Source organism: Pseudophryne corroboree, chromosome 1 (assembly GCF_028390025.1).
Source record: "Pseudophryne corroboree isolate aPseCor3 chromosome 1, aPseCor3.hap2, whole genome shotgun sequence".
Classification (NCBI taxonomy): Eukaryota; Metazoa; Chordata; class Amphibia; order Anura; family Myobatrachidae; genus Pseudophryne; species Pseudophryne corroboree.
Window position 1 is genome coordinate 314,844,864 of NC_086444.1, and position 108,581 is coordinate 314,953,444.

The following is a 108,581-nucleotide window of genomic DNA, read 5'->3' on the forward strand; positions in this document are numbered from 1 at the left end:
ATCTTAGAAGCAAAACGGTGGTGGGCTGGGCCAGTATCTGTGAGGGGGACCCCAGAGAATACCCGGTGTTGTAATTCATGACCTTTCTCGACTATATACCACCAGCAGGATCACCACATTTTTTCTCAAATCATCTCTCTCGTTCATCTCTTTACCTGATACTGAATACTCTTCTTAAGTACCACCTGCCCTGATACCTCACAGATCTGATTTGTTTTCAATACAATCCAGGATTTAGGTACTGCCTTCCCTGATACTTCATAGATCTGATTAGTTTCAATACAATCCAGGATCTATACTCCCTACAACAGTCCAGTTCATTGACCCTTTGAGGTCTAATTAACACAAGCTGAGCTTGTGCTGGTGGGATAGGATCAGGGTGTAGAGCTATAGTATCTACATCCCTCCTTAAGTCTATTAGCATAGACTAACCAGAACATTTCCAATTTTTCCAATTTACGAATCGACTGGCTTTTGCTCATACTCGCTCCAGCCTTTTACACTAATCAGCCACATCAATTATATATGTTATCTCTCCGAGATGCGGGCGGGCTGAGGCATATATATGTATCATTATAGCTTATGTCTAATTGTGGTGGACTAAGTAAGTGTGGATTTATTTTAAATTAACCAGATAATAAAAGTTATGTTTTAATATTTTCCTATAAACAACTCAATACAAGAGTGCACCCACACAAGAGTCTTCTGTAAAACAATTTTCTATAAGACAATATAAGGGTTCTGCAATACCATACATAGGCATAGAAACATTATTTTCTTTCTTCTTAACTTTATCTTTCTTTCTTCTTTCATTTTCTTTCTTTCATTTTTCTTTCTTTTGCTTCGTGCTTTTTTTCTGCTTCTTTCCTTTCTTTCTTTCTTTCTTTCTTTCTATTTTTCTTTTTTTGTCTCTCTTTTTCTTGCTTCTTCTTTCTTTTTCTGTCTGTCATCATTGTCTTCTGTCGTTGTCTTCTTCTGTCGCTTTCTTCTATCTTCTTCTGTCGTCTTTAATACTTTTATCTATAAGACAACATAAGGGTTCTGCAATACCATACATAGCCATAGAAACATTATTTTCTTTCTTCTTACCTTTGGCTTTCTGCTTCTTTCTTTTTTTCTTTCTTTCATTTTTCTTTTTTTCTTCTTTCCTTTTTTCTGTCTTTTTCTTCATGCTTTTTTTCTGCTTCTTTTCTTTCTGTCTTTTTTTGTCTCTTTTTTTCTTGCTTCTTCTTTCTTGTTCTGTCTGTCATCGTTGTCTTCTTCTGTCGTTGTCTTCTTCTGTCACTTAGATCTATCTTCTTCTGTCATCTTTAATACTTTTATAAATAAAACAACATAAGGGTTCTGCAATACCATACATAGGCATAGAAACATTATTTTCTCTCTTCTTACCTTTATCTTTCTGCTTCTTTCTTCTTTTATTTTCTTCCTTTCATTTTTCTTTCTTTTTCTTCATGCTTTTTTCTGCTTCTTTCTTTTTTGTCTCTCTTTTTCTTGCTTCTTCTTTCTTGTTCTGTCTGTCATCGTTGTCTTCTGTCGTTGTCTTCTTCTGTTGCTTTCTTCTATCTTCTTTCGTCTTTAATACTTTTAACAATAAGACAACATAAGGGTTCTGCAATACCATACATAGGCATAGAAACATTATTTTCTTTCTTCTTACCTTTATCTTTCTGCTTCTTTCTTTTTTCTTTCTTTCTTCTTTCATTTTTCTTTCTTTTTCTTCTGGTTTTTTCTGCTTCTTTCTTTTTTTGTCTCTCTTTATCTTGCTTATTCTTTCTTGTTCTGTCGTCATCGGTTGTTTTCTTCTGTCGTTGTCTTCTAACGCTTTCTTCTATCTTCTGTCGTCTTTAATACTTTCTTTTATTTTTCTTTCTTTCTTTCATTTTTCTTTCTTTTTTTGTCTCTCTCTTTCTTGCTTCTTTCTTGTTCTGTCATCGTTGTCTTCTTCTGTCGTTGTCTTCTCTCGCTCTCCTCTATCTTCTGTCGTCTTTAATACTTTTATCTATAAGAAAATATAAGGGTTCTGCAATACCATACATAGGCATAGAAACAGTATTTTCTTTCTTCTTAACTTTATCTTTCTGCTTCTTTCTTTTTTCTTTCTTCTTTCATTTTCTTTCTTTCTTTCTTTTGCTTCATACTTTTTTTCTGCTTCTTTCTTTTCTTTCTTTCTTTCTTTCAATTTTTCTTTTTTTGTCTCTCTTTTTCTTGCTTCTTCTTTCTTGTTCTGTCTGTCATCATTGTCTTCTGTCGTTGTCTTCTTCTGTCGCTTTCTACTATCTTCTTCTGTCGTCTTTAATACTTTTATCTATAAAACAACATAAGGGTTCTGCAATACCATACATAGCCATAGAAACATTATTTTCTTTCTTCTTACCTTTAGCTTTCTGCTTCTTTCTATTTTTCTTTTTTTCATTTTTCTTCTTTCATTTTTCATTCTTTTTCTTTATGCTTTTTTTCTGCTTCTTTTCTTTCTGTCTTTTTTGTCTCTCTTTTTCTTGCTTCTTCTTTCTTGTTCTGTCTGTCATCATTGTCTTCTTCTGTCGTTGTCTTCTTCTGTCACTTAATTCTATCTTATTCTGTCATCTTTAATACTTTTATAAATAAAACAACATAAGGGTTCTGCAATACCATACATAGGCATAGAAACATTATTTTCTCTCTTCTTACCTTTATCTTTCTGCATCTTTCTTTTTTCTTCTTTCATTTTCTTTCTTTCATTTTTCTTTCTTTTTCTTCATGCTTTTTTCTGCTTCTTTCTTTTTTGTCTCTATTTTTCTTGCTTCTTCTTTCTTGTTCTGTCTGTCATCGTTGTCTTCTGTTGTTGTCTTCTTCTGTTGCTTTCTTCTATCTTCTTTCGTCTTTAATACTTTTATCAATAAGACAACATAAGGGTTCTGCAATACCATACATAGGCATAGAAACATTATTTTCTTTCTTCTTACCTTTATCTTTCTGCTTCTTTCTTTTTCTTTCTTTCTTCTTTCATTTTTCTTTCATTTTTCTTCTTTAATTTTTCTTTCTTTTTCTTCATGATTTTTTTCTGCTTTTTCTTTTCTTTCTTTCTTTCTTTTTTTCTTTTTTGTCTCTCTTTTTCTTGCTTCTTCTTTCTTGTTCTGTCTGTCATCGCTGTCTTCTGTTGTTGTCTTCTTCTGTCGCTTTCCTCTATCTTCTTCTGTCGCCTTTAATACTTTTATCTATAAGACAACATAAGGGTTCTGCAATACCATACATAGCCATAGAAACATTATTTTCTTTCTTCTTACCTTTAGCTTTCTGCTTCTTTCTTTTTTTCTTTTTTTCATTTTTCTTTCTGCTTTCATTTTTCTTGCTTTTTCTTTATGCTTTTTTTCTGCTTTTCTTTCTGTCTTTTTTGTCTCTCTTTTTCTTGCTTCTTCTTTCTTGTTCTGTCTGTCATCGTTGTCTTCTTATGTCGTTGTCTTCTTCTGTCACTTAATTCTATCTTCTTCTGTCATCTTTAATACTTTTATAAATAAAACAACATAAGGGTTCTGCAATACCATACATAGGCATAGAAACATTATTTTCTCTCTTCTTACCTTTATCTTTCTGCATCTTTCTTTTTTCTTCTTTCATTTTCTTTCTTTCATTTTTCTTTCTTTTTCTTCATGCTTTTTTTCTGCTTCTTTCTTTTTTGTCTCTTTTTCTTGCTTCTTCTTTCTTGTTCTGTCTGTCATCGTTGTCTTCTGTTGTTGTCTTCTTCTGTTGCTTTCTTCTATCTTCTTCTTTCGTCTTTAATATTTTTATCAATAGACAACATAAGGATTCTGCAATACCATACATAGGCATAGAAACATTATTTTCTTTCTTCTTACCTTTATCTTTCTTTTTCTTCATGATTTTTTTCTGCTTTTTTCTTTTCTTTCTTTCTTTCTTTCTTTCTTTCTTTCTTTCTTTCTTTCTTTTTTGTCTCTCTTTTTCTTGCTTCTTCTTTCTTGTTCTGTCTGTCATCGTTGTCTTCTGTCGTTGTCTTCTGCTGTCGCTTTCCTCTATCTTCTTCTGTCGTCTTTAATACTTTTATCTATAAGACAACATAAGGGTTCTGCAATACCATATATAGGCATATAAACATTATTTTCTATCTTCTTACCTTTATCTTTCTGCTTCTTTCATTAATCTTTTTTCATTCTTCTTTCTTTTTCTTCATGCTTTTTTCTGCTTCTTCTTTTTTGTCTCTATCTTGCTTCTTCTTTCTTGTTCTGTCTGTCATCGGTTGTTTTCTTCTGTTGTTGTCTTCTGATGCTTTCTTCTATCTTCTGTCGTCTTTAATACTTTCTTTCATTTTTCTTTCTTTCTTTCATTTTTCTTTCTTTTTTTGTCTCTCTTTTTCTTGCTTCTTCTTTCTTGTTCTGTCATCATTGTCTTCTTCTGTCGTTGTCTTCTACTGTCGCTTTCCTCTATCTTCTTCTGTCGTCTTTAATACTTTTATCTATAAGACAATATAAGGGTTCTGCAATACCATACATAGGCATAGAAACATTATTTTCTTTCTTCTTAACTTTATCTTTCTGCTTTCTTTTTTCTTTCTTCTTTCATTTTTCTTTAATTTTTCTTTCTTTTTCATGCTTTTTTTTTCTGCTTCTTTTCTTTCTTTTTTGTCTCTCTATTTCCTGCTTCTTCTTTCTTGTTCTGTCATCGTTGTCTTCTTCTGTCGTTGTCTTCTTCTGTCGCTTTCTTCTATCTTCTTCTGTCGTCTTTAATACTTTTATCTATAAGACAACATAAGGGTTCTGCAATACCATACATAGGCATAGAACATTCAACAAGATTTCAGACAGAAACACAAATTGATATAAAAACTATTATATACTTACAACTTAGAAATTATATAATTACTTAGAGAAAAGAGAAAGAGAAGGATCTGCTTACTAGAGCTTACATTCTACGTAATAATTGGTGGATGTGGAGAAAAAAATGGATAAGATTTGGATCCTGGAGAGTTAAGATGAGGGATGATGGCCTTAATTGAATAAGTTAGCTTTAAAAGTTGAGAAACTAGGGGAAAGTCTGAGAGTATAATGACATACCATAACAGCGGGAGAAAAATCATAAAGACTGAAGTGGAATCAAGAGGAATAAGAATAACTGGTTGTTAAAGTAGTGGAGAGATGGAGTGTGTGTGGAGAAGGTGAAGATGTAGGATGGAGAAGCGTACTCAAGTGCATTGTAGGTGAATGAGAAATTTGATTCAACTGGGTGGGGGGTGGCAACAATGGATAAAGCAAGAGTTGAGTTGGACCAAAGTGACAAGATTAGAGTATTTAAGCCATAAAATTCTTCTTCCAAATCCAGTGAAAGGCCCAGAACAGGCTCTCTGGATCACAATTTTGGTTGGCGCTATCTGCCGCAGGGTCCGACCAACCCCAACTTCCTACTTTGTCTTCTGGTATCCTATATTATTACCACTTTGGGAAGTTTGTACCTACATACATACATAAATATGTATATACTATAGATAGATATACCCACACAATGTCCCGCACTCTCATCTCATGCTAGATCACTTTGACGGGTGCTCCCAATAGGCCGTGGTCCGGTCCACTTGGATATCGCAAATTCCACTCGGTGGAGGGTGCACTCTCGCTTTAAATAATTTCACTTAGCAACCATCTTTGAAATCCCATCTTCCTCACATAGAGCACACATTGTGTGCAGCCACAAACAGACTGAAGCTGTTTGAGCAAAGCTTATGTTTATGATCTTGAAGCATTGGTGGCTGCATCTGGTCTTAAACATGGAGATGATCAGTGTAATCTATTTTGAATGTTCATTACTCTGCTCTATGTGAGGAAGATGTGATTCCAAAGATGGTCGCTAAGTGAGCCACAGATGTATTATACACCCAAGTGACTGTTGAACTTCTTAAATTTGATGTACAGCCTGTCTTGAAAAAGGTTTTATATATATATATATATATATATATATATATATATAGATATATAGATAGATAGATAGATAGATAGATAGATAGATAGATAGATAGATAGATAGATATGGTCCTTTCCCCAAAAAGGGTGGGGGGTTTTATTAGTGGAAACCCTGCCAGTATTTGAAGTTGGATAATGAAGGGTTTGTGTAATTGTCAGTAATTACTATCTTCCTTTGACTCTCCTTAATCACACTCCAAGTCTGCTGCCTCCGCATTGCACTAAGTCTTTGTCCAATCACTAACCTTATATGAGTAGCTTTTCCGGTGATATCGCCTGCTTGTGAGCTGTGTGTTTCTAGGGCTCTGGAGGAGTATGAGAAAGGGCAGCAGCAGCTGCAACAAAGTCCTGATGTAGGCAGTTGTTACCATTATGACATCACAGCATGACTTCACAGACTCCACCAGACTGGTCAGGACTAGCTAACCACACAGACACACAAACCGACCAATGCATTTTCTATATGTATTTTTGTGATATGGGCCCTGGCCACGCAATGGGTGGATTTTTTTAACTTGAAACTAGAATTTTAAGTTGGATTATGAAGGGTTTGTGTACCAAGTTTGGTTCAGAACCATCAAGCCATGTAGGAGTCTATGATGAAGAACATACATACATACATACATACATACATACATACATACATACCAGGGACGTGCGGTGAGGTAAATGGCTCAGGATACACATTGGCTAGTTCCACAGCCAGATTTAATAACACACAATAAATGGGCCAAGGGGTTCATGTGGGCATTATACACAGGTGCAGCAGTATATATTGCTGGAGATTTACTGAGTTTTGATCAGAAATGTGCGGAAAAGGTAGGCAGTGCCTCACTTGCCATAGACTTTTTACTCCAGACTATAAAATTATTAGAATAATATAAAGAAGATCTTTATAATATATTCTTTGTATTTTTCATATACTTTGTTTAATGAAAACTCTGGCGTATACGTTAGTATGACAGGAAAGGCTCTGCCTCACCTACCTCACTGCATGTCACTGATTCATGGTAGTTGAATCCCAGTATTTTAAGTAGGATGATGAAGGGTTTGTATATCTGTTGATAATTTATATTTTCCTCTGACTCATTAATCACAATCCAAGTCACTAACCTTATGTAAGTAGCTTTTTCGGTGATATCGCCTACTGCTGGTGAGCTATGAGTGTCTCTGGAGGAGTATGAGAAAGGACAGCAGCAAATTCCTGATATAGGCAGTTGCCACCATTATGACATCACAGCATGACCTCACAGACAGACAACAGAAATAGACCAATACTTTTTCTATATGCATTTTCAAGATTGGGGCCCTGGGTTTTTTCATTTGAAACCCCACCTGTATTTCAAGTTGGACAATGAAGGGTTTGTGTACCAAGATTGGTCCAGATCCATCCAGGCATGTAGGAGACTCTGGAGAACATGCATACCTTGAGTGTAATCACAGTATTTGCTCCCTACAATACAATTTCACTCATGATCTGACTAACTTTATGGTTTTCTGTGATGAAACACTAGTAATTTATTGCTCAGATCTAAACAATTAACTGTCCTAGACCTTGTAAAAAAGTTGATGGTTTTTAAATGGACTAAAATGCCCATAGCTTGCGCACAGCGTCTATTCTCCGCTGCTCTGCTAAGCAGGACAGCGATGACAGGAGCCTCCCAACTGCCCCATCCCCCCACCACGGGACACTGCACCCCACGTGTGGGACAGCAGGACAGTCCCAAAAAATCGTGACTGTGCCATGGAAATTGGGACAGTTGGGAGGTATGTAAAAGCATGGATTACCAGCATGCTACTTGCAAAAGCAGCCAGTATGTATCCATCGTGTAACAAAATAAAAATCTATATTTGCAGCCCTTACATTGTAAAATTTACTGACTCAGAATCACTCCCAATAAATCTGTGTTGTATCTCTTGAAGAACCACCACTGAATTACTTTACAGGGAACCACTAAACAGTGGTGGTGTCCCAAAAAATGGAAAACCCTTTATATAATATATTGATAGCCATAATGTGTCTGCTTGTGAGTTGGGAACAAGCAAAAAAAGTAAATAACTTTGCACCTTGGTAAAATCATGTTGCACTGCAGGTGGAGCAGAGGTAAAATGTGCAAAGAGAGGCAGAGGGGCATGCCCAAACTCTGCAGGAGAAGCAGAAATAAAATGTGCAGAGAGATGCAGAGGGGCATGTCTGAACTCTGCAGGGGAAGCAAAACTAAAAAGTTCAGAGGGGCATGTCCAAACTCTGCAGGTTAAGCAGAACTAAAATGTGCAGAGGGGCATGTACAAACTCTGCAGGTTAAGCAGAACTAAAATGTGCAGAGAGATGCAGAGGCGCATGTACAAACTCTGCAGGGGAAGCAAAAATAAAATGTGCAGAGGTCCATGTCCAAACTCTGCAGGTGAAGCAGAAGTAAAATGTGCAAAGAGATACAGAGGGGCATGTCCAAACTCTGCAGGGGAAGCAGAAGTAAAATGTGCAGAGAGATGCTGAGGGGCGTGTCCAAACTGCAGGTGAAGCACAAGTAAAATGTGCAGAGAGATGCAGATGGTCACATCCCAACTCTGCAGGGGAAGCAGAAGTAAAATGTGCAGAGAGATGCAGAGGGGCATGTCCAAACTCTGCAGGTTAAGCAGAACTAAAATGTGCAGAGAGATGCAGAGGCGCATGTACAAACTCTGCAGGGGAAGCAAAAATAAAATGTGCAGAGGGCCATGTCCAAACTCTGCAGGTTAAGCAGAAGTAAAATGTGCAAAGAGATACAGAGGGGCATGTCCAAACTCTGCAGGGGAAGCAGAAGTAAAATGTGCAGAGAGATGCAGAGGGGCGTGTCCAAACTGCAGGTGAAGCACAAGTAAAATGTGCAGAGAGATGCAGATGGTCACATCCCAACTCTGCAGGGGAAGCAGAAGTAAAATGTGCAGAGGGGCATGTCCAAACGCTAATCTAAATTGTGAAGTATAAAAATAAAGCTGCCCAGTATGTGTGGGCTACATAGCAAGCTGCCAGTATTTACCCTGCATGAAAAAATTGCACCCCTTGCATTAAAAAAATGGTTTGTTCCAGGTGTAAAAATTAAGTGTTTATTTTTCCTTTGCCCTCAACTCAGAATCAGCCTCTCTTAGTACATACAGGGGGTAATTCCAAGTTGATCGCAGCAGGACATTTTTTAGCAGTTGGGCAAAACCATGTGCACTGCAGGGGGGGCAGATATAACATGTGCAGAGAGAGATAGATTTGGGTGTGGTGAGTTCAATCTGCAATCTAAATTGCAGTATAAAAATAAAGCAGCCAGTATTTACCCTGCACAGAAACAAAATAACCCACCCAAATCTAACTCTCTCTGCAAATGTTATATCTGCCCCCCCTGCAGTGCACATGGTTTTGCCCAACTGCAAAAAAATTTCCTGCTGCAATCAACTTGGAATTACCCCCACCAGGGCCGTAACTAAGGGGGGGCTAGGGGGTCACGCGCCCCGGGCGCTGGAATGTGGGGGCGCTAGGGAGGCTGTTTCTGCAGCCAAAATCTCTGGTTGCCGCGGAGGTGAGGGAGAGAGGACGGAGACAGTAGTCTGGCCGGCGCGGTTGAGCAGAGCCGAGCCTGGGACTGATGAGAGCACACTGGCTGGCGGCTGCAGTCAGTCAGTGACAGTGAATGAGTCACTGTCACTGACGCTGCAGCATTCCGCACTGGACTCTGCAGGCTCCTCTGACAGGGGAGCTTTCACGGAGACAGCATGTCTCCAGCAGCCCTGAGCCCACAGCCCTCCCCCATGACTGGGAACAGGGGGAGGCACACAACGCAGCAGCGTGGACTGTGAACGAGGGGCAGCTGTGACAGAGAGAGATTTATTGGGCCAGATGTACTAAGCTTGAAAAGTGATAAATATCACTGTGATAAAGCACCAGCCAATCGGCTCCTAACTGTCATTTTTCAAACACAGCCTGTGACATGGCAGTTAGGAGCCGATTGGCTGGTGCTTTATCACAGTGATATTTATCACTTTTCAGGCTTAGTTCATCTCCCCCATTATGAGGTATGTTTCTCTACCTGGCAGACAGCTCCCCCTCTACAATGTGTATGTGTTTGTGTGTGTGTCATTGTTCCTCTGGTCCCTATACAGTGTGTGTGTGTGTGTGTGTGTGTGTGTGTGTGTGTGTGTGTGTGTGTGTGTGTGTGTGTGTGTGTGTCAGTGTTCCTGTGGTCCCTATACAGTGTGTGTCAGTGTGCGTCTGGTCCCTATACAGTGTGTGTGTGTGTGTGTGTGTGTGTGTGTGTGTGTGTGTGTGTGTGTGTGTGTGTGTGTGTGTGTGTGTGTGTGTCAGTGTGCATCTGGTCCCTATACAGTGTGTGTGTGTGTGTGTGTGTGTGTGTGTGTGTGTGTGTGTGTGTGTGTGTGTGTGTGTGGACATCTGGTCCCTATATATTTTGTGTGTGTGTCAGTGTACATCTGGTCCCTATACCGTGTGTGTGTCAATGTGGTCATATACAATCTGTTTTTGTGTCAGGGTGCCCCTGGTCTGTGTGTGAGTGTCAGAGTTCCCCTGGGACCTGCACCATATGTGTGATAGTGTGCCCCCTATATAATCTATCTAATGTGTATACGCAGCTCCTCTGTGGTGTAACGTGCATAAGCGGCTGTAGTGTGGCAGAGGCTCCTCTGTGGTGTAACGTGTGGGATTTTATATATATATATATATATATATATATAAAATTGTATTTTAATTATACTTTTTTTTTTTTTTTTTTTACTTTGCGGGGGGGCGCAAATTTACTATCTTGCCCCGGGTGAGAGCAACCCTAGTTTCGGCCCTGCCCCCACTGATCACCCATTATCACCACCGTTGGACAATTGCAATCTGTTCTTATATGTGTTTCTGTTGTTTCTCAGGCAAAGGCAAAATATTTGGAAGTGGCAAGAAGAATGAAGGCATATGAGGATAACAAATATGAAGCCTGGAAAGAGAGTACATATCAGATCCTGCACTCACTGCTGAAAAGAAGTTTACTCATTAACACGCATGTACCAGTTGTTAACCATGCAAACTTGAATTTAGCTGATGTGGTAAATGCAGTTTTTTTTTTTATTATTGATCTTTCTCAAACATTTGAACGGGTGTGGTATTGAAGGTCGACAATGTCTAGGTCGACAGGTCAAAAGGTCGACATGAGTTTTTTATGGTTTTTTGGTGTCGTTTTCTTCGTAGAGTGACCGGGAACCCCAATTAGTGCACCGTGTCCCCTCCATGGCTCGCTTCGCTCGCCATGCTTCGGGCAAGGTGCCTCGCTTCACTCGGCACAGATTACCATTCCAATCGTTGTCCACGTGGATCGTTAAGTATGAAAAGGTTCAAAAAAAGATTTATTTTTTTTAAAACTCATGTCGACCTTTTGACCTGTCGACCTAAAGACCCTGTTGACCTAGACACCCTGTCGACCTAGTTACTATCAACCAATAGTGGTCGACCTAGACATTGTCGACTTAGAGACCGGATCCCATATGAACATACACATACAATTATTCCCTGGCCAAATAATGTTGTTGCTCATAGCAACCAATCAGTATCTAGCTATCATTTCTCTATTGCTACATTTCTGTGGCTGCTATGAGTAACATCACTTTTGTTATAAGGTGTGTACACACTAGGCGATGTGCTCCGTGAGCGACTGCGGCCGGGCTGTACATGCATCTTTGGACGATGAGTCCAAATTGAGCTGCTTGTACGGTCGACACCGAGGGTCGTTAACAACAAACAACACGCAGGGCCGTGCTTCGGCCGTTGTCAGCTGCATACACACTGGGCGATATAGTAAACTATATCGCTCAGGAGGGAAAAAATTAGGTAAGTGTGTATTCATCGTTAGTAAATCTACCCCCAAGATACAAACGACAACAGGTTATTTAAACCAAGTGTATAGTGCAGCCATCCAAAGCTTATCAATGCATATACAACACACCATGATCATAAATATAAAAAACAATGTCTATATGTGCCAGACTTAACATTTAACCTACTCATAACAGTATGTGGGATAATGCCCCTTAGAAACTATGGGGGTAATTCCAAGTTGATCGCAGCAGGATTTTTTTTAGCAGTTGGGCAAAACCATGGCCCTCATTCCGAGTTGATCGGTCGCAAGGCGAATTTAGCAGAGTTACACACGCTAAGCCGCCGCCTACTGGGAGTGAATCTTAGCTTCTTAAAATTGCGACCGATGTATTCGCAATATTGCGATTACTAACTACTTAGCAGTTTCAGAGTAGCTCCAGACTTACTCTGCCTGTGCGATCAGTTCAGTGCTTGTCGTTCCTGGTTGACGTCACAAACACACCCAGCGTTCGCCCAGGCACTCCCACCGTTTCTCCGGCCACTCCTGCGTTTTTTCCGGAAACGGTAGCGTTTTCAGCCACACGCCCCTGAAACGCCGTGTTTCCGCCCAGTAACACCCATTTCCTGTCAATCACATTACGATCGCCGGAGCGAAGAAAAAGCCGTGAGTAAAAATACTTTCTTCATAGTAAAGTTACTTGGCGCAGTCGCAGTGCGAACTTTGCGCATGCGTACTAAGCGGATTTTCACTGCGATGCGATGAAAAAGAACGAGCGAACAACTCGGAATGAGGGCCCATGTGCACTGCAGGGGAGGCAGATATAACATTTGCAGATAGAGTTAGATTTGGGTGGGTTATTTTATTTCTGTGCAGGGTAAATACTGGCTGCTTTATTTTTACACTGCAAATTAGATTGCAGATTGTCGATACTGGGTTATTTGTGCGACGTGAAAGGGGTATTAGTGTACTATGTATGTAGCAATCTCAAACACAATAGAAGGAGCGCTGCTTGCAGGGGTGTAACTCAGTGGAGATGCCTGCCTCTGGGTTTCAAGCTATGAAGGAGCAGCTGTATGTACAGCAGCACTTGTCTGGTTCGCAGCAGGATCCAAGTGTGACTGCTGCTCTTCCAACAGAGCTGTGCGGCGCATTTACTGCTGCCGCAGAATAAATCCGCTCTGTCCCAGAAGCTCTGCTAACACCTGCAATAGGGAACAGTGCGGCTCCCGCCTGGTACCTCTCAGCCTGCACTGCAGCAAACAACAGTGCACCCGCTGCTGCTGGACTGTAAGATGGCACCCTTCGGCGAACGCTGATTCTGCATGCTACAACAGCTGTATCACAGCGTAGCTGGAGCCCAGCCAATTAATTGCGGGCTCCAGTCCCTGTAGACTGGCTGACAGCACAATATATATAATTCTGTAAGTAATGTTTATATATGGATTCAGTATAATTTACCAGCTGACGGGATGCTGGCTGTCATCCCAACAGCGGCATCCCGCCCGCCAGAATGCCGGCAGTGGGGTGAGCGCAAAGAGTCCCCTTGCAGGCTCGCTGCTCTCACCACACTGCAGGCTCAGTGGCTCACTGCGCTTGCCATAGGATCTATTTCCACCCTATCCAGATCAAGCAACAGCATGCAGTTAGTAGCCGCCCATAATTTAATTCAAAGCAGCATTAAGCCTGCAGATTGGTGTAATTAGTCTGTAATGATTAGTATTCATTTAGACAGCTTAATATTAGTTTAGGCAGAGAGAGTTCTCACAGCCAAGGTTTTAATAAAGCACTTATCTGCAAAGACTTATGTGTGTTTGTTAGTCGGAGTTAGCCAACTTCTTACCACATGGCTTTTAGCCGTAACCAGAGGGATTTGATACAGTCCCTCTCCAAGGGCTTTATTAATACATTATTATACAGGTTACCGGCACTGCGGCTCACGGATCTGCCAGGAGGTTGTTGTCTAGCTGGGTGGACCGTGATGTTCTCTTAGCGGTGCTGATGTTAAATCCAGGCTGTTGCAGTGCTTTGCTGTCTCAAAGGCAGAGGTTTAGCGAGGGTGGCTTGCCAGAAAAGATAGAGGGCGCGCTCCACCCCAGCGCCCCTCCCCCCTCTCCCCTTCCCCTCGCCCTGCTATACCGCAGACCACTGTACAGCCAGTCGCAGAGCAGGAGGAGCAGAGGGGGCACAAACTGACGTGCACTGTGAGACTAGGCCAGAGGCGACAGCAGGATATACTGAAAGCCGGCACATGTCCTTTTTTTATATGGTTCACTGTGTACTTATTGCTGTGCAACAGGGTTACTTCTGTCCTGCAGCACCACTCTCTTCATCCCCTGCTGCAGCACCTCTCTCTGTCTAGCCCAGCTGCTGCAGCACCTCTCTCTGCCCCAGTTGCTGCATAATCTCTCTCTGCCCCAGCTTTTGCAACATCTCTCTCTTTGCAGCAGGGTACACTGGTATTCCACAGGGAATAACATCGGGGTGTAGAGTAGGATCTTGATCCGAGACACCAACAGGCTAAAAGCTTTGACTGTTCCCAAGATGCTCAGCGCTGCCTCCTTTATAACCCTGCCTCCGTGCACAGGAGCTCAGTTTGTAAGTTGGTGCCTGCAGTGCAGGCAGCTAACAGGCAGGGCTGCTCCAGCAGCCCTAAGAAGAGCTATTTTAAAGAAGATAGAAGACTTCAAGCAGGGCCGTCTTTTCATATGGGCTCAATGGGCTCTTTCCCAAGGGCCCCAAGAGTATAAGGGCCCTAGACTGATAGCTGAGGGTCCCCTCTTTCCAGGGGTACCAGATTTTTTAAAATCGGCCTTGGGGAACCGGAGATATCCAACTGGAAAGCAGTGGTCCCCATCCAAGCCAGTTAATTGCTCTTCCCAGCCACATATCTCGGGTTCTGTCTGACTTAGAGTTTTTATGAGGATATAACTCAAAAGCTGAGACTCTCCCCTTTTAGAAGACATTGGCAGGTTGTCTCTACTATGCCCAGAACCAGAGATCTCAGACTTCAAGCAGCTGGTCCCTGCTCCAGCTCCACACGTCTAATATGCAGTTTTAGATTTTCGTTGGTGAATTTCTCTGGCTCCTGAACTCTGATTTCCAAGTCCCCAGAACCTTCTGAAAGGCGGAACTCTCTAGTTTTTTATCCCATTCAAAGCTAAGAAATATATTTTCAGGAACTTGAGATATCTGCAGTCAAGCAAGCTGCCATCCCACAGGAAAATGATAAATATTAAGCCCACTCCACTATCCTCTCCTCCCCTACGTATTAAACACCTCCTATCACCCTGGAATTCATGTACCAGGGCCATTTCATTCAGCCCAATGCCCCCTTCTACAGTTTAGCCCCATCTGTGCAGTAAAGGAGTAATTAGCAGAAATTACTGCTCCAGGTCCTACATGCTGAGCTGAAGACAGAACACGCCCTACCGCCAGCGGGACATCAAAGCTGTCGCTGATAGCACCCCCACCCCTACCGATGTATCGCTGGAGGATGGGTAGGGGGCCCAGTGCACTGCTGTGCCCAGGGGCCTACACTGCTGTTAAGACGGCCCTGACTTCAAGGGCTGCAGCAGAGGCACCCTAGTGCTAGATATCATTCTGATATCTCCTGCTGCAGCTCCATCACCTCCCCCAGCGGCGCTGTATACTCCCGCGTCCCTGGTTGCCGGGTACTTACAGCGGAGGCTCTGGTTCTTCACCCAGGGCACATACACTAACCGAAGTTCTCCGGGATCACGTGGCCGCACTCAGGGTGGAGGTAAGAGGGTCCCCCAGGCGGGACCCGCTGGAAATCGCGATCCGGCGCGGCCATTAGGAGGCGGGCCGCATGCCCTGGCGTGGGCACTGTGGCCGTACAGGGACCCCACTAGACCAACAGGGCAAGGACACAGGTCGAATTAGGCTATAATCCATTTTATTAAGGCCCGCAGCACCCGGTGGTGAAGTCCAGCAAGGGGATAATGCTCTGGCCTGTAGCCCCTCCCCCAGCCCCTGGGCGCCATTTAGAGTAAATGTTCCCGCCCTGGAGCTGCATCTCTCGGTTTCCCTCACTCCCTGTCAGCGCTTGGGCGCCATTACTCACAGCTGCGCTGATTCTGGGACTGCAGGGTGATGCCTCCTCTGTAAAGCCGCCTGCATCATCAGTGCTGTGCATTTACAGGACACTGAAGTATTCTACATGTCGTTTAGACAGTGTTAGTTAAGAGCAAGTGTATACTTCAGGGTTATTTAGTACTAGTACCCTGTGATATTCATCCAGTTTTACTGTGCATTGATATATCTGTTTATATAAATAGCTTTACTCAGTGGATAGTATTGCTAGTCCAGTGCAGTTTTATTGTTTGTCATAATTCCTGCATTGTACATGTGACTGTGTGTGTGTGCGTATAGCTGCTATGTGATTTCTACTCCGTGTATCTCACTCCTACTGCTATCCCTATATTCTGTAACCTGAGGGGGCTCTGTGCCTCAGGGTTATTAGATAATACAGGTATTTCACATGATATACGTCATTTGTATTTTTCTCTGTGTTTTTCAGTCACATTTTACCTCCGAAATCCTCTGTTTGTGCTGTCACACTGCATGGGGGGTTTGTGTTAGGTATTCTATCTCCTGATATTGTACTGTGTCGCCCGTGGTTTACGCTTTCACATACCTCCCAACTGTCCCGATTTTCGCGGGACAGTCCCGTTTTTTGGGGACTCTCCCGCTGTCCCACCCGCGGGCCGCAGTGTCCCGCGGTGGGGGGGCAGTTGGGAGTCTCTGTCTGTCGCTGCCCTGCTTAGCAGAGCAGCGTTGAATAGACGCTGTGTGCATGCGCACAGCGTCTATTCAGGGGAGTCAGAGGGAGAGGGGGCATGCCAGCGGCTCACAGAGCGCTAGGCATACCCCCTCAGTGACGAAAACGGGGGTGTGGCTCGCGAACATGATCCTCCCGTGAAGCCACGCCCCCTTTTAGACCACACCCCTTTTCCGGGAACGCGCGTGTGTCCCTCTTTGGAGAAACACAAAGTTGGGAGGTATGCTTTCATATTATGTCAGCTACAGGGGGCGATAAGTCTGGGGCTGATTCCGCCGTGCGCGGTTATGATGTCCCAGATGCATATGAGGGTAACATGGCTGTGGAGGGTTCAGGTTTTGGGGGTTCTGTACCCCCCAGTCAGTTTGTAACAACGGGTACACATCAGGGCCCGCCTTGGGCTGCCTTTTCTAATTTACTGACTACGCTGGTAACTAGACTTGCGCCCCCAATGGGACCTCATGTGCATTATCAGCCTTAAATGGTCCCTGCGGTTAATCCACTCAGTTACAGCACTTGAATAACTCTTTGGATAAACATATTCCTGACCCTCGCCCGCCTAAGATTACACCTAAGAAGTTCTCTAAGTGGGCTGTTACTACCTCTCAATCCACGCATGTTCCGGATACCTCTTCCGATGAAGATGGCGTGTATACTGACCCCACAGACTCTGATCATGACGTTTCTGATGGGGAATCTGTTTCACAGGTGGATGTTCCTGATCTCTTGGAGGCTGTCAGGCTCATTCTTCAGATTGATGATGATCCTGAGTCTGCTACTACATCTAAGAAACTGGACAGGTTCAAACGTCAGAAGGTTACTAAATTGGTTTTACCTCATTCTGACCACTTGGTTCACATACGTCAGGAATCCTGGGAGAACCCGGGAAAGAAATTCACCCCTGCACAAGAAGATGCTAGCCCGCTATCCCCTTGCGGCAGAATTGAGTAAAAATTGGGAAACACCACCGCCGGTGGACTCGCAAATCGCTTGGCTGGTGGTGTCATCTGCTCTGCCTGTCACTACCGTCACTTCTCTCAAGGAGCCGACGGATAAGCGTGTGGAGGGCTGCTGAAAAGCTGTCTTTCTGCTGCGGGGTACACTGGGCTCCACAAGGATTAACACCGGGGTGTAGAGTAGGATCTTGATCCTAGGCACCAACAGGCTCAAAGTTTTTGACTGTTCCCAAGATGCAGAGTGCCGCCTCCTCTATAACCCTGCCTCCATGCCAGTGAGCTCAGTTTGTAAGTTGGTGCCTTGCAGTATGTGCAGGCACTTTACAGGTGGCTGCCTTAAGCAGCCTTTTCAGAGTTTATTTTACTAAGACTGAACAGAGGAATCTGTATGAAGACTTCAAGGGCTGCTGCTGACTCAGAGACTTTCCAGCTTGCAGCTCCATCACCCCCAGCAGCACTGGAAACTCCCACGCCGGGGTTGCCGGGTCACTGCAGCGGAGACGCAGGCTTCTTCCTAAATGTAAGTCACACACACGCCACTGTCTCCCGGATCGCGGGGCTGCAGACAAGGGGGAGGTAAGGGGCTCTTGTGCCGCACTTTACCGCGATCCAGCGCGGCCGTAGGAGGCAGGCCGCACGTGCGCTGGCGTGGACACTGAGTACTGGGCAGCTGCTCCACTAGCCACCAGGTATTATTTTGGGCACAGGTCAGGGGGATTTAGTACCAGTTCCCCGTTTTGTTGTTCTGCCCGCACACCCGGTGGGGATGCCAACAGGGGGAGCAGGCTGGACCTGAGGCCCCTCCCCCCAGCGCCAGGGCGCCATTTATACAATGTTCCCGCCCTGTAGCTGCTTCCTTCTCCTTCACTCCTGGTCAGCGGCCATTACAGATAAAGCCTTGCTGTTCCTGGGATTGCTGGGGCAAATCCTCCTCTGTGGAACCGCCTGACTGCCAGTGCTGTGCTTCCTACAGGACACTTGAGTATTCTACCTGTCACTGGGACTGTGTTAGTTAAGAAAGAGTGCATACATTCAAGGTTGTGTGGTACATACACCCTGTGATATACATCCAGTGCTTACTGTGTTTGTTATATCTATAGTTATCACATATAGCTATACTGAGTATTACTTTGTATTGCCAGTCCAGTGCAGTTTATGGTACATAATTTCTGCATGGTACACTTGTGACTATATTTGTGTGTGTGCATGTAGCTGCTGCATGGTTGCCTTATTGCAGGGTATTTCACTCAGCGTGCTATTCCTATATTACTATACCTGTGGGGGCCAAGTGTTTCAGGGTTTTTTCCATAAATAATATAGGATTTCTATCACAAGATATACTGACGGGGTATTTTTACTTGTGATTTATAGTCCCCATATATTCTATATCTATTGAACTCCTGGTCTGTGCCATCTTAGGCTTCTTTTCTGAGAGTTCTTGCTAAGTATAGCGCTGCTATACTTTGTACTGGGTTGCCCATTATTGTGCACATAGTTATGTCTGCTAGACGTGGCAACGACGTTGGGGCCTCTCCCACACTGCATGGTAGTGAGTCCGCAGACGTAATGGAGGATAATTTGGCAGCTGAGAGTTCAAGTTCAGGGTTCCTTACCCCCCAGTGGGTCGGTAGCGCTTGGGGCATCACAGGACCCACCTTGGGCTACATTCTCCACATTGTTAAACACACTTGTGACTAAATTGACGCCCCCTGTGGATCCACCTCTGCCACTACCACAGTTTATGTTCCCTGCTGTGAACCCGCCATGGGCGGACCAGCTTTCCACTCAGTTACAGCATTTGAGCCGATCCATGTCTAAATCTAAGGGTCACTCTCGCCCGCATAAGACTAAGTTGTCTTCTAAAAGGGCCATTACCTCCTCCCAATCTATGGCTTTAACCAACACGTCCTCTGAGGAGGACGGTGCATATACTGACCCCCCCAGACACTGACGCTGATGTTTCAGATGGGGAGGGGAAATCATATGTGGATGTCTCGGATTTGATTGAGGCGATACGGCTCATTCTTCAAGTATCTGATGATTCTGAGCCTGAAACTGTCTCCAAGAAACCGGATAGGTTTAAGCGTAAGTGTTATGAACCACAGGTAGTGGTTCATTCCTATTTTATGTTTATAAGTTGTCTTGCAGGCCAGGATTTCCCGTTGCTCTGTTTAAGAATACTCTTGGTTGCTGCCGCTGGTGAGTCTGTGTAATTGCAGCTTGTTCGCATGTGTTCAGCCTCACCTGGCTGCTAATTGCATCTTGTCAGTTTGGAGTCATACAACAGGGCAGCTGCATGACATTATTAATTAGGCCTCTCTGTTATATGCTGGCTCAGTGCAATTCACAGACGCTGGTGATATTTCTAAGTTTCCAGTCTGCTTGAGTTCTGAGCTTGTTCCTGCCAGTTCCTGAGCTCCAGTCTAGAAGTGTCTGACTTGCTGCTTCCTGTGTCGATTCCTGTGTCAGTTCCCATGTTGATTCCTGTGTCTGATCCCGTGTCCTGCCGTGAGGAGTTCCTGTCCTGAGGTCCTGTGGCTTTGCCTGTGCCTGGTCGAGTTTCTGGCTTCTTGGTGTCCACCGGTCTGTCGTTTGGGATTCTGCCTGTCCTCCAGTTCTGAGAGTCTGTGTCGGCAGCATTGGGGGTTCCTGTCCGTTTGCCAGTATTCGTACCGGTTCCGTGAGTAGCGGCTCTGCCGCGTCCGTCGGCCTAGGCCGCTGTATTCCGTTATTATTTCTGTCACTGGTGTTTTGCAGAGGGTTCTGCTTATGCTGTCACCGCCGGTACACAAAAGTATTGTGTCGGCGTGTGGTCAGCATTTCCTTTGTTGTTCTATTCCTTTGGCGGCAAGCCGCACATACTTTGGTTTTAGGTTTGTTAGTAGCCTCTGGCCTTGTTGTTTAGTTAGAGGGCCCCTTGTTATCACCCTGTCTCGGTTCACTCTTTGTCTCTCATTAAGACCTGAGGGGGCATCGAAGTTGGGCAGACGTAATCCGCCCTTCAAACGCGGCTGCCATGGGCTCAAGCAACCATAGTCTCGCAAGAGTGTACTGACAGCACGGGCGAGACAACGGAGATAGAGCGCCAGGGGCTATTCCCTTTCCATTCCCCTTTCCCAGCATTACGTCCTGGTGCTCTGGACTCGCTTCATAACATCTCCCTTGTTCTGAGCACCAGGAACCTAACATTATCACCAGCCCAACCACAAAAAAGAAATAAAACTTTTTTTTCTTTTTTGGCCCAGTCCAGTGTCTAGTCTAGAATCTAGTCCTGTCTAGAATTCAGTGTGCAGAATCCAATCCGGTGTTTAGAATCCAGTCTTGTCTAGAATTCAGTGTGAAGAATCCAATCCGGTGTTTAGAATCCAGTCCTGTTTAGAATTCCGTGTGCAGAATCCAATCCGGTGTTTAGAATCCGGTCCTGTCTAGAATTCAGTGTGCAGAATCCAATCCGGTGTTTAGAATCCAGTCCTGTCTAGAACTCAGTGTGCGGAATCCAGTCCGGTATTTAAAAAAAAAAAAAAAAACAGTCTTGTTTTGTCTAGTTTAAAAATGTAGTCTTGCCTTGTCTAGTCTTGCCTTGTCTAGTCTTGCCTTGTCTTGTCTTGCCTTGTCTTGTCTTGTCTTGTCTAGTTTTAAATCCTCCTATGTCTACTATGCAAGCCCTGCAGGCATCTCTCGCAGCCCTGAACTCTGCTTTCAGTGCTTTGAGACCAGAGCGACTAGAAGTTTTGCAGCAATCCCTAAAGCAACTGCAAAACCTTCTGACTAAGATCTTGCTCATCTTGCCAGAAGTCGTTGAGAGTACATCTATCTCTAAAGAGACTCTTGTTCACAGTATGGTGACAAGAGAATCCTCTGGTTTAATTGAAGAGAAAAGGTTTAAAAGTTTTCTGCGGCACAGGCTCTCAGAAGAGGAGCGTCTGCGTCGCAGAAACTTAAACTTATGCCTATATTGTGGGGGTGTAGGCCACTATCTGCAGACCTGTGAGTTGCGCAAGCCAAAGTGTGGTGACGAGTCTTGCCCTCTGGCCAAGTTGAGTCAGGATACAAGACCTACTCCTGTCTCTACTGTGGCAGAGGTACTTGTCACACAACCCACACTAAAAAGCTCTCTGTCCTATAATTGGGGTCCTTGGGCAAGGGAGCCCCATTATAGATTCAGGAATCAAAAGAGAATGTTTCTCTCCTCTCTTGAGGTTCCTGTTGAAGCAGAGTTGCAAGTCCCTGGAGTGGTGCCCGATGCCCAGGTTCCTGGAGTGGTGCCCGTTGCCCAGGTTCCTGGAGTGGTGCCCGTTGCCCAGGGTCCTGGAGTGGTGCCCATTGCCCAGGGTCCTGGAGTGGTGCCCGTTGCCCAGGGTCCTGGAGTGGTGCCCATTGCCCAGGGTCCTGGAGAGGTGCCCGATGCTCAGGATCTTGGTGTGGTACCCGATGCCCAGAGTGCTGGAGCGGTACCCGATGCCCAGAATGCTGGAGCGGTACCCGATGCCCAGAGTGCTGGAGCGGTACCCGATGCCCAGAGTGCTGGAGCGGTACCCGATGCCCAGAGTGCTGGAGCGGTACCCGATGCTCTAGCTTATAGAGGGACATCAAATATTATAGCTCAGGTTTCCATACCAGAAGGGGTCTCAGAAGCTGTTACCCCAGGTAGGGACTTGAAGAGCGCAACCCCAGAAAGGGTATCTGAAACCATAGTTCTAGAAGGGAACTCGAGAAGCAAAACCCCAGAAGGGATCTTTGAAGTAACATCCCCAAGTGGGGTCTCGAGAGACGCAGCCTCTAAGAAGGGTCTAGAGGTCGCTTCCCCAGGAAAGAACTTAAGAGGCGTAGCGTTAGTGGAGGTGCTGAAGGTTATAGCCTCAGCAAAAGTCCCGGAAGTCATAGTCCCGGGAGAAGTTTTGATAATTATCGACTCAGAGAGGGAGGCCAATGACTCAGTCCCAGTGAAGGAGGCCGATGGCTCGTCCCAGTGGGGGAGGCCGATGGCTCGGTCCCAGTAAAAGAATCCGTGGTGCTGACCCCAGCGGGGTTCCTGAAAGACACTGCCCCGGGTGGGGTTCAGAAAGTCACTGCCCCGGGTGGGGTTCAGAAAGTCACTGCCCCGTGTGGGGTTCAGAAAGTCACTGCCCCGTGTGGGGTTCAGAAAGTCACTGCCCCGGGTGGGGTTCAGAAAGTCACTGCCCCGTGTGGGGTTCAGAAAGTCACTGCCCCGTGTGGGGTTCAGAGAGTCTCGGCCTCGAGTGAGGTCAATAGTGACCAGGTCCTAGCAAAGCACTCCAGTCAGTCAGATGGGAAGGAAACAGATCCTGACTCTGTTGATATCTCAACATCCATAATCTTTGATGGGGACTTTGCCCAATTTCTGGCGCTTTTCAAACACTATTACATTATTATGTTGTCTAGACCATTTCTGGGCATCACTTTAGAGAACCTTGTGCTCTATCTGATTTATTCTTTTAGAGGAGAGCCTTTTGAGTGGGCGACCAGCCTAATGAAAGCTGAAGATCCCATTTTTCAGGATCCCACAGCATTCAGTGATGCAATTATTAAAAGATATGGTTCCAAAGAAATTGGTTCAGGTTCCTCTAAGTCACCCGTCTTGTCTGCTGAGAGTTTACCAAATACTGTAAACTCGGCACAAGAGTCTCAGCCCGTTGTTTTGACTGCAGGATGTGCTTTTCTGACTTCTTCTTCTAATAGGAGTACTTTGCCAGAAAGTTCAGCTCCCAAGGGTAAGAAACCTATCTCTGATTTGAATGCAGCCTTGCTGGGTGGTACCATCAGTTCAGACAATGTTTGGGGAATTACCTTGGTCAGACCTAAAGAGCTTTGTAAAAAGAAGAAGAAAAAGAAATAATTTTTGACTCTTGCCTTGATATAAAAAAAAAAATATATTTTTTTCCTTGTCTTGTGTCCAGTGGCCACCGTCAAGGGGAGGGCACTGTTACAAGCTGTTGTTACAGCTTGTTTCTGTTTTCTTGTCTGTTAGACCAGTGTGTCAGGTTTTTTTTTTGTATCCCTTGTTTTGGATAGTCTGTATTTTGGGGTCCTTTGACCCCTCCTCAAGGGGGGGGGGGGGGTACTGTTATGAGCCACGGCTGTGGCTCATTCCTGTTTTGCATGTCGGTTAGGTATTTTATGTTATACTTCTGTTTATGTTCCCCGTGGGTGTCATGGGGTGCTCGGAGCTCACCCTTAAGGAGGGGATACTGTTATGAACCACAGGTAGTGGTTCATTCCTATTTTATGTTTATAAGTTGTCTTGCAGGCCAGGATTTCCCGTTGCTCTGTTTAAGAATACTCTTGGTTGCTGCCGCTGGTGAGTCTGTGTAATTGCAGCTTGTTCCCATGTGTTCAGCCTCACCTGGCTGCTAATTGCATCTTGTCAGTTTGGAGTCATGCAACAGGGCAGCTGCATGACATTATTAATTAGGCCTCTCTGTTATATGCTGGCTCAGTGCAATTCACAGACGCTGGTGATATTTCTAAGTTTCCAGTCTGCTTGAGTTCTGAGCTTGTTCCTGCCAGTTCCTGAGCTCCAGTCTAGCAGTGTCTGACTTGCTGCTTCCTGTGTCGATTCCTGTGTCAGTTCCCATGTCGATTCCTGTGTCTGATCCCGTGTCCTGCCGTGAGTCGTTCCTGTCCTGAGGTCCTGTGGCTTTGCCTGTGCCTGGTCGAGTTTCTGGCTTCTTGGTGTCCACCGGTCTGTCGTTTGGGATTCTGCCTGTCCTCCAGTTCTGAGAGTCTGTGTCGGCAGCATTGGGGGTTCCTGTCCGTTTGCCAGTATTCGTACCGGTTCCGTGAGTAGCGTCTCTGTCGCGTCCGTCGGCCTAGGCCGCTGTATTCCGTTATTATTTCTGTCACTGGAGTTTTGCAGAGGGTTCCGCTTATGCTGTCACTGCCGGTATACAAAAGTATTGTGTCGGCGTGTGGTCAGCATTTCCTTTGTTGTTCTTTTCCTTTGGCGGCAAGCCGCACATACTTTGGTTTTAGGTTTATTAGTAGCCCCTGGCCTTGTTGTTTAGTTAGAGGGCCCCTTGTTATCACCCTGTCTCGGTTCACTCTTTGTCTCTCATTAAGACCTGAGGGGGCATCGAAGTTGGGCAGACGTAATCCGCCCTTCAAACGCAGCTGCCATGGGCTCAAGCAACCATAGTCTCGCAAGAGTGTACTGACAGCACGGGCGAGACAACGGAGATAGGGCGCCAGGGGCTATTCCCTTTCCATTCCCCTTTCCCAGCATTACGTCCTGGTGCTCTGGACTCACTTCATAACATCTCCCTTGTTCTGAGCACCAGGAACCTAACAGTAAGAAGGTGGTTATCCGTTTTGGCCAGACGTATCCTTTGGTTGAGATCCTGGTCGATGGATTTGGATTCCAAGAAAACCCTGGAGGTGCTTCCTTTCAAGGGAGACATTCTCTTTGGAGAAGACCTCAATAAGATTGTGGCTGATCTGGCTACTGCTAAAACAGCTTGCCTACCTAGTACGGCTCCTTCCGCACAGAAGGATAAAAGTACTTTCCCTCTGCCCTTTTGTACTCCAGGTAGAACAAAAGGTCAGGCGTACCCAAAGCAAGCTCGTGCTTCCAGACCTGCCAAGCCCAGACCGAAGCGTGCCTGTGCCGCCCGTCATCCAGCTTCCAAAACTGACAAGCCTGCCACATGACGGGACGGGCCTCCCTCTGGGGGATCCCAGGGTGGAGGGCCGACTTCTAGGTTTTGCCCAGGAATAGTTGAAGACCACTTCAGATACCTGGGTGAGGGAAGTCACCGCTTGAGGTTACGCCATACCTTCCAGAAATTGCCACCCTCATCGATTTTGCCTGACAGATGTGCCTCTGGATCCGGCAAAAGCAAACACGTTGCACTTGGTGGTACATTCCCTCCTGTCCACAGGAGTGGTGGTACAGGTGCCTCTGACCCAGAGGGGCAAGGGGTTGTATTCACCGCTGTTTCTAGTCCCGAAACCGAATGGGTCCTTGAGGCCCATTCTCAATCTGAAGTCCTTGTGCAGGTCTCCAAGTTCCACATGGAAACGCTGCACTCTGTTGTTCTGGCTATGGAGCCTGGGGACTATATGGTCTCCCTGGACATACAGGATGCCTACCTACATATTCCTATTGCGTTATCTCATCAGCAGTACCTGCGGTTTGCGGTGGGCAATCTTCATTACCAATTTCGGGTGTTACCCTATGGTTTGACAACGGTTCCACGAGTTTTCACCAAAGTTATGGCGGTCATGACGGCTACACTCCGCCGTCAAGGGGTCAGGATACTACCATACCTAGACGATTTGTTGATCCTGGCAGGTTCCCCAGAACTTCTCCTGTGTCATCTCGATTTGACGGTCCAGTGCATGAAAGTCCACGGGTGGCTGATCAACTGGAAGAAATCCTCCCTGGTTCCGGCTCGGAGCATGGTACACCTGGGAGCGTTATTGGACACCCACAACCAGCGGTTGTTCTTGTCTCGGGAGAAAGTCCTGAAACTTCAGGACAAGATCCGTTGCTTCTTATCCTGTCCGCAAGTGTCGATTCATTCGGCGATGCAAGTGCTAGGTCTCATGGTGTCGGCTTTCGACATTGTGGAGTATGCTCAATTCCATTCTCGCCCTCTGCAGAAGTTGATTCTGTCCAAGTGTGATGGCCTGCCTCACCGGATCAGATCTCACATGATCTCCCTATCTCCGGAGGTCCGCCTGTCACTGTGCTGGTGGCTGCAGGACCAACAATTGAGCAGGGGTCGTCCCTTCTGGATATCCAACTGGGTCCTGCTGACCACGGATGCCAGTCTGAGAGGTTGGGGCGCGGTGTTGGAACAACACTCTATTCAGGGTCAGTGGACCAATGAGGAGTTGCTACTCCCGATAAACATTCTGGAACTGCGGCAGTGTTTAGTGCGTTGACAATGGCCCAGCATCTAATACAGGACAGACCTGTTCAAGTACAATCGGACAATGCCACCACGGTGGCGTATATCATTCATCAGGGCGGTACTCGAAGCCGCATGGCAATGAAGGAAGTATCAAGAATTCTTCAGTGGGCAGAATGCCATCTGCCGGCCATATCAGCAGTTTTCATTCCGGGGCGTTCTGAACTGGGAGGCGGACTATCTCAGTCGTCAGGACGTGCACGTACATCCAGAGGTGTTTAAACTTCTCGTGGACAAGTGGGGTCTCCCAGATGTGGACCTGATGGCATCTCGACACAATCACAAGGTTCCGGTCTTCGGAGCAAGAACAAGGGATCCTCAAGTGGCGTTCGTGGATGCCATGTCAATCCCGTGGAACTTTCGGCTGCCGTATGTGTTCCCTCCGGTGTCACTCCTGCCCAGAGTAATACAAAAGTTCAAGCAAGAAGGAGGAAACCTACGTCTAGTTGCTCCAGCGTGGCCCAGGTGGCACTGGTTCTCCAATCTACAGGGCCTCTCGTTGGATCGGCCCCTTCTACTTCCACAACGACAAGACCTCCTCGTTCAGGGCCCTTGTGTTTACCAGGATTTGGCCCGTCTGGCTTTGATGGCATGGCTCTTGAAGCTTCCGTCCTGAGGGCTAAGGGTTTTTCTGAGGCGGTCGTTCAAACTATGTTGAAGGCCCGTAAGCCGGATTCTGCTCGAATATACCATAGGGACTGGAATGCTTACTTTACTTGGTGTGCGTCTCACAATCATGACTTTTTCAGGTTTAGAACGGCCAAACTATTGGCTTTTCTACAACAAGGCCTGGACTTGGGCCTGCGTCTGGCTTCCCTCAAGGTTCATATCTCTGCCTTGTCTGTTTGGTTTCAGAGAAAGATTGCTACCCTGCCTGATGTTCATACATTCACTCAGGGTGTGTTGTAGATTCAACCTCCTTATGTGCCAGCTGTGGCCCCCTGGGATCTGTCGGTGGTTTTCTCCGTTTGAGCCTCTTACCTCTACTGACCTTAAGTGGCTTTCCCTTAAGGTGTTTTTCTTGCTGGCTATTGCTTCAGCTAGAAGGGTCTCGGACTTGGGTGCCTTATCCTGTAAGTCTCCCTATTTAATTTTTTACCGTGACCGGGCGTTTCTTAGAACACGGCCAGGTTATTTACCCAAGGAGGTGTCTTCCTTCCACCTTAACCAGGAGATTGTGGTTCCGGCCTTTAATTCTCCTGAGTTGTCTTCCAAAGAGCAGTCTTTGGATGTGGTACGGTCTCTCCGCATCTATGTGAAGAGAACTTCCTCCGTTAGGAAATCCGATTCTCTTTTTGTGTTGTTTGGTTTTCACAAACGTGGCTGGCCTGCTTCCAAGCAGACTTTGGCCAGATGGATTAGAATGGTGATTGCACATGCTTATGTACAGGCTGGTCGTCCGGTTCCTGCTACCATCAAAGCCCATTCTACTCGGTCGGTTGGACCTTCTTGGGCGGCCCACCATGGTGCGACCCTTGAACAATTGTGCAAGGCGGCTACATGGTCCTCAAGGAACACGTTCATTAGGTTCTATGCCTTTGATACTGCCGCTTCCCAGGATGCTTCCTTTGGACACCGGGTTCTTGTGCCCGCTACAGTGCATTGGGCTGGTTAATGAAACTGAGCTCACTGGCATGGAGGCAGGGTTATAGAGGAGGCGGCGCTGTGCATCTTGGGAACAGTCAAAAGCTTTGAGCCTGTTGGTGCCTCGGATCAAGATCCTACTCTACACCCCGATGTTAATCCTTGTGGAGCCCAGTGTACCTCGCAGAAAGAGATTTAACAAAGGTAAGTTCTTACCATAAATCTTGTTATACCGTTGCAGGGGCTGCACATAGGCCCACCATTGCGGCTACTGGGGCCGTAGAAGCTATTTAGGCGTGGGCTCAGGAAATGGAGGCTGAGTTTCTGTCCAATTTTTCTGAACATGCCAGACAATGTCTCTCTTATATTGTCACGGCATCTCATTACATTAAAGAAGCAGTTTCAGATGCAGGTGTTCTGGCGGCCAAGGCTGCTACGACATCCATTTTGGCTCGCCTTATTCTCTGGTTACGGTCCTGGTCGGTGGACTTGGACTCTATGAAAACCCTGGAGGTGCTCCCGTTTAAAGGAAACATCCTCTTTGGTGAGGGTCGCAACAAGTTTGTCGCTGACTTGGCGTCTGCTAAGACTACATGTCTACCTAGTACTTCTCCTTTGGCCCCGAAGGCTAAGGGTACTTCCTTTCATTCCTTTCACCCTCCGGGTAAAGCAAAGGGTCAGGCGTACCCGAAACAGTCTCGCACTTCCAAAACCACCAAGCCCAAGCCTAAACGTGCCTGGGCTGCCCATCAGTCTGCTTCCAAATCTGAGAAGCCTGCGGCATGACGAGGCAGGCCTCCCTCTGGGGGATCCCAGGGTGGGAGGCCGACTTCTACAGTTCACCCAGGTTCATGGTTGAAGACCACTTTAGATGCTTGGGTACGGGAAGTCGTCACTCACGGATACGCTATATCCTTCAAGACACGTCCCCCTCCTTGCTGTTGTCTGACGGACATCCCTTCGGATCAGGTGAAGGCAACAACTCTCCGTTTAGTGGTACAATCCCTCCTGGACAATGGAGTGGTAGTGCCAGAGCCTCTGTTTCAGAGGGGCAGGGGGTACTATTGAATGCTGTTCCTAGTCCCCAAACCGAATGGTTCCTCCCGGCCCATTTTCAACCTCAAATCTTTGAACAAGTTTGTGGGGGTCTCCAAGTTTCGTATGGAGACCCTTTGCTCTATTGTCCTGGCTTTGGAACCAGGGGACTATATGGTATCCCTGGATATACAGGATGCTTACCTGCATATCCCTATTGTCATGTCACATTAGCAATACCTGCGGTTTGCTATTGGAAATCTCCATTACCAATTCCGGGCCTTACCGTTTGGTCTGACCATGGCTCCGCGAATTTCACCAAGGTCATGGCAGTTATGACGGCTTCACTCTGCCGTCGGGGCATCCGGATCCTGACGTATCTGGACGACCTGCTGATCCTGGCCAATTCCCCAGAAGTTCTCCTCCGTCATTTGGATCTGACGGTCCAGTTTCTGCAAGCCCACGGGTGGCTCATCAACTGGAAGAAATCATCCCTGGTCCCTTCCCAGAGCATGGTGCATCTGGGAGCGTTGTTGGACACACACAACCAGAGGTTGTTTTTGTCACAGGAGAAAGTCCTGAAGCTTCAGGGCAAGATACATTGCTTCCTCTCTCGTCTGCGTGTGTCAATACACTCGGCGATGCAAGTACTAGGCCTCATGGTGTCGGCTTTCGACATGGTGGAGTATGCTCAATTTCATTCCTGCCCTGCCCTCTGCAGAAACTGATTCTTGCCAAGTGGGACGGCCTGCCTCACCGGATCAGGTCTCAAATTATCTTGTCTCCGGAGGTCCGTCTGTCACTGACCTGGTGGCTGCAGGACCAACGATTGAGCAGGGGTCGTCCCTTCTGGATCTCCAACTGGGTCCTTTTGACAACGGATGCCAGTCTGAGGGGTTGGGGCGCGGTGTTGGAGCAACACTCTCTTCAGCGTCGGTGAACCAGGGAGGAGTGTCTCCTCCCAATAAACATTCTGGAATTGCGGGCAGTGTTCAATGCTCTGAAACTGGCCCAGCATCTGGTACTGAACAGGCCTGTTCAAATACAGTCAGACAACGCCACCACGGTGGCGTACATAAATCATCAATGCGGCACTCGAAGCTGCATGACAATGATGGAAGTGTCAAAGATTCTTCAATGGGCGGAACGCCATCTGCCAGACATAGCCGCAGTGTTCATTCCGGGGTCCTCAACTGGGAAGCGGACTTCCGCAGTCGTCAGGACGTACATGCCGAAGAGTGGAGCCTTCATCCATAAGTATTTAAACTCCTAGTGGACAAGTGGGGCCTACCAGATGTAGACATGATGGCATCTCGACACAATCACAAGGTTCCGGTCTTCGGAGCAAGAACAAGGGATCCTCAAGTGGCGTTCGTGGACATACTGGAAATTCCATTGACCTTTCGCCTGCCGTACATGTTCCCCCCGGTGTCACTCCTGCCCAGAGTAGTGAGGAAGTTCAAGTAAAGAGGAATCCTTCTTGTAATAGCTCCAGCATGGCCCAGACGGCATTGGTACTCAGACCTACAGGGTCTCTCGCTAGCGCGTCCTCTTCTGCTTCCGCAACGACCAGACCTCCTCGTTCAGGGCCCTTGTGTTTACCAGGATTTGGCCCAACTGGCTTTGACGGCGTGGCTCTTGAAGCTGCCGTACTGAGGGCCAAAGAATTTTCTGAGGCGGTCATCCAAACTATGTTGAAGGCCCGTAAGTCGGCTTCTGCTTGGATTTACCATAGGGTCTGGAATTCTTACTTTGCTTGGTGCGCATCTAACAATCATGACGTTTACAAGTTTACTACAGCCAATCTTTTAGCCTTCCTACAACAGGGCCTGGACTTGGGCCTTCGTCTGGCCTCCATCAAGGTTCATATTTCTGCCTTGTCGGTATGGTTTCAGAGAAAAATTGCCTGATGTTCATAAATTCACTCAGGGTGTTTTACGGATTCAACCTCCCTATGTCCTTCCTGTGGCTCCATGGGATTTGTCGGTGGTTCTGGGGGCTTTGCAAGAGTATCCGTTTGAACCTCTTGAATCTGCGGACCTTAAGTGGCTTTCCCGCAAGGTCTTGTTTCTGCTGGCTATTGCCTCTGCTAGACGAGTATCAGATTTGGGTGCCTTGTCTTGTAGGTCCCCCTATCTGATTTTTCACTGTTATCGGGCGGTTCTTCGGACGCGCCCTGGTTATCTACCAGGGCCGTAACTAGGTGTGTGCCAATGGTGCCTTGCCCACAGCGCATATGCACTGTAGGCGCACCATCTGGCATCACCACCCGCACGGCCGCTCAATAAGAATAAATCTACCAGGACCCAGGAGGCGCCCACCGCACCGCAGCTCCGCACAAGTGAAGAAACAGGAAATAAACTACAGCTCCCAGCAGCCCTTGCTGCAGGAAGCTGTAGTTTATTTCCTGTTTCATCACTCAGTCAGCGTGGGTCGGGCATGTGATGCTGCCCCCGCGCTCTTACTGTTGCCGGCCCCACAGCGCACCACTGCAGGAGAGGAGACAGAGAGACAGCCCTCACTGCTGGGAGCTGAGCTCTCTGGCTGTCAGGGGGCGGAGCCAAGCGCAGGCAGACGTTACAGTCAGAAGGCCCACACTCCGGAGGAGCAGAGCTGACAGGAAGTGTGTAAGTCTCTCTCTTCCAGCTCTCTCCTTCATCTCTACCTCTGATTAACACTCTCTCCTCTCTCTTATCTTTCTTATCTCTCCCCCTGTGTAACACTCTCCCCTCTACCTTATCTCTCCCCCTGTGTAACACTCTCCCCTCTACCTCATCTCTCCCCCTGTGTAACACTCTCCCCTCTACCTTATCTCTCCCCCTGTGTAACACTCTCCCCTCTACCTTATCTCTCTCCCTGTGTAACTCTCCCCCCTACCTTATCTCTCCTCCTGTGTAACACTCTCCCCTCTACCTTATCTCTCCCCCTGTGTAACTCTCCCCCCTCTGCCTTATCTCTCCCCCTGTGTAACTCTCCCCCTATCTTATCTCTCCCCCTGTGTAACACTTCCCCCTACCTTATCTCTCCCCATGTGTAAATCTCCTCACTACCTTATCTCTCCCCATGTGTAACCCTCCCCCCACCTTATCTCCCCCCCTGTGTAATTCTCCCCCCTACCTTATCTCTCCCCCTGTTTAACTCTCCCCCTATCTTATCTTATCTCTCACCCTACCTTATCTCTCCCCCTGTGTAACTCTGCCCTACCTTATCTCTCCCCCTGTGTAACACTTCCCCTACCTTATCACTCCTCCTACCTTATTTCTCCCCCTGTGTAACTCTCCCCCCTATCTTATCTCTCACTCTGTGTAACTCTTCCCCTATCTTATCTCTCCCACTATCTGATCTCTCCCCCTGTGTAACTCTCCCCTACCTTATCTCTCCCCCTGTATAACACGCTCCCCTACCGTATCTCTCACCCTATATAACACTATCCCCTACCTTATCTCTCACCTTCTTGTATAACACTCTCCGCTATCTTATCTCCCCCCTGTATAATCTCCCCTATCGTATCTCTCCGCCTGTATAACATTCTCCCCATAAAATCTCTCCCACCATATAACACTCTCCCCCACCTTATCTCTCCCCTACCTTATCTCTTACCCTGTATAACACTTTCCCCTATCTTATCTCTCCCCCTGTATAACACCCTCTCCTTCCTCCTCGTTTCATCTGTATAACACCCTCTCCTTCCTTCTCTCTACCTCTGTATAACACACTCTCCTTCCTCCTCGCTCCCTCTGTATAACACCCTGTCCTTCCTTCTCTCTACCTCTGTATAACATTCTCTCCTTCCTCTTCTCTCCCTCTGTATAACACCCTCTCTGTGCTCCCTCCGTATAACACTCTCTCCTTCCTCCGCGCTCCCTCCGTATAACACTCTCTTCCTCGTCTCTCCCTCTGTATAACACTCTCCTTCGTCTTCTCTCCCTCTTTATAACACCCTCTTCTTCCTCTTCTCTCCCTCTGTATAACACTCTCTTCTTCCTCCTCTCTCTCTGTATAACACTCTCTCCTTCCTCCACGCTCCCTTCGTATAACACTCTCTTCCTTGTCTCTCCCTCTGTATAACACTCTCATTTCTTCTCGCTCCCCCTGTATAACAGCGCCACCTTTCTCCTGGATCTGATGCTCCGCCCCCCTGCAGTGTCTCTAGGGAGAGACATGATGACCTAGGGGTTTGAGGAGGAGGCATTCCAGCTCACAGTGCAACAGCAGCAGCCCAGTGACCTCCGGTGACCTTTTCCCCACCTGCCGTCAGTCACAGAGCTTGGGGTGGTGAGTGATGTTTGAAACAAGAATGTTATTTTATATTTCTCTACCTGGAGTAATGTGTAAAATGGGACTCTACCTGGTGTAAAGTGTGTAAGTGGCGCTACTGTGCAGTGTAATTTGAGTACTGGAGACTACTGTGCAGCGTAATATGAATTGGTATTATTTTGTGGTCACACCCCTTCCCCTGGAAGCCATGCCCCTACAGTTTTGGCGCGCGCCTACGATGCGCGCTGGCCCTGTTTTAAATATTGGGGGGGGGGGGGGGCGATGCTATTTCTTGCACACAGCGCTAAAATGTCTAGTTACGGCACTGTTATCTACCCAAGGTGGTGTCTTCTTTCCACCTTAACCAGGAGATTGTGGTTCCGGCCTTTGTCTCTCTGGATTTATCCTCCAAAGAGCGGTTTTTGGATTTGGTACGGACTCTCTGTATCTATGTGAAGAGGACAGCCTCCATTAGGAAGTCTGATTCTCTCTTTGTACTGTTTGGATTTCACAAAGGTGGCTGGCCTGCTAACAAGCAGACCTCTGCCAGATGGATTAGAATGGTGATTGCACATGCGTATGTACAGGCTGGCCTTCCAGCTCCTGCTACCATCAAAGCCCATTCTACTCAGTCTGTTGGACCTACTTGGGCGGCAGGCCGTGGTGCGACCCTTGAACAATTGTGCAAGGCGGCTACATGGTCCTCAGTGAACATGTTCATAAGGTTCTATGCCTTCGATACTTCCGCCTCCCAGGATGCTACCTTTGGACGCCGGGTTCTTGTGCCCGCTACAGTGCGTCCCCTCCCATAAGGAACTGCTTTAGGACATCCCCAATGTTATTCCCTGTGGAACCCCTGGTGTACCCCGCCGCAGAAAAGGAGATTTATGGTAAGAACTTACCCTTGTTAAATCTCTTTCTGCGAGATACACTGGATTCCACAGGGCGCCCACCCTGACGCACTTAGCTTCTTTGGGTTGGTATGGCATTAGCCGCTGATACCTTCTCCTGTCGTGAGAATGTGGTGTCTGTGGCTACTAACTGTTGTTGTCTATTTTACCTGCTACTGCATTGGACTGGTTGACAAAACTGAGCTCCTGTGCAAGGAAGCGGGGTTATAGAGGAGGCGGCGCTGAGCATCTTGGGAACAGTCAAAGCTTTTAGCCGGTTGGTGCCTCGGATCAAGATCCTACTCTGCACCCCGATATTATTCCCTGTGTAATCCAGTGTACCTCGCAGAAACAAAGGTAAGTTCTTATCATAAATCTTGTTATACCGTTGCAGGGGCTGCACATAGGCCCACCATTGCGGCTACTGGGGCCGTAGAAGCTATTTAGGTGTGGGCTCAGGAAATGGATGCTGAGTTTCCGTCCAATTTTTCTGAACATGCCAGACAATGTCTCTCTTATATTGTCACGACATCTCATTACATTAAAGAAGCAGTTTCAGATGCAGGTGTTCTGGCGGCCAAGGCTGCTACGACATCCATTTTGGCTCGCCGTATTCTCTGGTTACGGTCCTGGTCGGTGGACTTGGACTCTATAAAAACCCTGGAGGTGCTCCCGTTTAAAGGAAACATCCTCTTTGGTGAGGGTCGCAACAAGTTTGTCGCTGACTTGGCGTCTGCTAAGACTGCATGTCTTCCTAGTACTTCTCCTTTGGCCCCCAAGGCTAAGAGTACTTCCTTTCATTCCTTTCGCCCTCCGGGTAAAGCAAAGGGTCAGGCGTACCCGAAACAGTCTCGCACTTCCAACACCACCAAGCCCAAGCATAAATGTGCCTGGGCTGCCCGTCAGTCGGCTTCCAAATCTGAGAAGCCTGCGGCATGACGAGGCGGGCCTCCGTCTGGTTCTTACCATAAATCTCCTTTTCCTGGAAGCTGCAGCACATGTCTCTACTTCAGATGCTGAAGCACCTCTCTCTGCCCCGGATGCTGCAGCACAGGGGTTAAAGTGAGCCGGAACGGGGCGGAACTGCGTTCCGTCAGTTCCACTTGGAGACGGAACGCAGTTCCGTCTCCTCTGGCTCACCTAACCCGGCGATGTGTCCCCCGTCGCTGCAGGGAGATGACGGGCGCCCGCGGCGCCCGTCTTCCCGCACAGCGGCAGCCGGAGGCAGGAGCTCAGTACTGAGCTCCGCCTTCCGGCTCAATCAGTGCGCGCTATGGGAGAGACGTCATGACGTCTCTCTCATAGTGCAGAGGAGCGGGTGACGAGAGGACTGCAGCGGCCGGACACGGAGCGGGGCTTGGTAAGTATGGTGTGTGCTGTGTTTTTTTATTTTTTTATTTGTGTAGCATCTGGGGGGCAAACTACTGAGAGGTCATTACTACGGGGGCATTATTACTGGGGGGGCAAACTACTGAGGGGCATCTACTGGGGTCATTACTACTGGGGGGCATTTACTGGGGGACATTACTACTGGGAGCAAACTACAGGGGGCAAACTACAGAAGGGCATTACTACTGGGGGACAGACTACTGAGGGGCAGTACTACTGGGGGACATTACTACAAGGGGGCAAACTACAGGAGGGCATTACTACTGGGGGGCAAGCTACTGGGGGGCATCTACTGGGGGGCATTACTACTGGGGGACATTACTACAGAAGGGCATTACTACTGGGGGACAGACTACTGAGGGGCAGTACTACTGGGGGACATTACTACAAGGGGGCAAACTACAGGAGGGCATTACTACTGAGGGGCATCTACTGGGGGGCATTTACTGGGGGACATTACTACTGGGGGGCATTACTACTGGGGGACATTACTACAGGAGGGTATTACTACTGGGGGGGCATTACTACTGGGGGGCAAACTACAGAGGGGCATCTACTGGGGGCATTACTACTGGGGGCATTACTACTGGGAGACATTACTACTGGGTGCAAACCACAGGGGGCAAACTACAGGAGGGCATTACTACTTGGGGTATAACTACAGTGGCATTACTACTGGGGGCGTAACTACAGGGGTTAAACTACTGGGGGCATTACTACTTGGAGGCATTACTACTGGGGGCTAAACTACAAGGGGGCATAACTACAGGGGCTAAACAACTGGGGGCATTACCATTAAGGGCATTACTACTGGGGGCACTACTAATGAGGGCATTGTAAAGGGGGCACTTCATAAGGGGCATCAATCCTGGGGTCATAAGGGGCACTGCTATTGCGAGCATTGCATAAGGGGCACCACTACTATGGGCTCTATATAAGGGGCGCTAACACTGTGGGCATTGTATAAGAGGTGCTACTGCTGTAGGCATTATGTGTATTATGGGGTGCTACTACTGTGGGCGTTATTACTATTGTGTAACACGCCCCTTTTTTGAGACCACACCCCTTTTTGCGGCGCGCGCCTACGGCGCGCGCAATACCTTTGTTTAATTGCCGCCGTGGGAAGGGGGGTGAGTTCCACCACCTCTCTAGGACCACTTTAAGCACTGCTGCAGCACCTCTCTCTACATCGATGTTGCAGCACCTCTCTGCTCCAGCTGCTGCTGTAGTACCTCACTCTGCCTCTCAGGCAGCTGCAGCACCTCTCTCTGCCCCTCAGGCAATTCTGGGACATTGTTTGCATTGAGGCATAGTGGATCATCAGTTCTGGGATGACAGTTCTAGGGTAGTATTTTCATTGAGCTATTGCTGGGATTTTAAGTTGGGGGGGGGGGGGGGGGGGGCTGTTTTAGGGCATTATTTTCATTGTGGCATAGGGAGATTCTCAGGGTGGGGGTGGGGGGTGTTATGTTTTGGGGCATTATTTTTATTGAGAGATTGGGGGGTTATCAGGTCTGTGGGAGGTCACATTTGGAGCATTATTTTTATTAAGGGATTGGGCATGTGTGAGGTCAGGTCAGTTGGGGCATACATAGTGTTTTTAATTTATTTGAATTAAACATGTAAATAGTTAAATACTATTATTGCGGCTCTACCATGGCATAACATGTATAAGGTGCTCTATCATGGTGCAACGTGTATATGGGGATCTACTATGGCGTAATGTTTCTAAGTGACTCTACTGTGACGTAACGTGTGTAAGCAGCGCTACTGTGGCGTAACATATATAAGCAGCTCTACTGTGGCATAACGTATATAAGCAGGTCTACTGTGTGGCGTAACATGTACAGTGGGGCAAAAAAATAGTTGGAAAGACACCGATTGTGCAAGTTGACCCACTTAAAAAGATGAGAGAAGTCTGTAATTTCATCATAGGTACACTTCAACTGTGAGAGACAGAATCTGGATAAAAAACTAGGAAATCACATTGTATGATTTTTAAACAATTTATTTGTATATTCTTGTGGAAAATAAATATTTGGACAATCAAAATTTTTTAACTCAATACTTTGTAATATAACCTCGGTTGGCAACTACAGAGGTCAAAAACTCACACACACTGTAGCACAGAGGTTCTCAAACTCGGTCCTCGGGAGCCCACACAGTGCATGTTATGCAGGTAACCCAGCAGGTGCACAGGTGTATTAATTACTCACTGACACATTTTAAAAGGTCCACAGGTGGAGCTAATTATTTCACTTGCGATTCTGTGAGGAGACCTGCAAAACATGCACTGTGTGGGCCCCCGAGGACCGAGTTTGAGAACCTCTGCTGTAGCAGGTATTTTGTCCCACTCTTCCTTGCAGATCTTCTCTAGATCTGTCATGTTTTGGGGCTGTCGCCTGGCAACACGGACTTTCAACTCCCTACACAGATTTTCTATTGGGTTGAGGTCTGGAGACTGGGTAGGCCACTCCAGGACCTTGAAATGCTTCTTACGGAGCCAATCCTTAGTTGCCCGGGCGGTGTGTTTGGGGTCATTGTCATGCTGGAAGACCCAGCCACGTTCCATCTTCAATGCTCTTACTGAGGGAAGGAGGTTTTTGCCCAAAATCTCACAATACATGGCCCCATTCATCCTCTCCTTAATACAGATCAGTAGTCCTGTGCCCTTTGCAAGAAAGCAGCCTCAAAGCATGATGTTTCCACCCCCATGCTTCACAGTGGGTATGGTGTTCTTGAAATGCCACTCATTCTCCCTCCAAACACGGCGAGTGGAGTTTATCCCAAAAAGTTCGATTTTGCTCTCATCTGACCACATTACATTCTCCCAATCCTCCTCTGGATCATCCAGATGGTCACTGGCAAACTTTAGGCAGGCCTGGACATGTGCTGGCTTAAGCAGGGGGACATTTCAGGCGCTGCAGGATTTCAATCCATAACGACGTAGTGTGTTAGTAATGGTAACCTTTGTGAATGTGGTCCCAGCTCTCTTGAGGTCATTGACCAGATCCCCCCGTGTAGTCCTGTGCTGATTCCTCACCATTTTCAAGATCATTGATACCCCACGAGGTGAGATCTTGCATGGAGCCCCAGGTCGAGGGAGATTGTCAGTGATCTTGTATTTCTTCCATTTTTTTTATAATTGCGCCAACAGTTGATCTCTTCTCACCAAGCTGCTTGCCTATTGTCGAGTAGCTCATTCCAGCCTTGTGCAGCTCTACAATTTTGTCCCTGGTATCCTTAGACAGCTCTCTGGTCTTGGCCTGGGTGGAGAGGTAGCAGTCTGACTGTTTGAGGGTGTGGACAGGTGTCTTTTATACAGACAAACCAGTTAAAACAGGTGCCATTAATAGAGGTAATGAGTGGGGGATGGAAGAGCTTCTTAAAGAAGTAACAGGTCTGTGAGAGCCAGAAATCTTGCTGCTTGGTAGGTGTCCAAATATTTATTTTCCGCAATATACAAATAAATTGTTTAAAAATCATACAATGTGATTTCCTAGTTTTTTTTTTCAGATTCTGTCTTTTACAGTTGAAGTGTACCTATGATGGAAATTACAGACCTCTCTCATCTTTTTAAGTGGGTCAACTTGCACAATCGGTGGTTGTCCAAATACTTTTTTGCCCTACTGTATAAGCAGTTCTACTGTGTTGTAACGTGTATAAGTGGCTGTACTATGTGGTGTAACGTGTGTAAGCAGCTCTACTGTGGCGAAACGTGTATAAGCAGATTTACTGTGTGGCGTGAAGTGTATAAGCAGCTCTACTGTGCGGTGTATTGTGAATTAGTACTATTCTGTGATCACACCCCTTCCCCATGAAGCCACACCCCTATATTTTAGTTGCGCACGTTTGGCGCGCACTGTCCATATCTTAAACATCTGGTGCACCCAAAGGAAACTTTCACACTGAGCTCCACAAGGTCTAAAACTGGCCCTGTCACCAATTTTGGATTTTTAAATATTTTTTCTTTTCAAATGTAACATGCCACCACATGTTGGCTAGACCCCTAATTCAGTACAGGGAAGGGGGGCGCCAAAACATTACCTTTCTCCGGGCACCATGGCACTTAGCTACACCTCTGCTCATAGGGCTGCTATATACACTGGGATCATGGCAGCTTGCAGTCCCGGTGGTATAGAGAACCAGTGGAGCTTGTCCGCAACTTCCATACTCATCACACTTGGGGGTGCTATAGGCCTTGACGCGTTTCTCAGCCTATTGGTGCAAAGCGTCCTTTTCCCCAGAAGTGGCTGCCCCGTCGTCTTGAACTGTTATTTATCCCAAGCAGGTATCAATCACATTAAGTCCGAAATTAACTCTTCCCAGTACCAAGAACGGGTTGGAATATATAGTCCCACATGGTATATAGCCTGTTTTGTCAAAGTCCTCTGTACATTTAATAGTCTGTGGTTATATTCACTATAGCTAATATAATTCTAAAAAAATATTTATAATAAAGGGCAAGCGCAAAAATTTGTTGGAACCCACACAATCACCATGCTGTTTTTAGTCTTAAACTCGTTATTATAATTATCCAACAAAGAACAATTACGAACAATTATAAATCACAATGGTGGAATAGCTATTAAACAAATGGGGAGGTCACTACTAGACACTATGGGCGGAATTCAGATGTTTTGTCCGCTGGCAGCCACTAGATGGCGCCCAACGGAATTTTTCAATTGTAGTTCCATTTGGGCATGATACCCCGGGGATGGCGAGCTAAAATGCTCAAAAAGTGACCCGTTTGGGCGCACAAACGGCACTTTTCAGGATCGCATCCAGCACTTTATGGACACGATTAGCGTGAAAAAACAACAACCGAGTTGCACCGCGTGATCTCCCGTCACTTTAGATGGGAGATCGGTTGCGCAAAACAATTGAGTACCGTCCATTATATGAGAAAATAGTTCAAATAAAGGAAATAGGACTAGGATAGGAGTACTAATAAATATGACTGTAATACACAGTTCTTATATAATTGTAACCACAGATTATCATTCCAGAGATATGCCAGTGGTGGCCAACCCGCGGCTCTCTAGCCGCATGCGACTCTTTCATCTGCCGCATGCGGCTCGGTCGGCTCCTGGCCACCGCTGCCCCCAGCCCCAGACACACGCACGCCTCTCCGGTGGCAGTGTCTCTCTTCAATTTGGCACCGGCCCGTGAGCCAATCAGAGCTCGCGGACCAGCAGCTAAGGCTCCTGATTGGCTGCCGGACCGCAAGCTTTGATTGGCTCACGGACTGGCACCTAATTGAAGAGAGACACCGCCGCCGGAGAGTGAGCAGCAGCAGCACGGTGAGCGGGTTGCAGGTGTGGGGTGGGGACTGGTGAGCACTGTGGGGACATTTGTATCTGGCACTGGGGGCATAGCAGGCACTGGGGGCATAGCAGGCACTGGGGGCATATCTGGAACTGGGGGCATAGCAGGCACTGTGGGGACATGTGTATCTGGCACTGGGGGCATAGCAGGCACTGTGGGGACATGTGTATCTGCATTGGGGGCAAATCTGGCACTGGGGCATAGCAGGCACTGTGGGGACATGTGTATCTGGCACTGGGGGCATATCTGGCACTGTGGGGACATGTGTATCTGGCACTGGGGAGCATAGCAGGCACTGTGGGGACATGTGTATCTGCACTGGGGGCATAGCAGGCACTGGGGGCATATCTGGCACTGGGGGCATAGCAGGCACTGTGGGGACATGTGTATCTTGCACTGGAAGCATATCTGGCACTGGGGGCATAGCAGGCACTGGGGGCATATCTGGCACTGGGGGCATAGCAGGCACTGTGGGACATGTGTATCTTGTACTGGGAGCATATCTGGCACTGGGGGCATAGCAGGCACTGTGGGGACATGTGTATCCTGCACTGGGGGCATAGCAGGCACTGGGGGCATATCTGGCACTGGGGGCATAGCAGGCACTATGGGGACATGTGTATCTGGCACTGGGGGCATAGCAGGCACTGTGGGGACATGTGTATCTGCACTGGGGGCATAGCAGGCATTGGGGGCATATCTGGCATTTGGGGAATAGCAGGCACTGTGGGGACATGTGTATCTGGCACTGGGGGGCATAGCAGGCACTGTGGGGACATGTGTATCTGGCACTGGGGGCATAGCTGGCACTGTGGTGGCATATGTATCTGGCACTGGGGGCATAGCTGGCACTGTGGTGGCATATGTATCTGGCACTGGGGGCATAGCAGGCACTGAGGGGACAGATAGCCAAAATAAACTCAATATCGGTTTTTCAACTGCAGCACACAAGGCCTGATCTACTGCATTGAATGCAGTTGTAACTTGAAGTATATAGGGATGATGACCCGGAAATTTAAGGAACGGATACTGGAACATGTGGGAACTTGTCGGAATGCCACCAATGATCTCACACGGATGAGGAAATTGACCTCGGTTGCCAGGCACTTTTACTCCTGCCACACAGACTTTCAAAAAGAACTCAGAGTCTTTGGCCTGGAAAAAGTTCAGCTAGGCATCAGAGGAGGGGATCTGACCAAAGAACTACTAAAGAAAGAGACAGAGTGGATATTCAAACTTAACACATAAAAACCAATGGGCCTTAATGAAAGCATGAATTATGGCGCCTTTAACTTATCCACCTGACTCTATTCACCCAGGGATGATGGTCCGATGTCCGAAACAACCTATCCATTTCATTTGCTGCCTGATGTGTCCTCCCGTCCCCAACAATAGGCATTAATTGCCTCTTAAGACATTACCCTTCATGTATTTCCTCACCAGTAGTGCCTCTCCCTCCCATCTCTCCCCCCATATTTATACACGCTACAACACCTCACACCCTTTACCCACTTTTTCACACCCACCTAGCATATGAATTTGCTTACTACGCACTCATCACCTTACCTCGACATTTACACTTGTTGCGTGTCCACCAATTCCCCCCCCCCCCCCTGTTTTCTCCTTCATTTCTCCCCCCCCCCTTTTTGTTTTTTTCTCTCCCCCCCCCCCCTTTTCCCTGTCCCTCTTATTAGGTGGTTCACCAATTTTACACCCAATAATAAATGGGTGTTATACGCAACCTCACACCCATCCATAACCCAAGAATCACCTGCCTTCACGGTCACCTTGTCACAATAGTTTTTCACACCACCTTGTGGATCAAGGATTTACCCCACCTCTCACGGTAGGATTGACTACCCTACTTGTTTTAACCTGTCTAGTCCGCACACCGGTCTATCAATCTGGAATCATCTCTGGTTATACTGTTCAACACCCCCAACACTTTATCTTCACACACACACACACACCTACCCTAACCTGGGCACTACCTAGATTTAACAAGAACACGCTGACTGCCACCCCGCAGTAAAATATCCAGGGCAGGGCACATTCAGGCCTAATCAATATTGGTTTAGTAAAATCACATACTCTATTTATAAGGAACATTGGCCACCATCAGGGTTTGACCCACATCTGTTTCACACTACCAGCCTGACAGCCAGTTATGACATACTCAACACACCGGAGAATGACAGCAATCAATATCTACTGAATGTAGATATCTCTTGTTTTAGTAGCCACTCAACTAACATGGGGCACTATTCATATACCAGGCGCCATAGCCAGGTACACAATTACCATCTTATCGCGCATTATCACCTAACAATATTTAAGAAATAACACAGTTTGATCCGCTGGCCGGACATGACGCCCCGAGGCCTTTTAGTTGCCTAGCGACATGACGCCCCAACCAAGACGTCCTATCCAACTACCGGATATGACGTGGCGCCACCATAGAGCAGCCGGGATAATCTAAACCCAGCAACCTAAGCAACGTGACACTTAGCAACGTTTCTTAGCTACGTGACGTCTCGATCTATACGCCGGATATGACGTTGCGCCACTAGACTACCGGATATGACGTTACGCTGCCAGAGAGCCGCTAAGGCTACGACAAGCCACATCCAGGTAGGCAACAGTAGATTTCTACTGCCCCATGTGTGAGATGGCGTCAACGAACAGCAATAACGAGTGGGTAGGGGGTAGCATTAATATTTTATTATTTTCTCTCCACTCCTATTTCTGAGCAAGGCACCATGCAAAGGTTGCTTAGCAACCGGACCAAATACCTCACTTCCGCTAAGCACAGCGGAGGCCTGAGGATGATTTCAGTTAATTAAGCACACTACAGCTATTGGCCTATCTCCAATTAAACAGGTATTTAAACCCCAGCTAGCATGTGAACCAGCAGCATTGGAAGTGAACAAGCCCGCAGAACGGGTGAAACGCGTTTTCCAGCATGAACTAAGGACCTAAGGAGTACTTTCTGGATCCTGGTAACCTGAGACTGACCCAGGGACCTGGGCAGTGACCGGTACACTCTTATTCATTAATTCCAGTATGAACTAAGGACCTAAGGAGCACTTTCTGGTAACCTGAGACTGACCCAGGGACCTGGGCAGGGACCGGTACACTCTTATTCATTTATCTGATTCTATAACAACGGCATTGGGACAGACATTTAAACCTCTTACAGGATTGATTTATGCCGATCTTTAATTTACATACATCTGAGGAATGTAGGATTTTGGTTAGGTTTTGGACAGATACTGTTTCATCACATTGCTCCCAGTCTATATAATATATACTATACTGTTTCTTCAATAGGTCAATCCTCTTTCCGATTAATAAGCTTTCACTAATAGATTGTGCAATACTGACTACCAGTCCTGCGTATATGTAATTCCTTTTCCACCAACTTTTACCCTATTTAGGGTGGCCCAGAGATCTGGGCAGAGATTGCTTTTGTCTGGCTACTACATTTTTTAGCCACCAGCGCACATGGACACTGATTGTTTTTTGGCTTTGATAACCTTTGTCTGAATATTTTTGCATAGGGATTCAATATATGCATGTGTAATAGCAAGTGGTGTAATTAGCACCTAGTAGGGCCAGTGTGCCCCCCCTCAATTTGATTCCGCTGGGAAAGAGGGTTATTGCTCAACATACCCAATATCGTGAATTTTTCTGGCTTATCCCTGTATGTGTCGGCCCAACATATTTAATATGTCCTATGCACAACAAACTCAATTTAACATAGCTCCGGTTCGATATCAATACTGATACCAGTGCCAGGCCTAATTTATTCCTCTCTCCACTTTTCCACCTTCTCTTTCTATTTTTCCTCTCTATTTTATCCGCGGACTCTCATCTATGATCCACAGGGTCATCCTGTGCCTAACGTAGACAGCAGATCCGCTACATTTTCTATCTTCTCTCCCAATCTTCCTTAGGTGCACTCTCATTGGTAAGTCGGTTATAGAGGGCCCGAGAAATTACTACCATACCCCACCGACAGAGCCCGATCTCGTCCGATCTTGGAAGCAAAACGGTGGTGGGCTGGGCCAGTATCTGTGAGGGGGACCCCAGAGAATACCCAGTGTTGTAATTCATGACCTTTCTCGACTATATACCAACAGCAGGATCACCACATTTTTATCAAATCATCTCTCTCGTTCATCTCTTTACCTGATACTGAATACTCTTCTTAAGTACCGCCTTCCCTGATACCTCACAGATCTGATTTGTTTTCAATACAATCCAGGATTTAGGTACTGCCTTCCCTGATACTTCATAGATCTGATTAGTTTCAATACAATCCAGGATCTATACTCCCTACATCAGTCCAGTTCATTGACCCTTTGAGGTCTTATTAACACAAGCTGAGCTTGTGCTGGTGGGATAGGATCAGGGTGTAGAGCTATAGTGTCTACATCCCTCCTTAAGTCTATTAGCTTAGACTAACCAGAACATTTCCAATTTTTCCAATTTACAAATCGACTGGCTTTTGCTCATACTCGCTCCAGCCTTTTACACTAATCAGCCACATCAATTATATATGGTATCTCTCCGAGATGCGGGCGGGCTGAGGCATATATATGTATCATTATAGCTTATGCCTAATTGTGGTGGACTAAGTAAGTGTGGATTTATTTTAAATTAACTAAAAGTTATGTTTTAATATTTTCATATAAACAAATCAATACAAGAGTGCACCCACACAAGAGTCTTCTGTAAAAAAAAATTCTATAAGACAATATAAGGGTTCTGCAATACCATACATAGGCATAGAAACATTATTTTCTTCTTAACTTTATCTTTCTGCTTCTTTCATTTTTCTTTCTTTCTTCTTTCATTTTCTTTCTTTTGCTTCATGCTTTTTTTCTGCTTCTTTCCTTTCTTTCTTTCTTTCTTTCTTTCTTTCTTTCTTTCTTTCTTTCTTTCTTTCTATTTTTCTTTTTTTGTCTCTCTTTTTCTTGCTTCTTTCTTGTTCTGTCTGTCTGTCTGTCATCATTGTCTTCTGTCGTTGTCTTCGTCTGTCGCTTTCTTCTATCTTCTTCTGTCGTCTTTAATACTTTTATCTATAAGACAACATAAGGGTTCTGCAATACCATACATAGCCATAGAAGCATTATTTTCTATCTTCTTACCTTTAGCTTTCTGCTTCTTTCTTTTTTTCTTTCTTTCATTTTTCTTTTTTTCTTCTTTCATTATTCTGTCTTTTTCTTCATGCTTTTTTTCTGCTTCTTTTCTTTCTGTCTTTTTTGTCTCTCTTTTTCTTGCTTCTTCTTTCTTGTTCTGTCTGTCATAGTTGTCTTCTTCTGTCGTCTTCTTCTGTCACTTAATTCTATCTTCTTCTGTCATCTTTAATACTTTTATAAATAAAACAACATAAGGGTTCTGCAATACCATACATAGGCATAGAAACATTATTTTCTCTCTTCTTACCTTTATCTTTCTGCTTATTTCTTCTTTCATTTTCTTTCTTTCATTTTTCTTTCTTTTTCTTCATGCTTTTTTTCTGCTTTTTTTGTCTCTCTTTTCTTGCTTCTTCTTTCTTGTTCTGTCTGTCATCGTTGTCTTCTGTCGTTGTCTTCTTCTGTTGCTTTCTTCTATTTTCTTCTTTCGTCTTTAATAATTTTATCAAAAAGACAACATTAGGGTTCTGCAATACCATACATAGGCATAGAAACATTATTTTCTTTCTTCTTACCTTTATCTTTCTGCTTCTTTCTTTTTTCTTTCTTTCTTCTTTAATTTTTCTTTCATTTTTCTTTCTTTTTCTTAATGCTTTTTTTCTGCTTTTTTCTTTTCTTTCTTTCTTTTTTGTCTCTCTTTTTCTTGCTTCTTCTTTCTTGTTCTGTCTGTCATCGTTGTCTTCTGTCGTTGTCTTCTTCTGTCACTTTCCTCTATCTTCTTCTGTCGTCTTTAATACTTTTATTTATAAGACAACATAAGGTTTCTGCAATACCATACATAGGCATAGAAACATTATTTTCTTTCTTCTTACCTTTATCTTTCTGCTTCTTTCATTTTTCTTTCTTTAATTTTTCTTTTCTTCATGCTTTTTTCTGCTTCTTTCTTTTTTTGTCTCTCTTTATCTTGCTTATTCTTTCTTGTTCTGTCTGTCATCGGTTGTTCTCTTCTGTCGTTGTCTTCTGACGCTTTCTTCTATCTTCTGTCGTCTTTAATACTTTCTTTTATTTTTTTTTCTTTCTTTCTTCTTCTGTCGTCTTTAATACTTTTATCTATAAGAAAATATAAGGGTTCTGCAATACCATACATAGGCATAGAAACATTATTTTCTTTCTTCTTAACTTTATCTTTCTGCTTCTTTGTTCTTTCTTTTTTCTTTCATTTTCTTTCAATTTCTTTCATTTTTCTTTCTTTTGCTTCATACTTTTTTTCTGCTTCTTTCTTTTCTTTCTTTCTTTCTTTTTTTCTTTTTTTGTCTCTCTTTTTCTTGCTTCTTCTTTCTTGTTCTGTCTGTCATCATTGTCTTCTGTCATTGTCTTCTTCTGTCGCTTTCTTCTATCTTCTGTCGTCTTTAATACTTTTATCTATAAGACAACATAAGGGTTCTGCAATACCATACATAGCCATAGAAACATTATTTTCTTTCTTCTTACCTTTAGCTTTCTGCTTCTTTCTTTTTTTCTTTCTTTCATTTTTCTTTCCTCTTTCATTTTTCTTTCTTTTTCTTTATGCTTTTTTCTGCTTCTTTTCTTTCTGTCTTTTTTTGTCTCTCTTTTTCTTGCTTCTTCTTTCTTGTTCTGTCTGTCATCGTTGTCTTCTTCTGTCGTTGTCTTCTTCTGTCACTTAATTCTATCTTCTTCTGTCATCTTTAATACTTTTATAAATAAAACAACATAAAGGTTCTGCAATACCATACATAGGCATAGAAACATTATTTTCTCTCTTCTTACCTTTATCTTTCTGCTTATTTCTTCTTTCATTTTCTTTCTTTCATTTTTCTTTCTTTTTCTTCATGCTTTTTTTCTGCTTTTTTTTGTCTCTCTTTTCTTGCTTCTTCTTTCTTGTTCTGTCTGTCATCGTTGTCTTCTGTCGTTGTCTTCTTCTGTTGCCTTCTTCTATTTTCTTCTTTCGTCTTTAATACTTTTATCAAAAAGACAATATAAGGGTTCTGCAATACCATACATAGGCATAGAAACATTCTTTTCTTTCTTCTTACCTTTATCTTTCTGCTTCTTTCTTTTTTCTTTCTTCTTTCATTTTTCTTTCATTTTTCTTTCTTTTTCTTCATGCTTTTTTTCTGCTTTTTTCTTTTCTTTCTTTCTTTCTTTCTTTCTTTTTTGTCTCTCTTTATCTTGCTTCTTCTTTCTTGTTCTGTCTGTCATCGTTGTCTTCTGTCGTTGTCTTCTTCTGTCACTTTCCTCTATCTTCTTCTGTCGTCTTTAATACTTTTATTTATAAGACAACGTAAGGTTTCTGCAATACCATACATAGGCATAGAAACATTATTTTCTTTCTTCTTACCTTTATCTTTCCGCTTCTTTCATTTTTCTTTCTTTCTTCTTTCATTTTTCTTTCTTTTTCTTCATGCTTTTTTCTGCTTCTTTCTTTTTTTGTCTCTCTTTATCTTGCTTATTATTTCTTGTTCTGTCTGTCATCGGTTGTTTTCTTCTGTCATTGTCTTCTGACGCTTTCTTCTATCTTCTGTCGTCTTGAATACTTTCTTTTATTTTTTTTTCTTTCTTTCTTTCATTTTTCTTTCTTTTTTTGTCTCTCTTTTTCTTGCTTCTTCTTTCTTGTTCTGTCATCGTTGTCTTCTTCTGTCGTTGTCTTCTTCTGTCGCTTTCCTCTATCTTCTGTCGTCTTTAATACTTTTATCTATAAGAAAATATAAGGGTTCTGCAATACCATACATAGGCATAGAAACATTATTTTCTTTCTTCTTAACTTTATCTTTCTACTTCTTTCTTTTTTCTTTCTTTCTTTCTTTCATTTTTCTTTCTTTTGCTTCATACTTTTTTTCTGCTTCTTTCTTTTCTTTCTTTCTTTCAATTTTTCTTTTTTTGTCTCTCTTTTTCTTGCTTCTTCTTTCTTGTTCTGTCTGTCATCATTGTCTTCTGTCATTGTCTTCTTCTGTCGCTTTCTTCTATCTTCTTCTGTCGTCTTTAATACTTTTATCTATAAGACAACATAAGGGTTCTGCAATACCATACATAGCCATAGAAACATTATTTTCTTTCTTCTTACCTTTAGCTTTCTGCTTCTTTCTTTTTTTCTTTCTTTCATTTTTCTTTCTTCTTTCATTTTTCTTTCTTTTTCTTTATGCTTTTTTTCTGCTTCTTTTATTTCTGTCTTTTTTGTCTCTCTTTTTCTTGCTTCTTTCTTGTTCTGTCTGTCATCGTTGTCTTATTCTGTCACTTAATTCTATCTTCTTCTGTCATCTTTAATACTGTTATAAATAAAACAACATAAGGGTTCTGCAATACCATACATAGGCATAGAAACATTATTTTCTCTCTTCTTACCTTTATCTTTCTGCATCTTTCTTTTTTCTTCTTTCATTTTCTTTCTTTCATTTTTCTTTCTTTTTCTTCATGCTTTTTTCTGTTTCTTTCTTTTTTGTCTCTCTTTTTCTTGCTTCTTCTTTCTTGTTCTGTCTGTCATCGTTGTCTTCTGTCGTTGTCTTCTGTTGCTTTCTTCTATCTTCTTCTTTCGTCTTTAATACTTTTATCAATAAGGCAACATAAGGGTTCTGCAATACCATACATAGGCATAGAAACATTATTTTCTCTATTCTTACCTTTATCTTTCTGCTTCTTTCTTTTTTCTTTCTTTCTTCTTTCATTTTTCTTCTTTAATTTTTCTTTCTTTTTCTTCATGATTTTTTCTGCTTTTTTCTTTTCTTTCTTTCTTTCTTTCTTTCTTTTTTTGTGTCTCTTTTTCTTGCTTCTTCTTTCTTGTTCTGTCTGTCATCGTTGTCTTCTGTCGTTGTCTTCTTCTGTCGCTTTCCTCTATCTTCTTCTATCGTCTTTAATACTTTTATCTATAAGACAACATAAGGGTTCTGCAATATCATATATAGGCATAGAAACATTATTTTCTTTCTTCTTACCTTTATCTTTCTGCTTCTTTCATTTTTCTTTCTTTTTCTTCATGCTTTTTTCTGCTTTTTTTTTTTGTCTCTATCTTGCTTCTTCTTTCTTGTTCTGTCTGTCATTGGTTGTTTTCTTCTGTTGTCTTCTGACGGTTTCTTCTATCTTCTGTCATCTTTAATACTGTCTTTCTTTCTTTTTTCTTTCTTTTTTTTCTTTCTTTCTTTCTTTCATTTTTCGTCTCTCTTTTTCTTGCTTCTTCTTTCTTGTTCTGTCATCATTGTCTTCTTCTGTCGTTGTCTTCTTCTGTTGCTTTCCTCTATCTTCTTCTGTCGTCTTTAATACTTTTATCTATAAGACAATATAAGGGTTCTGCAATACCATACATAGGCATAGAAACATTATTTTCTTTCTTCTTACCTTTATCTTTCTGCTTCTTTCATTTTTCTTTCTTCTTTCATTTTTCTTTCTTTTTCTTCATGCTTTTTTCTGCTTCTTTTTTTTTGTCTCTATCTTGCTTCTTCTTTCTTGTTCTGTCTGTCATCGGTTGTTTTCTTCTGTTGTCTTCTGACGGTTTCTTCTATCTTCTGTCGTCTTTAATACTGTCTTTCTTTCTTTTTTCTATCTTTTTTTCTTTCTTTCTTTCTTTCTTTCTTTTTTCTTTCTTTCTTTCATTTTTCGTCTCTCTTTTTCTTGCTTCTTCTTTCTTGTTCTGTCATCATTGTCTTCTTCTGTCGTTATCTTCTTCTGTCGCTTTCCTCTATCTTCTTCTGTCGTCTTTAATACTTTTATCTATAAGACAATATAAGGGTTCTGCAATACCATACATAGGCATAGAACATTCAACAAGATTTCAGACAGAAACACAAATTGATATAAAAACCATTATATACTTACAACTCTGAAATTATATAATTACTTAGAGAAAAGAGAAAGAGAAGGATCTGCTTACTAGATCTTACATTCTACGTAATAATTGGTGGATGTGGAGAAAAAGGGGATAAGATTTGGATCCTGGAGAGTTAAGATGAGGGATGATGGCCTTAATTGAATAAGTTAGCTTTAAAAGTTGAGAAACTAGGGGAAAGTCTGAGAGTATAATGACATACCATAACAGCGGGAGAAAAATCATAAAGACTGGAGTGGAATCAAGAGGAATAAGAATAACTGGTTGTTAAAGTAGTGGAGAGATGGAGTGTGTGTGGAGAAGGTGGAGATGTAGGATGGAGAAGCGTACTCAAGTGCATTGTAGGTGAATGAGAAATTTGATTCAACTGGGTGGGGGGTGGCAACAATGGATGAAGCAAAAGTTGAGTTGGACCAAAGTGACAAGATTAGAGTATTTAAGCCATAAAATTCTTCTTCCAAATCCAGTGAAAGGCCCAGAACAGGCTCTCTGGATCACAATTTTGGTTGGCGCTATCTGCCACAAGGTCCGACCAACCCCAACTTCCTACTTTGTCTTCTGGTATCCTATATTATTACCACTTTGGGAAGTTTGTACCTACATACATACATAAATATGTATATACTATAGATAGATATACCCACACAATGTCCCGCACTCTCATCTCATGCTAGATCACTTTGACGGGTGCTCCCAATAGGCCGTGGTCCGGTCCACTTGGATACCGCAAATTCCTCTCGGTGGAGGGTGCACTCTCGCTTTAAATAATTTCACTTAGCAACCATCTTTGAAATCCCATCTTCCTCACATAGAGCACACATTGTGTGCAGCCACAAACAGACTGAAGCTGTTTGAGCAAAGCTTATGTTTATGATATTGAAGCATTGGTGGCAACATCTGGTCTTAAACATGGAGATGATCAGTGTAATCTATTTTGAATGTTCATTACTCTGCTCTATGTGAGGAAGATGTGATTTCAAAGATGGTCGCTAAGTGAGCCACAGATGTATTATACACCCAAGTGACTGTTGAACTTCTTAAATTTGATGTACAGCCTGTCTTGAAAAAGGTTTTATATATAGATAGATAGATAGATAGATAGATAGATAGATAGATAGATATGGTCCTTTCCCCAAAAAGGGTGGGGTTTTTTTTTTAGTGGAAACCCTGCCAGTATTTGAAGTTGGATAATGAAGGGTTTGTGTAATTGTCAGTAATAACTATCTTCCTTTGACTTTCCTTAATCACACTCCAAGCCTGCTGCCTCCGCATTGCACTAAGTCTTTGTCCAGTCACTAACCTTATGTGAGTAGCTTTTCCGGTGATATCGCCTGCTTGTGAGCTGTGTGTTTCTAGGGCTCTGGAGGAGTTTGAGAAAGGGCAGCAGCAGCTGCAACAAAGTCCTGATGTAGGCAGTTGTTACCATTATGACATCACAGCATGACTTCACAGACTCCACCAGACTGGTCAGGACTAGCTAACCACACAGACACACAAACCGACCAATGCATTTTCTATATGCATTTTTGTGATATGGGCCCTGGCCACGCAATGGGTGGATTTTTTTTTACTTGAAACTAGAATTTTAAATTGGATTATGAAGGGTTTGTGTACCAAGTTTGGTTCAGAACCATAAAGCCATGTAGGAGTCTATGATGAAGAACATACATACATACATACATACATACATACATACATACATACCAGGGACGTGCGGTGAGGTAAATGGCTCAGGATACACATTGGCTAGTTCCACAGCCAGATTTAATAACACACAATAAATGGGCCAAGGGGTTCATGTGGGCATTATACACAGGTGCAGCAGTATATATTGCTGGAGATTTACTGAGTTTTGTTCAGAAATGTGCGGAAAAAGGTAGGCAGTGCCTCACTTGCCATAGACTTTTTACTCCAGACTGTAAAATTATTAGAATAATATAAAGAAGATCTTTATAATATATTATTTGTATTTTTCATATACTTTGTTTAATGAAAACTCTGGCGTCTACGTTAGTATGACAGGAAAGGCTCTGCATAACCTACCTCACCACATGTCACTGATTCATGTTAGTTGAATCCCAGTATTTTAAGTAGGATGATGAAGGGTTTGTATATCTGTTGATAATTTATATTTTCCTCTGACTCATTAATCACAATCCAAGTCACTAACCTTATGTAAGTAGCTTTTTCGGTGATATCGCCTACTGCTGGTGAGCTATGAGTGTCTCTGGAGGAGTATGAGAAAGGACAGCAGCAAAGTCCTGATATAGGCAGTGGCCACCATTATGACCTCACAGCATGACCTCACAGACAGACAACAGAAATAGACCAATACTTTTTCTATATGCATTTTCAAGATTGGGGCCCTGGGTTTTTTCATTTGAAACCCCACCTGTATTTCAAGTTGGACAATGAAGGGTATGTGTACCAAGTTTGGTCCAGATCCATCAAGGCATGTAGGAGACTCTGGAGAACATGCATACCTTGAGTGTAATCACAGTATTTGCTCCCTACAATACAATTTCACTCATGATCTGACCAACTTTATGGTTTTCTGTGATGAAACACTAGTAATTTATTGCTCAGATCTAAACAATTAACTGTCCTAGACCTTGTAAAAAAGTTGATGGTTTTTAAATGGACTAAAATGCCCATAGCATGCGCACAGCGTCTATTCTCCGCTGCTCTGCTAAGCAGGACAGCGATGACAGGAGCCTCCCAACTGCCCCATCCCCCCACCGCGGGACACTGCACCCCACGTGTGGGACAGCAGGACTGTCCCAAAAAATCGTGACTGTGCCATGGAAATCGGGACAGTTGGGAGGTATGTAAAAGCATGGATTACCAGCATGCTACTTGCAAAAGCAGCCAGTATTATGTACCCATCGTGTAACAAAATAAAAATCTATATTTGCAGCCCTTACATTGTAAAATTTACTGACTCAGAATCACTCCCAATAAATCTGTGTTGTATCTCTTGAAGAACCACCACTGAATTACTTTACAGGGGAACCACTAAACAGTGGTGGTGTCCCAAAAAAATGGAAAACCCTTTATATAATATATTAATAGCCCATAATGTGTCTGCTTGTGAGTTGGGAACAAGCAAAAAAAGCAAATATCTTTGCACCTTGGTAAAATCATGTTGCACTGCAGGTGGAGCAGAGGTAAAATGTGCAAAGAGATGCAGAGGGGCATGCCCAAACTCTGCAGGAGAAGCAGAAATAAAATGTGCAGAGAGATGCAGAGGGGCATGTCCGAACTCTGCAGGGGAAGCAAAAATAAAATGTGCAGAGTGGAGTGTCCAAACTCTGCAGGTTAAGCAGAACTAAAATGTGCAGAGAGATGCAGAGGCGCATGTACAAACTCTGCAGGGGAAGCAAAAATAAAATGTGCAGAGGGCCATGTCCAAACTCTGCAGGTGAAGCAGAAGTAAAATGTGCAAAGAGATACAGAGGGGCATGTCCAAACTCTGCAGGGGAAGTAGAAGTAAAATGTGCAGAGATATGCAGAGGGGCGTGTCCCAACTCTGCAAGGGAAGCAGAAGTCAAATGTGTAGAGAGATGCAGAGGGGCGTGTCCAAACTGCAGGTGAAGCACAAGTAAAATGTGCAGAGAGATGCAGATGGGCATATCCCAACTCTGCAGGGGAAGCAGAAGTAAAATGTGCAGAGAGATGCAGAGGGGCGTGTCCAAACTCTAATCTAAATTGTGAAGTATAAAAATAAAGCTGTCCAGTATGTGTGGGCTACATAGCAAGCTGACAGTATTTACCCTGCATGAAAAAAATTGCATCCCTTGCATTAAAAAAATGGTTTGTTCCAGGTGTAAAAATTAAGGGGGTAATTCCAAGTTGATCGCAGCAGACTTTTTTTTAGCAGTTGGGCAAAACCATGTGCACTGCAGGGGAGGCAGATATAACATGTGCAGCAGTGCCGTAACTAGGCATTTTAGCGCTGTGTGCAAGAAACGTCATTGGCGCCCCCCCCCCATGCAAGATAGGGGCAGTGCGCGTTGTAGGCGCGCGGAAAATATATAGGGGCGTGGCTTCATGGGGAAGGGGCGTCGCCACAAAATAATAGCAATTCATACTACGGTGCACAGTTGTCTCCATTATTCAAATTACGCTGCACAGTAGCGCCACTACACCAGGTAGAGCCCCTTTTATACATTACAGCAGACAGCGTCCCCCTTTTTACACATTGCGGCAGCCAGTCCCCCTTTTTACACATTGCGGCAGCCAGGCCCCCTTTTTACACATTGCGGCAGCCAGGACCCCTTTTTACACATTGCGGCAGCCAGTCCCCCTTTTTACACATTGCGGCAGCCAGGCCCCCTTTTTACACATTGCGGCAGCCAGTTCCCCTTTTTACACATTGCGGCAGCCAGTCCCCCTTTTTACACATTGCGGCAGCCAGGCCCCCTTTTTACACATTGCGGCAGCCAGTCCCCCTTTTCACACATTGCGGCAGCCAGGCCCCCTTTTTACACATTGCGGCAGCCAGGCCCCCTTTTTACACATTGCGGCAGCCAAGCCCCCTTTTTACTCATTGCGGCAGCCAGGACCCCTTTTTACACATTGCAGCAGCCAGGCCCCCTTTTTACACATTATGGCAGACGGTGTCCCCCAGAGAGAGAGAGAGGGAAAGAGAGAGAAAGAGAGAGAAAGAGAGAGAGGGATAAACTTACCTTCTCCCCGCTGACAGGCTCCTCGTGCTGGCATCTCCCTCTGTGCAGGCATTGGACAAGGAGGAGGAGGGAGGGGGACTGGAGCCGCAGCAGCGCTATGTCATTGGTAGTAAGCGCCGCTGCAGCATCCCCCTCTCCTTCCATATAGGCTGCCTGGCGCTGCTGTGGATGCTGGGATGGAGGAACCGCATCCCAGCATCCACAGCAGCGCCGGGCAGCCTATACGGAAGGAGAGGGGGATGCTGCAGCGGCGCTTACTACCAATGAAATAGCGCTGCTGCGGCTCCAGTCCCTCTCCCTCCTCCTCCTTCTCAGCTGCCTCCGGCGCTTCTCTCTCCTCCAGCGCGGCTGCGGCGCACGGCGCAGACTTCAGAGGCGGCATGTAATGAGTCAATTTGACTCATTACAGGCCGCTGGCCGTGCGCACTCAGGGCAACTGCGCTGTGTGCCAAGCCCACTTGGCACACACGTAGTTACGGCCCTGATGTGCAGAGAGAGTTAGATTTGGGTGGGTTATTTTATTTCTGTGCAGGGTAAATACTGGCTGCTTTATTTTTACACTGCAAATTAGATTGCAGATTGAACACACCCCACCCAAATCTAATTCTCTCTGCACATGTTATATCTGCCTCCCTTGCAGTGCACATGGTTTTGCCCAACTGCTAAAAAAAAATCCTGCTGCGATCAACTTGGAATTACCCCCTAAGTGTTTATTTTTCCTTTGCCCTCAACTCAGAATCAGCCTATGATCTCTTAGTACATACTGATCACCCATTATCACCACCGTTGGACACTTGCAATCTGTTCTTATATGTGTTTCTGTTGTTTCTCAGGCAAAGGCAAAATATTTGGAAGTGGCAAGAAGAATGAAGGCATATGAGGATAACAAATATGAAGCCTGGAAAGAGAGTACAGATCAGATCCTGCACTCACTGCTGAAAAGAAGTTTACTCATTAACACGCATGTACCAGCTGTTAACCATGCAAACTTGAATTTAGCTGATGTGGTAAATGCAGTTTTTTTTTTTATTATTGATTTTTCTAAAACATATGAAAGGGTGTGGTATTGAAGGTCGACAATGTCTAGGTCGACAGGTCAAAAGGTCGACATGAGTTTTTTGGTGTCGTTTTCTTTGTAGAGTGACCGGGAACCCCAATTAGTGCACCATGTCCCCTCAGATGGCTCGCTTCGCTCGCCAAGCTTCGGGCAAGGAGCCTCGCTTCGCTCGGCACAGATTACCATTCCAGTCCTTGTCCACGTGGATCGGTAAGTATGAAAAGGTTCAAAAAAAGAAAAAAAATGTGAAAAACTCATGTCGACCTTTTGACCTGTCGACCTAAAACATGTCGACCTAAAGACCCTGTTGACCTAGACACCAATCGTGGTCGACCTAGACATTGTCGACCTAGTTACTGTCGACTTAGAGACCGGATCCCATATGAACAAACATACAATTATTCCCATGCCAAATAATGTTGTTACTCATAGCAACCAATTAGTATCTAGCTATAATTTCTCTATTGCTACATTTCTGTGGCTGCTATGAGTAACATAACTTTTGTTATAAGGTGTGTACACACTAGGCGATGTGCTCCGTGAGCGACTGCGGCCGGGCTGTACATGCATCTTTGGACGATGAGTCCAAATTGAGCTGCTTGTACGGTCGACACCGAGGGTCGTTAACAACAAACAACACGCAAGGCCGTGCTTCGGCCGTTGTCAGCTGCATACACACTGGGCGATATAGTAAACTATATCGCTCAGGAGGGAAAAAATTAGGTAAGTGTGTATTCATCTTTAGACACGTTAGTAAATCTACCCCCAAGATACAAACGAAAACAGGTTATTTAAACCAAGTGTATAGTGCACAGGTTCTCAAACTCGGTCCTCAGGACCCCACACAGTGCATGTTTTGCAGGTCTCCTCACAGAATCACAAGTGAAATAATTAGCTCCACCTGTGGACCTTTTAAAATGTGTCAGTGAGTAATTAATACACATGTGCACTTGCAGGGTTACCTGCAAAACATGCACTGTGTGGGGTCCTGAGGACCGGGTTTGAGAACCACTGGTATAGTGCATATGCAGCTATCCAAAGCTTATCAATGCATATACAACACACCATGATCATACTTATAAAAAACAAGGGCCCTCATTCCGAGTTGTTCGCTCGTTATTTTTCTTCGCACCGGTGCGATTTTCCGCTAACTGCACATGTGCAATGTTCGCACTGCGGCTGCGTCAAGTAAATTTGCTAAGAAGTTTGGTATTTTACTCACGGCATTACAAGGTTTTTCCTTCGTTCTGGTGATCGGAGTGTGATTGACAGGAAGTGGGTGTTTCTGGGCGGAAACTGACCGTTTTATGGGTGTGTGTGAAAAAACGCTGCCAATTCTGGGAAAAACTCGGGAGTGGCTGGAGAAACGGGGGAGTGTCTGGGCGAACGCTGGGTGTGTTTGTGACGTCAAACCAGGAACGAAACTGACTGAACTGATCGCAGTGGCAGAGTAAGTGTCGAGCTACTCAGAAACTGCTAAGAAATTTCTATTCGCAATTTTGAGAATCTTTCGTTCGCAATTCTGCTAAGCTAAGATTCACTCCCAGTAGGCAGCGGCTTAGCTTGTGCAATGCTGCTGAAAGCAGCTTGCCAGCGAACAACTTGGAATGAGGGCCAATGTCTATATGTGCCAGACTTAACATTTAACCTACTCATAACAGTATGTGGGATAATGCCCCTTAGAAATTATGTGGGTAATTCAGACCTGATTTGGGTGGGGCGTGTTCAAACTGAAATCTAAATTGCAGTTTAGAAATAAAGCAGCCAGTATTTACTCTGAACAGAAACAAAATAAACCACCCAAATCTAACTCTCTCTGAACATGTTATATCTGCCCCCCCCCCCCTGCAGTGCACATAGTTTTGCCCAACTGCTAACAAATTTGCTGCTACAATCAGGTCTGAATTACCTCCTATATCCATACTTGCCTACTTTTGAAAAAGCATTTCAGTGAGATTGTGAAAGTAACACCTATCAGCGCGGACGTGTACTGCTACATCTGAGAGGCGTGTCATGAAAATGACTTACATCCAAATGTAAATGAGCCCCAAAGTTAGTAAGATCTACTTGCTGAAGAAAAGACTCTTATATTTTGCATGAGTTGTTTGTGTATTGTGTTTTACAAGAGGTTCCATATACTGTAAGTGGCCACAAGAAACCTTTAAAATGCATGTAGCCATGGGGATCATTGTGCCTTATAACTAATATATGGAAATGGCACTGACGACACCATTTGAATGTATGTATCTATCATTTCTTTTTTTTTTCAGGGAGATTGACTGACCATTCAGGGAGTGAGGGAGATTGCTGCTATTTCAGGGAGTCTCCTGCAGAATGAGGGAGGGTAGGCAACTATGCCTATATCCCATCTCATCCATAGGTTACCATGCTTTGAGTTGTACAAGAATGGTCAGATCTTATGATATTTGTGTACTGCTTCCCTTCTAGCATACATGCAGATGTGTCCTGTGTGCAGGACAACAAGAGCGTTTCTCAATTTTGATACTTTTTCCTCAGTTTGCAACTTAGGGGGTAATTCCAAGTTGATCGCAGCAGGAAATTTTTTAGCAGTTGTGCAAAACCATGTGCACTGCAGGGGGGGGGGGGGGGGTCAGATATAACGTGCAGAGAGAGTTAGATTTGGGTGGGTTATATAGTTTCTGTGCAGGGTAAATACTGGCTGCTTTATTTTTACACTGCAATTTAGATTGCAGATTGAACTCACCACACCCAAATCTAACTCTCTCTGCACATGTTATATCTGCCTCCCCTGCAGTGCACATGGTTTTTCCCAACTGCTAAAATATTTCCTGCTGCGATCAACTTGGAATTACCCCCTTAGTCCCCTTATACCGCTTTCAGATCACAAATGCCGGATCCCACCCGGGAAGAGAAACGTGTCCTTACCGAGTGGGATCCGGCATTTGCTCTGCTTTGCTGGCTTTCCGACCCGGCAATATACCGTGTCGGTTGCCATAGCAGCGGGGGGGAGGGGGGTTGTGACCCGCTAATTCGGGCAAAGTGCTTTCACATCGCACACTGACCCGTGTTGACACGGCAATATGCCGTATCGATACCGGGTTATTTGTGCGACGTGAAAGGGGTATTAGTGTACTATGTATGTAGCAATCTCAAACACAATAGAAGGAGCGCTGCCTGCAGGGGTGTGACTCAGCGGAGATGCCTGCCTCTGGGTTTCAAGCTATGAAGGAGCAGCTGTATGTACAGCAGCACTTGTCTGGTTCGCAGCAGGATCCAAGTGTGACTGCTGCTCTTCCAACGGAGCTGTGCGGCGCATTTACTGCTGCCGCAGAATAAATCCGCTCTGTCCCAGAAGCTCTGCTAACACCTGCAATAGGGAACAGTGCGGCTCCCGCCTGGTACCTCTCAGCCTGCACTGCAGCAAACAACAGTGCACCCGCTGCTGCTGGACTGTAAGATGGCACCCTTCGGTGAACGCTGATTCTGCATGCTACAACAGCTGTATCACAGCGTAGCTGGAGCCCAGCCAATTAACTGCGGGCTCCAGTCCCTGTAGACTGGCTGAGAGCACAATATATATAATTCTGTAAGTAATGTTTATATATGGATTCAGTATAATTTACCAGCTGACGGGATGCTGGCTGTCATCCCAACAGCGGCATCCCATCCGCCAGAATGCCGGCAGTGGGGTGAGTGCAATGAGTCCCCTTGCAGGCTCGCTGCGCTCACCACACTGCAGGCTCGGTGGCTCACTGCGCTTGCCATAGGATCTATTTCCACCCTATCCAGATCAAGCAACAGCATGCAGTTAGTAGCCGCCCATAATTTAATTCAAAGCAGCATTAAGCCTGCAGATTGGTGTAATTAGTCTGTAATGATTAGTATTCATTTAGACAGCTTAATATTAGTTTAGGCAGAGAGAGTTCTCACAGCCAAGGTTTTAATAAAGCACTTATCTGCAAAGCCTTATGTGTGTTTGTTAGTCGGAGTTAGCCAACTTCTTACCACACGGCTTTTAGCCGTAGCCAGAGGGATTTGATACAGTCCCTCCTTAAGGGCTTTATTAATACATTATTATACAGGTTACCGGCACTGCGGCTCACGGATCTGCCAGGAGGTTGTTGTCTAGCTGGGTGGACCGTGATGTTCTCTTAGCAGTGCTGAGGTTAAATCCAGGCTGTTGCAGTGCTTTGCTGTCTCAAAGGCAGAGGTTTAGCGAGGGTGGCTTGCCAGAAAAGATAGAGGGTGCGCTCTCCACCCCAGCGCCCCTCTCCCCTTCCCCTCGCCCTGCTATACCGCAGACCACTGTACAGCCAGTCGCAGAGCAGGAGGAGCAGAGGGGACACACACTGACTTGCACTCTGAGACTAGGCCAGAGGCGACAGCAGGATATACTGAAAGCCGGCACATGTCCTTTTTATATGGTTCACTGTGTACTTATTGCTGTGCAACAGGGTTACTTCTGTCCTGCAGCACCACTCTCTTCATCCCCTGCTGCAGCACCTCTCTCTGTCTAGCCCAGCTGCTGCAGCTCTCTGCCCCAGTTGCTGCATAATCTCTCTCTGCCCCAGCTTTTGCAACATCTCTCTCTTTGCAGCAGGGTACACTGGTATTCCACAGGGAATAACATCGGGGTGTAGAGTAGGATCTTGATCCGAGACACCAACAGGCTAAAAGCTTTGACTGTTCCCAAGATGCTCAGCGCTGCCTCCTTTATAACCCTACCTCCGTGCACAGGAGCTCAGTTTGTAAGTTGGTGCCTGCAGTGCAGGCAGGGCTGCTCCAGCAGCCCTAAGAAGAGCTATTTTAAAGAAGATAGAAGACTTCAAGCAGGGCCGTCTTTTCATATGGGCTCAATGGGCTCTTTTCCAAGGGCCCCAAGAGTATAAGGGCCCTAGACTGATAGCTGAGGGTCCCCTCTTTCCAGGGGTACCATATTTTTTAAAATCGGCCTTGGGGAACCGGAGATATCCAACTGGAAAGCAGTGGTCCCCATCCAAGCCAGTTAATTGCTCTTCCCAGCCACATATCTCGGGTTCTGTCTGACTTAGAGTTTTTATGAGGATATAACCCAAAAGCTGAGACTCTCCCCTTTTAGAAGACATTGGCAGGTTGTCTCTACTATGCCCAGAACCAGAGATCTCAGACTTCAAGCAGCTGGTCCCTGCTCCAGCTCCACACGTCTAATATGCAGTTTTAGATTTTCGTTGGTGAATTTCTCTTGCTCCTGAACTCTGATTTCCAAGTCCCCAGAACCTTCTGAAAGGCGGAACTCTCTAGTTTTTTTATCCCATTCAAAGCTAAGAAATATATTTTCAGGAACTTGAGATATCTGCAGTCAAGCAAGCTGCCATCCCACAGGAAAATGATAAATATTAAGCCCACTCCACTATCCTCTCCTCCCCTACGTATTAAACACCTCCTATCACCCTGGAATTCATGTACCAGGGCCATTTCATTCAGCCCAATGCCCCCTTCTACAGTTTAGCCCCATCTGTGCAGTAAAGGAGTAATTAGCAGAAATTACTGCTCCAGGTCCTACATGCTGAGCTGAAGACAGAACACGCCCTACCGCCAGCGGGACATCAAAGCTGTCGCTGATAGCACCCCCACCCCTACCGATGTATCGCTGGAGGATGGGTAGGGGGCCCAGTGCACTGCTGTGCCCAGGGGCCTACACTGCTGTTAAGACGGCCCTGACTTCAAGGGCTGCAGCAGAGGCACTCTAGTGCTAGATATCATTCTGATATCTCCTGCTGCAGCTCCATCACCTCCCCCAGCGGCGCTGTATACTCCCGCGTCCCTGGTTGCCGGGTACTTACAGCGGAGGCTCTGGTTCTTCACCCAGGGCACACACACTAACCGAAGTTCTCCGGGATCGCGTGGCCGCACTCAGGGAGGAGATAAGAGGGTCGCCCAGGCGGGACCCGCTGGAAATCGCGATCCGGCACGGCCATTAGGAGGCGGGCCGCATGCCCTGGCGTGGGCACTGTGGCCGTACAGGGACCCCACTAGACCAACAGGGCAAGGGCACAGGTCGAATTAGGCTACAATCCATTTTATTAAGGCCCGCAGCACCCGGTGGTGAAGTCCAGCAAGGGGATAATGCTCTGGCCTGTAGCCCCTCCCCCAGCCCCTGGGCGCCATTTAGAGTAAATGTTCCCGCCCTAGAGCTGCATCTCTCGGTTTCCCTCACTCCCTGTCAGCGCTTGGGCGCCATTACTCACAGCTGCGCTGATTCTGGGACTGCTGGGTGATGCCTCCTCTGTAAAAGCCGCCTGCATCATCAGTGCTGTGCATTTACAGGACACTGAAGTATTCTACATGTCGTTTAGACAGTGTTAGTTAAGAACAAGTGCATACTTCAGGGTTATTTAGTACTAGTACCCTGTGATATTCATCCAGTTTTTACTGTGCATTGATATATCTGTTTATATAAATAGCTTTACTCAGTGGATAGTATTGCTAGTCCAGTGCAGTTTTATTGTTTGTCATAATTCCTGCATTGTACATGTGACTGTGTGTGTGTGCATATAGCTGCTGGGTGATTTCTACTCCGTGTATCTCACTCCTACTGCTATCTCTATATTCTGTAACCTGAGGGGGCTCAGTGTGTCAGAGTTATTAGATAATACAGGTATTTCACATGATATACGTCATTTGTATTTTTCTCTGTGTTTTTCAGTCACATTTTACCTCCGAAATCCTCTGTTTGTGCTGTCACACTGCATGGGGGGTTTGTGTTAGGTATTCTATCTCCTGATATTGTACTGTGTCGCCCGTGGTTTACGCTTTCACATACCTCCCAACTGTCCCGATTTTCGCGGGACAGTCCCGTTTTTTGGGGACTGTCCCGCTGTCCCACCCGCGGGCCGCAGTGTCCCGCGGTGGGGGGGGGCAGTTGGGAGTCTCTGTCTGTCGCTGCCCTGCTTAGCAGAGCAGCGTTGAATAGACGCTGTGCGCATGCGCACAGCGTCTATTCAGGGGAGTCAGAGGGAGAGGGGGCATGCCAGCGGCTCACAGAGCGCTAGGCATGCCCCCTCAGTGACGAAAACGGGGCGTGGCTCGCGAACGTGGTCTTCCCACGAAGACACGCCCCCTTTTTAGACCACGCCCCTTTTCCGGGAACGCGCGTGTGTCCCTCTTTGGAGAAACACAAAGTTGGGAGGTATGCTTTCATATTATGTCAGCTACAGGGAGCGATAAGTCTGGGGCTGATTCCGCCGTGCGCGGTTATGATGTCCCAGATGCATATGAGGGTAACATGGCTGTGGAGGGTTCAGGTTTTGGGGGTTCTGTACCCCCCAGTCAGTTTGTAACAACGGGTGCACATCAGGGCCCGCCTTGGGCTGCCTTTTCTAATTTACTGACTACGCTGGTAACTAGACTTGCGCCCCCAATGGGACCTCATGTGCATTATCAGCCTTATATGGTCCCTGCGGTTAATCCACTCAGATACAGCACTTGAATAACTCTTTGGATAAACATATTCCTGACCCTCGCCCGCCTAAGACTACACCTAAGAAGTTCTCTAAGTGGGCTGTTACTACCTCTCAATCCACGCATGTTCCGGATACCTCTTCCGATGAAGATAGCGTGTATACTGACCCCACAGACTCTGATCATGACGTTTCTGATGGGGAATCTGTTTCACAGGTGGATGTTCCTGATCTCTTGGAGGCTGTCAGGCTCATTCTTCAGATTGATGATGATCCTGAGTCTGCTACTACATCTAAGAAACTGGACAGGTTCAAACGTCAGAAGGTTACTAAATTGGTTTTACCTCATTCTGACCACTTGGTTCACATACGTCAGGAATCCTGGGAGAACCCAGGAAAGAAATTCACCCCTGCACAAGAAGATGCTAGCCCGCTATCCCCTTCCGGCAGAATTGAGTAAAAATTGGGAAACACCACCGCCGGTGGACTCGCAAATCGCTTGGCTGGTGGTGTCATCTGCTCTGCCTGTCACTACCGTCACTTCTCTCAAGGAGCCGACGGATAAGCGTGTGGAGGGCTGCTGAAAAGCTGTCTTTCTGCTGTGGGGTACACTGGGCTCCACAAGGATTAACACCGGGGTGTAGAGTAGGATCTTGATCCGAGGCACCAACAGGCTCAAAGTTTTTGACTGTTCCCAAGATGCACAGTGCCGCCTCCTCTATAACCCTGCCTCCATGCCAGTGAGCTCAGTTTGTAAGTTGGTGCCTTGCAGTATGTGTAGGCACTTTACAGGTGGCTGCCTTAAGCAGCCTTTTCAGAGTTTATTTTACTAAGACTGAACAGAGGAATCTGTATGAAGACTTCAAGGGCTGCTGCTGGCAAAGTCTCAGAGACTTTCCAGCTTGCAGCTCCATCACCCCCAGCAGCGCTGGAAACTCCCACGCCGGGGTTGCCGGGTCACTGCAGCGGAGACGCAGGCTTCTTCCTAAATGTGAGTCACACACATGCCACTGTCTCCCGGATCGCGGGGCCGCAGACAAGGGGGAGGTAAGGGGCTCTTGTGCCGCACTTTACCGCGATCCAGCGCAGCCGTAGGAGGCAGGCCGCACGTGCGCTGGCATCGACACTGAGTACTGGGCAGCTGCTCCACTAGCCACCAGGTATTATTTTGGGCACATGTCAGGGGGATTTAGTACCAGTTCCCCCCGTTTTGTTGTTCTGCCCGCACACCCGGTGGGGATGCCAACAGGGGGAGCAGGCTGGACCTGAGGCCCCTCCCCCCAGCCCCAGGGCGCCATTTATACAATGTTCCCGCCCTGTAGCTGCTTCCTTCTCCTTCACTCCTGGTCAGCGGCCATTACAGATAAAGCCTTGCTGTTCCTGGGATTGCTGGGGCAAATCCTCCTCTGTGGAACCGCCTGACTGCCAGTGCTGTGCTTCCTACAGAACACTTGAGTATTCTACCTGTCACTGGGACTGTGTTAGTTAAGAAAGAGTGCATACATTCAAGGTTGTGTGGTACATACACCCTGTGATATACATCCAGTGCTTACTGTGTTTGTTATATCTATAGTTATCACATATAGCTATACTGAGTATTACTTTGTATTGCCAGTCCAGTGCAGTTTATGGTACATATTTTCTGCATGGTACACTTGTGACTATATTTGTGTGTGTGCATGTAGCTGCTGCATGGTTGCCTTATTGCAGGGTATTTCACTCAGCGTGCTATTCCTATATTACTATACCTGTGGGGGCCAAGTGTTTCAGGGTTTTTTCCATAAATAATATAGGATTTCTATCACAAGATATACTGACGGGGTATTTTTACTTGTGATTTATAGTCCCCATATATTCTATATCTATTGAACTCCCGGTCTGTGCCATCTTAGGCTTCTTTTCTGAGAGTTCTTGCTAAGTATAGCGCTGCTATACTTTGTACTGGGTTGCCCATTATTGTGCACATAGTTATGTCTGCTAGACGTGGCAACGACGTTGGGGCCTCTCCCACACTGCATGGTAGTGAGGCCGCAGACGTAATGGAGGATAATTTGGCAGCTGAGAGTTCAAGTTCAGGGTTCCTTACCCCCCAGTGGGTCGGTAGCGCTTGGGGCATCACAGGACCCACCTTGGGCTACATTCTCCACATTGTTAAACACACATGTGACTAAATTGACGCCCCCTGTGGATCCACCTCTGCCACTACCACAGTTTATGGTCCCTGCTGTGAACCCGCCATGGGCGGACCAGCTTTCCACTCAGTTACAGCATTTGAGCAGATCCATGTCTAAATCTAAGGGTCACTCTCGCCCGCATAAGACTAAGTTGTCTTCTAAAAGGGCCATTACCTCCTCCCAATCCACGGCTTTAACCAACACGTCCTCTGAGGAGGACGGTGCATATACTGACCCCCCCAGACACTGACGCTGATGTTTCAGATGGGGAGGGGAAATCATATGTGGATGTCTCGGATTTGATTGAGGCGATACGGCTCATTCTTCAAGTGTCTGATGATTCTGAGCCTGAAACTGTATCCAAGAAACCGGATAGGTTTAAGCGTAAGAAGGTGGTTAAACAAGTTTTACCCTATTCTAAACACCTGGTTGACATACGTCAGGAATCCTGGGAAAATCCGAGGACAAAATTTACACCGAATAAGAGACTGTTGGCTCGCTATCCTCTCTCTGCGGAGGTGTGTAAAAATTGGAAAACTCCTCCGCCTGTAGATTCTCATGTGGCGCGTATGGTTGTTTCCTCAGCTCTGCCAGTAACTACCGTCACTTCTCTGAAGGAACCGACGGATCGTCGTGTGGAGGGCTGTTTAAAAGCGATTTATACCCTTTTGGGGGCTCTGCAAAGGCCAACTATTGCAGCGACTTGGGCTGCTGAAGCTTTTGAGGCGTGGGCTCAGGAACTTGAGGCGTAACTGCCTTCTGATGCATCTGAGCATGCTCGACAATGTCTCTCTGTACCGGCCTTCGATGCCGGGATGCTCGCGGCCAAGGCTGCTACTGTATCCGTTTTGGCCAGACGTATCCTTTGGTTGAGATCCTGGTCGGTGGATTTGGATTCCAAGAAAAGCCTGGAGGTGCTTCCTTTCAAGGAAGACATTCTCTTTGGAGAAGACCTCAATAAGATTGTGGCTGATCTGGCTACTGCTAAAACAGCTTGCCTACCTAGTACGGCTCCTTCCGCACAGAAGGATAAAAGTACTTTCCCTCTGCCCTTTTGTACTCCAGGTAAAACAAAAGGTCAGGCGTACCCAAAGCAAGCTCGTGCTTCCAGACCTGCCAAGCCCAGACCGAAGCGTTCCTGTGCCGCCCGTCAGCCAGCTTCCAAAACTGACAAGCCTGCCACATGACGGGACGGGCCTCCTTCTAGGTTTTGCCCAGGAATGGTTGAAGACCACTTCAGATACCTGGGTGAGGGAAGTCACCGCTCGAGGTTACGCCATACCTTCCAGAAATTGCCACCCTCATCGATTTTGCCTGACAGATGTGCCTCTGGATCCGGCAAAAGCAAACACGTTGCACTTGGTGGTACATTCCCTCCTGTCCACAGGAGTGGTGGTACAGGTGCCTCTGACCCAGAGGGGCAAGGGGTTCTATTCACCGCTGTTTCTAGTCCCGAAACCGAACGGGTCCTTGAGGCCCATTCTCAATCTGAAGTCCTTGTGCAGGTCTCCAAGTTCCACATGAAAACGCTGCACTCTATTGTTCTGGCTATGGAGCCTGGTGACTATATGGTCTCCCTGGACATACAGGATGCCTACCTACATATTCCTATTGCGTATCTCATCAGCAGTACCTGCGGTTTGCGGTGGGCAATCTTCATTACCAATTTCGGGTGTTACCCTTTGGTTTGACAACGGTTCCGCGAGTTTTCACCAAAGTTATGGCGGTCATGACGGCTACACTCCGCCGTCAAGGGGTCAGGATACTACCATACCTAGATGATTTGTTGATCTTGGCAGGTTCCCCAGAACTTCTCCTGTGTCATCTCGATTTGACGGTCCAGTGCATGAAAGTCCACGGGTGGCTGATCAACTGGAAGAAATCCTCCCTGGTTCCGGCTCGGAGCATGGTACACCTGGGAGCGTTATTGGACACCCACAACCAGCGGTTGTTCTTGTCTCGGGAGAAAGTCCTGAAACTTCAGGACAAGATCCATTGCTTCCTATCCTGTCCGCAAGTCTCGATTCATTCGGCGATGCAAGTGCTAGGTCTCATGGTGTCGGCTTTCGACATTGTGGAGTGTGCTCAATTCCATTCTCGCCCCCTGCAGAAGTTGATTCTGTCCAAGTGTGATGTCCTGCCTCACCGGATCAGATCTCACATGATCTCCCTATCTCCGGAGGTCCGCCTGTCACTGTGCTGGTGGCTGCAGGACCAACAATTGAGCAGGGGTCGTCCCTTCTGGATATCCAACTGGGTCCTGCTGACGACAGATGCCAGTCTGAGAGGTTGGGGCGCGGTGTTGGAACAACACTCTCTTCAGGGTCAGTGGACCAAGGAGGAGTCGCTACTCCCGATAAACATTCTGGAACTGCGGCAGTGTTCAGTGCGTTGACAATGGCCCAGCATCTAATACAGAACAGACCTGTTCAAGTACAATCGGACAATGCCACCACGGTGGCGTATATCATTCATCAGGGCGGCACTCGAAGCCGCATGGCAATGAGGGAAGTATCAAGAATTCTTCAGTGGGCAGAATGGCATCTCCCGGCCATATCAGCAGTTTTCTTTCCGGGGCGTTCTGAACTGGGAGGCGGACTATCTCAGTCGTCAGGACGTGCACGTACATCCAGAGGTGTTTAAACTTCTCGTGGACAAGTGGGGTCTCCCAGATGTGGACCTGATGGCATCTCGACACAATCACAAGGTTCCGGTCTTCGGAGCAAGAACAAGGGATCCTCAAGTGGCGTTCGTGGATGCCATATCAATCCCGTGGAACTTTCGGCTGCCGTATGTGTTCCCTCCGGTGTCACTCCTGCCCAGAGTAATACGGAAGTTCAAGCAAGAAGGAGGAAACCTACGTCTAGTCGCTCCAGCGTGGCCCAGGTGGCACTGGTTCTCCAATCTACAGGGCCTCTCGTTGGATCGGCCCCTTCTACTTCCACAACGACCAGACCTCCTCGTTCAGGGCCCTTGTGTTTACCAGGATTTGCCCCGTCTGGCTTTGACGGCATGGCTCTTGAAGCTTCCGTCCTGAGGGCTAAGGGTTTTTCTGAGGCGGTCGTTCAAACTATGTTGAAGGCCCGTAAGCCGGATTCTGCTCGAATATACCATAGGGACTGGAATGCTTACTTTACTTGGTGTGCGTCTCACAATCATGACTTTTTCAGGTTTAGTACGGCCAAACTATTGGCTTTTCTACAACAAGGCCTGGACTTGGGCCTGCGTCTGGCTTCCCTCAAGGTTCATATCTCTGCCTTGTCTGTTTGGTTTCAGAGAAAGATTGCTACCCTGCCTGATGTTCATACATTCACTCAGGGTGTGTTGTAGATTCAACCTCCTTATGTGCCAGCTGTGGCCCCCTGGGATCTGTCGGTGGTTTTCTCCGTTTGAGCCTCTTACCTCTACTGACCTTAAGTGGCTTTCCCTTAAGGTGTTTTTCTTGCTGGCTATTGCTTCAGCTAGAAGGGTCTCGGACTTGGGTGCCTTATCCTGTAAGTCTCCCTATTTGATTTTTTACCGTGACTGGGCATTTCTTAGAACACGGCCAGGTTATTTACCCAAGGTGGTGTCTTCCTTCCACCTTAACCAGGAGATTGTGGTTCCGGCCTTTAATTCTCCTGAGTTGTCTTCCAAAGAGCAGTCTTTGGATGTGGTACGGTCTCTTCGCATCTATGTAAAGAGAACTTCCTCCGTTAGGAAATCCGATTCTCTTTTTGTGTTGTTTGGTTTTCACAAACGTGGCTGGCCTGCTTCCAAGCAGACTTTGGCCAGATGGATTAGAATGGTGATTGCACATGCTTATGTACAGGCTGGTCGTCCGGTTCCTGCTACCATCAAAGCCCATTCTACTCGGTCGGTTGGACCTTCTTGGGCGGCCCACCATGGTGCGACCCTTGAACAATTGTGCAAGGCGGCTACATGGTCCTCAAGGAACACGTTCATTAGGTTCTATGCCTTTGACACTGCCGCTTCCCAGGATGCTTCCTTTGGACGCCGGGTTCTTGTGCCCGCTACAGTGCATTGGGCTGGTTAATGAAACTGAGCTCACTGGCATGGAGGCAGGGTTATAGAGGAGGCGGCGCTGTGCATCTTGGGAACAGTCAAAGCTTTTAGCCGGTTGGTGCCTCGGATCAAGATCCTACTCTGCACCCCGATATTATTCCCTGTGTAATCCAGTTTACCTCGCAGAAAGAGATTTAACAAAGGTAAGTTCTTACCATAAATCTTGTTATACCGTTGCAGGGGCTGCACATAGGCCCACCATTGCGGCCACTGGGGCCGTAGAAGCTATTTAGGTGTGGGCTCAGGAAATGGATGCTGAGTTTCCGTCCAATTTTTCTGAACATGCCAGACAATGTTTCTCTTATATTGTCATGACATCTCATTACATTAAAGAAGCAGTTTCAGATGCAGGTGTTCTGGCGGCCAAGGCTGCTACGATATCCATTTTGGCTCGCCGTATTCTCTGGTTACGGTCCTGGTCGGTGGACTTGGACTCTATAAAAACCCTGGAGGTGCTCCCGTTTAAAGGAAACATCCTCTTTGGTGAGGGTCGCAACAAGTTTGTTGCTGACTTGGCGTCTGCTAAGACTGCATGTCTTCCTAGTACTTCTCCTTTGGCCCCGAAGGCTAAGAGTACTTCCTTTCATTCCTTTCGCCCTCCGGGTAAAGCAAAGGGTCAGGCGTACCCGAAACAGTCTCGCACTTCCAAAACCACCAAGCCCAAGCCTAAACGTGCCTGGGCTGCCCGTCAGTCGGCTTCCAAATCTGAGAAGCCTGCGGCATGACGAGGCGGGCCTCCCTCTGGTTCTTACCATAAATCTCCTTTTCCTGGAAGCTGCAGCACATGTCTCTACTTCAGATGCTGAAGCACCTCTCTCTGCCCCGGATGCTGCAGCACCTCTCTCTACATCGATGTTGCAGCACCTCTCTGCTCCAGCTGCTGCTGTAGTACCTCACTCTGCCTCTCAGGCAGCTGCAGCACCTCTCTCTGCCCCTCAGGCAATTCTGGGACATTATTTGCATTGAGGCATAGTGGATCATCAGTTCTGGGATGACAGTTCTAGGGTAGTATTTTCATTGAGCTATTGCTGGGATTTTAAGTTGGGGGTGGGGGGGCTGTTTTAGGGCATTATTTTCATTGTGGCATAGGGAGATTCTCAGGGTGGGGGTGGGGGGTGTTATGTTTTGGGGCATTATTTTCATTGAGAGATTGGGGGGTTATCAGGTCTGTGGGAGGTCACATTTGGAGCATAATTTTTATTAAGAGATTGGGCATGTGTGAGGTCAGGTCAGTTGGGGCATACATAGTTTTTATTTATTTATTTGAATTAAACATGTAAATAGTTAACTACTATTATTGCGGCTCTACCATGTCGTAACATGTATAAGGTGCTCTATCATGGTGCAACGTGTATATGGGGATCTACTATGGCGTAATGTTTCTAAGTGACTCTACTGTGACGTAACGTGTGTAAGCAGCGCTACTGTGGCGTAACATATATAAGCAGCTCTACTGTGGCATAACGTATATAAGCAGGTCTACTGTGTGGCGTAACATGTACAGTGGGGCAAAAAAATAGTTGGACAGACACCGATTGTGTAAGTTGACCCACTTAAAAAGATGAGAGAAGTCTGTAATTTCATCATAGGTACACTTCAACTGTGAGAGACAGAATCTGGAAAAAAAACTAGGAAATCACATTGTATGATTTATAAACAATTTATTTGTATATTCTTGTGGAAAATAAATATTTGGACAATCAAAAATTTTAACTCAATACTTTGTAATATAACCTGGGTTGGCAATTACAGAGGTTAAAAACTCACACACACTGTAGCAGGTATTTTGTCCCACTCTTCCTTGCAGATCTTCTCTAGATCTGTCATGTTTTGGGGCTGTCGCCTGGCAACACGGACTTTCAACTCCCTACACAGATTTTCTATTGGGTTGAGGTCTGGAGACTGGGTAGGCCACTCCAGGACCTTGAAATGCTTCTTACGGAGCCAATCCTTAGTTGCCCGGGCGGTGTGTTTGGGGTCATTGTCATGCTGGAAGACCCAGCCACGTTCCATCTTCAATGCTCTTACTGAGGGAAGGAGGTTTTTGCCCAAAATCTCACAATACATGGCCCCATTCATCATCTCCTTAATACAGATCAGTCGTCCTGTGCCCTTTGCAAGAAAGCAGCCTCAAAGCATGATGTTTCCTCCCCCATGCTTCACAGTGGATATGGTGTTCTTGAAATGCCACTCATTCTCCCTCCAAACACGGCGAGTGGAGTTTATAACAAAAAGTTTGATTTTGCTCTCATCTGACCACATTACATTCTCCCAATCCTCCTCTGGATCATCCAGATGGTCACTGGCAAACTTTAGGCAGGCCTGGACATGTGCTGGCTTAAGCAGGGGGACATTTCAGGCGCTGCAGGATTTCAATCCATAACAACGTAGTGTGTTAGTAATGGTAACCTTTGTGAATGTGGTCCCAGCTCTCTTGAGGTCATTGACCAGATACCCCCGTGTAGTCCTGGGCTGATTCCTCACCATTCTCAAAATCATTGATACCCCACGCGGTGAGATCTTGCATGGAGCCCCAGGTTGAGGGAGATTGTCAGTGATCTTGTATTTCTTCCATTTTTTTTATAATTGCGCCAACAGTTGATCTCTTCTCACCAAGCTGCTTGCCTATTGTAAAGTAGCTCATCCCAGCCTTGTGCAGCTCTACAATTTTGTCCCTGGTATCCTTAGACAGCTCTCTGGTCTTGGCCTGGGTGGAGAGGTAGCAGTCTGACTGTTTGAGGGTGTGGACAGGTGTCTTTTATACAGACAAACCAGTTCAAACAGGTGCCATTAATAGAGGTAATGAGTGGGGGATGGAAGAGCTTCTTAAAGAAGTAACAGGTCTGTGAGAGCCAGAAATCTTGCTGCTTGGTAGGTGTCCAAATATTTATTTTCCGCAAGAATATACAAATAAATTGTTTAAAAATCATACAATGTGATTTCCTAGGTTTTTTTTTCAGATTCTGTCTCTCACAGTTGAAGTGTACCTATGATGGAAATTACAGACCTCTCTCATCTTTTTAAGTGGGTCAACTTGCACAATCGGTGGTTGTCCAAATACTTTTTTGCCCTACTGTATAAGCAGTTCTACTGTGTTGTAACGTGTATAAGTGGCTGTACTATGTGGTGTAACGTGTGTAAGCAGCTCTACTGTGGCGAAACGTGTATAAGCAGATTTACTGTGTGGCGTGAAGTGTATAAGCAGCTCTACTGTGCGGTGTATTGTGAATTAGTACTATTCTGTGATCACACCCCTTCCCCATGAAGCCACACCCCTATATTTTAGTTGCGCACGTTTGGCGCGCACTGTCCATATCTTAAACATCTGGTGCACCCAAAGGAAACTTTCACACTGAGCTCCACAAGGTCTTGAACTGGCCCTGTCACCAATTTAGGATTTTAAAATATTTTTTCTTTTTAAATGTAACATGCCACCACATGTTGGCTAGACCCCTAATTCAGTACAGGGAAGGGGGGCGCCAAAACATTACCTTTCTCCGGGCACCATGGCACTTAGCTACACCTCTGCTCATAGGGCTGCTATATACACTGGGATCATGGCAGCTTGCAGTCCCGGTGGTATAGAGAACCAGTGGAGCTTGTCCGCAACTTCCATACTCATCACACTTGGGGGTGATAGAGGCCTTGACGCGTTTCTCAGCCTATTGGTGCAAAGCGTCCTTTTCCCCAGAAGTGGCTGCCCCGTCGTCTTGAACTGTTATTTATCCCAAGCAGGTATCAATCACATTAAGTCCGAAATTAACTCTTCCCAGTTCCAAGAACGGGTTGGAATATATAGTCCCACATGGTATATAACCTGTTTTGTCAAAGTCCTCTGTACATTTAATAGTCTGTGGTTATATTCACTATAGCTAATATAATTCTAAAAAAATATTTATAATAAAGGGCAAGCGCAAAAATTTGTTGGAACCCACACAATCACCATGCTGTTTTTAGTCTTAAACTCGTTATTATAATTATCCAACAAAGAACAATTACGAACAATTATAAATCACAATGGTGGAATAGCTATTAAACAAATGGGGAGGTCACTACTAGACACTATGGGCGGAATTCAGATGTTTTGTCCGCTGGCAGCCACTAGATGTCGCCCAACGGAATTTTTCAATTGTAGTTCCATTTGGGCATGATACCCCAGGGATGGCGAGCTAAAATGCTCAAAAAGTGACCCGTTTGGGCGCACAAACGGCACTTTTCAGGATCGCATCCAGCACTTTATGGACACGATTAGCGTGAAAAAACAACAACCGAGTTGCACCGCGTGATCTCCCGTCACTTTAGATGGGAGATCGGTTGCGCAAAACAATTGAGTACCGTCCATTATATGAGAAAATAGTTCAAATAAAGGAAATAGGACTAGGATAGGAGTACTAATAAATATGACTGTAATACACAGTTCTTATATAATTGTAACCACAGATTATCATTCCAGAGATATGCCAGTGGTGGCCAACCCGCGGCTCTCTAGCCGCATGCGACTCTTTCATCTGCCGCATGCGGCTCGGTCGGCTCCTGGCCACCGCTGCCCCCAGCCCCAGACACACGCACGCCTCTCCGGTGGCAGTGTCTCTCTTCAATTTGGCACCGGACCAGCAGCTAAGGCTCCTGATTGGCTGCCGGACCGCGAGCTTTGATTGGCTCACGGACTGGCACCTAATTGAAGAGAGACACCGCCGCCGGAGAGTGAGCAGCAGCAGCACGGTGAGCAGGTTGCAGGTGTGGGGTGGGGACTGGTGAGCACTGTGGGGACATTTGTATCTGGCACTGGGGGCATAGCAGGCACTGGGGGCATATCTGGAACTGGGGGCATAGCAGGCACTGTGGGGACATGTGTATCTGGCACTGGGGGCATAGCAGGCACTGTGGGGACATGTGTATCTGCATTGGGGGCAAATCTGGCACTGGGGCATAGCAGGCACTGTGGGGACATGTGTATCTGGCACTGGGGGCATATCTGGCACTGTGGGGACATGTGTATCTGGCACTGGGGAGCATAGCAGGCACTGTGGGGACATGTGTATCTGCACTGGGGGCATAGCAGGCACTGGGGGCATATCTGGCACTGGGGGCATAGCAGGCACTGTGGGGACATGTGTATCTTGCACTGGGAGCATATCTGGCACTGGGGGCATAGCAGGCACTGGGGGCATATCTGGCACTGGGGGCATAGCAGGCACTGTGGGACATGTGTATCTTGTACTGGGAGCATATCTGGCACTGGGGGCATAGCAGGCACTGTGGGGACATGTGTATCCTGCACTGGGGGCATAGCAGGCACTGGGGGCATATCTGGCACTGGGGGCATAGCAGGCACTATGGGGACATGTGTATCTGGCACTGGGGGCATAGCAGGCACTGTGGGGACATGTGTATCTGCACTGGGAGCATAGCAGGCATTGGGGGCATATCTGGCATTTGGGGAATAGCAGGCACTGTGGGGACATGTGTATCTGGCACTGGGGGCATAGCAGGCACTGTGGGGACATGTGTATCTGGCACTGGGGGCATAGCTGGCACTGTGGTGGCATATGTATCTGGCACTGGGGGCATAGCTGGCACTGTGGTGGCATATGTATCTGGCACTGGGGGCATAGCAGGCACTGAGGGGACAGATAGCCAAAATAAACTCAATATCGGTTTTTCAACTGCAGCACACAAGGCCTGATCTACTGCATTGAATGCAGTTGTAACTTGAAGTATATAGGGATGACGACCCGGAAATTTAAGGAACGGATACTGGAACATGTGGGAACTTGTCGGAATGCCACCAATGATCTCACACGGATGAGGAAATTGACCTCGGTTGCCAGGCACTTTTACTCCTGCCACACAGACTTTCAAAAAGAACTCAGAGTCTTTGGCCTGGAAAAAGTTCAGCTAGGCATCAGAGGAGGGGATCTGACCAAAGAACTACTAAAGAAAGAGACAGAGTGGATATTCAAACTTAACACATATAAACCAATGGGCCTTAATGAAAGCATGAATTATGGCGCCTTTAACTTATCCACCTGACTCTATTCACCCAGGGATGATGGTCCGATGTCCGAAACAACCTATCCATTTTATTTGCTGCCTGATGTGTCCTCCCGTCCCCAACAATAGGCATTAATTGCCTCTTAAGACATTACCCTTCATGTATTTCCTCACCAGTAGTGCCTCTCCCTCCCATCTCTCCCCCCATATTTATACACGCTACAACGCCTCACACCCTTTACCCACTTTTTCACACCCACCTAGCATATGAATTTGCTTACTACGCACTCATCACCTTACCTCGACATTTACACTTGTTGCGTGTCCACCAATTCCCCCCCCCCTGTTTTCTCCTTCATTTCTCCCCCCCCCTTTTTGTTTTTTTCTCTCCCCCCCCCCCCCCTTTTCCCTGTCCCTCTTATTAGGTGGTTCACCAATTTTACACCCAATAATAAATGGGTGTTATACGCAACCTCACACCCATCCATAACCCAAGAATCACCTGCCTTCACGGTCACCTTGTCACAATAGTTTTTCACACCACCTTGTGGATCAAGGATTTACCCCACCTCTCACGGTAGGATTGACTACCCTACTTGTTTTAACCTGTCTAGTCCGCACACCGGTCTATCAATCTGGAATCATCTCTGGTTATACTGTTCAACACCCCCAACACTTTATCTTCACACACACACACACCTACCCTAACCTGGGCACTACCTAGATTTAACAAGAACACGCTGACTGCCACCCCGCAGTAAAATATCCAGGGCAGGGCACATTCAGGCCTAATCAATATTGGTTTAGTAAAATAACATACTCTATTTATAAGGAACATTGGCCACCATCAGGGTTTGACCCACATCTGTTTCACACTACCAGCCTGACAGCCGGTTATGACATACTCAACACACCGGAGAATGACAGCAATCAATATCTACTGAATGTAGATATCTCTTGTTTTAGTAGCCACTCAACTAACATGGGGCACTATTCATATACCAGGCGCCATAGCCAGGTACACAATTACCATCTTATCGCGCATTATCACCTAACAATATTTAAGAAATAACACAGTTTGATCCGCTGGCCGGACATGACGCCCCGAGGCCTTTTAGTTGCCTAGCGACATGACGCCCCAACCAAGACGTCCTATCCAACTACCGGATATGACGTGGCGCCACCATAGAGCAGCCGGGATAATCTAAACCCAGCAACCTTAGCAACGTGACACTTAGCAACGTTTCTTAGCTACGTGATGTCTCGATCTATACGCCGGATATGACGTTGCGCCACTAGACTACCGGATATGACGTTACGCTGCCAGAGAGCCGCTAAGGCTACGACAAGCCACATCCAGGTAGGCAACAGTAGATTTCTACTGCCCCATGTGTGAGATGGCGTCAACGAACAGCAATAACGAGTGGGTAGGGGGTAGCATTAATATTTTATTATTTTTTCTCCACTCCTATTTCTGAGCAAGGCACCATGCAAAGGTTGCTTAGCAACCGGACCAAATACCTCACTTCCGCTAAGCACAGCGGAGGCCTGAGGATGATTTCAGTTAATTAAGCACACTACAGCTATTGGCCTATCTCCAATTAAACAGGTATTTAAACCCCAGCTAGCATGTGAACCAGCAGCATTGGAAGTGAACAAGCCCGCAGGACGGGTAAAACACGTTTTCCAGCATGAACTAAGGACCTAAGGAGTACTTTCTGGATCCTGGTAACCTGAGACTGACCCAGGGACCTGGGCAGTGACCGGTACACTCTTATTCATTAATTCCAGTATGAACTAAGGACCTAAGGAGCACTTTCTGGTAACCTGAGACTGACCCAGGGACCTGGGCAGGGACCGGTACACTCTTATTCATTTATCTGATTCTATAACAACGGCATTGGGACAGACATTTAAACCTCTTACAGGATTGATTTATGCCGATCTTTAATTTACATACATCTGAGGAATGTAGGATTTTGGTTAGGTTTTGGACAGATACTGTTTCATCACATTGCTCCCAGTCTATATAATATATACTATACTGTTTCTTCAATAGGTCAATCCTCTTTCCGATTAATAAGCTTTCACTAATAGATTGTGCAATACTGACTACCAGTCCTGCGTATATGTAATTCCTTTTCCACCAACTTTTACCCTATTTAGGGTGGCCCAGAGATCTGGGCAGAGACTGTTTTTGTCTGGCTACTACATTTTTTAGCCACCAGCGCACATGGACACTGATTGTTTTTTGGCTTTGATAACATTTGTCTGAATATTTTTGCATAGGGATTCAATATATGCATGTGTAATAGCAAGTGGTGTAATTAGCACCTAGTAGGGCCAGTGTGCCCCCCCTCAATTTGATTCTGCTGGGAAAGAGGGTTATTGCTCAACATACCCAATATCGTGAATTTTTCTGGCTTATCCCTGTATGTGTCGGCCCAACATATTTAATATTTATTATTGCCAATCTTTTTGTCCTATGCACAACAAACTCAATTTAACATAGCTCCGGTTCGATATCAATACTGATACCAGTGCCAGGCCTAATTTATTCCTCTCTCCACTTTTCCACCTTCTCTTTTTATTTTTCCTCTCTATTTTATCCGCGGACTCTCATCTATGATCCACAGGGTCATCCTGTGCCTAACGTAGACAGCAGATCCGCTACATTTTCTATCTTCTCTCCCAATCTTCCTTAGGTGCACTCTCATTGGTAAGTCGGTTATAGAGGGCCCGAGAAATTACTACCATACCCCACCGACAGAGCCCGATCTCGTCCGATCTTGGAAGCAAAACGGTGGTGGGCTGGGCCAGTATCTGTGAGGGGGACCCCAGAGAATACCCGGTGTTGTAATTCATGACCTTTCTCGACTATATACCAACAGCAGGATCACCACATTTTTATCAAATCATCTCTCTCGTTCATCTCTTTACCTGATACTGAATACTCTTCTTAAGTACCGCCTTCCCTGATACCTCACAGATCTGATTTGTTTTCAATACAATCCAGGATTTAGGTACTGCCTTCCCTGATACTTCATAGATCTGATTAGTTTCAATACAATCCAGGATCTTTACTCCCTACATCAGTCCAGTTCATTGACCCTTTGAGGTCTTATTAACACAAGCTGAGCTTGTGCTGGTGGGATAGGATCAGGGTGTAGAGCTATAGTGTCTACATCCCTCCTTAAGTCTATTAGCTTAGACTAACCAGAACATTTCCAATTTTTCCAATTTACAAATCGACTGGCTTTTGCTCATACTCGCTCCAGCCTTTTACACTAATCAGCCACATCAATTATATATGGTATCTCTCCGAGATGCGGGCGGGCTGAGGCATATATATGTATCATTATAGCTTATGTCTAATTGTGGTGGACTAAGTAAGTGTGGATTTATTTTAAATTAACTAAAAGTTATGTTTTAATATTTTCATATAAACAAATCAATACAAGAGTGCACCCACACAAGAGTCTTCTGTAAAAAAAAATTCTATAAGACAATATAAGGGTTCTGCAATACCATACATAGGCATAGAAACATTATTTTCTTCTTAACTTTATCTTTCTGCTTCTTTCATTTTTCTTTCTTTCTTCTTTCATTTTCTTTCATTTTTCTTTCTTTTGCTTCATGCTTTTTTTCTGCTTCTTTCCTTCCTTTCTTTCTTTCTTTCTTTCTTTCTTTCTTTCTTTCTTTCTTTCTTTCTTTCTTTCTTTCTTTCTTTCTTTCTTTTTTTGTCTCTCTTTTTCTTGCTTCTTCTTTCTTGTTCTGTCTGTCTGTCATCATTGTCTTCTGTCGTTGTCTTCGTCTGTCGCTTTCTTCTATCTTCTTCTGTCGTCTTTAATACTTTTATCTATAAGACAACATAAGGGTTCTGCAATACCATACATAGCCATAGAAACATTATTTTCTATCTTCTTACCTTTAGCTTTCTGCTTCTTTCTTTTTTTCTTTCTTTCATTTTTCTTTTTTTCTTCTTTCATTTTTCTGTCTTTTTCTTCATGCTTTTTTTCTGCTTCTTTTCTTTCTGTCTTTTTTGTCTCTCTTTTTCTTGCTTCTTCTTTCTTGTTCTGTCTGTCATAGTTGTCTTCTTCTGTCGTCTTCTTCTGTCACTTAATTCTATCTTCTTCTGTCATCTTTAATACTTTTATAAATAAAACAACATAAGGGTTCTGCAATACCATACATAGGCATAGAAACATTATTTTCTCTCTTCTTACCTTTATCTTTCTGCTTATTTCTTCTTTCATTTTCTTTCTTTCATTTTTCTTTCTTTTTCTTCATGCTTTTTTTCTGCTTTTTTTGTCTCTCTTTTCTTGCTTCTTCTTTCTTGTTCTGTCTGTCATCGTTGTCTTCTGTCGTTGTCTTCTTCTGTTGCTTTCTTCTATTTTCTTCTTTCGTCTTTAATAATTTTATCAAAAAGACAACATTAGGGTTCTGCAATACCATACATAGGCATAGAAACATTATTTTCTTTCTTCTTACCTTTATCTTTCTGCTTCTTTCTTTTTTCTTTCTTTCTTCTTTAATTTTTCTTTAATTTTTCTTTCTTTTTCTTAATGCTTTTTTTCTGCTTTTTTCTTTTCTTTCTTTCTTTTTTGTCTCTCTTTTTCTTGCTTCTTCTTTCTTGTTCTGTCTGTCATCGTTGTCTTCTGTCGTTGTCTTCTTCTGTCACTTTCCTCTATCTTCTTCTGTCGTCTTTAATACTTTTATTTATAAGACAACATAAGGTTTCTGCAATACCATACATAGGCATAGAAACATTATTTTCTTTCTTCTTACCTTTATCTTTCTGCTTCTTTAATTTTTCTTTCTTTAATTTTTCTTTTCTTCATGCTTTTTTCTGCTTCTTTCTTTTTTTGTCTCTCTTTATCTTGCTTATTCTTTCTTGTTCTGTCTGCCATCGGTTGTTCTCTTCTGTCGTTGTCTTCTGACGCTTTCTTCTATCTTCTGTCGTCTTTAATACTTTCTTTTATTTTTTTTTCTTTCTTTCTTCTTCTGTCGTCTTTAATACTTTTATCTATAAGAAAATATAAGGGTTCTGCAATACCATACATAGGCATAGAAACATTATTTTCTTTCTTCTTAACTTTATCTTTCTGCTTCTTTGTTTTTTCTTTTTTCTTTCATTTTCTTTCATTTTTCTTTCTTTTGCTTCATACTTTTTTTTCTGCTTCTTTCTTTTCTTTCTTTCTTTCTTTCTTTCTTTCTTTCTTTCTTTCTTTCTTTTTTTGTCTCTCTTTTTCTTGCTTCTTCTTTCTTGTTCTGTCTGTCATCATTGTCTTCTGTCATTGTCTTCTTCTGTCGCTTTCTTCTATCTTCTGTCGTCTTTAATACTTTTATCTATAAGACAACATAAGGGTTCTGCAATACCATACATAGCCATAGAAACATTATTTTCTTTCTTCTTACCTTTAGCTTTCTGCTTCTTTCTTTTTTTCTTTCTTTCATTTTTCTTTCCTCTTTCATTTTTCTTTCTTTTTCTTTATGCTTTTTTCTGCTTCTTTTCTTTCTGTCTTTTTTGTCTCTCTTTTTCTTGCTTCTTCTTTCTTGTTCTGTCTGTCATCGTTGTCTTCTTCTGTCGTTGTCTTCTTCTGTCACTTAATTCTATCTTCTTCTGTCATCTTTAATACTTTTATAAATAAAACAACATAAAGGTTCTGCAATACCATACATAGGCATAGAAACATTATTTTCTCTCTTCTTACCTTTATCTTTCTGCTTATTTCTTCTTTCATTTTCTTTCTTTCATTTTTCTTTCTTTTTCTTCATGCTTTTTTTCTGCTTTTTTTGTCTCTCTTTTCTTGCTTCTTCTTTCTTGTTCTGTCTGTCATCGTTGTCTTCTGTCGTTGTCTTCTTCTGTTGCTTTCTTCTATTTTCTTCTTTCGTCTTTAATACTTTTATCAAAAAGACAATATAAGGGTTCTGCAATACCATACATAGACAGAAACATTATTTTCTTTCTTCTTACCTTTATCTTTCTGCTTCTTTCTTTTTTCTTTCTTTCTTCTTTAATTTTTCTTTAATTTTTCTTTCTTTTTCTTAATGCTTTTTTTCTGCTTTTTTCTTTTCTTTCTTTCTTTTTTGTCTCTCTTTTTCTTGCTTCTTCTTTCTTGTTCTGTCTGTCATCGTTGTCTTCTGTCGTTGTCTTCTTCTGTCACTTTCCTCTATCTTCTTCTGTCGTCTTTAATACTTTTATTTATAAGACAACATAAGGTTTCTGCAATACCATACATAGGCATAGAAACATTATTTTCTTTCTTCTTACCTTTATCTTTCTGCTTCTTTCATTTTTCTTTCTTTAATTTTTCTTTTCTTCATGCTTTTTTCTGCTTCTTTATTTTTTTGTCTCTCTTTATCTTGCTTATTCTTTCTTGTTCTGTCTGTCATCGGTTGTTCTCTTCTGTCGTTGTCTTCTGACGCTTTCTTCTATCTTCTGTCGTCTTTAATACTTTCTTTTATTTTTTTTTCTTTCTTTCTTCTTCTGTCATCTTTAATACTTTTATCTATAAGAAAATATAAGGGTTCTGCAATACCATACATAGGCATAGAAACATTATTTTCTTTCTTCTTAACTTTATCTTTCTGCTTCTTTGTTTTTTCTTTTTTCTTTCATTTTCTTTCATTTTTCTTTCTTTTGCTTCATACTTTTTTTCTGCTTCTTTCTTTTCTTTCTTTCTTTCTTTTTTTCTTTTTTTGTCTCTCTTTTTCTTGCTTCTTCTTTCTTGTTCTGTCTGTCATCATTGTCTTCTGTCATTGTCTTCTTCTGTCGCTTTCTTCTATCTTCTGTCGTCTTTAATACTTTTATCTATAAGACAACATAAGGGTTCTGCAATACCATACATAGCCATAGAAACATTATTTTCTTTCTTCTTACCTTTAGCTTTCTGCTTCTTTCTTTTTTTCTTTCTTTCATTTTTCTTTCCTCTTTCATTTTTCTTTCTTTTTCTTTATGCTTTTTTCTGCTTCTTTTCTTTCTGTCTTTTTTGTCTCTCTTTTTCTTGCTTCTTCTTTCTTGTTCTGTCTGTCATCGTTGTCTTCTTCTGTCGTTGTCTTCTTCTGTCACTTAATTCTATCTTCTTCTGTCATCTTTAATACTTTTATAAATAAAACAACATAAAGGTTCTGCAATACCATACATAGGCATAGAAACATTATTTTCTCTCTTCTTACCTTTATCTTTCTGCTTATTTCTTCTTTCATTTTCTTTCTTTCATTTTTCTTTCTTTTTCTTCATGCTTTTTTTCTGCTTTTTTTGTCTCTCTTTTCTTGCTTCTTCTTTCTTGTTCTGTCTGTCATCGTTGTCTTCTGTCGTTGTCTTCTTCTGTTGCTTTCTTCTATTTTCTTCTTTCGTCTTTAATACTTTTATCAAAAAGACAATATAAGGGTTCTGCAATACCATACATAGACATAGAAACATTATTTTCTTTCTTCTTACCTTTATCTTTCTGCTTCTTTCTTTTTTCTTTCTTTCTTCTTTCATTTTTCTTTCATTTTTCTTTCTTTTTCTTAATGCTTTTTTTCTGCTTTTTTCTTTTCTTTCTTTCTTTCTTTCTTTCTTTCTTTCTTTCTTTTTTGTCTCTCTTTATCTTGCTTCTTCTTTCTTGTTCTGTCTGTCATCGTTGTCTTCTGTCGTTGTCTTCTTCTGTCACTTTCCTCTATCTTCTTCTGTCGTCTTTAATACTTTTATTTATAAGACAACGTAAGGTTTCTGCAATACCATACATAGGCATAGAAACATTATTTTCTTTCTTCTTACCTTTATCTTTCTGCTTCTTTCATTTTTCTTTCTTTCTTCTTTCATTTTTCTTTCTTTTTCTTCATGCTTTTTTCTGCTTCTTTCTTTTTTTGTCTCTCTTTATCTTGCTTATTATTTCTTGTTCTGTCTGTCATCGGTTGTTTTCTTCTGTCATTGTCTTCTGACGCTTTCTTCTATCTTCTGTCGTCTTTAATACTTTCTTTTATTTTTTTTTCTTTCTTTCTTTCATTTTTCATTCTTTTTTTGTCTCTCTTTTTCTTGCTTCTTCTTTCTTGTTCTGTCATCGTTGTCTTCTTCTGTCGTTGTCTTCTTCTGTCGCTTTCCTCTATCTTCTGTCGTCTTTAATACTTTTATCTATAAGAAAATATAAGGGTTCTGCAATACCATACATAGGCATAGAAACATTATTTTCTTTCTTCTTAACTTTATCTTTCTACTTCTTTCTTTTTTCTTTCTTTCTTTCATTTTTCTTTCTTTTGCTTCATACTTTTTTTCTGCTTCTTTCTTTTCTTTCTTTCTTTCAATTTTTATTTTTTTGTCTCTCTTTTTCTTGCTTCTTCTTTCTTGTTCTGTCTGTCATCATTGTCTTCTGTCATTGTCTTCTTCTGTCGCTTTCTTCTATCTTCTTCTGTCGTCTTTAATACTTTTATCTATAAGACAACATAAGGGTTCTGCAATACCATACATAGCCATAGAAACATTATTTTCTTTCTTCTTACCTTTAGCTTTCTGCTTCTTTCTTTTTTTCTTTCTTTCATTTTTCTTTCTTCTTTCATTTTTCTTTCTTTTTCTTTATGCTTTTTTTCTGCTTTTATTTCTGTCTTTTTTGTCTCTCTTTTTCTTGCTTCTTTCTTGTTCTGTCTGTCATCGTTGTCTTCTTCTGTCACTTAATTCTATCTTCTTCTGTCATCTTTAATACTTTTATAAATAAAACAACATAAGGGTTCTGCAATACCATACATAGGCATAGAAACATTATTTTCTCTCTTCTTACCTTTATCTTTCTGCATCTTTCTTTTTTCTTTTTTCATTTTCTTTCTTTCATTTTTCTTTCTTTTTCTTCATGCTTTTTTCTGCTTCTTTCTTTTTTGTCTCTTTTTCTTGCTTCTTCTTTCTTGTTCTGTCTGTCATCGTTGTCTTCTGTCGTTGTCTTCTGTTGCTTTCTTCTATCTTCTTCTTTCGTCTTTAATACTTTTATCAATAAGGCAACATAAGGGTTCTGCAATACCATACATAGGCATAGAAACATTATTTTCTTTATTCTTACCTTTATCTTTCTGCTTCTTTCTTTTTTCTTTCTTTCTTCTTTAATTTTTCTTTCATTTTTCTTCTTTAATTTTTCTTTCTTTTTCTTCATGATTTTTTCTGCTTTTTTCTTTTCTTTCTTTCTTTCTTTCTTTTTTTGTGTCTCTTTTTCTTGCTTCTTCTTTCTTGTTCTGTCTGTCATCGTTGTCTTCTGTCGTTGTCTTCTTCTGTCGCTTTCCTCTATCTTCTTCTATCGTCTTTAATACTTTTATCTATAAGACAACATAAGAGTTCTGCAATATCATATATAGGCATAGAAACATTATTTTCTTTCTTCTTACCTTTATCTTTCTGCTTCTTTCATTTTTCTTTCTTTCTTCTTTCATTTTTCTTTCTTTTTCTTCATGCTTTTTTCTGCTTTTTTTTGTCTCTATCTTGCTTCTTCTTTCTTGTTCTGTCTGTCATTGGTTGTTTTCTTCTGTTGTCTTCTGACGGTTTCTTCTATCTTCTGTCGTCTTTAATACTGTCTTTCTTTCTTTTTTCTTTCTTTTTTTCTTTCTTTCTTTCATTTTTCGTCTCTCTTTTTCTTGCTTCTTCTTTCTTGTTCTGTCATCATTGTCTTCTTCTGTCGTTGTCTTCTTCTGTTGCTTTCCTCTATCTTCTTCTGTCGTCTTTAATACTTTTATCTATAAGACAATATAAGGGTTCTGCAATACCATACATAGGCATAGAAACATTATTTTCTTTCTTCTTACCTTTATCTTTCTGCTTCTTTCATTTTTCTTTCTTTCTTCTTTCATTTTTCTTTCTTTTTCTTCATGCTTTTTTCTGCTTCTATTTTTTTGTCTCTATCTTGCTTCTTCTTTCTTGTTCTGTCTGTCATCGGTTGTTTTCTTCTGTTGTCTTCTGACGGTTTCTTCTATCTTCTGTCGTCTTTAATACTGTCTTTCTTTCTTTTTTCTATCTTTTTTTCTTTCTTTCTTTCTTTCTTTCTTTCTTTCTTTCTTTCTTTCTTTCTTTCTTTCTTTCTTTCTTTCTTTCTTTCTTTCTTTCATTTTTCGGCTCTCTTTTTCTTGCTTCTTCTTTCTTGTTCTGTCATCATTGTCTTCTTCTGTCGTTATCTTCTTCTGTCGCTTTCCTCTATCTTCTTCTGTCGTCTTTAATACTTTTATCTATAAGACAATATAAGGGTTCTGCAATACCATACATAGGCATAGAAACATTATTTTCTTTCTTCTTAACTTTATCTTTCTGCTTTCTTTTTTCTTTCTTCTTTCATTTTTCTTTCTTTTTCATGCTTTTTTTCTGCTTCTTTTCTTTCTTTTTTGTCTCTCTTTTTGCTGCTTCTTCTTTCTTGTTCTGTCATCGTTGTCTTCTTCTGTAGTTGTCTTCTTCTGTCGCTTTCTTCTATCTTCTTCTGTCGTCTTTAATACTTTTATCTATAAGACAACATAAGGGTTCTGCAATACCATACATAGACATAGAACATTCAACAAGATTTCAGACAGAAACACAAATTGATATAAAAACCATTATATACTTACAACTCTGAAATTATATAATTACTTAGAGAAAAGAGAAAGAGAAGGATCTGCTTACTAGATCTTACATTCTACGTAATAATTGGTGGATGTGGAGAAAAAGGGGATAAGATTTGGATCCTGGAGAGTTAAGATGAGGGATGATGGCCTTAATTGAATAAGTTAGCTTTAAAAGTTGAGAAACTAGGGGAAAGTCTGAGAGTATAATGACATACCATAACAGCGGGAGAAAAATCATAAAGACTGGAGTGGAATCAAGAGGAATAAGAATAACTGGTTGTTAAAGTAGTGGAGAGATGGAGTGTGTGTGGAGAAGGTGGAGATGTAGGATGGAGAAGCGTACTCAAGTGCATTGTAGGTGAATGAGAAATTTGATTCAACTGGGTGGGGGGTGGCAACAATGGATGAAGCAAAAGTTGAGTTGGACCAAAGTGACAAGATTAGAGTATTTAAGCCATAAAATTCTTCTTCCAAATCCAGTGAAAGGCCCAGAACAGGCTCTCTGGATCACAATTTTGGTTGGCGCTATCTGCCACAAGGTCCGACCAACCCCAACTTCCTACTTTGTCTTCTGGTATCCTATATTATTACCACTTTGGGAAGTTTGTACCTACATACATACATAAATATGTATATACTATAGATAGATATACCCACACAATGTCCCGCACTCTCATCTCATGCTAGATCACTTTGACGGGTGCTCCCAATAGGCCGTGGTCCGGTCCACTTGGATATCGCAAATTCCACTCGGTGGAGGGTGCACTCTCACTTTAAATAATTTCACTTAGCAACCATCTTTGAAATCACATCTTCCTCACATAGAGCACACATTGTGTGCAGCCACAAGCAGACTGAAGCTGTTTGAGCAAAGCTTATGTTTATGATATTGAAGCATTGGTGGCTACATCTGGTCTTAAACATGGAGATGATCAGTGTAATCTATTTTGAATGTTCATTACTCTGCTCTATGTGAGGAAGATGTGATTTCAAAGAAGGTCGCTAAGTGAGCCACAGATGTATTATACACCCAAGTGACTGTTGAACTTCTTAAATTTGATGTACAGCCTGTCTTGAAAAAGGTTTTATAGATAGATAGATAGATAGATAGATAGATAGATAGATAGATAGATAGATAGATAGATAGATATGGTCCTTTCCCCAAAAAGGGTGGGTTTTTTTTTTAGTGGAAACCCTGCCAGTATTTGAAGTTGGATAATGAAGGGTTTGTGTAATTGTCAGTAATAACTATCTTCCTTTGACTCTCCTTAATCACACTCCAAGTCTGCTGCCTCCGCATTGCACTAAGTCTTTGTCCAATCACTAACCTTATATGAGTAGCTTTTCCGGTGATATCGCCTGCTTGTGAGCTGTGTGTTTCTAGGGCTCTGGAGGAGTTTGAGAAAGGGCAGCAGCAGCTGCAACAAAGTCCTGATGTAGGCAGTTGTTACCATTATGACATCACAGCATGACTTCACAGACTCCACCAGACTGGTCAGGACTAGCTAACCACACAGACACACAAACTGACTAATGCATTTTCTATATGCATTTTTGTGATATGGGCCCTGGCCACGCAATGGGTGGATTTTTTTTTACTTGAAACTAGAATTTTAAATTGGATTATGAAGGGTTTGTGTACCAAGTTTGGTTCAGAACCATCAAGCCATGTAGGAGTCTATGATGAAGAACATACATACATACATACATACATACATACATACATACATACATACCAGGGACGCGCGGTGAGGTAAATGGCTCAGGATACACATTGGCTAGTTCCACAGCCAGATTTAATAACACACAATAAATGGGCCAAGGGGTTCATGTGGGCATTATACACAGGTGCAGCAGTATATATTGCTGGAGATTTACTGAGTTTTGATCAGAAATGTGCGGAAAAAGGTAGGCAGTGCCTCACTTGCCATAGACTTTTTACTCCAGACTGTAAAATTATTAGAATAATATAAAGAAGATCTTTATAATATATTATTTGTATTTTTCATATACTTTGTTTAATGAAAACTCTGGCGTATACGTTAGTATGACAGGAAAGGCTCTGCATAACCTACCTCACCACATGTCACTGATTCATGTTAGTTGAATCCCAGTATTTTAAGTAGGATGATGAAGGGTTTGTAATGTATATCTGTTGATAATTTATATTTTCCTCTGACTCATTAATCACAATCCAAGTCACTAACCTTATGTAAGTAGCTTTTTCGGTGATATTGCCTACTGCTGGTGAGCTATGAGTGTCTCTGGAGGAGTATGAGAAAGGACAGCAGCAAAGTCCTGATATAGGCAGTTGCCACCATTATGACCTCACAGCATGACCTCACAGACAGACAACAGAAATAGACCAATACTTTTTCTATATGCATTTTCAAGATTGGGGCCCTGGGTTTTTTCATTTGAAACCCCACCTGTATTTCAAGTTGGACAATGAAGGGTATGTGTACCAAGTTTGGTCCAGATCCATCAAGGCATGTAGGAGACTCTGGAGAACATGCATACCTTGAGTGTAATCACAGTATTTGCTCCCTACAATACAATTTCACTCATGATCTGACCAACTTTATGGTTTTCTGTGATGAAACACTAGTAATTTATTGCTCAGATCTAAACAATTAACTGTCCTAGACCTTGTAAAAAAGTTGATGGTTTTTAAATGGACTAAAATGCCCATAGCATGCGCACAGCGTCTATTCTCCGCTGCTCTGCTAAGCAGGACAGCGATGACAGGAGCCTCCCAACTGCCCCATCCCCCCACCGCGGGACACTGCACCCCACGTGTGGGACAGCAGGACTGTCCCAAAAAATCGTGACTGTGCCATGGAAATCGGGACAGTTGGGAGGTATGTAAAAGCATGGATTACCAGCATGCTACTTGCAAAAGCAGCCAGTATTATGTACCCATCGTGTAACAAAATAAAAATCTATATTTGCAGCCCTTACATTGTAAAATTTACTGACTCAGAATCACTCCCAATAAATCTGTGTTGTATCTCTTGAAGAACCACCACTGAATTACTTTACAGGGGAACCACTAAACAGTGGTGGTGTCCCAAAAAATGGAAAACCCTTTATATAATATATTAATAGCCCATAATGTGTCTGCTTGTGAGTTGGGAACAAGCAAAAAAAGCAAATATCTTTGCACCTTGGTAAAATCATGTTGCACTGCAGGTGGAGCAGAGGTAAAATGTGCAAAGAGATGCAGAGGGGCATGCCCAAACTCTGCAGGAGAAGCAGAAATAAAATGTGCAGAGAGATGCAGAGGGGCATGTCCGAACTCTGCAGGGGAAGCAAAAATAAAATGTGCAGAGTGGAGTGTCCAAACTCTGCAGGTTAAGCAGAACTAAAATGTGCAGAGAGATGCAGAGGCGCATGTACAAACTCTGCAGGGGAAGCAAAAATAAAATGTGCAGAGGGCCATGTCCAAACTCTGCAGGTGAAGCAGAAGTAAAATGTGCAAAGAGATACAGAGGGGCATGTCCAAACTCTGCAGGGGAAGTAGAAGTAAAATGTGCAGAGATATGCAGAGGGGCGTGTCCCAACTCTGCAAGGGAAGCAGAAGTCAAATGTGTAGAGAGATGCAGAGGGGCGTGTCCAAACTGCAGGTGAAGCACAAGTAAAATGTGCAGAGAGATGCAGATGGGCATATCCCAACTCTGCAGGGGAAGCAGAAGTAAAATGTGCAGAGAGATGCAGAGGGGCGTGTCCAAACTCTAATCTAAATTGTGAAGTATAAAAATAAAGCTGTCCAGTATGTGTGGGCTACATAGCAAGCTGACAGTATTTACCCTGCATGAAAAAAATTGCATCCCTTGCATTAAAAAAATGGTTTGTTCCAGGTGTAAAAATTAAGGGGGTAATTCCAAGTTGATCGCAGCAGACTTTTTTTTAGCAGTTGGGCAAAACCATGTGCACTGCAGGGGAGGCAGATATAACATGTGCAGCAGTGCCGTAACTAGGCAATTTAGCGCTGTGTGCAAGAAACGTCATTGGCGCGCCCCCCCCCATGCAAGATAGGGGCAGTGCGCGCTGTAGGCGCGCGGAAAATATATAGGGGCGTGGCTTCATGGGGAAGGGGCGTGGCCACAAAATAATAGCAATTCATACTACGGTGCACAGTAGTCTCCATTATTCAAATTACGCTGCACAGTAGCGCCACTACACCAGGTAGAGCCCCTTTTATACATTACAGCAGACAGCGTCCCCCTTTTTACACATTGCGGCAGCCAGTCCCCCTTTTTACACATTGCGGCAGCCAGGCCCCCTTTTTACACATTGCGGCAGCCAGGACCCCTTTTTACACATTGCGGCAGCCAGTCCCCCTTTTTACACATTGCGGCAGCCAGGCCCCCTTTTTACACATTGCGGCAGCCAGTTCCCCTTTTTACACATTGCGGCAGCCAGTCCCCCTTTTTACACATTGCGGCAGCCAGTCCCCCTTTTTACACATTGCGGCAGCCAGGCCCCCTTTTTACACATTGCGGCAGCCAGTCCCCCTTTTCACACATTGCGGCAGCCAGGCCCCCTTTTTACACATTGCGGCAGCCAGGCCCCCTTTTTACACATTGCGGCAGCCAAGCCCCCTTTTTACACATTGCGGCAGCCAGGACCCCTTTTTACACATTGCAGCAGCCAGGCCCCCTTTTTACACATTATGGCAGACGGTGTCCCCCAGAGAGAGAGAGAGGGAAAGAGAGAGAAAGAGAGAGAAAGAGAGAGAGGGATAAACTTACCTTCTCCCCGCTGACAGGCTCCTCGTGCTGGCATCTCCCTCTGTGCAGGCATTGGACAAGGAGGAGGAGGGAGGGGGACTGGAGCCGCAGCAGCGCTATGTCATTGGTAGTAAGTGCCGCTGCAGCATCCCCCTCTCCTTCCATATAGGCTGCCTGGCGCTGCTGTGGATGCTGGGATGGAGGAACCGCATCCCAGCATCCACAGCAGCGCCGGGCAGCCTATACGGAAGGAGAGGGGGATGCTGCAGCGGCGCTTACTACCAATGAAATAGCGCTGCTGCGGCTCCAGTCCCCCTCCCTCCTCCTCCTTCTCAGCTGCCTCCGGCGCTTCTCTCTCCTCCAGCGCGGCTGCGGCGCACGGCGCAGACTTCAGAGGCGGCATGTAATGAGTCAATTTGACTCATTACAGGCCGCTGGCCGTGCGCACTCAGGGCAACTGCGCTGTGTGCCAAGCCCACTTGGCACACACGTAGTTACGGCCCTGATGTGCAGAGAGAGTTAGATTTGGGTGGGTTATTTTATTTCTGTGCAGGGTAAATACTGGCTGCTTTATTTTTACACTGCAAATTAGATTGCAGATTGAACACACCCCACCCAAATCTAACTCTCTCTGCACATGTTATATCTGCCTCCCTTGCAGTGCACATGGTTTTGCCCAACTGCTAAAAAAAAATCCTGCTGCGATCAACTTGGAATTACCCCCTAAGTGTTTATTTTTCCTTTGCCCTCAACTCAGAATCAGCCTATGATCTCTTAGTACATACTGATCACCCATTATCACCACCGTTGGACACTTGCAATCTGTTCTTATATGTGTTTCTGTTGTTTCTCAGGCAAAGGCAAAATATTTGGAAGTGGCAAGAAGAAAGACTGCGTAAGGAATATAATATGATAGCAGCAGCATAAACACGCCGTCTGTGCTTGCAGAGCGCTGCTTGGTGCATCACTTTGGCCTGCAAGGGGTTAAGGTTTTTTGTAGTGGGAGGAACGTTGAGTGAGGAACTGGTAGGCCATTGGCCGGATTGTGGAAAGGGGCTGTACAGCCTGGATATAGGTGGCTAACCCACCATTTCCTGCCTCTTTCAGTGTCTTCACGCAGGCAGTGCAAGTATTGTTCATTTATTCAGTAAATATACTTTAATTTTTCTTCTCTTTTTTCCTTATCTTTTTCCTTATCTTCTCTTTCCTATATTCCTACTGCTACATTCATCCTATTCCTAACTTTTTTGATTCTTCTTCTCCTACTTACTGCTTGTTTTTTATAACATATTGGAGGTGATTGCTGGGTATTCCCCCACCCCCCCTTGCTGTGACTCCTCTCCCCCCTGGACATGTCGGGGTTACGAAACCCCCCTTCCCGTCCTGCACGCAGCGCTGGCCTCCCCGCCCGGCTGTTAGATTCCCCTGATGTTCCGCCGGGTCGGGGAAGCCCTGCTGCTGCGGATGCTGTATCTGTGAGGGAGACCAGGGCTGTGCGCGGCCGAGCTCGGCCGCCCGCCCGCGCTCCCCCACGTGTGTCCTCCCCGTCTCCTTCCCCGCTGCGATCAGCGGCTGGCGACGGAGCTGCTGGGGCTGCCATGGAGACCAGGGCTGTGCGCGGCCGAGCTCGGCCGCCCGCCCGCGCTCCCCCACGTGCTTCCTCCCCGTCTCCTTCCCCGCTGCAATCAGCGGCGGGGGACGGAGCGCCGGGGAGCAGGAGAAGCCTCAGGCGGCCTGCCAGGGACGGTGTTTTACCGTCCCTGGCCCCGCCGCTTCTTACAGCGGGTGGCCGCGCGGGTCACGTGGGGCGGGGGCGGAGCTCCCGCCCGGCGGCCCGGAGCTCCCGCCCGGCGGCCCGGCGGCTCTCCCCACTTCCCAACACGGCTGCCTCAGTTAATGGGCGGGTGGGGGGTCGCGCGGCAGATGGATTACTGCCTGCGCGTGCGGACAACATGGCGCACAGCAGGGGGGCCCACATGAGGCATACCCCCTCTGTGCCACTACCCCCCCCACCCGTGCGGTCAGCGCCCTCCCGCGTTGGGGTGGGGCGTCGCCCCCGCTCTGCGCCAGCGGGGGGGGCATTATCCATTACAGATAGTGCGGGGCCGGTCGTACGGGGGCGGCCCGCGCCCGCCCGCGGTGTGCCTGCCCGTCCGACCTCCCCTTTCGCGGTGGGGCCCGGGGCGTCGGGCCCATCCAGGACGCCCGCCTTGGCAAGTGGCTCGGCCGCCGCCCGCGGCCGCGCGCCTCCTGGCAGACAGCGGGCGGGGTCGCGCCTGCCAGCTAATCACCCCACTAGGGGGCGGCGTGCGCAGGCGGATCACGACCCAGCACCCACTCCCCGCATCCATTTTTCAACTGCCGACGCTTCCGCGGTCAGCTCTCAGTCCGACGTCGGACTCCTCCCTTCTAGTGGCGACGACTCTCCTGTGGCCGACGCTCGGGTCGGTAGACAGTCGAGGGGTCGGCAGTCTATACGCGGTCTGGCGCAGCCAGACGGTGGTGCCATGATTCCCGACAGTGAGGGATCCTCCGGATCCTTGCTCCCGACGGGAGGTTTGCGTACCGCACGTCGGGCGCATGACGCGCGGAGGAGGTCCGTCCTTACTTCACCTGCCCCTGCGACTGCACCCTTGGTGGACGCCTCCGTCTTGTCCGCCATTTGTGCCGCTGTAGTGTCAGCGGTGGCTCCCTTGTTATCCTCCGTACCCGGGGGACTGGGGCGGCCCACCGCTTCCTTGGCGGATAGCATTGCGCAATCCCTTATTCCACTTCTGTCTACTGGGGCAACTACCCCCCCTTTTGCCCCGCTCCCGGTGGCTGCGGGACCGGAGGCGGTGCAGGGGAACAATGTCTCTTTTGTCTCCCCAGCCACGGTAGTCGGATCGGCAATGGAATCCGCCGGTGTATCCACGAGTCGTTCGGTGGCCGGAGGCGCGGACGGCGTGCCCTCTCGAGCAGGTGAGTCTTCCTCGGACCCTGACTGGTCCAAGGGGAGCGCTAGCGGCTTGGGTTCGGGTACTCGCTCCAGCGCCCCTAGCATAGGTAGCAGCGCAGGCAGGATTTCCGGCAAGCGCAGTAGGCGCAGGCGTCGGGGCACAGATTCCTCCCTTGCCTCTACTTCCTCGGAGGGTCTGTCCTCCTCAGATGGCGGCTTGCACAGGGTGAAGCGTCGTAGACAACGCAAGCGGCGGTATTCCACCTCGTCCGCGTCCCAAGTATCGGTGGAATCAGACACCGTGCACTGCGCCAATACGGCGGTGCAACGTGGACTCAGGCCCCGGATCCGGGACCGTATCCGTAAGGGCCAATATGTGAACATTTTTGCCCTTACCAGCGACGATCGCAAAGCCTTGCTTTCGGCTAAGAAAAAGGGGCAGGGTAGCGAGGACACTTTGCGGTCCTACCAGAATTGGGTCCGCTGCATGTTGATCTTTGCGGCGTGTTACCTAGAGACGCGCCCGGATGAACATATGAACGTGGTGCGCTATCAATTTCTTATACACGTTCTGTACCATAAGTACAAAGGGTCTGCCTGGCGGCGCTACGACGAGGATTTCCGACGCAAACAACATGGCCGGGAGATCTATAACTTTGGTAAAAAAGACGTGGAATTGTGCTCTGAACTGACACAAGGTCCGGCCGCCACAGATGACGGCGGCTCGGCAAGACGATGGGCAAAAAAACCTGCCTCTCGTTCTGCCGGCTTTCGCGGAGGCGCAGGGCGCGCGGGGCATGGGAAATGCTTCGCTTTTAATAATGCACAATGCGACTTGGGGGGGCGATGTCGTTTTCGCCACTCCTGTATCAGATGTGGCGGGGGCCACGGCATTAAAGATTGCCCCAGTCCTGGGACCGGAAGTGCTTTTGGCTCGCAGCCCCGACAGAGTCGCGCTCCCGCGGCCACCGGCGCTAGCCACAGCTCCCACCCCAATTAGACTTTGCGCGCTCATTCCCTGGCTGCGACGATACCCGCGGTTGGGGGACGCCCGATTTTTACACTCAGGTTTCGCGTCGGGTTTCCCCTTGCCGATACATGGACGGGTGGGTCCTGGGACGGGTACTAACCTGCGTTCGGCTCGGGAGTTTCCGGACGTGCTCCGGCACAAGGTAGGGGCGGAGGTTACCTTAGGGAGGATGATAGGCCCTTTCCGGGAGCCCCCCTTGCCAGACTTGGTCTTGTCCCCCGTAGGCGTAGTGCCCAAAAAGACAGCGGGCAAATTTCGCCTCATCCAACACCTTTCCTGTCCTGCGGGGTCCTCGGTTAATGACGCTATCCCTGCTGACCAGTGTAGGGTCGTTTACCTGTCCTTTGATTCGGCCATTGACACCGTACGGTCTTTTGGCCCAGGGGCAGTTATGTGTAAGTTGGACATCCAGTCTGCGTTTCGTCTCCTTCCGCTGCACCCTTCCGCCTTCAGGTTTATGGGTTTTAAGCTGGACGATGGGTACTACATAGATCGGTGCCTCCCTATGGGTTGTTCTATCTCTTGCGCCTACTTTGAGAGATTCAGTTCCTTCCTCCACTGGTGTCTCCAGCAGGCAACGGGGGAACGGGGAATTTCCCACTACTTGGACGATTTTCTGTTTATCGGCCCCTCAGACTCCCCTCGCTGCGTCAACCTGCTGCAGGGGGCTCTGGCCCTCTTTGCGCGCTTCGGGGTTCCGGTTGCACCAGAAAAGACGGAGGGACCCTCCGCCTCCTTGGTTTACCTCGGGATCCAGATTGATACGGTCAGGGGTCTCTGTAGGCTTCCCTCGGACAAGGTGTTGCGTTTACGTGACGGTATCATATATGCGCTGTCCGCGGGCAAGCTCACTCTCAAACAGGCCCAATCCCTATTGGGCCTGTTTAACTTTGCTTGCAAAGTTATCCCCATGGGCAGGGTTTTCTGTAGAAAATTGGAACGGGCTACCGTGGGGGTTAGACGCCCGCATCATTTCCTCAGGTTGTCCCTCGAAATCCGTCGGGATCTAAGCATTTGGGACGAATTTCTTGTTCGTTTCAACGGCACCTGTATTTGGCAGGAGGCGATCGTGTCTAGCCCGACCCTGGAGCTTTTCACGGACGCCTCCGGCGCTTTCGGGTTTGGCGCTTACTTTGCGGGTCGTTGGTGTGCCTCTCCTTGGCCGCATGCCTGGCTTCGCATGGGCCTCACTACGAACATGCTGTTGCTGGAAATTTTTCCTATTCTGGTCGCTTTAGACTTATGGCGCTATGCCCTGCGTAATAAACATGTTGTCTTCTGGTGCGACAATCTGGGCGTGGTTTTTGCCATCAACCGCCAAAAATCCACGTCCTTGCCGGTATTGCGGGTCATTGCGCAGATAGTCTTGTTATGCTTGGTCAACAACATTACGTTGCGAGCAAAACATGTCCCTGGCGTGCGTAACGAAATTGCAGATGCCCTGTCACGCGGCGATTTGCAGCGATTTAGGCGCTTGGCTCCTGCAGCTCTCCTCCATGGGGAATTATGTCCTGCTTCTGTGTGGCAGGTCATCCACCCGGAATGGAGGCGTTAGCCCACAGGTCATTGGCCCCTGCAACTTTTGCGGCCTATCGGGCCGCCTGGGAGCGGTGGTGTCGCTTCATCCGGGAGAGAGGCCAGTGTGGTAAGACCTCTCATGATTTACTTTTAGATTACATCTGGGTTCTGTACTCCGACGGTATTTCGCGGGCGTCTGTTAACAGGGTTCTGGCAGGTATCTCTTACTTTCTGCAGCTGCGGGGGGAAGCGGATTTTACGAAGTCCTTTTTCCTCCGGCGGGTGTTGAAAGGTTGGGCTCGGGCCACCCCGCCCCTCCCGGATACCCGCCAGCCGATCACCGGTGCTTTGCTGAGGCGGATTTTGGGATCCCTACCGAGCATTTGCTTTTCGGGATACGAGGTTCGCCTCTTCCGGGCGGCCTTTACTATGGCCTTCCACGGTGCGTTCAGGGTGGGTGAGCTGGTGTCCGTCTCTCGGGCTTCGGTCTCGCCCATGCTGGAGGCCCACGTCGTCATCCGCCCCGACGGTTTATGGTGCAAAATTCAGCGATCCAAGACTGACGTAGCCGGCAGGGGGCAGTGGGTTCGAATGGGTCCGGCTCGTGCGCGGGGCATTTGTCCAGTTTCCGCGGCCCGGGCATATTCGTCCATACGGCCTCCAACGCCCACCGGGTGGCTCGTCCACTGCGACGGCGCCCCGTTGACCAGATATCAATTCCGGTCGGTTTTGGGGCGTTGTATTTTGTACCTGGGTCTATCTCCGGCCGACTATGGGACTCACTCTTTCCGCATCGGCGCTGCTTCAGCTGCCGCTGCGGCGGGTTGGTCCGAGGTCGAAGTCCGGGCACTGGGTAGGTGGAGGTCTGGTGCAGTCAGACGCTATATCAGGCCTTTTCCTCCCAGTGCGCCCCTTTGAGGACTAGCCGCTCGTCGCAGTTGCACTTGGTGATTGCGGGGGCCTTGAGGAATTTTTGTTTTATCGTTGGTTTTAATTTCGGCTTTTGCCGGCTAGCGAAGTTTCGTTTTTGCCTCAAGTCAAATTGGGCGGCCCCCCCCCCCCCCCACACTCCCCCCCCGTTAGGGCTGCAGTCAGGTTTCTCATTTACATACCTTATGTATATCATTCCTAACCTTAGCACACCTTATTTTGCAGGGCGGCGGTTAGATCCGCACTTTCTATGGTTTGTCGGCCATTCCTACATCTACTGGCTGTCCGTGTCGGCTCTGGCTTGCGACACCGCCCGGTTTCCGGAGCTGCAGGCTGTGCGCTGGTTGGGGCGTAGAGGCCTCCGCTGGGATGGCCTGCGGGACTGGCTTCGGGCGGCAGTTGGCCGATTTGGGTACCTTTGGTCTTGCACCTGGGGGGCAATGATCTGGTACGCCGCTCTGGGCTCGACATTCGCCTCGAAATCAGGTGCCAGCTACTGGAACTCATGGCTGACTGGCCGTTTTGCCTCATCCTCTGGTCGGACATCGTTCCTCGGCGGTCTTGGCGCGGAGCCTTTAACCCCGGGGCGATTGACCTGGTTCGGAGGAGGGTCAATTCGGTCGTTGGTCGTGCTGTCCTCCAGCATGGCGGGCTGGTTGTGCCGCACGGTGGCATTTCCTACCGTGACCCGACACAATACCGGTCTGACGGGGTGCATTTGTCCCCGGCTGGCATGCTTATCTTCCTGGAGGACATTATTTACATTCTTAGGTCCCTATAGATAGCTCTTTTCTGTTCATAGTTCATTAAGTCTCTCTAGTTAGTTTTTCTGTTTTTGTTGTGTGGGTTTTTAGTTCGGTGGCGGTGGCAGGTTTGTAACCTGGCAGTTGGCCGGTTTTCAGAACGGTTACTTAAGTTTAATGATGAGTTCACAGTTAGTCAGTTTGGGTGTATTTATAGGTAATTTATATCTTTTAGAATTAGTTTACGGGCATCATTTTCACAAGTGGGCCCATATAATTAGTATAAAACATATGTGGATGTCGGGGCCGGTGGCCCAACTTTTATCCCGTAGGGGCGGAGCGTACCTCCGTCCCTGCAACCGTTGGGGGACAGGGGTAGTGGCAGAAGGTCGACCCCTGTCCTTGGATTTTTGATTCTCGATGTCTGGGATGGAGGCAGCAGGCCGATCCCGGAACATCTGGGGCAGGAGGCTCCCTAACACATATGTTTTTTACTGCTTGTTTTTTATAATGTTTATCACCCATGTTACATTTATTATGTTTAACCGTTCTTCTCCTCGCCACCTTTAGTTAGAGAGGGAAGTCTGCATTTTAGTTTTAGTATTTAATAGGCCTCCCTCTCAGTCAGAAAATAAAAGCTGACCCCTTTCACGCCAACTACAGTTGTGGTGTCTTTATTTCATAAGATAAGTGTGCTTGAGTGGCGCGTGGAAGCATCTGACGTGTGAGGTTTAAGACTGCGTAAGGAATATAATATGATAGCAGCAGCATAAACACGCCGTCTGTGCTTGCAGAGCGCTGCTTGGTGCATCACTTTGGCCTGCAAGGGGTTAAGGTTTTTTGTAGTGGGAGGAACGTTGAGTGAGGAACTGGTAGGCCATTGGCCGGATTGTGGAAAGGGGCTGTACAGCCTGGATATAGGTGGCTAACCCACCATTTCCTGCCTCTTTCAGTGTCTTCACGCAGCCCGCCCTCCCGCCCCCAAAAAAACCGGAACAGAGTTGGTTTTGGTTTTACTATGGGGTTCTTTGTGTCGGCTTTCGGTGGCCGGTTTTCAGAACGGTTACTTAAGTTTAATGATGAGTTCACAGTTAGTCAGTTTGGGTGTATTTATAGGTAATTTATATCTTTTAGAATTAGTTTACGGGCATCATTTTCACAAGTGGGCCCATATAATTAGTATAAAACATATGTGGATGTCGGGGCCGGTGGCCCAACTTTTATCCCGTAGGGGCGGAGCGTACCTCCGTCCCTGCAACCGTTGGGGGACAGGGGTAGTGGCAGAAGGTCGACCCCTGTCCTTGGATTTTTGATTCTCGATGTCTGGGATGGAGGCAGCAGGCCGATCCCGGAACATCTGGGGCAGGAGGCTCCCTAACACATATGTTTTTTACTGCTTGTTTTTTATAATGTTTATCACCCATGTTACATTTATTATGTTTAACCGTTCTTCTCCTCGCCACCTTTAGTTAGAGAGGGAAGTCTGCATTTTAGTTTTAGTATTTAATAGGCCTCCCTCTCAGTCAGAAAATAAAAGCTGACCCCTTTCACGCCAACTACAGTTGTGGTGTCTTTATTTCATAAGATAAGTGTGCTTGAGTGGCGCGTGGAAGCATCTGACGTGTGAGGTTTATGAAGGCATATGAGGATAACAAATATGAAGCCTGGAAAGAGAGTACAGATCAGATCCTGCACTCACTGCTGAAAAGAAGTTTACTCATTAACACGCATGTACCAGTTGTTAACCATGCAAACTTGAATTTAGCTGATGTGGTAAATGCAGTTTTTTTTTTTATTATTGATTTTTCTAAAACATATGAAAGGGTGTGGTATTGAAGGTCGACAATGTCTAGGTCGACAGGTCAAAAGGTCGACATGAGTTTTTTGGTGTCGTTTTCTTTGTAGAGTGACCGGGAACCCCAATTAGTGCACCATGTCCCCTCAGATGGCTCGCTTCGCTCGCCAAGCTTCGGGCAAGGAGCCTCGCTTCGCTCGGCACAGATTACCATTCCAATCCTTGTCCACGTGGATCGGTAAGTATGAAAAGGTTCAAAAAAAGAAAAAAAATGTGAAAAACTCATGTCGACCTTTTGACCTGTCGACCTAAAACATGTCGACCTAAAGACCCTGTTGACCTAGACACCAATCATGGTCGACCTAGACATTGTCGACCTAGTTACTGTCGACTTAGAGACCGGATCCCATATGAACAAACACATACAATTATTCCCATGCCAAATAATGTTGTTACTCATAGCAACCAATTAGTATCTAGCTATAATTTCTCTATTGCTACATTTCTGTGGCTGCTATGAGTAACATAACTTTTGTTATAAGGTGTGTACACACTAGGCGATGTGCTCCGTGAGCGACTGCGGCCGGGCTGTACATGCATCTTTGGACGATGAGTCCAAATTGAGCTGCTTGTACAGTCGACACCGAGGGTCGTTAACAACAAACAACACGCAGGGCCGTGCTTCGGCCGTTGTCAGCTGCATACACACTGGGCGATATAGTAAACTATATCGCTCAGGAGGGAAAAAATTAGGTAAGTGTGTATTCATCTTTAGACACGTTAGTAAATCTACCCCCAAGATACAAACGAAAACAGGTTATTTAAACCAAGTGTATAGTGCACAGGTTCTCAAACTCGGTCCTCAGGACCCCACACAGTGCATGTTTTGCAGGTCTCCTCACAGAATCACAAGTGAAATAATTAGCTCCACCTGTGGACCTTTTAAAATGTGTCAGTGAGTAATTAATACACATGTGCACTTGCAGGGTTACCTGCAAAACATGCACTGTGTGGGGTCCTGAGGACCGAGTTTGAGAACCACTGGTATAGTGCATATGCAGCTATCCAAAGCTTATCAATGCATATACAACACACCATGATCATACATATAAAAAACAAGGGCCCTCATTCCGAGTTGTTCGCTCGTTATTTTTCTTCGCACCGGTGCGATTTTCCGCTAACTGCACATGTGCAATGTTCGCACTGCGGCTGCGTCAAGTAAATTTGCTAAGAAGTTTGGTATTTTACTCACGGCATTACAAGGTTTTTCCTTCGTTCTGGTGATCGGAGTGTGATTGACAGGAAGTGGGTGTTTCTGGGCGGAAACTGACCGTTTTATGGGTGTGTGTGAAAAAACGCTGCCAATTCTGGGAAAAACTCGGGAGTGGCTGGAGAAACGGGGGAGTGTCTGGGCGAACGCTGGGTGTGTTTGTGACGTCAAACCAGGAACGAAACTGACTGAACTGATCGTAGTGGCAGAGTAAGTGTCGAGCTACTCAGAAACTGCTAAGAAATTTCTATTCGCAATTTTGAGAATCTTTCGTTCGCAATTCTGCTAAGCTAAGATTCACTCCCAGTAGGCAGCGGCTTAGCGTGTGCAATGCTGCTGAAAGCAGCTTGCCAGCGAACAACTTGGAATGAGGGCCAATGTCTATATGTGCCAGACTTAACATTTAACCTACTCATAACAGTATGTGGGATAATGCCCCTTAGAAACTATGTGGGTAATTCAGACCTGATTTGGGTGGGGCGTGTTCAAACTGAAATCTAAATTGCAGTTTAGAAATAAAGCAGCCAGTATTTACTCTGAACAGAAACAAAATAAACCACCCAAATCTAACTCTCTCTGAACATGTTATATCTGCCCCCCCCTGCAGTGCACATAGTTTTGCCCAACTGCTAACAAATTTGCTGCTACAATCAGGTCTGAATTACCTCCTATATCCATACTTGCCTACTTTTGAAAAAGCATTTCAGGGAGATTGTGAAAGTAACACCTATCAGCGCGGACGTGTACTGCTACATCTGAGAGGCGTGTCATGAAAATGACTTACATCCAAATGTAAATGAGCCCCAAAGTTAGTAAGATCTACTTGCTGAAGAAAAGACTCTTATATTTTGCATGAGTTGTTTGTGTATTGTGTTTTACAAGAGGTTCCATATACTGTAAGTGGCCACAAGAAACCTTTAAAATGCATGTAGCCATGGGGATCATTGTGCCTTATAACTAATATATGGAAATGGCACTGACGACACCATTTGAATGTATGTATCTATCATTTCTTTTTTTTTTCAGGGAGATTGAGTGACCATTCAGGGAGTGAGGGAGATTGCTGCTATTTCAGGGAGTCTCCTGCAGAATGAGGGAGGGTAGGCAACTATGCCTATATCCCATCTCATCCATAGGTTACCATGCTTTGAGTTGTACAAGAATGGTCAGATCTTATGATATTTGTGTACTGCTTTCCTTCTAGCATACATGCAGATGTGTCCTGTGTGCAGGACAACAAGAGCGTTTCTCAATTTTGATACTTTTTCCTCAGTTTGCAACTTAGGGGGTAATTCCAAGTTGATCGCAGCAGGAAATTTTTTAGCAGTTGTGCAAAACCATGTGCACTGCAGGGGGGGGGGGGGCAGATATAACGTGCAGAGAGAGTTAGATTTGGGTGGGTTATATAGTTTCTGTGCAGGGTAAATACTGGCTGCTTTATTTTTACACTGCAATTTAGATTGCAGATTGAACTCACCACACCCAAATCTAACTCTCTCTGCACATGTTATATCTGCCTCCCCTGCAGTGCACATGGTTTTTCCCAACTGCTAAAATATTTCCTGCTGCGATCAACTTGGAATTACCCCCTTAGTCCCCTTATACCGCTTTCATATCACAAATGCCGGATCCCACCCGGGAAGAGAAACGTGTCCTTACCGAGTGGGATCCGGCATTTGCTCTGCTTTGCTGGCTTTCCGACCCGGCAATATACCGTGTCGGTTGCCATAGCAGCGGGGGGAGGGGGGTTGTGACCCGCTAATTCGGGCAAAGTGCTTTCACATCGCACACTGACCCGTGTTGACACGGCAATATGCCGTATCGATACCGGGTTATTTGTGCGACGTGAAAGGGGTATTAGTGTACTATGTATGTAGCAATCTCAAACACAATAGAAGGAGCGCTGCCTGCAGGGGTGTAACTCAGCGGAGATGCCTGCCTCTGGGTTTCAAGCTATGAAGGAGCAGCTGTATGTACAGCAGCACTTGTCTGGTTCGCAGCAGGATCCAAGTGTGACTGCTGCTCTTCCACCGGAGCTCTGCAGCGCATTTACTGCTGCCGCAGAATAAATCCGCTCTGTCCCAGAAGCTCTGCTAACACCTGCAATAGGGAACAGTGCGGCTCCCGCCTGGTACCTCTCAGCCTGCACTGCAGCAAACAACAGTGCACCCGCTGCTGCTGGACTGTAAAATGGCACCCTTCGGTGAACGCTGATTCTGCATGCTTCAACAGCTGTATCACAGCGTAGCTGGAGCCCAGCCAATTAACTGCGGGCTCCAGTCCCTGTAGACTGGCTGAGAGCACAATATATATAATTCTGTAAGTAATGTTTATATATGGATTCAGTATAATTTACCAGCTGACAGGATGCTGGCTGTCATCCCAACAGCGACATCCCGCCCGCCAGAATGCCGGCAGTGGGGTGAGCGCAAAGAGTCCCCTTGCGGGCTCGCTGCGCTCACCACACTGCAGGCTCGGTGGCTCACTGCGCTTGCCATAGGATCTATTTCCACCCTATCCAGATCAAGCAACAGCATGCAGTTAGTAGCCGCCCATAATTTAATTCAAAGCAGCATTAAGCCTGCAGATTGGTGTAATTAGTCTGTAATGATTAGTATTCATTTAGACAGCTTAATATTAGTTTAGGCAGAGAGAGTTCTCACAGCCAAGGTTTTAATAGAGCACTTATCTGCAAAGCCTTATGTGTGTTTGTTAGTCGGAGTTAGCCAACTTCTTACTAGAGATGAGTGCCTGAAATTTTTCGGGTTTTGTGTTTTGGTTTTGGGTTCGGTTCCGCGGCCGTGTTTTGGGTTCGACCGCGTTTTGGCAAAACCTCACCGAATTTTTTTTGTCGGATTCGGGTGTGTTTTGGATTCGGGTGTTTTTTTCAAAAAACCCTAAAAAACAGCTTAAATCATAGAATTTGGGGGTCATTTTGATCCCATATTATTATTAACCTCAAAAACCATAATTTCCACTCATTTTCAGTCTATTCTGAATACCTCACACCTCACAATATTATTTTTAGTTCTAAAATTTGCACCGAGGTCGCTGGATGACTAAGCTAAGCGACCCTAGTGGCCGACACAAACACCTGGCCCATCTAGGAGTGGCACTGCAGTGTCACGCAGGATGGCCCTTCCAAAAAACACTCCCCAAACAGCACATGACGCAAAGAAAAAAAGAGGTGCAATGAGGTAGCTGTGTGACTAAGCTCAGCGACCCAAGTGCCCGACACAAACACCTGGCCCATCTAGGAGTGGCACTGCAGTGTCACGCAGGATGTCCCTTCCAAAAAACCCTCCCCAAACAGCACATGACGCAAAGAAAAAAAGAGGCGCAATGAGGTAGCTGTGTGAGTAAGATTAGCGACCCTAGTGGCCGACACAAACACCGGGCCCATCTAGGAGTGGCACTGCAGTGTCACGCAGGATGTCCCTTCCAAAAAACCCTCCCCAAACAGCACATGACGCAAAGAAAAATAAAAGAAAAAAGAGGTGCAAGATGGAATTGTCCTTGGGCCCTCCCACCCACCCTTATGTTGTATAAACAGGACATGCACACTTTAACCAACCCATCATTTCAGTGACAGGGTCTGCCACACGACTGTGACTGATATGACGGGTTGGTTTGGACCCCCACCAAAAAAGAAGCAATTAATCTCTCCTTGCACAAACTGGCTCTACAGAGGCAAGATGTCCACCTCATCATCATCCTCCGATATATCACCGTGTACATCCCCCTCCTCACAGATTATCAATTCGTCCCCACTGGAATCCACCATCTCAGCTCCCTGTGTACTTTGTGGAGGCAATTGCTGCTGGTCAATGTCTCCGCGGAGGAATTGATTATAATTCATTTTAATGAACATCATCTTCTCCACATTTTCTGGATGTAACCTCGTACGCCGATTGCTGACAAGGTGAGCGGCGGCACTAAACACTCTTTCGGAGTACACACTTGTGGGAGGGCAACTTAGGTAGAATAAAGCCAGTTTGTGCAAGGGCCTCCAAATTGCCTCTTTTTCCTGCCAGTATAAGTACGGACTGTGTGACGTGCCTACTTGGATGCGGTCACTCATATAATCCTCCACCATTCTTTCAATGTTGAGAGAATCATATGCAGTGACAGTAGACGACATGTCCGTAATCGTTGTCAGGTCCTTCAGTCCGGACCAGATGTCAGCATCAGCAGTCGCTCCAGACTGCCCTGCATCACCGCCAGCGGGTGGGCTCGGAATTCTGAGCCTTTTCCTCGCACCCCCAGTTGCGGGAGAATGTGAAGGAGGAGATGTTGACAGGTCGCGTTCCGCTTGACTTGACAATTTTGTCACCAGCAGGTCTTTGCACCCCAGCAGACTTGTGTCTGCCGGAAAGAGAGATCCAAGGTAGGTTTTAAATCTAGGATCGAGCACGGTGGCCAAAATGTAGTGCTCTGATTTCAACAGATTGACCACCCGTGAATCCTTGTTAAGCGAATTAAGGGCTGCATCCACAAGTCCCACATGCCTAGCGGAATCGCTCCCTTTTAGCTCCTTCTTCAATGCCTCCAGCTTCTTCTGCAAAAGCCTGATGAGGGGAATGACCTGACTCAGGCTGGCAGTGTCTGAACTGACTTCACGTGTGGCAAGTTCAAAGGGCATCAGAACCTTGCACAACGTTGAAATCATTCTCCACTGCACTTGAGACAGGTGCATTCCACCTCCTATATCGTGCTCAATTGTATAGGCTTGAATGGCCTTTTGCTGCTCCTCCAACCTCTGAAGCATATATAGGGTTGAATTCCACCTCGTTACCACTTCTTGCTTCAGATGATGGCAGGGCAGGTTCAGTAGTTTTTGGTGGTGCTCCAGTCTTCTGTACGTGGTGCCTGTACGCCGAAAGTGTCCCGCAATTCTTCTGGCCACCGACAGCATCTCTTGCACGCCCCTGTCGTTTTTTAAAAAATTCTGCACCACCAAATTCAAGGTATGTGCAAAACATGGGACGTGCTGGAATTTGCCCATATTTAATGCACACACAATATTGCTGGCGTTGTCCGATGCCACAAATCCACAGGAGAGTCCAATTGGGGTAAGCCATTCTGCGATGATCTTCCTCAGTTGCCGTAAGAGGTTTTCAGCTGTGTGCGTATTCTGGAAAGCGGTGATACAAAGCGTAGCCTGCCTAGGAAAGAGTTGGCGTTTGCGAGATGCTGCTACTGGTGCCGCCGCTGCTGTTCTTGCGGCGGGAGTCCATACATCTACCCAGTGGGCTGTCACAGTCATATAGTCCTGACCCTGCCCTGCTCCACTTGTCCACATGTCCGTGGTTAAGTGGACATTGGGTACAACTGCATTTTTTAGGACACTGGTGAGTCTTTTTCTGACGTCCGTGTACATTCTCGGTATCGCCTGCCTACAGAAGTGGAACCTAGATGGTATTTGGTAACGGGGGCACACTGCCTCAATAAATTGTCTAGTTCCCTGTGAACTAACGGCGGATACCGGACGCACGTCTAACACCAACATAGTTGTCAAGGACTCAGTTATCCGCTTTGCAACAGGATGACTGCTGTGATATTTCATCTTCCTCGCAAAGGACTGTTGGACAGTCAATTGCTTACTGGAAGTAGTACAAGTGGGCTTACGACTTCCCCTCTGGGATGACCATCGACTCCCAGCAGCAACAACAGCAGCGCCAGCAGCAGTAGGCGTTACACGCAAGGATGCATCGGAGGAATCCCAGGCAGGAGAGGACTCATCAGAATTGCCAGTGACATGGCCTGCAGGACTATTGGCATTCCTGGGGAAGGAGGAAATTGACACTGAGGGAGTTGGTGGGGTGGTTTGCGTGAGCTTGGTTACAAGAGGAAGGGATTTACTGGTCAGTGGACTGCTTCCGCTGTCGGCCCAAGTTTTTGAACTTGTCACTGACTTATTATGAATGCGCTGCAGGTGACGTATAAGGGAGGATGTTCCGAGGTGGTTAACGTCCTTACCCCTACTTATTACAGCTTGACAAAGGGAACACACGGCTTGACACCTGTTGTCCGCATTTCTGGTGAAATACTTCCACACCGAAGAGCTGATTTTTTTGGTATTTTCACCAGGCATGTCAACGGCCCTATTCCTCCCACGGACAACAGGTGTCTCCCCGGGTGCCTGACTTAAACAAACCACCTCACCATCAGAATCCTCCTGGTCAATTTCCTCCCCAGCACCAGCAACACCCATATCCTCCTCATCCTGGTGTACTTCAACACTGACATCTTCAATCTGACTATCAGGAACTGGACTGCGGGTGCTCCTTCCAGCACTTGCAGGGGGCGTGCAAATGGTGGAAGGCGCATGCTCTTCACGTCCAGTGTTGGGAAGGTCAGGCATCGCAACCGACACAATTGGACTCTCCTTGTGGATTTGGGATTTCGAAGAACGCACAGTTCTTTGCGGTGCTACTGCTTTTGCCATCTTGAGTCTTTTCATTTTTCTAGCGAGAGGCTGAGTGCCTCCATCCTCATGTGAAGCTGAACCACTAGCCATGAACATAGGCCAGGGCCTCAGCCGTTCCTTGCCACTCCGTGTGGTAAATGGCATATTGGCAAGTTTACGCTTCTCCTCCGACAATTTTATTTTAGGTTTTGGAGTCCTTTTTTTTACTGATATTTGGTGTTTTGGATTTGACATGCTCTGTACTATGACATTGGGCATCGGCCTTGGCAGACGACGTTGCTGGCATTTCATCGTCTCGGCCATGACTAGTG

The 108,581-nt window shown here is 45.7% G+C and overlaps 1 protein-coding gene and 2 long non-coding RNA genes across 10 annotated transcripts; 1 reads left to right on the top strand and 2 right to left on the bottom strand.

The window, feature by feature from the left end:
- Positions 1-292: 292 nt before the first annotated feature.
- LOC135067929 (uncharacterized) lies at positions 293-7,120 on the bottom strand. Its single transcript, XR_010254142.1, has 7 exons — positions 7,062-7,120; positions 3,837-4,730; positions 2,671-3,753; positions 2,378-2,594; positions 1,661-2,002; positions 1,393-1,584; positions 293-1,316 (listed from the first exon to the last, which is right to left on the bottom strand). It is a non-coding gene; the product is annotated as an uncharacterized LOC135067929 (long non-coding RNA).
- A 3,728-nt stretch (positions 7,121-10,848) lies between these two features.
- On the top strand, positions 10,849-100,331 carry LOC135067977 (collagen alpha-1(I) chain-like). Of its 5 annotated transcripts, XM_063964558.1 has the most exons (7): positions 31,516-31,721; positions 33,198-33,369; positions 56,455-56,628; positions 56,761-56,888; positions 92,471-92,763; positions 94,488-94,577; positions 97,113-100,331. In XM_063964558.1, the coding sequence occupies exons 6-7, from the start codon at positions 94,508-94,510 to the stop codon at positions 98,018-98,020; spliced, it is 978 nt and encodes a 325-aa protein (XP_063820628.1). In that variant the 5' UTR covers positions 31,516-31,721; positions 33,198-33,369; positions 56,455-56,628; positions 56,761-56,888; positions 92,471-92,763; positions 94,488-94,507; the 3' UTR covers positions 98,021-100,331. The 5 variants fall into 4 exon arrangements, with proteins under 5 accessions (XP_063820629.1, XP_063820630.1, XP_063820631.1 ...); XM_063964559.1 differs by lacking the exons at positions 31,516-31,721; positions 33,198-33,369 and adding an exon at positions 10,849-11,018; XM_063964561.1 differs by lacking the exons at positions 31,516-31,721; positions 33,198-33,369; positions 92,471-92,763; positions 94,488-94,577; positions 97,113-100,331 and adding exons at positions 10,849-11,018; positions 58,949-59,226.
- LOC135067951 (uncharacterized) lies at positions 45,664-53,366 on the bottom strand. 4 transcript variants are annotated; one of them, XR_010254176.1, is made up of 4 exons: positions 53,104-53,366; positions 46,972-50,818; positions 46,410-46,895; positions 45,664-46,333 (listed from the first exon to the last, which is right to left on the bottom strand). It is a non-coding gene; the product is annotated as an uncharacterized LOC135067951 (long non-coding RNA). The 4 variants fall into 4 exon arrangements; XR_010254170.1 differs by having other exon boundaries at positions 46,410-48,382; positions 48,459-50,818; positions 53,104-53,365; XR_010254164.1 differs by having other exon boundaries at positions 46,410-50,818; positions 53,104-53,365.
- Positions 100,332-108,581: the final 8,250 nt, after the last annotated feature.

Excerpts from the sequence above, each read along its gene's own strand:
- LOC135067977 (XM_063964557.1), top strand. The coding sequence starts at position 92,969 with ATGTCGGGGTTACGAAACCCCCCTTCCCGTCCTGCACGCAGCGCTGGC. Across the intron at positions 94,578-97,112 it reads CGGCGTGCCCTCTCGAGCAG|GTCATCCACCCGGAATGGAG; the intron begins GTGAGTCTTCCT and ends TCTGTGTGGCAG.